The sequence below is a fragment of the Opisthocomus hoazin genome, chromosome 3 (genome assembly GCF_030867145.1).
Source record: "Opisthocomus hoazin isolate bOpiHoa1 chromosome 3, bOpiHoa1.hap1, whole genome shotgun sequence".
NCBI classification, from domain to species: domain Eukaryota; kingdom Metazoa; phylum Chordata; class Aves; order Opisthocomiformes; family Opisthocomidae; genus Opisthocomus; species Opisthocomus hoazin.
This window is the reverse complement of record NC_134416.1, coordinates 68,596,705-68,740,883: the sequence shown is the minus strand read 5'-3', so window position 1 is coordinate 68,740,883 and position 144,179 is coordinate 68,596,705. Positions and strand designations below refer to the sequence as shown.

Sequence of the window (144,179 nt, the reverse complement as noted above, 5' to 3'; positions counted from 1 at the left end):
TTCATTATTACTACTTTAATGCATCACTGTGGACACACCGTTCTGTACCGTAAAAAAATAACGCCAGAAAAACACAGACCTTATCTATGCAATTACATCCACTGCAGCTCAAAAAGAAGACAATTAGTGGAGTGCATCCCCCAGAAAGCCATCCACAGAGGTCAGAGTTCAGGAGTAACGTTTCCGTTCTTCTCTCTCCTCCCAGAAAACCAGACATTAGCAGCATCAAACCATCTGCAGAGCACTCTAACTAAAAGGAGAACATTACGGGTAAGTAACAGGCAGTGTAATTGCCTAAACAAACACACTTTAGGCAGAAAGACTGTGATCCTGGCATGTCTAAAGTGTGGTTGTGTTTGGCTCTTTTGTTTGTTTGTTTGTCCATTTTGTTGCATATTTTTGGTAAGTTTAGGTGGGGTTTTTTCTGCTGCTTTGCTGGTGTCTAATACTAAAAAACAGTGTAACACAGAGAATGTGGCCTCAATTTGTTGCCAAAATTAGAATATGAATTTGCGCCTTTTAGTAAAATTATAATGAGTGCCTGTTGACAAGAAAGTGAGGAGAAAAAAATTATCTGGTCTCCCAAATTTGAATTTAATCTCTTTTTTTAGTATTGAAAGCATTTGTGGAGCTAGCTTTTTCCCCATGTTAGTATGTGCTTGTAATGCCCAACTGGAACTGGAAGCCGCTTAGACAGCCTGCGAGATGCTGTCCTTGCTGTAGGAGTGGAAAGGAGGCCAGAAATACCAGCGCTTCTGTAATTCCACTACATTTCCAGCCCATCTGAGCAGACAGACAACATTTGGATTGGGTTTGGGTCAGAGTTTTCGGGGCACTCGGCGTCAGTGATTCCTCTTTCCCCTCCAACTGCCGTATTGCAGTCCTCCTCCAGAAGGCAACACGTGGACAAGGCACTACCTGTTGCTAATGACTGCTAAGCAGCTGCTGCCTTTCATTTCTGAGTCTGTTCACCGGGGGCTGCCTTGTGTGAGGAAGGTGGTTCATCCAGGTTCAGTACAGGTGACCCCTGACAGCTGGGGACAGATCTCCCTTTTACAACCACACTCAGTGAAAGGGAGTGGTAGCTCTCGTGTAACGTTGGCAGCAAACACTTCACTTGCTGTGCTTGGAAGTTTGCTCCGTCATTTGTTTCTCATGACCGTTTTTCTTTGTAGGCTTTGCAGGATGCATAGTCAGTCCCAGTCAGTTTGTTCACAGTACCGTGGCTTCTGATCTTGGTTGGTGCTGAGGCATTGCCATACTTTATGCAACATTTAGGGCAATGAAGCTGGTGAAGGGTCTGGAGACCACATCTTATGAGGAGCGGCTGAGGGAATTGGGATTGTTTAGCCTGGAGAAGCAGAGGCTGAGGGACACCTTGTATAAGGTTCTTATAAGACCTATACAAGCAGTGGGATTATCGGAACGGGGGGCAGAAGATCGTGGGCTGAGGGGTCAGAGAAGAAACAACAGGTTGTGTGGAGCTGTAGGGTGGGTAGGATCTTTGGGCTAAAATAGTAGTATCCAATGTGTTTAGGACCAACATCATGAGATTTGCTGTAGTGAAAATCCTCAGGCTATGTAGGCTCCCATTTTTTTGTTTGAGGAGATATTAAAGAGCAAATAATAACTGAAACACTGGAATCAAAGGCAGGGGAGCAAGAAATCTGTAGGTGCCTTGCAGCTTGTTGGCCCAGTGTATAATATTGAATGCAACTGGTGGGGTGAGTTTTAGTTTACGTTACCTGTATACTCCCTCCCCTTTAAGGATATCTCTTGTGGTCAGATATTTGAGGAGGCTGATGGGAATTGCTGTGAGCTTTTTCCTAAGCATAGCTAATGGCAGAACTGGGGCTGCATTTGGCAAGTCATCAGCCCTGTGTCTGACCTCCACGCGTGTGTGCGTCTAATAACAAAAATGTGTGTTGATAAGCAGTATTTTATGAAAGAATTATTTGCTTAAAATATTATTTTGGCTTAACATCTGCATGTGGATTGGAAACTGGCAGAGCAAAACAGAGTAATTCAAAAAGGTATATGACAGTATAAAGCTGGTGTGAGGGAACCTGCTGGGACGGTCGTGGCGAAATCAGATTGGCAGAAATAAGGATTGACCTGTTAGTTGGAAGAAAGAGGCCAATTTATAACTGTGGTATGTTACCGTGTCAAAAATGGTATTTCAAACTCACTTAGTCTACTTATTTTAATCTGAAGGCTTGAAAATCTTAGAAAATTAGTTAGAAGTCATTTTGGTCTCTCTGGTTTTGCTTGGGTATTTTTTTGCTTAGGGGTTTTTTTTTTCTTTTTTTCTTTTTTTTTTTTTTTTCTGTAAGGCAATACAGGTTGAGTAAGCGCCAAGAAAATGAAGTACCGAAGAGGGAGACAGAAAATAGTGTTTGTTATTTCATGTAGCCAGAGAAAGAAGCAACACCTTGGAGGTGAATGATAGGTATTATTATAAAAGAGTTGTAGCTCAGGGCAGGTGAGTGGTGTGCTAATGAGGAGCCACCTCCTGCTTTCTGACAGATGACTGTCATTGTTCAAATGCTGCCATCAGATTGATTAATAACTGGGTCATCTTGCCCTGCAGTTGGAGAGACTGTCTTCATTCTTCCGCTGATTTCTCTAATCTGTTGACCTGGAGATGACCCAATAGAGGTGGAGCTGAGATTAGCATTTCTTGTAGAACAACAAGAAAAAATTCACTAGGCAGGGTAGGGGGGAGAGGAACACTCACCAAAAACTCAAAGAATGCTGCTGTCCCCAAAGCAACCCCCAAACCTATTCAGCGTGTGCAAAAGTCCCCATTTTATGAACAGGCAGTTTTAGTATTCAAGACATTTATATTTTTAATAAAGATTTAAACCGGTCGTGTTCATTTCTGCAGTGTCAGCTTAACCTATATGGAAAGATGTATAAGGTCTCTTCAGAACACATAGAGGAAAGTAAAGACCTGTGTATTGAGGGGCAGGGAAATGAGCTGATATAACATAAAAATGCTTGCTTTGCCTTAATGTCTCTTAATGTTCACTAAATTCACTATTAAAAGACCAAATAGTAAACAGCTTGCTTTGACAAGTGAAATACAGGCATATTATCCCAGATGACTGTTATTATGTGGAAAGAATGGCAATTCTCCTTGAAGATTTGTGTAATTTTCTCTCTTTTCTTGATTTAAACTCTTCTGAAAGCAATGGCATGGTGAGTTTACCTTTCTCCTTGTCATATGTTGGCAAGGTGTGATGGCTCTCATCTGCTTCAGGAGCATGGAGCACAATATAATAGTCAACTTGAGCCAGAGGGATCCTTGTAACTAATTAGGATTCAATTGTCAGACTTTTTGGAACATTGCTTTGGCCAAAAGTTACATGAAAATATCCTTCAAATAGCTTGTGAAATTGGCTCATTTCTGGCACTCTTAACATTACTGATCCTTTTATTACATGGGCCAGCTCCGCAATTTAAGACTTCTTTATTTAAATGCAACATTTATAACATTTTACAAGAATATCCCTTATTCCTTCCATCTTCCTGGAGGACAAGGTCCCCTCCCTCCTCCTTTCTCATTACTTACAAAGGAAACCAAGTCTTTCTATCCTGTGACTCCACAACAGAGCAGAACGCTCGTATGGGATTTAGCTAATCAGGTGTATAGACCTAGAAGTGCTCCCATTTGATCATGTGTGCTCTGTTCATGTGTACGTACTGTGTAGAGTACCTCTAGCTCAGTTAAAGCATTAGGCCACTTCTGAGTTAGTTGTTTTGATTTCTACAGAGGACAACCTTCCCTTTTTAAGTGAGGCTTATGTTTTCAGATATAAGCAGTGAGAAGCCAAAGACAGTAATTATCAGCTTCAAATCTCCGTGCTGCAGTTCTGAATCATGATTTGTGTTTTAAACACACTCAGCCTTACAGCATGTGAGATTGCTTTATGCTCACAAAATACATAACTAGATGCTAGAACAAAACAAAACCCAGTAGAAAAAGAAGCAAGAGGTTTGTCAAAAGAAAAACTTAGCCAGCTGCTCTTTTTTAATACTTCATATCTCTAGCACCATAGTTCAAGCCATTTCTTTACCGTGGAGTGATTTTTGAACAGTTATCTCTGTCTGCAGAAAGTTATTTAAAACAAGAAAGAAAACTTTGATGTGGGTTAGCCTCTAATAAATAAGGTTTGTTGAGCAGGGAAGATTCCATTTATAAATATTCTATCAGTTCCTCTTTACCTAAAGCTGCATATCTGTAAGGTATTCACCACGTCCTGTGCAATGTATATAACCTGGTGCTTCATGCAATGCTGTGAGACCACCCCATGCCCCTACATGCAGCCTCAGTAAACTGGCATTACTTTTCAAGCAGCTTTGGCTTGGTAAGATTAGATCTGCTCATTAAAGACCAAACATATGCAAAATGTGAGGTACGCATTGCTGTCCTCCTGTGCAAAGCAAGAATGTGCCCCAAATCACTTCCACTTTGTGCAAAAGCATAACCAGGGGGTTATTCTGCTGTTCTAAGAATAATGTTTAGCATAGGCCTCCTGTGCAAGAGGCTGCTCCTGGCATCCAGGAATTAGCACGTTTGCAAGTGTGCCTCAGAGTTCTGCGAGTGGAGGTGAGCTGTCTCTGAGTCCCTTGGAGCAACTGCTGTGGAGATTTGCAGTTTAGCTCAGGAACGCTGTTAAATCAATTCAGCTACATACTTCTATGTTTGAGTAACATTAAAGGTTGGTTTTAAACCCCTAAAAGCCAGGAAATTCAGGGTTAAGGCTGAAAATCCTGGCTGGAGCTCTGGTCTCAGCCAAGGCCTTATGTCAAAAAAATAATAATGTAAAAAATTTTGCATTAAGGCTGCAGTGGTATACTAGCTTTCAGAATCCACTATGGCCTTTTTTCTTCACAGCACTCTTCACTCACTTGTTTTAGCTCTCTTTCATTACTGATTCGAAGATCCAGTAGGAAACACTTCTCAAGCACACTGCTTCGGATACCTGAGGTAACTGATATCTTTCCGTAGGTGGAAGTGGTGATATCACAGTAATTTCATCGACGTGAAATGGCAAATATTGTCTTTTCAGCAATGCCCCCTTAAAGACCCTTAAGATTCCTACCTCAGGACTTTTGTTGACAAACTGGTGTGCCATTGTATCTGAAAACTGCTTTTTTATGTTATCTAGTTGAGATCCTTCTACTTAAACCATAAGTCAGAAAGGAGGAATCGTCTGAGAGTTCCAGAAGGCAGCAGAGAAAAAAGTTTTCAGGGAGAAAGCTGAGTTGCAGGCGGTGGAAAATAGGACACTCGTCTGCTTTTTGTAGTGAGACCGAGTAAAGGAGTGGAAAGTCAGTACTGGGCGAGCAGCAGAAGAGCCAAGGTGTAGGCTACAGAGGATTCAGAACAATCCTGGATCCCATTTAGATCTGTGGCAGAATCCCCATTGACTTCAAGTGGGTCAAGATTTCAGCTTCAGATCCCAAGTTCAGAAACTAGATGGTCAGCATGGCTTTCAAGCACAGGCAACCTTGTCCCTCTCTACTTATTTTAGATCCCCTACTGTAAAGATTTTTTTCAAAGAAATGTGGAAAAGAAACTTAACAGATGATTTTCTCCTCACACGTCTTCCAAGATGGTTTGTTTAACCTGGCACTTTCTGTATAGGCATTGCAAGCACTAGCTAAAATGGTGGAAAGGGGAACATTGTGTGGAACCTGAGCTGAATGTTGGAGCGTTGGAGTCTCTTCTAGCAACTAGCTAAGTATTTGTTGCTGGTTTCATGAGGAAATTGATTTGGCATATTTAACGTTGTTTCTTTATTTTATAGGTAACGGACTATTCCCACAGCTCCGTTATAAAATAGTGCACATATATATATATATATATCTATCTCACAGATTTACAACTCTGCTGTTTCACTAGGGATACACTTAATGTGGTATAAGTCTCTGGATATGACAATTAAATTCACATGACCCACAGACTACCTCACAACCCAAAATTGCCCTTTGCATATTACAAGAGAATAGTGATTACCCTCTAATCACTTATTAAATCTACTTTTCCAATGAAATTTCGTCTTTCCAGGGCCTAAAAAAATGGAAGCAAAATATCTGGTGTTTGTAAGAAAAACCAGTAATATTACAGTGCCCAGTATCTGTACTTGCGCTAAGTGTGCTCAAAAGGCCAGTATCATGTTTCTTCCCCACCACAAACTTATTGAAACAAAAGAACCTTTTGTTCAGAAGAATCTTACGTGCATAAGTGTCTAAGTAACTTTGTAAATGGATCATCTGGTGTGGTGAATAATGTTGCACTGAACTAGCAATGAATTATCATGTTTGTTATGTGTATTGGTATCTTCTGCCAGATAAACGTGAGTCTCAGTCCCAAGGCTGACAAAAGCAATCTTCCTTTTTTGTGAACTCATAATAGGCTGTGGATTAGCAAATGTCACAGGAGGAATCGAAGTTCTGAATTTGCCATCATGTTGTGGTTTTGGAGACCCCGAGCTCTGGAGAAATTCAGAGTCTTACCTGATCACTGATTTGTTACAGCTTTTTTCTGTCGTTGCCATAAGCTGGAAGTCCAAGAGCACGGTATTTTCTGCATTATGCTTGAAATGCCCAGAGTCTCTAAAACAAGAGATTGCGGCTTGGCTGAGTCAACTCAACATTTTGTTTTGCTGAAGCAGATAAATACGCTTTCATTTAATTTACTGTGGGAAAGTCTTTAAAAGCTAGGTCCCATAGCAGTTTTGGTGGTAGCAGATTTCTGCACCTGGGTTTTTGGCCAAGGTTACTGTGTACTAGCTGTCCCCTTGACTGCCGTTCTTCATCCCAGAGGTGACTGAATTTCAGCGATGGGTGAAGCGATTTTTCTGCTTTGACTTAAAATATCTTTGGACACAAAGACTAAAATAAATGTGAGACATAATTAAACACACAGTGCAGAATTTTGTGTATGGGGGAAGGGACAGACAACCAGTCTGTTTCAACCTAACTTATAAAGGAAATATTTTAAGCCATATTTTCTTTATTCCTTTGCATGTGTAACTGTTTTTCAAATGAAAAAGATTATTTTTCCAAGGCACAAGTGAACTATCCCTGCCTCAGCAGGTCTTAAAATTAGTAGGAAGATCTCTTCATCTCCTGACATGGAAATAAAATTTTTTTGTTGGCCTCCCTATCTCAGGGTTAACTATGATGGGCTCCAGTTTCCTGAACATGAATTCGTGACTAAAGGAGAGACATCACCCATGCCTAAAAGGCCAGACTGACACCTACTAACAGAGTCTGTGAGGCAGAGCATTAAATCCCACACCAACTTCTGAACTTTGCTCTCATCTTTTACCTGCAGCTTAAAGCAGCTTGTGTGTCCATGCCTTTGCAGCCTTTATAAACAGCAATGGCAAAGAAGCTTCAGTATTCAAAAGTAAAGGCAAAAATGCCAGTTCTTGTTGGGTGAGCCTATTGCGTTCTGCAGGCTTGTTTGGGACTGAGCCAAGACTGTGAAATCTGAGTATGATTTTTGACCCTGCTCATAACCACAGAGGAGAAACGGTCTGCCGAATAAGCCCGACACTCGGGAGAGATCCTTGCACATTTATGAACTGTGTTACGCTGGGTAAAATCCCTATGGAAGTATGCACCAGCTCCCTGCTTGGAAGAAAGGGGTGAAATAGCATCTCCCTAGCCTGCAGAGGTGAGGAAAACCACACTAAATATGCCGTGCCTTTAGACTCTGATGAGGAGGGACAAATGAAAGCCTATATTTAGAATTTTAATGCTAATGTGACTAAGATTAACCTCAGATTTCTTTTGAGGTTTGTAGTTGAAATCAGCTACAGCTGCAATGCCTAGATCATAGTTTTATTGGAGTTTGGGGCTTAGAGGAATCAGACTGCTTTGGACTGGGTCCCCTACTCCAGCGTGAAGGCTTTTTCTGTAAGCTGACCCAGGATCATCCAGGCTGGCCCCTCTGTCACTCTGATTTCATGCCGCAGCTGATATTGTGATGGTGCAAAGCTGGGCAAGGCAAGCAGATCTCAAAAGAAAGATTCCAAGTCCCCTAACCAATTCATGCTATGCCTACACACTCATATTCGTGGTGTATCCGGAAGTCACAGTAGCAAATTTTGCAAAGCAGTGCTATGAACATATATTTCACACCGGTACCATTATTATTAACAGCAAGTATGAGTGAGGAGAAAAGGAAGGACACCCAGCACATAACCCTGCTATTAACCGTCCCACCTCAGTTTTCTTTTTCTTGAACCTGAATTCAGCTTGAAGCACTATTTTGAAACGTTCTGAATTTAACCCCAAACTCACCCTCCCAGTATCGTATTGTTGGTTCGCAGTAACAAAACAAACACAACCAGACACCCCTTAACTGGGGCCTGTTCGCTACACAGTCCGTTTTCACCCACCGGTGTCTGCAGGGCAGCGTCAGATTGCACGTCCCCTCATCATCCTTGCTGCGCGACTTGCCAGCACATGTGTCATGAGTTTTTACCTCCATGTGCCCATGCTCTGCAAGTGTTCGAGGGGACCCATGCAAAGTGGAAATTTTCCTTACCTGCCTGTGCCGAGCTTTTGCTGCTGGTTGTGGGAAAGTCTGATTTATCTCCTCCCATGAAGAAGGAAAGAACCTTCCTCAGAGAAGAACTGAGGGTTTTTTTCTGCCTAAAACTTGTCCTACCTACTAGCTTGCCCTGTTTAGGCTCCGGTAACAGCAACCCTGTCAGTGCCCCATCCTATTTCCCACCTCGTCACTACATGACGGGCACGACTATGCTGCAAACTCTGCCTCTTGACAGAGTAAATGGAGAGCAGGCAGTCAAGCAGTCAAGCAGCACGGGGTGATCCCATAGTCGCCGGCCCACCCTTACTCTCTGGTAAACTGACTGGGGGGTGCCAGCCCAGTTAACAGAGTGGTTTTGATCTGGAGCAGTGTAGAGCTGAGGCACTGAAGACACAGCTCAGCCTGAATCCCCAAACCGAAGCCTTGGTTTTGGGAGGCAGAAGACTGGCGCCGCGAGGGTGAGTGGGACGGAGGTGCAGCACCGGTGGGGGCACCCACGTGAAGCCATCCCCCTGCTCCCCTGTCAGACTGTGGTTACCCGGGAAAAGACGCTGGAAGGGCCTTGACTCAAATATCTTGCAATTCAGACCCACTGTTTGGCAGTCCGTAAAATCCTCCCCAAGCTTCTAAAACATCAGTGTACAGATGGATCTCTTCTCCGGGACGTTGGAGTTCCTCAGTGCAGGACCCCTCTAATTAGCAGGAAATGCTCTATTTATGTCCCTCAGAGGCGGGGAAGATGAGGCAGGCAGAGAGCAGGGTCGGCATCAGTGCCGGAGGGCTGCGAGAGTGCGGCAGCCCCACCACTCACCCGGCCACCTCTGCCCAGTGTCGGCTGTGCCCCAGCAGCTCGCTGGGGCTGGACTCAGCCTGGTTCCTCTCTGACCGGTCGCAGTGTTCTGCCCGTGTGCCCATCCCTGGCCGCCACATCCGAGCCCACCGCAGCAGCTGGCAGCGGGCACCGGTTTTAGGGTCTGGACCTTGCACTGTACTCAAACATGGCACAGGTTCATTTGCAGGAATCGAGTAGGAATATTTCAGCGTTGGCATCAGTTACTGACAGGCTTTCAAAAAAGAGATTTTTCCCACCTGCATGTTATAAAACCATAGTAAATGGAAACTGTAATCTCTCGACATTAAACAAATGAGGAAGCTGCATTCTGAAACTCATAAGTCACCACCAGCCTTTACCAAATAATAACAATTGCACTGCTGATGGCCCTGTCTCTTGCTGTTAGAACACTGAATGACAGGGAGTAGTGTGTGCTAGTGAGAGTATCTCATTTGCTCCAAGTACTGCAAGCATTCCTGCAAATCCACAGAGGCTCTTGATAATCTTTTGCAGGTGGTCAGATTTTAAATATTAGAAAAAAGTGAAGAAACACATTAAAACAGGAAGATAAACATTTCCTTTGTTTGTTTTCTATTCATTTACTAAAGCAATGCATCTTATTTGTGTCACCTATTAGTTGCTTTCATAAAATCCTGATGGACTGATGAACATTTTTTTTTTTTAATTCTGATTTACAAATCCACAAAACCCTATCTTTAGCACAGAGGATAGACTGGAGAAGCAAGATAACTACTTTCTGAACAAGGCCTGATAGCTTCTAGAAACAATGACAGTAAGATTTAATCTGAATAAGTAGCAAGATTTTAAAATGTGTGATAGAGGTTATACTGATAAATATAATTTTTCCCTGCAGGTATGCACAAAGGGACAGGCTGCTTACTGATAATTACTCAAAGATTGCAATCCAGTTAATGTGGCCTGTGGACCTCTACCTGATTCACATACAAAGGAAACACACAGGCATTGCATGTTCAGGAGGCCATGCTCAAATCTTGTTCAAAGGGCTGTGACTTGGCTACAAAGAAATCTCTCCATCTCTGTAGTAAACACTCTGGTTAACAAACCTACCCAGGCCACATGACCTGATACAAGAAATACATGGATGGAAAATACACATGGTGGTGATCGACTTTTCCCCTTCCAAATGCTTATAATATCACCCTGAAAAGTATTCCCCTCACTTTCGTGAAATAGGTTCATTGGACAGAATCTTCAGGGTTTCTGTTTGGTTTGCATTTCCCTTTATTCAGAAACCAGTTATCAAGGCAAATCTCCTCTCTGATTATTTGTGAGCATGGTCTTCTCCATGACCTGGACTACCAGTGGGAAGGAGTGGTTAGGGGTGGAATTTTCACGTGATAGTCACAGGTAGATGTCTTTTCCACTACCACCTTGCCGTACTCTTAAACTTGATCAGACGTACCTAATACACTTGTCTGTCTAGTCTTTCACCTAACATGTGATACACCCAACAAATCTAATTAGCTTAAGTTTATGCCAGAAGCTGGTTAGGAATCAAGTTTCTGGAATAGCCAGGCTAGAAGAGGGAAGAAGGCAAACTCGAAATCGATGTTGTATATGAAAAAGATAAAATAAGGTTAATTCTTTAGTGACATCTGTAGCTTGGGACACAGATAAAATGGCAAATGTTTTCCCCTTTAACTAATGATTTTGTAGAAAAAACCCTTTTTTCTTGAAATTTAATTGTGAAAGAAAGGATAGAACTGTTTATTGCTTGCTCTACTGATTTTTCCAGAGATTTGAGTCATATTTGAGAGCCCTGAGACAGCCATGGGATTTACATGGGCCTTTGCATGCTGATGCCATTCCGATATATTAAATTTTTGGTTTTAAGCAGAGGCTGGCAACCTATATTTGAGAAGTCGTTTCCTGAAAGCAATCAAGCACTTGGGGCCTGTTAAGATTTTTCTCGTTTCTTTCTGTTATCATGTATCATCATTTGGTGTTATATAGGATGCTCTGGGAAAGAAAAGCTGGGGCTGAAGGTCAGGGCCTCGCTGGTGAAGCAAAATTGTTACTGCCGCTTAGGTGTACGTGGGAAATCAATATGGTTGCTAAAGTGTCTTTTCTTAAGCAGACTGCTTAAGTAGCCTTTTCCCCATCTCTAATCACAAGTAACCTTCAGTTAGTTTGTCTACAAAGCCACGAATACGTCTCTCTCTGTCTCTGTGATTGATCTACATACTGGGTAGCGTGTGCTATTAAAATCCGTATCTCCTGGCTTTCCTGGACACCTCAAATGAAGTACGGCCAATTCGGAAATCCTTACTGTGGAACTGGAAAAGGAAAGCAGAAGAACATCCTTCCTTTGTGGCTATCTTTACTAATTTATCTTTAGGACTGGATTATTTGGATTAGACCTCTCCCCACCCTGCAACATTAGTTCTATTGCTCTTTTGTTGGCAAATATGGGCAATAAGTCTTCACCTTAAAGACGCAAGGCTGTACTTTTGAAGATGAGGGTTTATTTCTTGGTCCTCCCCTGGGCAAGCCATTTTATCGTTCTGTGTTTTTCTTCTCTCTGTCAAATGGAGATACTGCTTTGCTCCCAGTTTCAGTCTGCCCTGCCTGTTTGGAACTCTAAGCCATTTGAGGCCTGAGTTGCTTTTCACTGTCTCTATCAAAACAGGAGTTGATTTTTGGATAGAGCTGTGAGGCACCGTCTTCAAAAGTTTTAAGTGGAGAGACTGGAGAGCGATATTTCCAGCTTTGTTCCTTGGTGTGGGATGGGCACAAGCTCTATTTGCAAGGTAGGAACTGAAAAACTCCTGGTCGGAAAAGGCAGCTACCCACATTATGACCTGAAACACTGGTCAGGAAAGCCAGTAAGCCCATTAACTTCTCTGGAGGAGGCCTCTGCCTGTGGCAGTGCAACATGGGGGACAGAAGAGTGGTAAAGATGATCTAGGATGCTGAACGTATTAAACACATTTGATATGTGCTGTACCTTTTCAGCAGATGTGGTGAAAATTTCGAGGTCAGGAAGGAGAATTCACCTCCTACTCTAATTGGCATTTTAGAATTAGTTAGACAGTAAACATCATTGGGAGCGATGAGATGAAAATAATGCAGTTCTGCTGATCCTGTGGCTTTCTAACATGGGCCCTCACCTGTAAGGAGACTTCCCCATTCTGCAGAATGAGGGACATTACACTGTTTTGGCCATTCTGTTCTGTCTCTGAACCTGGTGTCTTGTAAGTATTGTTGAGGTCAGTTTTTAAAATGGGCTTTTAAAATGCTTCTTTTCATGATGTCTCATAATTAACCTTCAGTGAAAGAGATGAGCGACAACAGGGGAGTTCTGGTATTTTTTATGAGGCAGTACTCTAGTTCCTGAGTGGGTGAACCAGGAGACTTTTCTCTCTTATATGGGAATTGGGTAAGTGCTGGGAAAAAGGGTCCTGCTTCTCCTCTTGGTGTGCTGTAAGCTTTTTAGAATAAAGTGGCTGGGCTGTCTCTAAACAATGACTTTCCCCAAGCTGTGACCTTCAGGCAACTGGAATCACTGCCTGGGTCCAGATGCAGCCTCCACATCTGGCCAGCCTGGCTCTGGCTGCCCAAAATTCTGGATCCAAATGCTCAGGAAGTTAGAAGGTTAAAGACTTTTTGCAACTCGGACTCATTTCTGATTAGAAATGAAATACCAAAAATAGTTTTTAGGAAAGGAAATGGAAGCCTGAAAGCATAATGAAATTAAAGGCTAATCTTCAACTTAACAGGCTGAATGTGGATTTAAGACCAAAAATATTCATTCTAAGGAGGAAAGAAAAAAAATTCAAATTACTAGGTAAGTAAAAGACAGAATGGCTTAGTATACAACAGCATCCTCTGAAATATAAGGCACGGCAAAAGTGTGAGTAAGTTCAATATCTCAAAAAAATATAAATACAGCTAATAGTTGTGAGGCACTGGAAGAGAGACTGGCTACACTTGGAGTCATTTGCAGTGAGGTAAAGCAGCAATGGAAAATTAAATATAATATAGAATCAAATTTTGACAATACAGTGTTTTTTAAAAGAACAAAGAAAGAAACCTGCTCTACAGAATTTAATTTGAATCATTCTTGCTTCCTTATAACATTTAAGCAAACCGGGTGCAATTTTGTATGCACAGTTCAAACTAAGCAGAAGATGATTTATTAGATTTTTAAATATTTCTAGGTTCTTTTGACATTTTGATAATGTTGTTTTCCATACCTATACAGTTGTTAGTCCGGCGAGCTTTTAGATACCAAACATTTAAGCAGGCTATAAGTAAGTCTGAAGCCAAAAGAACATCATTATTTACCTTTATTTTCCTTTAAGGACAATTCAATCTTCCTTTCACAGTTGCTGCAGCAGCATTAATAAATTCTGAATTCTCTGCATTTGAGACAAAGCTGTCGTTGCTGCCCAATATTTTGGGTGATAGGAATTTCCCAGCTCTCATGCTAAGCCACAGGCTGCAACCTCATAACGTTCTTGCCGTGGCCTGTTAAACTTCCCTCCCTGTTCCTAGGCAAGGCAGACAGCCAGCAAGAAGTGATGAGTGCTTTTCATGGTAAGGAACAATACATGAAGACTTTCCAAATTAATTTAACATTTGCAAGGAATGCTGTTGGCTGCATCAATCTAAGATACCCTGGCAAGCGGGAACTTATTTTCCATGTAGATGAGATTTCTATCCCTTCCCCCTCCCCAGGACCCCTACGGTGAGAGGGAGGAAGAGAGGTTTTGCCTTTTAGTGAAATCTAATTGTGGCGCACGGTCGGGGAGGGGAAGGGTCAGGGGAAGGCCAGCCGCACAAGTGTCCACGACAAGCTGTGAGACATCTCCTGGGAAGAGCCGGCCCTGGTGTCCCTGCTGGCAGCCCCGGTCCCTGGGTCTCACCTCAGGGCCACGCTGGCCTCAGGGAAGGAGGTGGGAGCTGCGCTGGTGGAAAAACATTGTCCCCCACTGCACTCACTGGAGAGACGCTTCGGGTCTCATTCTCCGCCCTGGGCTAAACTCACTAAAAACTTCCTGGTTTGGATGGCTTCGGTTCCTTTCTCTCCCCAGTGGGTCCTTCAGGCTTTGTTAATTAAACATACACATTACAGTGCTGCTGTGATTTGCCACAGTTTGTGAGATTTCCATTCCTGAGCAAAGTGGACATCCGCATGCCCCTGAAAAGCCACCACGGACATCGCTGCCATCTGTACAAGAAGAAGGCTGGAGTACTTCTCTTGGTGGCTGGGCTCTTGGGCAGGAGGTGGCATGGCTAACTGTAAAAATGAATGGAAAGTGAGGTTAGCTGGAGTGCGGCAAGGTGAAAATGGGAGAGGCTCAAAGATGAGGAGCTGTGTGCAGAAGGTTCAAATTGCAAAGATCAAGTGTGAAATATCCTGAGAGTTCTGGGGGCTGTTTTATGATGGATTTTATCTCTGACATGAAGCAATCCCATACTACAGCATTAGGGGTGACATAAAAATCTCATCCAATTGGATGAAGACTATTTAAGGAATTTTGAGGGAATCTGATGTGGAAATAACAAGGAAAACAGATAATAATCAGAAAATCATTTACTATTTATATGCAGTACATACTTTTCTGCTGCACTTTGTCATGTAGAAAATATAGATCTCTGGATACCTGTGTTATTCCTAGTCATCCAGTCCCTGAAAATATCAGCAAATATTACGTAATCAGTCACAAGAGACCTGATCTCTCGAACTTAGCCCTTAATCTCATTTCCCCCTTTCTTCCCACTATTCCTGTAATTCTTGTCCTTGTAACACTGTGATTGCAGTGCAGCTTTAAATAAACTCTGTGGTCTCTCAAGAGCTTTGCATTTAGCCCTTGGTGCCCATGAAAGTTCCTTAAATTGGCAGTGGGAGCATTCCATGAGTAAGGGAAGAAGACCTAAAAACTTCATGTTTAATTCAAATGTGCAACCTGGTGTGAGCAGTTGCACACCTGGTTAAATCAGCCTCCAGGTGAGCCGTGGGGCATGACTTGTGCTTACCATGGCCACCTAGAAATGTTACGGCTAGTGAAAAAAAAATGCTGAAAAGTGACACACTTCATGTCAAGAAGTTCAGCCCCTCCGAGTGACTGCAGTTTAGGGCTCAGACCTGCAATTGAGTTACTGCAGTTTAACGGGTTACCATGCATCAGCTAAGCTGCAGAAACAGTCCGTGTGTGTCCTCCTCACCTTTGACAAATGTAAGGTGATTTGACTTAGCTTAATCTATTTTCATTGCAGGCTAAATTGAATTACCTCATATATATGATGGGCTATAAGGGCACTCAAAGAGAGTTATCTGGGTTCAACTGATCTCTGGTAACTTGCTTAGCCATGGTAGCTTGACTGTGGGTATAAACCCTGAGCCACCTTGTGCTCACAGGAGGGAGCTGACGTGAACTTCAGTGGACACAGATTTATAACTCCCGATGAAGTAGTTTGGGATGTGGTAAGCCATTGATGGAATGGCTGGAACTGGCTTTTAAAGGAATAGCGTAGCTGGCAGGGCACTTGCTTAATGGGTTTCTGATCCTGGAACTTAGTTCACTTCCCTGGTGTTCAGAGCCTGTACTGGTTTGAGCTCCAGCAGCACAGAGGCTTGCTTACCTTTCCTTTCTTCCTCAGTTTTTTCAGGCAGACATTTGGGATAGAGCTCGGATGATAGCTTTAACTCCCTGTGGGTTTTCTGTGAGGGTGCTTTGGTAGAGTAAATTAGTTTTAAATTTGGTTGTTCTACCATAACCTAAGTATTCTTAACTGAATTGTAAATTTAAATGTTAAGTGTTTCACTGAATGTTTAAATAATTCTAAAAGTACTTGGAGCATGGGATAAGTGCTGTAAAAATCTAAATAAATGAGTAAATTAGTTAACAGCATATGTGGTAATGCAAACTACTACATGTGTGCAAAGAGGAAGAGCTGTGCTCGAAATGGTTGCCAGAGCTTAAATTTCCTTGCTACATGCGAAACCTTTTTGCATTAGCAGGGTGCTTTTTTTCATGTTTAGCCTACTGTGTAACTGGGAGAAGAAGATGAAGTTGGCAGTTTAGACTGTCAAACAGAGGTTTCAGCTCAGCAGTGAGGTTCAAAGAGATTAATTTGAAGTCGGCTGTTTACGTTACTGATCTCGTACCAGCTGGGTTTGTGGCATTAAGATGTCAATAGTACAACAGAATTTAACTAACAGTTTCATCATTGACACCATCTTTTGAAGGTACAGATGATTGCCTCCTTATGTACTGGGACATATTTCCTTGGGACAGGACTCTTTGTATGCTTTCATCTGAGAGGGAGAAGGAGAGGGAGGCAGGGAGGGAGCCTTGAAGTGAAGCTAATTAGAAAATGTCCTAGTAAGTAAGTGGTTCATTTAAGCAAGTTCCAGCAAAAAGCTCCCCGTTTCCACATGGCACAAAAAGCCTTATTTTTTGTTTTCCTCCAAGTTCTCTTCCTTTCTTTCAACCAGCACCCAAACAGAACAGCTAAGGTAACAGTAAGCTGTCCTATGTGCGATGGCTTTATTATTTTTAATGGTTCAACTTTGAATGGAGTAGCGAAGCCTTCTGGAAGGGCAGGAAGAGTTGATAATGGAGCTTCTTCCACACCCTCCGCCCTCCCCAGCTCCATACAGTAGTTGTCAAGCAAAGGTAGCTGGAATGTCTTTTGCTGAGGCTCCTTTGGTAACTCACTTGGTCCAACATCGACTGTATGAGGTTCAGACTCGGTTAAGAGGTCATTGACTTGGCAGGCTGATTACCAGTGTTCTTAAAAGGGCAGGAGACGGAAGGATGCAAAAAAATTGCATCTGGCTTAAGGACTTGAGCAATTATTTCAGTAGGGGAGATGGTTTTATTAATAAAACAGAATTTTAGTCTACTCTGCTTACAGGATCGGTCCCTTGTCAAACAGACTTTGCTACTGTGCCTTGGTGCTGAGGAGCATGGTGGAGGATGCAGGTGAAGGGGGGATGATAACCTATCAGGGAAAATAAGTAAAGCAACACTTAAATGTGAAATGCTTTTGCTTTACAAAAATAATGATACAGCAAATTTTGACTAAAGTGTTCTCTAAAAGCCTTTTCCCCCTGTGCTGCAGTGGCTGCTGTAGCCCCCTGGAACCCCGGGCCTTTGAGGGAAATCACGATGTAATCCTTTGGTTCGGCACGTATTGTCCCTTAATGACAGGCATTACATTTGCACAGTACCATAAATCAAAGCTAGAGGCTGTTTTAAATAGGCTGCAGATGCATGTGGACGTTGGCTCTGTAAGTGGCACTTTACTGGAGAGAGGCGGGGGGAGGGTCTATCCCACAGCTTCTGCTCCGGGTAGAATAGGGCCAGCAGAGGTGGTTCCCATTTCCACAGCATTTTCACTTCACCTGGGATTTAGCTCTACATGAAGACCTGTTTAGCAGAAGGAAATGCTTTTTGACTACGACCTCTGAAGGGTTTAATTGGGATTTAACTGTTCCTATTTTTTCCACCCCATGTGGGAGTCTGGAGCTCTGTTTACAAGGTGTGTCATATCCTCTCAACCCCAGGGTCTTTCTCCCCCTCCTTTCTTTTTATGTTCTGGACAAATAAGCAGAAAGATACTTTTAAAGCAAATGCAAGTAGAAAAACCCACAATTACTGTCCCTGATTTCGCTGTGAAAACTTTACAACAGCCATACTGAAAAATCTTCCCCTACCCCTCCTACTCCTTCTAAGAGAACGAAAAAATCCATCAAATTAACACATCAATGAGTTGATTGTAATCTCCAGGGTTCAGTGTAGCACTTTCTAGCCTCTCAGACAGGAGGCCAGCATGATTTATCAATGCAAACCTAATAGCATCAATATGAATCTAACTAAAAATCAATATTTCATTACCAAATTGTTAGTGAGAATGAAGAAAAATTGCCAGAGTCAGAGCATTCTCTAGGGTAGGAGCATCTGGAGTTCAATGTGACAAGATGAGTGATGCATGACTAGGGGCCTGGGGAAGGACACTGGGAGGACAGGCCACTACGTAAGGCCGAAGACTCACGAAGAAATCACTTCCTTTTTTTTTTTCTTTTAAAGCTTTCTCTAAGAAGAAAGAAAATATCTGAGAAAGAAAAAATGGAAGGCATGCAGCTATTTACTAAAACTGATGCAAAGTAGCTCAAACAACTGAATCTGAACAGATTAGTCTCCACTGTGGACACCTACACAGAACTGGTTTTCACAGGAGACAAATGGGGAAAATAAATTCAGTGGTCCAGATTCCGATTTCAGCTACAAAGGACAGAAATTTGTAACGGCTTGCACAGTGCAAATACTTTGGTTTCATATCCCATGTAGCTGAAACTGGATTTGGTAGACCTTACTCTGGATTTTCTGAAATTTCAGATTTGTGGTGCTTTTCTGTAGATTGCAACCGAAATGCAGACTGAAATCTGCTATCAAGAAGGCAGCAGTACTCAAAATAGCATGCTTGCTTAAAATGCATCCTAGTAATTAACGTGCTTCTTATTTAAGGAAACACAGCAAGAACTGCACGGAACAGCATCAAAAATAGATTCAAAGCGTAACTTTATATTGCATTATGTCATGGGTCTGTTCTGGCAGCATGGTAAGAACTTACACATAGAACTGTGGAAAACAAGGACAAAAGCACTGAAATGTCACTGTGCTTTGAGTTTCTCGGACAGCCTTGTTTTACTCAGGTTCAACATGTACTGGTGGATGTTGGTTGGAGTTTTTGTGTCCTGTTATCTTTGTTCGCTTGGGATATTGAAAGTTATTTGAATATATAGCAGCTGCTGTCCTGTTTAGCACCTGCGTCTGTTTGGGTTGGGAAAGCCATATCATGAGACTCTTGGAGCCCTCAATATCTGTTTTTTTATGCATCCTGTAGTGTTCTGAGGGGAAAAGTAGGAACCTTTCTGTGACCCTTAAATCTACAGCTTCTGGAGTCAGGATATGGGTGATCCTCTCAGCTTTCAGCTTTTGAAGAAAAAGCTTTTAGTTCTTGCATTGGGAAAGCATGGTCAAAAAGAGCATTCCAAAGGATCGGAAACCAGGAAGAAAGCATCATCTCTCCCAAAAGACTTTAAAAAGAAAACAAAGTACTAGTTACTCTTTTCATCTTTTTTCGTTTAATGGACAACTGCAATGAGCAGTCCTGAGGTTTCTGTCATTCTTCTGTGTCCTCATTTGGCAAAATTTGCTCCATATGGCTTAAGTAAACTCATTCCTCCTGCTTTTTTTCATTTTCTGTCTTATTTTTTAGAGGGAGAGAGAGAGAATTTCCAGGTTAGTTGAACTTATTGCTCAGAATAAAATTTCTCCTAGCCCCTGTGTTTCTAATTCTGGCAGCCTGTGATACATCACTAATCTCTAATTCCCTTACTCCCTAGGAACTGTCATTACTTTATGTATTGACTAATACAGTTGTCTCAGGGTAAATTTCCCCTGAAATCGAAGTTTACTTCTTGCATTAGAAGTGAAGTCTACTCCCTTTTACAAATGACGGACTCTTTTTATAACTTTTCATTTATTGGAAGCAGTCAAACTAGAAATGTATGGGGGTTTTGTTTGTTTGGTTTTATGTTTTTTTTCTTAATGAGGTATTAACTGTACTTTAAACTGAGAAAACTGGAAGGCCAAATACCTATTTGATGATTTCAAGTTTTTTTTCTGGCAGACAAGACCTGAAGGCATCAGTACAAAGAAATGTTAGTGTCTCTGTTATCAGGTATGCTAAAAGACATTAATGCCAATAAACTGTTCTACTTTGTTTCCATTAAGACTTTATGTAGGCTCAAGCACTGAATGGGTGGAGTATTTTATTTAAATTTAGAGATGTTATAACAAATGCTTTGCACTACAAAAAGTGAACAGATAGTTTAAGCAGGCATGCCATGCTAAATGAAAATACCTTTAAATAAATTTTAAATGAAAAGGCATACGTAATACCACCCCATCCACCTCCCCAACCAGTCCAACAAACTTTTGAGGGGTAAATCATTTTCTAGTTTGTATTGGTTCTTCTCTCACAGTTTCCACTTCACAGCCCTCTTCCTTTGCAATATCTGTTCATGACTATTCTGCAATAATTGCAATAAGTTCTAGTTTCTGTTGTATTTTAGAATTTGAAATGGGGCCTCTTGGCTCCACAAACAAGAATGAATTATTGGTGGATAAATGGAGACAGTAACTTTACTTGCATGCAAAGAGTAAATGGGGGCAAACATAAGATAGAAATAAATCAGGAAGTTTATTTTTGTTTATCCAGAATTTTCATCTTTATTAATTTGCGCGTCCCCCTTTCTATTGGTACAGTTCTTTCTCATACATGTTGAAGTTTTTCTTTTACTTGAAGCGAGCTGGGAACTGAGTGACACCTTTGCTGCTAGTGAACAACTTGAAAACAGAAGACAAGATCCAGTCAGACAGACTAATTAGAGTACCCAGTCAGGATAGAGCCTTGAATATTCACTGCACATGTTTTGGAAATACAGTCCTGTGCAAATCCTCCCACTCAGGCTGATTGATACCATCTGCCAGCCAATCATCCTTAGTGATCAGTGAGAAACACCTAAAAAGATTAGAAAACTAACATCCATAACAGTTTCAGGAAGTGCTTAACTTAAAAAACCAACACTCTTAAATAAGTGATCTTGTATTAGCAACTGTGTGATGTCTTGATTGAAAGACTGAATTTTATGGCAGTGCCTTGCATAATTATTTGCTTCAGTTTTGCGAGGGGAAGCTTCATTCAGACATCAGATCACAGAGGCTGGGCAATGATGGTGAATGCTAGAGGACAGCCATGAGAATGGAAGAAAAACAATCCTGGTCGAATGAAATCCCTTCTGGCTGTTTCAGTCATGAAACTTCAAATCAAAACCAAAGCGGGTTGTTTTCACTGCTTGTATCTTGTTTGCCTGTGTCTCGCAGGCGCACTGATTTCCCAGATGGGTTGCAGACCAGGGGCTCTGCAGGTGTGCCAGTCAGACGGTGGTGGGCAGTCAGAGGAGCACCTTTTTGCCTGTGCCTGTGCTGCCTGGTTTCTTTATTTGCATCATCTGGGCAGGCAGAAGAACATGTCCTATTTCTGAGTTCAGATATTGGTATCAAAGATGTGTGATGGCAGCGCAACAAATTAAACTGTAGCCATTTTAATTGTCATTGGTTGGCAATGCATCTTCTGCCTACCTTCAACCCATTATTTTTTTTGACACCATTGTATAGACCAAGCAAGTACGGAAGAATTATTTCCTATCCTTTCACTGGTTTCAAAACTGTCCAGTTGTGACTGTAGTCACCCTTTTCAGAGACATTTGAACACCTGAGTTCTTTGTTCCTGTGGATGTGCATGGAAAATAAGTACTGGGCCTGTAGCAGGAGTGAACTGAAAGATGGATTGATTTTCTTGTTTAATCTTTAAAATTTGCGGGACGAAAGGCTTTAACTGAGATTTTCCCTTTCGACTGACGGAGCAGAGCTAATATCAGAAAAGACAGGGAAGCACCCGTTCAGCAGTAACGGCTAATTGTAGACACTGAAAGCTAGAACATGACTCACAGACATGCCATGCAAGGGGTAACTTGTAGCCACCCTGCTCATTTGGCACTTGTCATCTGCCTTCATACCTCTAAACAAAAGCAGGTTCAGTTCACCTGGTTTGTTAACATTCGTTCCCCAATTCATTCTCTAATGCTGGGTGGAAAGTGAATGGACCTGCTGATTTCTGATGCTTCAGCATTATGCTTTCAGCTCCTTGAAATGAGTTTCTACTTCCTTTGCTCTTGCCTTTTTGAATGTTTTTCTCTCACTTACATCCTATTCTCCTCCCCACCATCTTATTCCCTCCCCATCCTTCTGTCACCTCTTTTCCTTCTAACCTCCTGAGTTTAGATTTTTGTTTCATACCTTCTAGTTCACTCATAGTTTTGTTCTTGGTAGATTGTTGCTATTTTATCTTGATTCCTTGATTCTAACCAGCAAAATCTGTGGTTTTCTAACCTGTCTTTCAGTGTTGCTTGTGCAGTGGGTAAGCAAAAGGCCAGCTGAGAAGCCTATTCTCTATAATGACTATACTTCATAGTATACTTAATAGAGTCCTTGATAGGAGTCTTTTACAGTAGAAGTAGCTAAGTAGTAGCTAAAACATTGTACTCTCTGAAGAGTAAATGCTTTGGTTCACTGCCAAGTTTCTGTTTGATTATAAGGAAATTGGAAAGGGACATCCATCCAGGTCTAATAAAGCAATTGTAAATTTCTTTTAGGAAAAAAATGAGGAGAAAAATGCTATTAGAATAGCTGATACATTTGGCATTTTATGTATTTATTTGCATATCTGCAAGGCTTGTGGGTAAAACAGACACCTGCTAAATGTATGGTGTGACTGACGGTAAAAATGGATTCTTTTCACAGGTTTGTTCTTTACAAACAAGCAGGCTTAAGAATTCTGCCATTTACATAACACAGCATAAATTGTTTCACAGTAAATCTGCTTAGCAACTTTATTTATGGAAGAATGACATGTGCATTTTCTATGACACCTAATACTTTGGGTCTTTATTTTGACAAAATTATTGTTTTACTCCCTTCTCCCCCAATTATTTACAGTTAAGATCTGGTTAGGCACTTTGTCTGGAAGGTAAGTTTCAATAGGATTCTGTTATAGTGTAGAATTTTGTGTTTGAAGCATTAATGTGTGGCACTACTATGCAATGCTTTTTATTTATTCTTTTCCCGTGGGCTTTCAGATGCAAAATAACATGAGATGTGGCCTTTTTAAAGTATTTAATTGCTGTGATGGTGAATCTGTCATGAAAAATCAGGACACTTTCATTATTTTGTCTCCAGACACTGTTTTCTTCCCACTTTAGACATACAACCGTGCTTCCAGATCTCCTCTCCATTGATGCATAATAGGTTTATTATTTGTATTGTGGCAAGACTCAGCATTCACATTTCGGGTCCGGTTGGGGTGAGGCGGGTGAGCATGTCAAAAAGAAAACAATGAAAAGACGTTAATTCCTGATCCCTCTGGTCTCTGGCCTGGGGAAAATCCTTGCTTTTTCTTCCTATATGTGCTTCACAGTTACTGCTGAAGTAGAGTTAGGGGATGTGCTTCAGAGATTTCCTTGCACAAGCCTCACTTGGAAGAACAAATTAATCCTAGCACTAGCAGCCTTTCCAGCACCCTCAGGCTTTCTCTTCTCCCTGTCCTCTCCATGGGCAATTGGCTGATGCGTATGTACACAGAAGCGTACATGAACAGCTTTCCCCTCAGCCCCATGTTCCCCCCAGCATGTTCTAGCCCAAAAATGTCTTTTTTTTCTTGTTGGATACTTGTTTGTCTTTTCTTTCTCCCTCTGTGCTTTCTATGAAGCTCCTCTTTGTGTTTGGGGTAGGTCGCTGAAGAAGATAAGCATAGGCTTCTTTGGCGGTTATGAGCTGATATTCTTGAGTTGCTCTGTTGAACTTGGTTGGGTTATTTGCTCTTCTGACATGAGACGGCCTTTTCCAAGGGCTTCTGAAGGTCTCTAGTGGGTAGCTAGCTCCTTACTGATACTTTGCCTACCTGTCCTCAGGGATGACTTATCCTCTGGAGTACTAAAGGAACTGAGTTCTGCCCAAGAAATTATTCATGAAGATTTTCCAAGTTGCTCAGAGCTTCAGGTGGAGATTGTAGTGGAAATGCTGTGCCGAGAAAGCCTCTGACTACTCTGGCATGGACTAGAAGGGTTTTCCTTCTTTCTACCCCATTCAAGTCTTTTAGCTCTTTTTTAAATCAAAATTTTTATTTCTTTAAAACATTTACTCACTAACAGAGCCTCTTCTAAAAAAAGCAAAGGGTTCTATCAGAGGCTTCTTTTTCCCTGAGAGGGTGAATTAACCGGTGCTAAGCTCAGCGCTGCTCTGTCTGCATTACTGCATTTAGCCAAATGACAAACTTAAAAGGCCTGGCTGCTCCTTTGGTCCTTCTAACCTGCAGCCAGCTGTAGGACTCCTGGTTTGAGGCAGATGTGACTGCACAGTTACATGCATCTGGATGAATGAAGGCCTTGCTCTTTTCCTGCACTTTCTACCTAGTTTGTACTGTTGTAACTTCTTTGCCGCTATGTGCGATTTAGCTTGGAACAACAAATTCCACTTTGCTGTCTTTGGGTAAAGCTGCTCCTGCTGATGGAGGTGTAAGCGTGGACCCTGCATAGGAAAGTCTCGTTTCTGAATTCTATGGTACAGGTAAATGCTTTATCCAATATCACTTCTTAGTGGACTTGAGAGGAAAGATCAAGATGTCTGTACTAGAGCAGCATTTAGTATTCTAATCTTCATGGTCTTAGTAATGTGGCATGTAAGTGTACTGGGTAAAAAGGAATACACACTTTAAGATCTACAGATTAAAAAAATGTTTAAGGGTAAAGTATCTATAGCAGACACATTAACTGACAAGAGGATTGGATGTTTTGTTGCTCTGGAAATAAGGCGTTAGTCTAAATTTCAGAGGTACTCAGTGGAAGTGTTACAATTTTTGCCCCTATTTTCTGTTAATTTAGGCATGTCACTTTAACTATAATGTTAACCATCTCAAAGACTGTTTTCTCCCTGGCAGCACTGCATGGTCTGAAGCTGCTTTCTTTATGACAATTAATATTTGTTCTCCTTGTAGAAAGCTGTTCATAGGAAAGACAAATATCTTTCCTTTTCTCCTAATTTACTGGCTTCTACAAAACTGACCGGCAGTCCAGGGGTACAGGAGCAGAAAGTCATGTGCAATGTCAGGGACACATTTTCTGTAGAGACAGAATTCCTATTGAAAACAAAATGAAAAAGACCATACGTGCCATATTAGTAAGACTCTGCTGCAGAAGGTGATTTCGTGGTGTGAGCATCATGTCTAAAATATTTACTGTCCTTGTGGACACAAGTTAAAAATTGGGCAGAATTGGCTCAGACCTCTGCTCCTGAGTTGCAATAAACTGCACATAAGTGTTCTTTGCAGATTTGAAACGTGAAGCATTTTTGGACGTGGCATGGTTCTTGAGTTTAAAAGAGAAAACCTACAATGGGCTGTAGAACATAACAGAGTTTGCACTAGACATTTCTCCCTTCTGCTTCACCTGTTAAGCAGGCAGTTTTCTGGCCAAAGAGTGTGTGAAGTGATTTGAAGTGAAAGTCACTATGTAGGTACCGAATTATGGAAGCATTTTGAGTGTGAAGAAAAATTAGGAAAAAAAAAAAAAAGCAGAAACCCCTAATGTACTCTGGTGTCTTTCTACTTAGCTCCAAATTCAAAATGAGGGAGGGGAAAAAACCCCTTGCAATTCATCTTAATAAGATGACCGTAAGTTGGCAAGTCTTTATTTTTATTACTCTGTCTACTCCGGCATCCTCCGATAGGAGTCAAATTGTTGGCACAGAAACATCCACTTTTCTTGGTCTTGTTCCATTCTGCTTCCAGTATTAGCTTGAGGACTCTATATAGGATTAATCTAAAGAGGAAAAAAAAAGCATTAAGCAGAGCAATAAAGATAATTAATCTAAGTTTGAAAGAGATATTTTCCCCTTCTTTTGCCATTACTTTGCTACAAATGTGCAAGCATTTCTCCCTACAGTGGGAGGCTGAGAGGTGCTATTTGCTTTACTGGAATATAGCTTCCCCCCTTCATCTCGTCTCCACTCTATTTGCCCCAGTCTTAAGGGCTGTCATCAAGGACTGTTGTGTTTCTGGGGTTCACTGTTGTTTCAAGCTAATCTCTGCAATCAGCTAAAGCCATCAAATCAACAACGTGCAGCTGTGCAGTGAGTCTGGGAGGACTCCACTCGAAGTTCTTCAGCCTTTTTAATTTTTATCTTTTGGTCCTGTTTTGTTCATGACATATTTATGATCAGTGAGGTTGAGATGAAAACTCTTTATGTACACACATGCAAAAACCAGTGCTATATTTTTTTTTTCTTTTAATGATATTTCATTCCAACAAGCTCTTTCTATCTAGCCGGGGTTCTGCTTAATTAGATATTTAAATGATTGGAGCAATGCTGTTTCTTTAACTCCTAACTGCGACAAACACATATGAAGCATACTGTTGGCGGCATTTAATCAACAGCAGTCAATTTATCATTTTCACAGTTTTAGTGAGTGGTTATGAATCACTAAAATCACAGGTATTGTAGATGCAGTGTTGTGGCACTATCATTAACAAATATACAGTGCACAGAGGGATGACTTGGTAATTGAGTGGGACTAATAAGAATACATCATTTAGCTGTGTGTGACAAACTGTGCCTCAAAACACAAGCATGGAAAATTCACGTTTTGCTTAATAAATAAATTACACAGCCAATGTATTATACATAATTTGTGTCCTCATGGATTTGAATGATATATAATGCATGGTCCGAGTCATTTATTTATTAAGACTAACTATATATATTGTAGGTGGGGAATTTTAAACTCTAGAGTAAGACCTGCATAGGTAACTGTTACAACTACTGAGTTTGATTGGGCAGCAAATGAGGCTGTGCATTTGGGGACCTGCAAACACAGGCAAGTGTTTCTAATGTTACAAGCTCCAGTGTGTTTATAAACTTCACTTTCCTCCATTAATTTGAGGGATAAGAGGAGTAAAGCTAAAGCTTCACTGAAGAGCTTGGTTGTATGCTACTTATTCAGTGAAGGAAAACAAAGTATTTCCTCAATAAAAAGGAAACACTGGTTGAGGAAAGGAACATTACTGCATTGGGGTAAAACCCAAAACTTCTGTAATGTTTTGGAAGAGGCAGTTTCACACTTGTGGACATCTAGGCCTGCTGGCCAATTTGAAGAAGACGGTAAATAAAAATACTTGCTTCTCCTGAGCATCTTGGGGAAGCAATAGAAGAATATTTGACCTACCGATGCTTTCAAAATAATTTTCAATAGGTGCCCTGAAGTTTTTCAGTTAACATGGTCTGCAGCGGACCTAAGGCATTTTTTTTCAAGACTTTCATAACTGTTTCCTCCAGATTCCTCTGATTTTTTTCTGGTGTCTAGCAACTCTGAGTTCATTTCAGGAGCTAGCTGGCTTTTTTCTTCTACCTGGTTCACTGAAGTATAATATTTTGTAGGATCCTTCTCAGAGTATCTAAATTTAAATACATTCTGAAAAAATAATCTTTTGAAATAAAAGTGTATTTATTTTAAAATATCATTGCTGCTGTGAATCTCCAATTAAAAGGAAAAATGAGCACTAAATAAACAGCTCTTATTAACTTGCATTGAACTACATCGGACAACCATTATTTCAGGTTCACATTGAACAGTATTACAGAGTCAACTGCTTCCACCTTGAGTTTCCCCTGAAACATTACCTATAGACTACTGCATAAATCTGCATGTAAACAGGTTTTTACAGGGAGACTAGAATGTTCCTTTTTTCTGATATTTGTAGAAAAGGTTGGCTTACTAAAAACAACCTGCCCTATGAAACCACTGAGAGTAGCCTGGGCTAATCTGTGAGAGGGGGAAGTACTAGCTTTGGGAATACTGTCAAGACTGATTTCTCAATGGTTAATTACAAAAAAATCCCAACAAAACAAAAAACACCTTTATTTTCTTACTCCAGAACCAAGTCAGTGATTTTGTTGCTCTTTTGCATGAGATATTTGTAATCAATTCTGAAACCTTGCCATGACTTAAAGTCGCAGAAGCTTTATCCAGATCTGAATTTCTTTGGCACTGCAGAGGTGTCTGAGATTTCTGTTCTACTTTTGGGAAAAAAATACCCAACAGATTTAACTCTTTCTTTGCATTGAGTTTTGGCTTAAACTTCAAAGAAACTCCCCGAGAGGAAACCTTCTGCGAATTTGCTTTGAGCAAGCCAAGGCTGAGATTGACTCAACACACAACCTTGAGCTAGTGCAGATTTGCAGGCAGCAAACAGGCGAAAGTTGATTGTTTCAGGTAAATTCTCTTTCAGGTTTGGGATGTTATTATGAGTAGAATTTGAAGAGAACTGAAATAATGAAAGTTGGATAGAGGAAAAGCAAAATGTTGGGGAACCTACCTGCCTCGCTGGGCACACCTTCCTCTTTGGAGCTGCGAAATAATGTGTACCAAGCTTTGAACCCTGCCTGACAGGCAACCTTCTTCAGCCTGTTCAACACTGCCTTGGGTGGTGCTTGCCTAGCTGCTGCTGAGGTCCAGACTGGGTGTATAATGTTCACATAAGGAGGCCTGGTAGCTGTCAGCTGTCCATTACTTGTTTCATCCTTAAATATCATGCTAGGAAGATGTTCAGCGCAGGTCATTTCTCCTTTTTTAAAAACTTATTTTTGGTCACTAAACTGTGATTACTTCAGCTGAAGTTTTTCACAGTTGAAGGGATAGCAGAGACACAGTAACATCCTACCATCTGCTTGCTCAAAGAGCACCACACAAGGGGAAATACCTTAATATCTGTGAGAATATCAGCTTCACATCAAAAAGTGAAACCAATGAGAAGCTTAAACCTATTGATCCATTGTAGAGTATGACTAAATGGATAACATGAATTTCCTAACTTCCTAGAAAATAAGAGCACAAGGCCATAGGGAGTTTCACAGCCTGGCTGCATACAGTATCAGCCCACAAGTGCTGTCGATTTGTTTTCTTCAGCAGGATTGTACCTTAATTGAGAGCAGGTTTTTCATCTTTTCTCTCTATGGGGTCAAGACGATCTTACAGTTGGTTGTGTAGCTGACTTCATTTAAATTCAAATCGAAGCATGGCTATAGTTGTCAATAATTCAGTACAGACTCTAGCCACGAAATCTTCCCTGATTTGTCTCGTCAGTCCTTTGGTGTTTCTTTTGGCCCTACTGTACTCTTTTTTTCTTTCTTTGTCTTTGCTAGAAAGCTGCCAGAACTGAAACTTCTAAATGCTACTAACTAGCAGTTATCTTAAAATCTTTCACTTGAGGATGAAGAGCCAAAGTGCTAGATTTTCACAGCTCCAAAACACATTAGTGGGAGTATTACACATACTGACCCCTCAGTGAAACCAGCCTGGTGATCATGGGCAGTGGGGCTGGATGGTGGGTCACAAAACCCCTGCATGCCGTGGTTCTGAATATCGTCTGTGGTGCCAAATGTCTGTGGAAGAAACGAGTGAAAACATAGAGCGACAGTAAACTTGTTTCACCTGCTTGCCCGGTGATTTTTGGACAGCTTTCAGCAGCAGGGTAGGCTGCATCTGTTTGCTTCCTCCCAACTCTACTCAAAGAAAATAGTGAGACTCTGGGTAAGACACAGAATTAATTGCAATGCATCGTCCCCTCTTTTAATGCTTGTAACAAGCCAATGAGCACTGAAAGGACCCTTGGTATAATAATGTGTAAAAAAAAAATACTGATTAAGGCTGCTGGGTAATAAAACGTCCTTGGTATAATTTGAGTCATTTCTCTTTGTGGTTCTATTATTAACCCTACAAAAGCCAGCGCCTACATTTTGTTACACTGCCTTGTTAGTCTAGCCTTTCTGATCCCCCAGAATTAAACCTAAACTAACAGGACTGCAAGATAAAAATGCAGACATAGGGATGGTTAGGCCCCTGCGGTCACTGAGATAAATTAAATAATTTAAATTGACCTAAGGGCCTGTGTGTAGAATAATCCTCCTCTTAGATGACCCAGTGATTCTTTACTCATTTCTAAGTCTGTATCCAGTCAATGTGAAAGTGTTAATGTTCCTGTATCACAGTACACTGATTACACTTATCTTTTTCATACCCAATAACCAGAGACAATGATTATATTATTCATAAGATATTTTTACCTGAAGTAATAAAGCATGCAGCTTTAGTTATTATTTCCTAATCTTTTTTTTTTTTTTTAACTGTACCTTTTTCTCCAGCCCCTGGGATAACCCTACAATTTATATTAAAAAACATTCTTCCCTTGCACACCTTTCTTTTTTTATCTCTGTCTATGCTAAGCTGGTATAATTGTATCAACAACGGTGTGTTTATGCGAGCATTCTTGTACCTTTCGGGGAACACTGTCCCTGCAGGGCTGGCCAAAATGTCCTTTCTTTTTAAATTGAAAAATAAAATTGGAGAGCATTAATGTGGGAGAGAGAGGCTTATATCGGCACGTCTTCTCTTACCTTAATCAGGTAATACACAAGGCAAAAACAGTCTGACATGTCCAGAAACAGTTACTGTGCTGCCCTGCCATATGCTACTCTAGTCTTCCAGATGGACCGAGAATCTGTGAAAGTCATGTTTCATGAGCATTCCCTTCAGGCTCCCGGGAACCTCCAGGACACAGCTGGAGAGGTGTATGCACACACCAGTGCGGCAGTGTGGGGGTGCGTGTGTGTACGTGTGGGAGAGAGGAAAAGCATAGATGTTTGGTAGGGAATGAGGCTGGTTCTAAATAGTTCTTGAGACAACTAGAGGAAGGGGATGGGAGAAATCTTGCATTTGACTTCACGTGGCATGCCAAGAAAATTTCTGAGCAGGATTTCTAGAACTCATTTGCCCTCATAATCACCAAACATGTGAAACTGTCTTCTTTATTTCATTTGTAGGGGGGACTCCACGTATCATGCCACAGAAAGATGGCACAAATGTATAGGGAAGCGATGAATGGGTCTAATCCCTGCCCCAAATAATCAGGCAGGGAAATAATTGTTTTTGTTCATCTTTGCTCTCTAATGTTCCTTATAGTAAAGGCACTTCTGACCCAAAAGCTGAAGGCAATCAGAAAGCTCCCAATCTTTCTGCAAGACCATCACTGAAATTTGGTTTTACATTTAAATAGCAACATCCCAGGGTTTTGTCTCCTGGGACTTTCAGTTATTTTAATGCACTAATTAACATTCTTGAATCGGACACTGCAGAAATATTTTTATCTGGCCACAGATATTTGAATGTAAGTTGTATTTAATGTGACCGTTAAGAGTAGTTTGTTCTGCTAGAATCTACATGGCTAGAAACCTGACCGTTAATCTGATGTCACTGGCAGCACAAGGCAAACATCTTGAGCCAGCCCTTACCACACCCCCACTTCTTTAGGTGCTGTGGCTCTCCCCACTGCTCAGCTGCAGAGGGGCCCAAGGACGGCTGCTTTTCACCCAGCTGGACCTTTGCCTTTTGCTGTTTCTCGTCTTCCTTCCCGTGTGTGAGTGCTTGCACCCCGTCCTTGCCTTCCCAGTAGGCAGGCAGCAGGTCAGGGGAAGGTGTGCTCCTCCATCTGCCTTCCCCTCCCAGCTGTGCTGCAAGACGAGGCAAGTGAAACCCCAGTGAAGTGAAACCCAGGTCTTATCCTAGATGGCCCACGTATAAGCATGGAAGTACTCGGTTGCTGCTGTACGTAACCATGTTTCTAAGTATGGGGCTACCTCCCCCTTTCATCATAGGTCTGAAGTTATAGGCAGAGAGCTATCTGCAAGAAGCTACAGACGTGGTAAGAAGACGTCCACCTCTTTCACTACAGTTAAGCTTATGGTTATTTGCTCTGATGTGCTCTTGAGTCATATAATTTTCTGGAAAACAGTGAGCCACACAGATTACCATGACATCAAATTAAGTTTGAGCTAATTGAAATTTCATGGTCAAAAATAAGTCTTTTGTTGAAAAATTCCCATCCAACTATGTTCTTAACCAGTACCACAATATAGAAAAACATGCAGTTGTTGAGAGACTCGGTGCCAGCCCTTGCCACTCTACGTATAGTCTGGCTTTTTCAAATGGCAGTGTTTTTACAGCTGATGTTAACCCAAAGGCAAACCGCAGCAAAAGTTCTCTGTATTATGCAGATAATTGGTGATGTTTGAGAGGTTACTTTCAGCGTGGGTGGCCTGACTGACCACCGCAAATTTCTGTATAAACCACAGAAGAGAAAACATGAAATCCTGGCCTGAAAGATAGTTGTTGCCTTTCCAAATTAAAAATTAGAATAAGTCTATTAAAATACATCACTTACAACAACCACGTGCAGTTTCTATCACGCAGAGGTACTCACAAAGTTGTATTTATGGGTGGAAGGTGAAGCTCTGGCCCTGGTAGGTAAAAATGCTTCTGTGCACAGAGAACTCATATATTTTCCCTTGGCATTGACCCGTGCATCCATATTTGCACTAGAAGTAACCAAGTTTTACTCCGGTTTTAGGTGGCACTGGGAGAGCCCTGTGCATCCTGCGACCTCCCCTCCTTTGCTGGGAGGATGGTGCCGGTGGCAATGGCAGCCTGTGGATGGCTTCTCCCTCTCCATGGGAGAAACGACCCAAAGCCAGATAAAAAAAAAAAACCCTTAAAAGCTCTAGTCCAGAATGGGAATGGAATGGGAGAGAGAAGGGAAAAGCTCGGTTAGTGAGGCGCAGGCTGGTCAGATACCGCTCTGTGTTGGCATTTGTTTTGGCTGCCATGGCCCTGCGGGCATCCACAGCCCTGTCTGTCCCTGCCCGGCTCCCCAGGTCTCCCCCCACCGCCCCACAGCCCAGGACCCCATCTCAGCCCACCGGGGCCGCAGCCCCTGCCCCAGCGGTGCGGCAGCAGGGCCGGGCTCCAGCTCCCCATGGCCGGGCAAGGCCCTGCACCAGGCCCACCCACAGGCCCACCTCCTGGCCTGGCCCGGCTATCTCCCCGTCCGCGGGGAGCTGTCCCCTTCGCCGGGGAGGAGCCCTACGCCAGGGCTGGGGCTGCCCCGGTGCCCCCGGCTGACAGCTCCTGGCGGGAGAGGGTGGGCTGCCAGGCCCTGTGCTGACAGAGCCCCATGGGGACCCCCCGCCACTCCCAGCACCCCAGGGAGCCCTGACGTTGGTGGACCCCCCCCTTCCCCCGTACACACACCTGAATTAATTTACCGTTAATTCTGTGCAAAATCAGCGTGCCCTCTCACGCAGATATTACAAGCTGACAGATGAACGGAAAGATAATATCCTGGCCGTTTGTTTCTGCAACTTGATCATATAAACAGAGCTATTATCTTAAAACTAAAAAAAACCCAAACAAAACCCACAAAAAAAAAATCAATGCAATTTTCTATTCTTTCTCATCAGAGGGGAAAAGGCCTCGGCCTCATCCACAGCAAGCTTTGCCCCCTGTAAGGCACCGCAGCCTCTGCCTCCCTCCTCTTCTTCCAGAGGTATAAATTAATATCTCATCATTGACCATAATATGCCCTGTAACTGTGTTTGTTACTACTGCATATTTTAGACAGGTGGTAAGTATTGGCACTTTTTATTATGCTGATAAACAATGTCGGCCTGCCAGGTGAAATGTGTTGTCGGGGTGATTTCTCACCTCCCCGCAGCCTCCGGCGGGTTTCTGCAGGGCTGAGGGAGCGAGTCTGCCGCCGCGCCCGGCTCCCCGATCCCCCGAGGGCCGTCACCCCTCTCCAATCCACGCTTTCAAGGGAGGTAAAGCCACAACGGTGTGCAGCTCTTGGAAAACCGAGCACAAATACAGGTGTCTTCCTGTGCCTCTGGCCCTCGTTGCCCTTGCGAGCGCTGCTGTTCTCTCAGATGCTTTTCCTTTACCTGCAGCGATGTCGGCAGTGCTGGCCCCTGCCCTCCTGGACTGCTGCCGCTTCCAAGACCTGGAGTGAGGAGCCTGGCGTGGGGCGGCCAGAAGATGTGGGTATGTTTGGCTATTTATCTGAAAAATCCTTAGGCACGCACACCCACTGCTTCCTCTGTGATGCTGCCTGACATGTATCAGGTTCACACATAGAGCTCACACATATGTGGTATTGCCTCACGTGTAGCAGAGCCTTTCTCAACTCTTTCAATCTCTCCTCTTGCGACATTGCATCTATTTACCATCTGTGCTCCTCAGACACCTCGCAGCGTGCCACAGAAGGTGTGCGTGTATCTGGGGAGTATGTCTACTTGGAGTGCTGTGGGGAGGTTCCTGACTGAGGTTCAGACACCTGGGAGCAAATTCACCTTGATGGTGTTGGCGGCACTAACACTGTTATGTTGCTTCCAATGCATAAATTATCTTGGCTATATTCTCAAAGCATGCATTATATATACAAGTGTACAGTGTCCTGTCTGGCAAGAACAGCAGCCATTTTTCCTCTGCAACCCTCTTGTCCAACTAAGAGATGAGTGTAAAGAATTGCACAAACTTATTTATAGATGCTCACCTGCAAACCCTAGGCACTAAGTGAAAAAACATTAAAAGCATATTGGTTTACAACTTTACTTAAATATTCAAAAGTTAGCAAATGCCAGAATTTGGGTTGTTGATGACACTTTGTTTGTTTGATGTTGTTGTGCGTATGTAGTCGTACATTGCTGCTAAAGCATGCCATTTTTTCCCTGCCTTTACGGGTTGAATCTTCTAGTGGAATATGTCCCTGCTCATGGCAAGGTGGCTGGAACTAGATGAACTTCAAGGTCCTTTCCAACCCTTACCATTCTATGACTCTATGAATCTGAGTTCCCTAAACAAAAGGGCTGTGGAAGGGATGTAGTGAATGAGTTAGGTCACAGGAAGAAAATGCCGATTGATAACTGACTTTTATTTAGACTTATCTTAGCAAGACTGATTTGGGTTTTCATAGGGGAGATCACCCTGTGTTTTCTTTATTTTCTTGGTGTCCTTCAAGAACTGATCAAGCAACTCTGCATTAAAAACTTGTGTAGATGGAATCTAATGCTGATTTTATCTGCTTCATGTATTTTTGTGGCATTTCAGATTTATTTTCTTTAATCAGACATAAAATTACCTGTCACTTCTCAGGTGAATAAAGGAGTAGGTATGCAAAAGAGAGCAGGACTTTTAGGATCTGAAGTCAGGGGTTCCTTTCCGTTCCCCATAGGGTGCTGCTGTGAAGCCTGTAGGGTGTCACAGAACCGCTGTCTCCAGACTGTTATGTGGGACTCTTAATTCCCAGGTCACCTTGCCTTGTTTGAAGATAAAGACTTCCCTTAGTACTCATCCATACCATCCACTTTTGTTTCAGCAGCTGTGGTAGCTATCAAGTTTACAAGAGCCAGTACTTTGGATAATAAAAATTTGCAACATATCAAGTATAATATCGAGAAGGGGCTAAAGCAGTACAGTGGCTTGTCTGGCTCCTGTCCTAAGTGCATCTGCTTTGCTACTGCTATAGAAGTGATCCTAAATGAAGTGAGTAAAGGGAAAGGGCATGGCAACAGGTTTGGAGTGGGATATATTATGTATGTCTTATGTAGTCTTTTTCCTGGAGATTTTCTGGGTCTGCAAGCCTCTGTCCAGAAATCAAGCTGCATACCGTTTTCCTTGGACAACAAAGTGTGGTAATGATCTCAACTGATCACAAAAACCCATGAGACTTTCATATATTTCATATGATGTGCTAATTAAAACCCTAGAATTCAAATCCAGTCTTAATTCTTCGATCTTTTCATTAATGGGGGAATTCTGTGTTGTGCCTCATCTGGGCATGCTGCCTGCTTTGGGGAGATGGAGGAACTGATCCGTGTTACCATTATGTCAACACAGAGTGCTTGTCCATTGGTATTATGGAGGCATTCTGGTGAGGGGTGCAGTACCCAGTATGAGAAATTCCCTGATAACTGGATGGCTAAAAGCTAGATCTGGATATCGATGCCAGCGGCCATCTCTAGTTAAAATGCAAGATAAATTAATCTCCTCCCCCAACATTATCAGAATCCCACAGATGGTGTTATTATAAATAAGTTCTGTTTATCTAAAAGTATTAGCATTTAACTCTAGGAGGAATGGTTGTTGTCATGTGTAGTTCAGATCTTTGTAGATGCTAGGGTTTTCTTTTGCCTCCAGCAGGGTGAATATACAAAAAAAAAAAAAGTATATACTCATTCTACTGGCATTTACAATCTTTCCTAATCTCTTATTTGTGAATATTTAGCTGAGCAACTGAAGTTATGGAAGGAAAAATTGATATTCATAAGTGTGCAAATAACATTCACAAGATTTAGGCTAAAGCTACCATAGCCATGCTCGTTATCATAGGTTGATAATTAAAACTGGAGACAGAGAATGAGCTTGTTGCACAGGAACATAAGGGTTAAGAAATCATTTTAAGGGTGAGGAGTTGGGGTAGGTAATTTGGGTGAAGGTGGGGTTGGTAATGAAAAAACTCCTGAAAGAAACAGGCTACAATCAATTTTTAGACACTTCTGTAAAGAAAATGAGGTAATCCAATCAAGGAATGCAAACAGAGCCATTTGGTTAGATGACCAATTACAATGGGGCAACAGTGACTCATTAATATTTGTGCCATATGTTTATGAAGAATCCAAGGGCTACATTAAGCAAACTTGAAGCAACTGGGACTTAACAGGTAACTCATGGAGAGAAAAAAAGGCCTAGAGAAATGATTACCTTTATTCACTGGGAATGGTATGCCTCCCTTTCAGAACAAAGTCATACTCAATGTCCTTGACCTACTATATTAATGATGGGCTTAGTCTTAGTGTTTATATTTTGCTCTGGATCATTTTAGATAACTCTGGTTGATGAGCGATCTTTTTTTCCTTGAAATGTAGTCTGTGTTCCCTAAATGAAAGGAAATGTAAAGCTCTTTACATTTAAGCAGTCATTAATTAACCTGCAACAACTTAGTGGCACCAAAGGACTGAGTGTGTTAAAAATAGACATTGAAGTCAATGACAACTTTGATGAACTTTTCTGGTTGTTTGTCACTAAAGCACTTAACTCTGTTTAATTGAGCTGGCTACCTGAAATCATAATGATGTAGTATAATATGTTAAGACCATCAAGGTTTTCATTGGTCCTATGCTATTTTTTCTTTTAGTCCACTTCATAGGTAATGCCCTGTAATGTACTTCTCAAGGTCTCAAACCAGTTCTAAGAAGTAATGTGTTGTACAGAAGTCCTGTGTTCATCAGTGAATCAGGGATGGGAAAACTGGTTTCTTTGTTCCTAGTAGTTTGCTTCCCCTTTGGACCTGAAAGAACTGAAATGGAGAAAATGAAGTTCAAACCATGCTCATGGTGATGATGTTTGGCATAGTCGGATAGTTTGTTGTTCAGAGGGACAGAAGTCATGGGTGACTTATGGCTGTAGAGAGCTTTTTAGCAAAGGAAAATTTCCTAGTACAGATAATCCAAGGTCAAATGTGGAAGCTGAAAGTACAAACCAGGAAAGGAATTCTGTTTCAGGGATTTACACCTTAATTTTCTACCATCATAGCTTGAGGAGCGGGCAAAGCTGTGTGACTAAATGTCTCTTTAGATACATGTCTGACGTGTTAAACAACAGAGCTCGTTTGATGCTAGAGACACCCTCGGATTCATTATGTAGATGCTCAGCTATCATTTCTGTACCGTATGCAAAATCAGCTGTTTTGATAATGTGAAGGCACTTTGAGCTTATCCTGCGCTTAAGCTCTAGTAGGACTCACATGCTGTTATCTGCAGCTAGGATTTAGTATGGTAGGCATGCTCTGAATACACTATACTGCTCAGAAAATGTAATAAGGAGGTAATTATTCTTCTTATACATTAATTAATATAGGCTCTTTAGAGCAGCCAACTAGGATGTGGGGTAGTCAGACTGCACTCTGGTGAAGGGAGGATTTGAGGCTTGATTTCTTACTCGTTGCTTGGACATCCAGGGAACATTACATGGCTCCAAATCCCAAGGGGAGAGAAATGCTGAGCTTCAGCCTAGAGTCAAGGCCTTAGATTTGTTTGAAGAGCAGGTCTTATGCCACTTCTTTTGCTTATGAGAAAAATTCACTTGAAATGCCTTAGGCTTTTTTTGTGGACCACGCCATCTTCTTTTAACTCCATCTGTAGGTGACTGCTGGCACCTGACCCACAGTTGGCATTTCCATTCGGTGCCAAGGCTAATGCCAAATACGGCAAAACTAAAGTTTACAATGCGAGTCTAACCCCTTTTGTGAATCCAGCCCAGTCTGATTTTTTTGCCTGGAGTTGATAAGTGTAACAGAAGTCTTCAGCGGGCTTCATGGTTTTTTGGACTACATTTTCTTCCCTTCTGCTATGGAATCTGTCTGTTCTAAAATTATTTCACAGTCTAATAGACTTTATTCCTAGGAAAACTTTTCAGGGAATCAGTCTACGTTTTCATTTCTTCTTAACTCTAGGCACTGCCATACCTAGAGTTCTGTATCCTCATCCCAGGCTCATTGCTGTAACTTTTTTCCTACCCTAAAGAATAATGCCTTAGCATTGATGCACTTCAATCCACCAAATGTCAGCTGTTTAGGCCTTCTGCAAATTGAGATCATGCTCTTCCAGGCCTGTTGCGTGAGTCAGCTGAAAGGACTCCGCAGTGCTTGCAGGGAGAGGAGGGCCTTATTTTCATTCTACGACAAAGCTGCTTTCTTCCTAACTAAGACAGTGGAAAATTTTCCTTTGTCTTCATTGTTGCAAAGTAGAGGACAGGAAAAGAGAAAGCTGATTAGAACCTCCTATGTGCAATGTTTTGGCCCTGACTAGCCTACCAAATGAGAAGTAAAAGGTGAATTTTTTCTTTTAAATGTGTCTTAATTTCCTTCATGTTCCTGTAAAATAGTGGAAGCTGAAGTAAAAAAGATAAACCACAAACAAGTAACGGGTTTTTATCATTGTCCATAAAGAACAATATATTGATTGATTATTTTTGTTTTATATAAAGCCAGTCGACTGAAACTTAAGGCACAACAGCAATCATTATAAAATACAGAGACTTTAATAGCTCAGTATCTGAAAAAGTACTCCAGCAGAAAGTTCCGTAGGGCTTCAGTCTGCCTCCAGAGCCTCCTTGGGAAAAGCCAAGAACAACAGCAAGGTTTTGCAGCATGGCTTCAACGTCAATAAATCTTGGCCCTCCTAAATTAAGGAGGGAAATAAAAAATCTGGAACCAAGAACCCCTCACGTGAAGTGTCCTGTGGCCGGGCTTGCTCCCAGGTAATTCAGGTATCTGCCAGTCAAGACAATTCCACTGAACAGATCCCCAGCAGGAGGTGGTTGCTAAGATGCTCAGATTCAAATTATTTAGGCGTTCAAAGCTCAAAGTCAATACTTCAGACAGTGCCGCTAACTAGAAGGTGACATGGAAAGGCAAGCAGGAGGCATGGCTATGGCTGAGCGAAGAGGCAAAATGGCCACAGAGGCATGCACTAGCAGCTTCGGTCCTTGGTGCAGAGCTGCACCGAGAGTTAGGTGCTGGCTGCGATCTGCACAGCAGATCAGGAACAGAAAACTTTTGGTCAACAAAGCTGTGGCTCTGAAGGGGTTTCTGAGCAGTGAGGTGGGCACTGCTGTTCAGCAGGCCCTCTCAGGCTGCAGAATAGACCAATAACAGCTGTACAAAGTTAACGTGTGCTGCTGCAGTTGGATAGGCTGTGTGCTCCCTGCATCACTCGCATGCACAGCATGAGTCGTCTTTCTTAGACAGGATTCCTGTTTACACAGCATGTAAAAGTGGAAATGGCAGAAAGCTTTGTAGAACAGGGCAATATGGGATTTCTCTGGGTAGAAGAAGACTCATCAGTTGCTAGTGATTTACTGGCACTGTTGAAGCAGAGGCAGGCAGAATTGCTTGAGCAATTCTATCTGCTTCCCTAAAGGCCTTGAGAGCCATCCACTTCAGAGCTCCAGGCTGGTGGCAAGGTTTGTTCCGTGGTGTTTACAACAAGCTCTTTTTTTCCACACTTAGTATTTTCCCCCAAAACAACATACTAACTCAGATGAGATCAGTTTTTGTCTGAACCGTTAGGGAAGAGTGTGCATTTACAACAGCTGCAAATGAACTAAATGCTAGCTGGAAATGGTCAGGCAACAGTCCAAACTAACATTAGGACAACAGAGAAGGAGAAGCAAAGTGCTTATTTTTTTGCTGAATCCATAGCTCTGTCCAGGTTAACTTCAAGGTGGTGCTTACTTCATTGCTGTGCATCACATAATTAATTTTTTCTGCATTTGGAGGTCCAATTTGTGCAGCAGGCTTCCCACCGAGGCTTCACCTAGGTTTTAGTTTAATTTAGCTAGAGGGTTGGTGTTTTTTGCATGTGCTTCCTTCCCCTCCCTGTGCTTCTAAATCTGACTCCTCATTGGGAAAACAAGGAAGCATTGCGGTTAAAAGCCTAATGGAGAAGCTGGCTCTGGTACATAGTATTCTCACCCCCCGAGAAATCTTGGAAATGGTGCGTGTCTACAGTAACTAATGCAGCTTCTGCAATGATAAATTTATTCCTTCATTTGGGAGCAAAATTGATGCACATTGCTGGGTCTTGATGACCTCTGCTTTTCTTCTGTTAGTTTTTCCCCGTTTGCATGACGCTGTGCAAGTTTGGAGAGAATTTAGGGCTTTTCAGGACTAAAAGATTCAAGCAGTCACATCTCCAGCTTTTATATTTGATGCAACCAAACAAACAAAAGAAATCTATTATACACTGCTCTGTTTGGGAATGATTTGAGCTACTCAGCAGTCTTGCTTCAAACTCTTTCCTTAAAAAGGTAAGTAACTACTGCTCCACTCAGTCTCAAATTTCCAGCATAAAGGCTGGATTGAAAAGCCAAGGCACTGAAAAATAAAGCAGATAGATGCGGGCAATACATTAGGCTGGAGAAACTTTTTTAGCTATCATGCCCCGTACTGTTGTATATTATTATTAGTTGCAAAATAGCATAGCTTGAATGTTATTACTGCACATTAAAGAACATTTCACTTACAATTATGGAATAAAGAGAAGTGCTTACAACTGACATACCAAACATTTGTTTTGCACACACAAGAGTTTCTTTTTTTTAACCTTCCTCATTTAAAAAACCCTTGCAAACAGGCAACTTTCTTTTACAGCTTCCTGGCACCTTGTAATTTCAAAGTGTCAGTGAAGAAGGAAAAAAACCCACATCTTAAAGTCTACTTTTAATTATAATGCATTACACTATTGTGAGTAAGAATACTGAAATTGAGCAAAGGGTCAAAATATTTTTCAGCTTAATTAGAGATATGCTGATTGAAGAACGGAAAAGAGCTCTGTCGTATTTAATAGCATTTAGGACACTCCTGGAAGAGTATGGGGAGGGAGTTCCTCAGGTCAGTGTACCTACCTTCTTTCTGTTGTAGGCAATTGCACCAATAATAAATTAGACCAGTCTCATATGAAATCTGGTCTTGATTTTGCCCCCATTACTCCTATTACAAGAGTTTTTCAAGCTCTTATTCTTCCCTTTTAACAGCAAGAGAGCAATTAATTGCAGTTCTACAAATTGAATGACTCCCATCTTTGGCACAGAGAATATTGCATAAGGAGCGCAAGTTATTAATGATAATGTGTGGCTGTTACCTAAGACATCTTCACCAGTAGATCTTCAAGTTCTTTAAAAATGAAGTAACTGTCAGGGTCTCCATTTTGCATATGGGGAATAAAAGCTTTGCAGAGTGAGGTGATGTACTCAAGGTCATCTCAGTCAACTAATAGCAGAGCTGCGATTAGAGGAAAATCTGCAGTTCCAGGACACTGTGTTATCCAGTAGATCACGCTGACTTCCCCTTAGGTTAGAATGAGATCCTCTGATAGGTGGTAAAGCAGTGTTAACTACTGAGGCCAGGATTTTTGAAAGAACGTTGGGGCTTAAAGTGCATGTCTCCCATACACTGCAGCAGAAGGGTGTCATGAGCTGACCCCGAAAATCCTGAAATACCCTATTGTGTTTAATTCTTCCTGAAAGATTCAAGCTGTAACAGCCCTGTCTCCCAGTCTCATTTTTATTAAAAATATATGCATAGGAGATGATGCTCCGGCCTGTTTTTGAGGCCATTCAATTAAGTTTATAATTAGAGATCTGCTGTTGCAGCAGAGAAACGGGTAGTTACAATACTGCCTCAGCTGAGCTCCACTGAACTAAGAGCAACACAGACACAGCCATATATGATTCCTTCTGGAAACTGTTTACTGCCTGAACAGAGGAGTCCAAGGGTGGCAGTGAGGCACAGAAAAATGGTATGACTTGTGTCATCTGTAATGGGCTTGGAACAGACCTGAGAGCAGTTTCTGCTCAATGACTCAGCTGCAAGCCTTCCTCAAAGAAGATGTTTCTGTGGGGTTTTACACGTGCAATTTTAGAAGCATTTAAGAACACATATTTAAAACCTCTTTTGTGCTCACAGTTTGTAGATGAAAGCAATCCCAAGCTTAAATTTGCTTCCTGAAGCCTCTGTGGGTGTAGGCTGGGACATTCGGATCTCTAAGTGCTTATTTAAAACTTCAGACTGGGTGCCAAAACTGTTCTGGCAACAGCTTCCCACCAGAGGCAGAGCTCTTGTCCACTGTCGAGCAGCTCGTGGCTGGACGGTGCAATCATCCCAGGTGAGAAGAGCGGGCAGGAGGGGATGGCAGCCGCAAGGGCGAAGTGGGAGGTGCCTGGCTGCTGCTGCCAGCATCACGGGCTTGCTGGGACTCCCAGCTACGGTCACACCAGAGTCAGGGCCTCCCTGCTGGTATGAGCTCAGTTGACTCCTGCTGTGGCAGTCCTGATTACCTGCGACAGAAAGGAATCAGAAAAAGGGAGCCACTTCATCAGCTGATAAAAGCCAAACCCCCTTCCACACGTCTCCTCTCCTGAGTTCAGTATTGTTCTGCTTTGCCTTGTTTCCTGTGGGAATGTCCTCGCTTTCTCTGGAGGAGCAGATTGTGGGATGGACAATCCAGACAATGTAACAATTTAACCACGTGTTTTTGTCTGCCTTTTGTCTCATGAGTTTGGTTGCTTGGGGTTTCTTTGTTTGCTTTTTCATATTTTTTAACTCAAATGGCTACCACTCTGATGGAGGTGAAAAGCTGATTTTCATGGTAGCTATGCTGCACAGTTTGAAAGTAGTGAGGAGCCACAGTTTCTAAGCAGCACAATTTCACTGCCCTCAGTACTGCACCTTCCAGTAAACAAGTAACCTGCCATTTATTCAGTTTTTTGACCTGATGTGTCATAGTGGTAGCCATTGAGCTGCAGATAAATCGTGTACCCTGGATATCAGGGTGAACATAGAAACAAAGACATGCTTGTACACACACACGCACACGTATGTATGCCTTACAATTTGAAAGCCTTGAAATTTCCCTGTTTAAAAAAGAACCCACAACACAAAAATCACTCCTCTCTGGCTTTGAAACTTCTGCATAAGCAGGTATACCAGCTCCAAACTTGTTTCTTTCGTAAAGTAACGTCAGAGCACAAAGGGAAAGATATTGTAAGAGGATTATTGTTCTGCACCAGGAGTTCTAAAAGAGACATTGTGTTGCGAAAAAAAATGTTCTAGATGAGTTTCCAGATCCTTATGCTCTCAGAAGGTGGATATCATTAATACACAATTAAATATTTTTGAATTTAAATCTAAACCTTTTGAAGTAGTTGCATCCAAAGATTCCCTTTTAACAACTTTTGATTGTGGTGTTTCAAAATCCTGAGTCTGAACTAAAATCTTCCATCACGTTCTCATTTGTAATTAAAATATTGCCCTACATATGGTGCTGTAGTTATAACTCTGGTCTGTCTCCAAATTTTAATTGCCTCTTAGATTACCAAATCTCAGTCTTTCTGTGTAATTCAATGTATAAGATTCGGTAAATGATAAGGTATGGTTAGAACTAAGAAGAAACTTACCTTGAATTACAATACAGTCATTTTTTCTATTCAAAATGTATCCATGACCAGACAGTGATATGCTCAAATTTATTGATTATTCTAGAGGACTCTAGTACTATGTGTACAGTGCTTTGAAGTTTGATGTCCTTTATCATTTTTGCCAACAGCATTCATCCAGTTGTGCAGAAAGCTAAAAAGAAAGGACAACTGAAGGGACTGGAGCCAAATATCTTCAAAGATAAAGTGATATTTTTTAGTTTTTCAATATTCATCTAGCTATATGTTTTAGCAATACATTCATGAACAATCTAGTGAGTGACAGAAATGCTATAATTAATATGCAATTTCTAAAATTAAAAACAAATTTGGTTTATCTATGTGACAGTGAATAACTTCTAATGTCATTTTCCAAGAAATATGTGAAAGGAGAATTTATAGTAGAAAGTCCACCCTGTTTCGTAAGGAAAACAGATGTTCATTAATAAACAGGCTGACCAAGGAGCACTGGAACTACCATCTGGATGGGATGTTGTACAGGAATTCCCCCCACACACACACTTTTAACAATTTAGTCAGTGAAGTTCTGGTAGGGATCAGGTGATTCTGGTTTTTTTTTTTTCTAATAGCATGTTTGGAAGTATCTTAATCTTCTTTCTTTCACATAATTTATTCCTTCATGTCTTTAAATAACTTAATAAAAGAAGCAAACCATAAAGCATTCCAGAAAGTTCTGGAAATCTAAGAAAAAAAAAGTAGATAGCTGTAGTATCATCTCTTATTTCTCCTTGCAAAACTGCTGGTGGTGTATAACATCTTCTGCATTTCCCCCCCCCCTCAGCCACTGTACACAGAGAATGCTGTGTGCGTGCTCCTGCTCTTTGTTGACTAGATTGCAGCAGCACCTGGAAATACCAGGCAAAATCAGCCCCGCTCTGTGCTCTGTTTTGCACCTTTGTGTAAGAAAAGGGTGTCCTCAGCCCTGAAGAATTTGCCACCTGAGACTGCACTCCTGTAGGCAGCGATGTTCATGGCTTACTGTTAAGCTGTGATAGTAGTGACATGGAAGTGCCTTTTAGGTGGATGATGTGTTAATCTTCATTGTGTTGGACCTATGTGCATAGGATGTACTATGATCCTTATTTTGCACATGGAAAAATGTGGCCCCAGAGAAAACCAAGGATTAAAAAAAAGATGTCCTTATTCATGTGTGAGAGCCTTAGTGCACGATGATGCTTTTCTTTTTCACCTCAGTGTACAGTTAAAGACCTTCCAGGGGTCCCTGATTCTCCTTGTCCACTTGTGAAATGGGTACGGAAAGGCATATCCAACTGCTGGGATGCTGTGCAGCTTTGCTCTGCGGTGTGGATCTCTGAGCTGCTGGGGTGAGAGAGCGGGGTATTTTAGCACAGAGCGCCAATGTTTCCACAATGTTTCCTGTGGCTGGTGCAAGGGAGTAACACTACATATGTCAGATCAAGCCAGGTGCTCTAGTTGTCAGATAATTACAAGCACTTGCTAAGTAATTAATGTGCTTGGACTTTACTTAATATTTGTATATCTTCTCCAGTCTGTTTTACTACATGCTATCAAGACTCCTAAATACTTTCTCAGCAACCAAAACAAGAAATGACTTGATACTAAGTGTGTTACCTATTCTGTAGTCACTACTGGCTGCCAACAATTCATCAGTACACTGCGTATTAATTTTCTGCAATGTACTGTTTATTGATATTGCTTTTATTGTGGTACCTCACCTCAGCCATGAAGGGAGGACATGCACCTTCATCTCGAGCTAATGGCATTGCTGCCAATGCTGCAGGGAGGCTGAAGAGCAATGTGACTAATAAAACACAACCAATAAAAATATGAAGGAAAAAATGTCCCTACTAGTAAGAAATGCATATTCCAAGTGCTTGCATAGCGCCTGGGGCTATTAATCATAGCTCCATGGGCACCCCTAAACAACTCTAAACAACAGTTAGAAAAGGATCAGATGGCTGTTTAGGGGACTCAGTAGAGTGGTATTTGTTTGACTGGCAGGTAGCCATGCTTGTAAGGTGCGCTGTGAATAACAACAGTGGCTGAAACATGAAGATTTTTACTTACACGCTGTCTTTAGGACTCTTTTCCTCTTTGTGTGAGGAGACAAAGGAGGAACTGGGCTTAAAGGGTGCTGGCTCGTCACAGGCAGCTGTGGGACCTGCTGAACAGCCCTCTGTAAAGGACAAGGTGGAAACAACCACTCCAAGCAGTTAACCTGGACTGGCTTTTCCTGAGTGGAGGAAAAAAGTCTGGTTTTACCATTGATTAATAGTTCTTTCCTCCCTGTTTCTCGCTTGCATTTGTCATGGAGGAAGCTTGTGAACATCCTTTCCGCCTCTCCTAGTGCATGTGTAAACTTTCCTCGCATCTCTGATCCATCAATCACAAGCACTTTTGTTAGGTGGGTTTCTCATTCTCCCCTTCTCCCGAGCTCATTCCCCTGCCATTCCTCTCCCTCGACCACTCCTGCCGAGGGCCCATGCCACCCGCAGCAGTAGCCCGGGAGCTGCTGCATGCCAGGCGCCTCGAGGTGCCCGGGACAGCTTGCCTCCTGCAGCTGGAAGCTTCCCCCAACAGGGAAGCACGGGACTGCTGTTAAGCCAGCTTTCCAAGCTGTCTCTGTGGCACTCTGGTACGGCGGGGCTGACTTGGCCAGTATCTATCATTTCGCAGGAAGTAAAAAATTGCATGTAATCATCATCAGTCATTCATTATCAGCCCCTCTCAGCCTGCTGCTGGGCAAAGCCTTCTCTGCACTTGCTTCCCTTGTGCTAATTGTTTCAGTTCTTTACTTATATATTTATTTTTGCCAGAACTTTGCCATGCTTGGAAAGCAAAGCTGGCTGGTGACAGTAAAGCATGTTTTGCTGAGACCCAGTCCTCCTTGCCTCTCACAAAAAAACTGTTTTACTGTTGGTGATCCACATTTGTTGAGTTACTTGGACAGGAAACCGTGGATTTTACTGACTTTTACCAAGAGGTACTAATGCACACTGGTACAGGCTTTGGTAGGGACCAGTGATCTGAAAATATGCCTGAGATCCCTGGTAGGATTCCACAGCCAGAGATGAAGTCCATGCCAAGAGATCTGCCATCAGACATGCCAGCTAGGAAGCCTATCTGTGCTGTAGGCATGCCTTCAGTGGCAGTGGGGGCATAAAGCTTATTTGATTTTCACCTGAGCTCAAATGAGTAGCAAGATGAGAGTGTTTCAAATGCTTCTGAGGGAGGACTGAATTTTTAAAAAGATCAGTGATTCCAATTCGCGTGATCATCCAGTGGCTTGGAGACTCAGCCAAACTTTTGTGAATTAAAATACTGAGGGATTAGGCTTTCCTGAGATGTTTTTCTAATGCTTCCTGGTTTGAGGGAGGTTTCTTGGCAGATAGTTCTCTCTGTTGCTTCACAGGTCCAAAACCATTGGGAGATTTTATATAGGAAGACAAAGTCATTTTAAAATACTGTGTTTGCTAGGCCTGTTCCAAGTGGGAATAAATACTGTAGTGTTTAAAATAGCAACAGGAAAGAGTATTGCCTTTGCATTAGGGTACTCAGTGTTGTCAGTGAAGGAAAGGGTCTAGACCTAGGCCCTTAGACACCTCTTTGTGCCCATGTCTGTCTGATGAAGCCTCACCAACCTTCCCAGAATTGCGGCGGTTTTGTTGCCAAAACCCGAAAGCAGTAAGGTTTCCCAGTCACATGTGTTTCTGACACACACCCTCCCTGCCCTGAAGTACCTAAGTTTCTGCTGATGGGCGCTCATAAAGCTATCTGTTACCTGTTCATAAAACTACCTGACTGCAGCAGGAGTCTCAAAGTGATTTTTTTTTATTAACTTGCCTTGAGGGTGACACAGAAGACATACCCCATATCTGCTTAGAGGACACCTAATGGTCTGCTTGTGAGTTTGTGTTCATGTACTCTTGAGACTGGAGTGCTGAGAGCGTACGTACAGCTGGGAGGTGGGAAACGGGTCTGTATTTGCAGCCATGAAGTGTTTACTTTTCCTTTTCCCCTCAGCAGAGTGCTGGGTCAAGGGGAGTTGCTGCTTTCTGGTCAGTCAGCCCCATCTCTACCTACAAAGTGTCTTTTTCCCCTACACTTAGCACCAGATAAGGTGAGTCCTTGTACCCTGATGTGACAGATGTAATGTGATCCTTGCAAAGAGTGTGGCAAGGGGAGCCACAGGGGTAATGGATTTCGGTAACAGGCTACACACCTCCGAGCTGCAAGGTATAAAGGGAAGGATTAGCTCTTTAGACACTCTTGCCCAGAAGAGGAGGACTTACCTATCTGTATAGTCAGAAACAATGGAGCTTCTTTGTGGGATGTCTGTTAAGAATGCTAGGGGGTGAAGGAGCCCCTGTGCAGTTCAGCTGAACATTTACGTGAATTAGGAACTTGAAAAACGCACAGCCTTGTCATAGATCTTGCTATATGTGTCTAACTTGTATGTACCTCATGCGGATAAAGTTCTTAAGAGTGGGATTTTCAAAATTGTCTGCATGCTTATGCTCCTCAGTCTCTTTGAAAAGCAATTCATTTCTGGATGTGGATGTTTCCTCAACTTCATATCTTTAACTCTTGCTGTTTTCTAGTTTCGTAGAGTTGCAGCTAACTTGAATGTTGCCCATTTGAGGGCCGAACATCAGCAGAAAGCTGAACATTTAATGCAATGAAGCTTAAGCCTGGCTTCCCTCTTTGTCACCCGGAATAAACAGTAATGATAATGGTAATAATAGAAGAGACACATATTTGTCTCTGCAATGTGTGCCTGGCTAAGAATAATGATGGAAGTTGGTACAGGCAAATTCTCACAAGCCAAACCTTTGTCAAAAGTGAGATAGACCCCTCCATTTTTGTTTCATGGGTGAAAATGGAATGGAAAATGTGAAATAAATACCCTATCCTCCTCATCCCCTGCCAAACTGTTTCTATCAAAGTGAAATAGTCCCATCTGGCCACCACAACTACCCTCACAAAAATATTCCCTTTCAAATGAAGATAAATTTACCATTTTTTGTATTACAGTTTTCTTTGTTTACTTTTAGAGAAAATACGTAAACATAATACTTATTTTGATACTGGTACAACTGCTCTTTCCTGACTTATACTCGAAAGGAGTTTCCTGTGTTATGAAATCAGTGCAGAGAAAAAAGAGGCTACCCAAGTTTACCATACCTGCTGAATTTACCTGAATGTGTGTATTCAAATATGAGATTTGTATTTTCTATTTAAATTTTCTAGTACAAACACAAGCCTTACAGTCTCAATAGTTTGACTGATTTCTTGTTTTACATTGTGTGGGTTTTCTTTGATTTAACATTCAATCCTACAAGAGAAAATAGAAGTGAAGTAACCCAGAAGCCTAAGGTGAAGGTTGCTTTGAGAATGAATACTCTCCAAATTGTTCACTTTCTATGAGCTTTCACTCTTTGAATTCCCTCACAAATTTCCAGCAAGTAAATCGGCTGTACGTGCATCTGTGTATCCATATGCTATAGATGTACGGTAAAATGTGCCGGGCTGTAAATTTTTGTTACAGACGGGAAAGTCAGCCCATTGTTCCTAAGTTGCAAATGCAAATCCATTCATGGCTTTGTAATTTTGCAATTTTGCACGCTATTAACATGAGATCACTTTGCAGTTTTGCAGGTCACATGTCCTTAAACCTCAAAGCAAACCCCAGAGATTTATGAACCCAGGTGAATCAAAGCTCCAGGAAAAGCTCTCACAGAACGGAGATTTGCACAATTCTTATCTTCTGCCAAATTATTCAAGTGGAGAGCAGAGAAGATCTTCTATGTAATATTTGGGAAGTGAGGAAAAAGGGAACAGGAATATAAGTACAACACTTGGTAATATGCTTCTTCACCTTCATGTAAGAATTTTGAATGATAGATTCCTCTGCAGTCTCCTCCATTAAGCTAATTTAGAGAGTCACTTGCATGTTGCATGTATAACTTGCTAAGCTTTTTGAATTACTCCCTTAAGAGGTGCTCTATGCTGTGGTTTATTAAGCCCACTTCTCCGATACGTCTCAGTGCCAGACATATACCTGAAAAAGAAATCTGAGCCCGTATTGGATGATGGGGAATGTGGAGGTTTAAAAATACTGGTATTGGTTTCTTTGTCTTTTTTTTTTTTCTCCCCCTTAAAGTAGTTAGTCTTTATAGATTATAAAGCCAGAAGGGACCATTGCGATCATCAAATCTGACCTCCTGCTTAACACAGGCCATAGGCCCCGCTGAATTAATTCCTGTCTGAACTAGAGCATATCTTTTCGAAAGTCAACTTCTCACTTCCCAGCATATGAAAAGATCTCCCATGACACCTATAGACCTTTCATAATGAACAGATTCTTCCCATGATACAGACAAATTGAGTTTTTCCTGGGAGGTACTGCCCCACTCTGAGCTGATAAAGGAAGATCCAGGAAGTATAGGTATGCTGTGATTACTTCTTTTGCACTCTGTGATGTTCCAGGAGCTTGTGCATCTTCTGCTTTATGAGATATACTTGGCCTAGGGGAGCTAAGTGGAAGGATGAGGGAGAAGAGGAGGTGCATAATGGTATGGCCTCCAGCACTATTATTTATGACAGTATCCTTCCAGCAATCTGTGCCTGCATAGGGTGAAGGCATGGTTTCAATTCTGCCCTTGAAACATGGATTAAGCAATGTTGCTAATACATATTTGTCCCTGCGGCTGTCAAACATTTCACTGATACTAGACTCTGTAGACAGCTTAATAGCTAGGTCTTCTGTCAATGTTACTGCAGCAGTGTCTCCTTTGCTTTCAGATGCTGTTCAGATTTATTCAAGCAATAGGTGTAGCATGGTGCTTGGTAAATAGCAGCACCCGACTGTATACTTGTATCACCACTGCTTGCTGACATCCAAAGTGACCAGAAGTAATGGATAGACTATGGAAACCAAGTGCTGAGAAGAATCCAGTGAGTGAAAGTTGGAAAGATCTTGTGTCTTGTCCCTATTTTATGCCTCCTAAAAGTTACATGCACAATGTGTTATTATTCTAGAAGTCTCTGAACAATAACTACCATCCGCAGGAGTTGAAAACATGTGTATCCAACAATTTTGGACAAATAGTTTTATTACTGCTGTTAGCATGATGCTTTCCTGGCGTTGATGTAATGTGTGTTGCTATTTTTCACGTAACACTTAGTATTTTATATATGATCTCATTTAATTTCTCTGGATACTAGAGACTGAAATTATCTGTGCAAAGATAAGCATTGAAAGCGTTGTGGTATGTGTCCACACACAGCGGCAATATTTTGCTGCTTATTGAAAAGCAAAATACAATTGAAGGTTGACATTTTTCCAACCTGCAAAATTACAGTTCACCTGTGTGGTGGGTGGTGATGAATATTTGGCTTCTCAATGCTATTGCCACTAACTGATGGAAAAGCAATGATTGGTATTACCTCTACCTCACACTTGCTTCAAGTCCCACCTTTGGCTTTTCAGACTATCGAGATTTTTCATGATAGTTTTCTGCTGGAGCTGATTTTTTCTCTTCATCCATGATGACTGGAAAAGTCACTAATACCTCCAAATCTCAACCCATAAGATAAAAATATTTCTATGGGTTATTTGTGTTCTTCAACACACATTTCCTCTCCCTAACACTTGCAGATAACTGACTGTCCATGAGTGGCAGGATACCACATGTTCAAAAGACCTGAGATCGGGGCAGATTCTGGGCTAGAGGTCTGCATTGCAAGTGGGGACACTTCCTACACTGGGAAACTCTGGGCCACTGCTGTGTTCGAAGCCGCAAACACAGTGTCCTGCTGTTGAATCCTTGGCAAAATGCAAGTGCACTCAATCTCAAAAAACCCCTGCCCATCTGAAATGAAGCAGATGCCTAGATCTTTTGGAGTTCCTTTCACTTGCCTTGAGCTTCTCTTTTCTTGCAATAGTGATTGCAGGGCTGGAAGAAAAAATCTCTGGACCTGGTTTAATACCATTTTCTGTGCTGAACTGAAAGTGCCGGAGTGTTTTAGAATTGAACTCCTGTGATATCCACTACAGAAATTACAGTTATTATTGTACAGTAATTTCTCTGAAGTTTCTTCAGCACCAATGGTCACGTGCACAATCATGTTGTGAAAAACACTTCCTCTGTGTGTCTTGGCTGTAGTTTCAGACTTTCTTTTCTAGCCTCCAGGGACACGAGGACCTTAGCTCTGACCTACATTTCTGCTAATTCTCCTACTGAGTCCCCCTTTGCTTATTCTGCTTTGCCAATAATACCTTTATGTCCTTTTCCTGCCTCTCTGCCTACCTCTATGATCTATGGGTAACTGTTCAGTCCTCTCTAAAGTTTCTGTTTTGCCTTGAGGCAAACTGAAGAAAAATGCACTGTGATTAAACTTACGTGTAGTATGGAGAAATAACATTTTTATTTTCTCTCTCAATTCTAAGGCAACTGTTTGGGGAGTGGGAGGAGATATTCCATGATTGGTATTTCTATATTTTCTAGAACATGGAGTCTGAAGTAGGGGACAGTATCAACACATTTTATAAGTCAAAGAATATTTTTAGATTCTTTTTCTTTTGTTAAGAAATGTTGAAAAATTAGTGTTGGTATTCTTGCACAAACCTTTCTACTTTCCTACCTGCTTGTTGTGAACTGGTGGTTGAAATAAATAATCTGGAAGGGCAAAGTCTTGTTATATGTCAAGTAGTGAAAAATGCAACTTTTAAAAAGTTGGTGAAATGAAACGGCTTTATTTATCAGCGGAAACTTGGTAATTTTCGTTAGATCCAGCTGGAATCTCCTCTTGGTCTAGACCATCCTCTCAAATAAAGAATAGGGAGAATAAACTTACTTACAGCTCCTTACCAGGAACTGCTCTTCGTTTTCTTGTACAACTAACATGCGAGCTGACACTGTTTTTTGACATTTACTAGTCTATCTTTACTGACCTTCATATCTTCGCCAGTCCCTTTTGGGCGTTACACCTGCTTTGTCCTGCTTTATTACCTGGTCAGCCTCCCATTTTCTCCTCTACTTGGGGTTTAGTAGGATTAGTTCAATGTTCAGGGAAGAAAACCAAGCCATGTGATCGGCCTGAGACATCCCAAAGGCTGACTACCGAATTACAAGTAGCAAATACTGGGAGTACTACTCACAGTGAGCAGTTTATGAGCATTTTGTAGGCTGAAATTGGTTTGCACAAAGCATTTATTGGACAGCTTCAAATAGAAAACGAACTTGTAAAAACTGCAGTTTCTTCATGAACTGCATTGATGAGTATGATAAATTACACGGTACAAACTCTTTGCCCTCTGTTAACTTCTCCAAGGGAGACATAAGATGCTGCAGATGCCACTGGAGAGAGCTCAGGACCCATCACACCTACTGTACAAGAATATTGTTTAAATGAAAGAACTCATGTGAAACCAAGCAAATGATGAAATAAACATTGCAGATGCAACTGAAGTTGCATGCCAATTTACATGAATTAGAAATGAGTGGTAACGTTCCCTAGATCAAGAAATTACCGGCTTGTACCCAATATCCTTTAAGTTCTTAATTCTAAAAATATGGTAGTTAACTTGTCAAAAATGGAAACTGCAGCTGTACTATGTCATCCAAAATACCTAACCCTTCCTTCTTCCCCTCATTCTTCCCCCTTCCCTGGACTGTCCCCACACAAACCTAACAAAGAAGGAAGCGCGGTCCAATTGATGTGACATCTTTGTGACAGTCATGGTCAGTAGCTCTTTCGTTTATGCAAATCCAGTTGCTCAAAGCAGGTATTCTGATGTGTCACCTGTATGTAACATAAGCACTTTGTAGCTCAAATGACATTCTTACTTTGCTCTGATAATTGTCCTGCACTTTGTAATAATGTCTGTGAAGCAGGTGGATCGTGTTCCAGGTGTCCTGGGTGAGGAGGATAAATGCTGAATGGTATTTTTTTAGATGTGGGACTTGTTAGTGATGAGTCATTATGTAGTCTTTTGGGTAGAATTTCATAATTATGAAATAAGATGAGAAGGACCTTTTGATCAGCTCCTTTAAAAACATAAATTAATTAAATGTTTTCTAAAATGGAACTGCACCTCCCAGTAAAGTCCAAAGCAGTTCCTGTCTGCCTCTGAGGTCAAAATTTTTTTCACAGATTGTAACTTAAACTTATTTTTATCCGAATTACTATGTTGCAAAGACTGGTAAAAGATTTATTGTGATGTATTAAACCATCTGTTCCCAAGGACTGTGCTTCACATTCCAGCACTAGCCAATGTTTGTGGTGCTGCGTTTTTTGATTCTCAAATCTCCTTTGCCATTTTAACTTGCTTGTACCAGGTAGCAGTGAGTTTTCACTGACTTCATAAGTAGATGTCCTGCTGAGGTCTTGAGTAGACTACACGGGAGCTCAGCTGCAGGGATACTTGCAACTGTTTTCCACTTATTTTTTTCCCTTTCTTGTGCAGACTCTTAATTACTACTGGAATTAATGAAAAATGAAATGCAAAGCAGCAGGCTTTCAAAAATGCAGCAATGAATGGAGAAAAGACTTTGGCAGAGGGATGTACAAGTTACTTCTTTTGAGATAACTAGCTATAAGGTAGAGCATCTTTAGTTTATTTCAACAAAACTTACAGGGCAAAATGATGCAGGTCTGCTGATGATTAAAGTTCAAAAGGAGTGAACTCTTTTACCATACACAGAGAAAACGGCAGGTGTCAGGAAGCTTTTCTTTCTCTGTAAGTGCTGCACTCAAACTCGGAGAGCTTTCAGAGTTGTTAGGTACTGGCATGGTTTTGTTATGATTGGAAGGAAGTAAAATATGGAGAGATAATTTATTTCCCAAAAAAGGCAGTCTTGGCTCTACCTAACCTATTCATAAAATTTGCATGTTACATTTGTTAGTGTGAACTGTTGACTTTTCAAAAATTACTACAAAACATGAATGTCAATTTTTTGTTGTTTTGGTTTGTTTCTTTTTTCCTCCTTCTGAAGTCAGTATTTCTATTTTTGTGTTGATTTCCTTCAGAACTAAGAGTGAGGGCTAGTCTTTTTTTTAATACACTTGACCTACACAGTTTTTAATGGGTTGTAGTTTGTTCTTTGCTCTTAATGTGCCTAGCTGAAGAGATCTTGGTCTTTTCCAACCTTAATGATTCTATGATTCTGTCATGATAAAGAAGTGTGTGCCGTCCCCTCAGGAACAGGGCTGTGTATGTGTTTAATTCTCCCACCATTCTAGTCTATCCTGTATAGCTAGCACACCAGGGACATTCTTTACACAAGGTGACACAGTCTAGATACAAGGAGATGGGGCATGTAGATCTTATCTAGGCCTCCCACAATCTTCAGGGAACATTTTGGGCTTACATGATATGGTATGTAATAAAGAGAGTTTAGAAATATGAACAGAAGTGGAGACTTCAGGACATTCGAGAGGAAGGAAGGACATGGCTAGCCAGGGTTAGGCTGCAGTGTGCTGGAAAAGCAGCAAGGGGGATGTATACTTAAGTGGAGCAAAGGGGGCACACGATTTTGGCAAGCCTAATTTTGCCTTTACTGAGGCCAAGAGCTTCAGGATCAGAGGGCTTTCACCTGCATTGTCCCCTTGCCATGAGCTGCTCAGGCTGTGTGGGAACCCAACTACTCCAAGGGGCTGGAAACATGAAACATGTTTGTAGTTGTTACTGCTCCAACTACAGAACAGCAGAAGAACAAGTTTACATAAAGATACATTGGCACGTACATGCTACACTTTAGTTGTACTTTAATCAAGTTTATAGATGAAACACTGAATTTTTCTTGATAAGACTTGCAACAAGGTTAAATAGTATAAGTGACCCTGTTGCTCACAGATATCTCAGGATATACATTGAGGGTGCAAGTGGTGTATAGTGCTGAGTACACTGGGATGAACCTCAGTGAGATTTTGGGCACAATTTCTCTAGTAACACATCATTTTTTGAAACTGATTTCACACTGTCTACATTTTGGATTTTTTTTAAGATTATGTATTATGTACACAGGGTTAGAAACACTATCGAGGTGTAGAAGTAGACTGCTGGGCACTCATAAACAAACTGATATACTAAAAATGTAGGAAATGTCCCTAGACTCTAACTGTTATGAATCAATGAAGTACAGGAAAATGAAGGAATAGTCTTTCGCAAGTGCCTAGTGGGAAAAATGGTGAAATAGCAGAAGTGGTTTTGCTTAGGAAAGGTTTTCTTTTTGTTCTGTTTATATATTGCCTAGTCCAACATGGATTTTCACAGACAGTCATGGATGTGGTGCAGATAACCATATATTGACTTGCACCGTTGGTAGGTTATGTGCAGTAAAATAAAAAGACAAATCCAGCACCCACCTCCAAATATCCTCCCTAAAACCTGCTATTTGAAAGTGAAGTGAGTTGAATGCATACACAGGTCGTACAGTTGCTTTTCTGCATCAGCCTTTTTGTCTTTAATGCCCAGCCAATCCTAAATTTCAGGTACCTACTTGTTCCGTTGAAGTAAAAACCGCAATCATTCTTCAAGGCTAATTTCTTCTTTTGTGAGAGGATGGACTATATCACATTAAAAGGAGAACTCCAAGAGGTTTTCCTTTCACTTTGAACTCTGTCTTTGATTTAGTGGAAAGGAAACATTAACCCACGGCTGTTCTAGGAATAAGTAAGAGATCCTAGGCGCATATCCAAGGATTCTCATGGTACTTCCTGGTAAGTATATTGTCTGTGTAGCTGTATTAGTTCTGTTTGTGATGCTTAGGAATTAATCTCCTCTAATACAGTTTTTGTTATTTTCTTATTGCCAAACTCAAAAAGTCAGGAAGCCTACAAAAATAATGTTTTGGGTATTACCATGACTAGTAACTAAGAGATACTGGAGAAAATAGATTGTTTACCTTAATTTCCCTAGTTGCATGTAAAACAAATATTATACAGGCAATTAGTATAGAAGTCTTGGAAAGTGGAATTCAAGTGTACAATCAAAGCAAAATTAGCACTATTCATAAGCAAATATTTAATGCAACTTGAACTTTCTGTTTTTTTTCATGACTTGGGTGCTGCTTTGATAATCTGTCTGGAATCATGGAATTACTATTTAAGTGCTTGTCTAGGTGCTTAGTAAAATCAGATATGACATTTTTCATTAGTGCAGGTTAAGGTTGCTACCTTTGGTAGTACTGCAGAGAGCAACGAATCAGGGTTATGTTACACTAGTCCTAAGGTTAGTTTTGCAGTGTAAAATATTTCATTTACATGCTCTAGTTTAAAATGTAGTGTTTCTGAGTGATGGAAACCTGTACTATACAGCCTTGGTATAATGTCAGGGATATTGTACTTTGGGGAATGAACCAGAAGCCCTGAGTGCTGACACAACAACTGAACACATGATCTTGTATTTACAGCTTAGTATCTCATTTTTAACAGAATTTATGCAGCAAAAATTCCAAACAGTGCTGATATCTTGCCTTTCTGAAGGCTAGTGTTTGGAGCAAGCTTGCCAATTTATGTTTCTCTTCAAATGGGTTCTCACTATGAGATTTTTGCTAGGTTGCTTACCTAAATTCCTTCTTTCGCCTATCCTTTTCTCTACTTTTAAAATACATGTAATTTCTGATCTCTTGAATGGTAGTTATTCAAAACATATGATATTGTAGTTCTGGAGAGAGATTATGTAATAGCTGCTTGGTAATCCCCTTTTAGTACTTTAATAAGAATTCACAACAGTTGTGCACTTGCACAAAATCCCTAGTTGCTCCACTGTCTCCCTTTTTTTTTCTAAACACTGGATTTATAAGTGCTGCTTCTGTATGCTTTAGCCTTCCTAAAATAGAGCCCGCGCCAAAACAAATTCTCATGCCTAGGGAAGTTCCAGCTTGCAGATGGTAAATCTCTTCTGTGGTCAAGGGGACAAAAAGAGTTATCAGAGCTGGAGATGTACAAAAATAAAGATAAGCTGCAAGGGGAAGACAGAACCACAGTGAATACCAGGGTGAGGTCCTCAGAACTCCCTGCTAAATGAAGCAGTCCACAAAACATTTATGGTTGCTTTTAGAAACCAAGAATTTGTCGAGTGTTATGAAGCAGCAAGCAGCCAGCATGAGACAGAAAAAGTCCTTAGACAAAAGTACTGATGTTAGCCAAAAATCTGTGCAAGAGTTATTCCTAATGTTATTTTTTTTCCTAGTGATTTGGACTTGCAAGTTTCTTTTTATGCACTGGAAGAAATAAAGCTTTTGAATTTGTACCCAGAATGCTTCTTCCCTGAAGTAAATAAATGTCTTTCCAGTTTGCAACTATACCAAAACAATTTGAGAAACTTTCTGTGCCATTGGCAATGCTACTGGATGAAAGACTTTATGTACCTTGTGCAGGTTTTTTTACCCGTGCAAGACCTTTCCCAGTCATGGTCTGCAATTGCATCCCTGGGAAATAACATCTATTGAGATTTTTGTAGAATAAACTACATGTGTACTGGCTTGGCAACTTATTGAACATCAGAAGGGTCACTTCAGGTTTTTTTACAGAAGATTTTGGTGGAAGAGGAAGATTGCCTTGTGCAAGAAGAATTTCAGTGGCAGACACTTAACCTGAATTTTGCTGTTCTGCTGCCTACCTGAAGCAATGCAGGTGAGGAAAGATAATTTAAGAGGTGCAAGCTTTAAATTCCTCTGCAGTGAAATATTTCAGATCCCATCTTCCACGCTCATCAAAATACAGCTTATCAATCTAAGTATGTCACTTTGGAAAAATCACATCCTTTTATTACAATTTTTGCTTTTGATACTAGTATGTTGAAAAGCACAAGCTTGCAACATAAAAAAAAATCTGAAATAATTCATTTGGAATATAACCAAGCAGTAGATTTTTCTTCATTGCTGGAACTTTTGTCTTCATTTTTCTCTGAAACAAAATTTTGGCAAAACCCCATGTAAGTTTGCAAAGCATCTTACTTTGGACACTCTTGAATTTTTCTTTGAAAAATTATTCGATCAGAAGTATTTCCAGCCAGTTGTAATGGCAGTACTCTCTATGCTTTTGACCACTTTGTTTCCATACTCATCTCTAGGAAGATAAGTAAACTTTTTAAAAATACAGTATTAGTATTAGTAATAGTAATACTGACTATAGCAATAACATCGAGTAATATAATGTATTAAAGGTGATGTACAGAATTTTCTGTTGTAATGGCATAGCAATATACATGTCTTCTTTCCATTGTTCAGTTGGAAAAAAAACAAAACAAAAGTTTCAAGGGACTCTCCTAAGAGCAATACAACACAAATCAGCATGTCAGGGCATCACAGTCTTAATCCAAGTTCATACAGACTTGTGTTGTGTCCTCTACTGTGTCTATATTTCCATGATGGGAAACCATACAGGTCTTCTTTGACAACAATAGTATGAAGTGATGGAGAAATGAGAAAAGTAGTCTTGAATCTGGTGACACTGGGTAGATACAAGACCTTGGGTAGATGCAACAAATCTCATTAAGATATTTCGAAGTGCTAGTTAAAAAAATCAAAATAATTTCTGGATTCTATGTTAGACTTACCCAAACTGGAGAAACACAAGGTTATTTTTTAAGCAACCTAAGTAGAATTGTGAAATGGAAATAGATTGACAAATATGTGTAACTGGAATTAAAAACCTTCAGATTTCACATCTACTTAGAAAATACTTAAAAGAAGACTGTCTTAGCATTTTGAAATAAGCAGGACTTGAATGATTTACAAGCTGTAGCATGAAAAACAAACTTAAAAATATGCTTTAGAGTGATATAATAAAACTTCAGGATATGTTCACCCAGAAGATCCCGAAATCTGCTTTTTAACCTTTTCAGTACAGAGCATGTTAATCAACTTTTGATGTGTTTTTCTTCTTTTTTTTTTTTTCCCCTTCTTGACTACTCTTAAAATAGAGCAAGAAAGGTGTGAGCTGCATAGTCAAGTTGACAGTGATAAAACAATAATTTCTTACCTTTCATGGCACTTTATAATAGACTGGTAAAAGATGGATTTTATGTTTTAAGGAGTTTAGTTTGTTCAGATAAAATGAAACAATATGAAATTATGTCTTTGACTTTTTCATATAAGGCAACTCTGAAATATTTTTTGTAGTTTCTGGATTTTTTCTTAAGAAGTATAAGAAAATTTCTGTATGAGTCTCAGTTGAATCTCTATTACTTTTTCTACAGATACCTATACCTGCATTAACCATATTTATTGTAGCCAAAATTGTGACTATTTAAAGCTGAAATGATAAGGTGTGTTGGTAATTGTGTAGTTAAATTATTTTCATCAGATACTGGAAGTTTTACTAAAGGGTGTTTTTTTTCTTTCAGATTTGTTGAAGGGAGATTTTAAAAAACGTATTTGCTTTAAAGGCATAACAGAGTTTATATACAGTTTAACAGAGTTTATATACAGTTTTGGCTGAAGAACAGAGTGTTTTGTTTGGAAATAAGACTTTGTGAATGCTGTGGGGCTCTTGTTTCTTGTCTCCATTCTTTTTCTGGGACAGACTTCCCAGATACTTCGTGTTTCACACCAATACACTGAAGCCAAAGACATACACTGTGTGATGCTTTCCAGTGCCTTGCCTTTGCATTGTCCTAGAGGAAAGGTTGTAATGACTTTCTGCGGATGAAAGCTGTCTGCAAAGTTGACCAATGGAAGAGAATGAGAGCAGATAATGTCTGAATTATGTATTTTCATATACATATATATATATATATATAGGCAGCATAGGAGTATTTCTGCATCAGCATGTTTTGAATTTTGGTAGAAAATTATTGGTATTTGAATTGCAACTAAATGGCAACAATTCTTCCTGGAAAACGCTGATTAGGGAAGTATTTTTTAATGACGTCTGTTCAGGACTTAAGCCAGAGGGTTGTTTCTTACTTTCAGAAAATGTCTTTAAACAATGTTCTACTTTGTAGAATATTTCAGCTGTCCAGGGTTCTTATAGTCCTCAGGTACCAACTGAACTGACTCAACAGAACTTACCCAACTTCCCTGTTCAGTCTGACAGCTGGGTTTGATGTATGTAATGAAACCCACAGGATTTTAGAAAAGCCTTTAGCAAGGATGGCATCTCCACATTGACTTTTCCCCCCCACTTCTATTGTATCGCCTACAGAGAGTATCTTGGCCAGAAGCTGAAATACCATGAAGAAAGGTCCTTTTGTCATGAAGAACATTGCAATCCTTTGGTGACTGATTCATGCCTGATGAAAACAGAAATGACCTGTGCCAGATTCCTGATTCTATTTTTTTGTTGTTGCTTTTAACCGATGTCTAACTTTAAAACAAATGTACACTGATACAATTATTGCTTTCCATTACTGTGGTGTGTTGAATGTATGGGTAGGGTCACAGTCATTTATGGGAGACCTGTTCATTTGTTTCTTCTTGGTCTTCTGAGGAGGGGAAGAAAGGAGAAACAATCCAGGGAAAATCAGGTTCAAAGAAGTCTGGTTAGAATCATCAACTCAAACAGTGGTACACACTGCAACAGTGCAGTGGCACAACCTACAGCTGACTGAGTCATCCCCCGAAAGATGTTTGCGTGGTATACATGTTTTTTTTTCCTTTTTTTCATTTTTTTAATGTAAGCCCTCTTTATGACGTTTTGAGAATTATGAATTAGATCTGATTAATAACTTTGAATAAATTGCCAGATGAGACAAACCCAAAACACCGAGCCTCAAGGTTTTAATCTCAGCCGGTTTGTGTAACACTACGCAATGCAGATGAAGGAATTGATCATAAAGAAATGTCTGTGTAGTCAGGAAGGATTTTTACCCCTATTTGTCCTGCAGCTTATTTTAGAACTGAGTTTTATTAAATTGATCAGTTTATTATGCTACTTTCTGTCCCAGTTGCCAGATATTAGCAATTCTGTCTATTTCACTTACTGCTTATTTTTCTTTAATCGTGACTTTAACGGATTGATTTAGCTGTGTTTGTTGAAGGCTTGTAATAGTCACATACCCCCATATCCAAAAGAGAGAAGTTTACAAAATCATTTCAAAATTCCATTTTTTTTTTCTGTGGACAGGGGCATCATGGAGATATTTTCTATTTTCTTAATAAATAAATTTTTACAATACTTCAAAAAAAATCTGAAACCTCTGCATGCCCTTCTGGAGAGTTCTTTTCTGTGCAAACAGAAGTCATGCTGTGCTTGATTCTCTCATTTCTTTTTTTGGCCTAAGTTTGCCTTCAGACACATGTCACAGTTGGATATTTTTTTCCTGCCTAAGCAACTGAATTTACAAAACTCATGCTTTTCTTGAGTGCATCTGTTTTAAATGCCCAAATTCAGTCAACTTGTGCCTGATTTTTCAGCACAGCTAAGCTCCGGAAATTTTCAGTTCAAATTATGGGTCCTTGAGACAAAAATCAAATGGCGGATCTCAACTTACTTTCATGGTTGTCTCTGGAATTTTGGCTTAGTTTGCACAGCACCATTCGATGCTTCCCAGATTTCAGATGGAAATGTTACAAACAACCTCTTCTTAGTATCCTTAATCTATCCCCCCTGAGGCTTGTCTGCAAGGCATCTTGGATGCCTTCCCTGTCCAAAAGTTGTTCAAGAGTCCCAGGCAAAGCTATGCTTGATGTCTTAACGTGGCAGTGGTTCTTGCATAGCTGAAGAGCAGGATTAATGCTTTTAGTAGCAAATACGCAGTTCATGCCACTTTATATCTCCTCTGTTATCAACAGGATATGAAGGGATCAATGTGAAGAATCAGATTCTTAAATATTTCACTGGAGAGACTGTTCCTGTGAAACTAGGAGTGGAAGACGAGTACATTCCATTCATTGCTTACAAACACCCCAAAAATGCAAGTCCTTTTGATGCTTCAGAGTTGTGCTCCATTATAAGACCAATGCAAATGCATTTTGAATTCTGAGTACAAATTCAGAGTTAGATTTTGCATGGATTCTGTGTTCTTTTAAAGTGACACTCAAAGGAATAAACAAGTAACAAATCACATGAACTCTGGAAAACAAATTTAATGGAGAAATATGATGATTTAGGAAAGCATTGATATCCCTCAGCTGAAGAGAGCATCTCCTTTTATGTAGATTGTGCCATCATGCACATGATGTAAAGCTGGGATGTCTTTAGGTTTTGTGTAATTTTTAGATACAGTTTGTGGTATCACTTTCTGCTGTTCTTTGTTTTGTTGCATTGCAACAGTGGACATAATCACGCTGGCTAACCAAGCCACTGCAAAGTTGCTATGTGTAAAGGTTTGTAAGTATACATTTGTAAATGGTAGAGCAGAATTACACCTTGAATTAAGAAATCCTCTCTTTACACAGCAAATTCTAAAAATCTTTCTACGAACATCTACTTTGAGAGAAAAATTAATGTGAAGAAAACCTCATCCTGTGCAAACTTGGACCCTCCTGGTGGTTCTTTTCATCCTTCTTGTCTGAAATTTCCCTTGGAATGAAAACAGAAAAATACAGTAGAGAAAATGATGGAACTCAACCCTGGTGTAATTTACAGCACCACTTACAACAGACAGAGTGAGACTGTTAAGAATGGAGCTATTTGCTGTATTTTGTTTAGACACTCCTGCTGCAGAAACATTTTTAAATGAGAATTTTATTCCCACTAATGCTTTTTTTCAATTATTTTAAAACAGTACATTAAAAAGCTTTGTAATTGAGAAAATACTAACTTGACTGAATTTTCACATTTGATTACTGACCATTGCTAAGAAGCCAAGTTTACTCCATTTGCAGTAAGTAGATGAAAGCATGACACCTGGGACTTTGGCTCTTTGTCCCAACAAATAACTCATATGCATTCTGAGATAAAATGTTCCCTTTAGTCCTCATCTAATTACTAAATAGATTCAGTAGCCTAAAATCTTCAATCAAATCCTAACCTTAAGCCTTCATATAGTTTTTCCTTCAGTTAATATCCTGCCCAAAGAAGAGCCATTTATTAGAAAGACCTCTCAGGTTTAATCGGTTATATTAACGTTAATAAAAGTAGGGTGTAGACCCTGTTCCATGCTAATTGAACATCTTGCGCTCTCCTAGTGGTCTCATGGTTGCCTGTTAATATTTGTAAACAGCTTATCAGTATCTTGGTTACCACTGTATCTACGGCTATATCAGCAATATGTAGTGTTTTGGCATATCAGGAATAAATAACAGTCTTTCAGCATTTCTTTGCATTTAATTAGAGATTCTGTGGGAACTTCTGTTCATTTAAAATATGAATTTTGGACATCAATATATGATAACTAACTTGAGGGTGTTCACGATCTTACCAATTTCTCTCACACTCTATGGGTAGGATGGCTTATCTTAAGTTTGTAAATTTACTTGCCCATTCTCAGTGTGTAGTTGTAACATAAGTTCAGTGGACAATTAATAAATGAGACATGTTGTAATTTAGTACAAGAGTTTTGGATAGTTCCCATGGTACTGTGCAATTATTACTGTATGTGTCACCGCTGTAGCAAACAATGCCTCACCATTCCTCTCTATTTGTCATAGTTACTATGCATAATAAAGCTGCTGTCTCGCTTTCCTTTCTTTCTTATATTCCTGAAAAATATTCTTTATGTGAGACCACCAGACAAGTACAGTTTTTCTCTTTTCTCTCTCTCTGTTTCTCGTACAGGTCCAAGAACCTTGTGCTTGAGGAAAGATCATAAAAGTAGGGAGAAGTCCAACAGGAAGATTGTATTTTAATCCAACAATCCATAAAGAAATTAAATCTCTTGGGAGAAAGAAGCCTTCAATTTTAAAGTTAAAATTCTAACAGAAGATTTAAAGTTTGAAATAATAGTTATTTATATTAAAGCTAAGCTGAGAAATGATTGAAAGCTAAGGTGCTTAAAGCTTTTTAAATCTCTCTCTGCCATCTATCTTCACCTCAACAAGTTTGTGAAAGATGAGTACTTAAGATATCTGAACTCTTAGGTCTAAGCAAAAATACTGGAAAAGGAGTGTCTAGAACTCCACCTGCCAAAATCCAGCGCTCTTCATAATCAGGTATCAGTCTTAAGTGCAGCATGGAGACAGCTCTAGTGATCCTGGTGGGTGAACTTCTTACGGGTGCTGAGCAAGGGAAGACATGTATGTTGCTGTTGCTTGATCCATCCACAGCCTTCGACACCACCAGTCTCCTGGGTACAGCTGATTCACTTACAGGACCTAGCAGGGCTGGATGTGCAGCTCTGAGCTGGGATTGCGTGTTAGTCTTGGACAGATAACAGAAGACTTTCCCTTGTGGGATATGTAGTTTTCAATCCTCTATCTTTTTCAGCATTGTGGGGTTTATCATCGAGAGCATGCACATATAGCTGCCTGTCTGCTCTTGCAGAGGCAGTCAGTATTATTGCCCAGATGTCCCAGTGCCTGTAAGAAATAAATACGTGGCTGAAAACAAGTGGGATCCAGCTTTTTGTGGATAAGACAAGGTGAGGCTGGCAGGGAAAGGCAATACTTCAAAGGACTCACCTTTTGTTGAGGGCTTTTCACCATTGATCTGCACTACGATGCACAGACCCAAGCTTTGGCTGGGAGTGCCATCAGTCATAAGTACACAGGTGGCAATGTTGAGGAAGGTCTTCTTTTTGGGCTAGCAAGAAGTGTATGCTCATTTGCCTTGAATGATGGATGAATTTCAGTGATCTGCCTGTTAGCTGTCTCCAGCTTCAGCACTTCAGTTCATTTTGTCTTCAGCCAACTACAACTATGAACAGCACATGGAAAGTGGATCAATATGCTGCAATCTATCTTGTAGAAAAAGGAGGCCAAAGTGAATGTCACACAAGTGTGACACACAGGTTTTTGAGTTTCTTTTGATACTTCATTCTTCCAAACCAGCCTGGCACTGGCATCGTTTGAAATATAGTCCTGTGCCCACTGGGGTGAGAATGCTGCAGATGATAGACCTTAAGAGTATGTATTTTGGAGATGGACATAAGTTCTTCATTGAAAATCTTCATCACCAAGGGCTAAGCAAATCTTCTGTCTCATCCTTGTCTCACAGACTGTAAGACGAAAGTAAGACATTTGGGGTAGTTTTCTCACTGTAGAAGAAGCAGAAAAAATTCATTTTACAGTTGTCACAAGCAAGAAACTGTATGAACAAACCAAACACTTCTTGATAAAGTAAAAGGAGTGCTTTTCTTCAGACTAAAATATTAATTTGAAACTTGATTCTGTGATGGTAATAATATGCTATAAAATCCAAGATGGGAATCATTAAAAACCACAATTAACAATGGTGCAGACCTCAAAAAAGGAGAGATACAACAATAGTAATTTTGAATAATATTTTTTAAATGACAAAAATCAATGAATACTAATATGTGTAGTAAAAAAACCTCAACTGAATTAGCTGAGAAAAAGTGAACAAACGGCAATATGCCATGACTGCAGAAAAGCTTTCATATAAAGTAAACCAGTGAGAATACAAATGAGAAACTGCTAGCACATGTTCTGTGTAAAGAATAAGATGAAGTATCCCAAACTGCGTCAATTATTAAAACTAAAGGCTCAAACTTTGACATATGATCTAGCAGTCATAAATAACACTTTCAAAGAGCAGTGTCAGACACTCTAATCTTCCAAGTTGCTTTAAACTGGAGGTAAAGTTTGTAAACAAAAGCACTTTATTGAAACTTTCATCAGATCAAAGTGTAACCTTAGACTTAATAAGAAATAAGAAATGCAGTTAAAGTCTAACAGTGGAGAAAGTAATGTGCTTAGATGAGCTGCCAGTAAACATTCAGTGAGAAATGATGCATACACAACTGAACTGTGACTGAAAGTGTTTAACAGAACATTTGAATCAAAAAGTCTGTTGTTACACAACTCACAATCCCAACGAACATGTTTTCATATCTATCTGCAGCATTGGATATTGGTCTTAAACATCGGACTACATTTATTTGCCAGTGCTGAAATACACTCCTGTGTGCAAAGGGAACATACAGGCAGTCAAATCTCTGGTAAGCCTTAAGTGAAGGTTTAAAGGGGAGAAGAGGCTTGCTGAGACACTTTTTCAGCTCATCACAAACAATTTTCACATAGATCATTCTGGATTATTTCATTGTGCTTCACTGAGGATGATTTGGAGTTCTGTGTTTATGCAACAGGAGAATTTGATTATATAGGTTTGTCCATTGAACGGACTGGGAAATTCTTCGGACTCATTAAAATGGAAATACTTGTTGACTGTTCTTAACAAAAAAAAAAAAAAGATAAACAAATGAAAAAACCCCAAGCCCTCACACTCTTCACTTTAGAAAGACCTTCATAAAAATTGGATTAAAAATATTGTGTAATAACCTGACCAGGTCTGTACATACTAGCAATTTAAACTCGCCCTTTTTAAAACGACACCAGGGAGCTAGACAAGGCTGTCCATTATCCTCTTTTCTTTTTGCAATTGTAGTTGAACCTTTAGCCTTATTTTTCAGCAACTAAGGATTGCTTCAAGGAATGAAAATTCGAAACTCCATGAATTTGGCTTCATTGTATGCAGATGACATATTGATTTGCTCCTGTAATCCTGGTCATAATCTGCCCGTAATCCTACAAACAATGGATTGGTTTTACATTACCTCTGGCTGCTTTGCAGCTACAGTGACAAAACCTGTTTTTCTTAAAATGAACACGCAACTGCAGAGCCTACTTGACCAAAATTTGATCAGATGAGACAGGATTCTGCTAGGTATCTAGCAGTAATTATATGTGAAGCTAGCATCCACATACAACTAAAAAACTCAGTTCCCTAAGTAGAGCATGAATGGCTTTATGCATGTGCCTATTTTTCTTCAAACATTTTTGGAACTATAAAACCAATGAATATGATAAATCTTGTCTTTTTTTGTTTATCTGTTTCAGGATCTCCCTCTCTTAGTGCTATATTACTTTCTTTATTATTTTAATCTTTTCCATCACTATGTACAAATTAAATATTTGAGGTCTGTTTCTTAAGCTTTGTAACCACTGTTACAAAAAGGTGGGTCATTTAGAGTTATTTCACATTAAAATTTTAGTCTTTATACTTTATACTTTGGATGGCTGTAGCTGCAGAAATGAGATACTGTTGCTGTAGTACATGTTATACATAGCAAGAAATTCTAATGACAAAACCTGTATGCTGAAATTGCTGGTAGCTACCTGAAACAAAAGTCCTAGTTCTGGAGATGACTGGAAAAATGTAATGCATTTTACTTTATTTACTACTTGAGCAATTCTCAGAGTAATTCTTAGATTTCTGTGTAATTATTTGAATGAGCTTGAAAGATTGGAACAGATACCCAAAATTTGGTGGTGCTTTTCAAAGTCCAAATATCATGTATGTCAAGGTGTTCAGGAATTAGACCAGACTGGCCCATTGTTTTGCAGTCAAATAACATCAAATGTGAAATTTTCAGCTGAGCGTCATACAAGCAGATTACATAATGTTACATTAGAAAAGGTTTGTTGCACAGATATATTGACAGCATATTCCTTTTCTACTAATTAACTCTAAAATCAGATTATTTTAGCAAAAACTGAGTTAAAAATGGAGTTTTAATTTTTAGAATAGGTTTGATCTGTTTGGAATAAGATCCAATAGTGACTAATTCCAAATATGTATTGATTTTCTTCAATATGTTACACAGGTTATAATTCAAGGAATAGCTTCATTTCAGACAAATTTGTCATTTAGCTGTCATAAAATATACATACCATAAAACACTAGTGTGTGACAGAGTATCCTAAATTAGCTATCTGAAAAGGAGAATGACAAAGTGGAAATTTAACACAAATGGCTTCTGCTCCCAAGTTTTTAATTTAATATCAGCTGGACTACCGACCTGCTTTTTATGAATTGCTTTCACACATGAAAATAGTACTACTTTCTTCTGAATATATGACATAGAAAGTGAGCAAGCAAAGTTTTCTATCAGAGAAGCTAAAATCAGCGTCACATAAAAAATGCTGGAAAGCTATAATGTTCATTTTCAGCTTTCACAATTGTCATAAGATAGGAGATTTTTGCCAGACACAAGACACTTTATTTCAGTTCTCTGTGCTTTATTTTGTTTTCTGTTAATGTAAATATAGTGAAGACTAGATTGTAGATAATAAGGAAGTAAAATTAACCAAAGTCAAAATCAGGTAGTGCATATCCAACACGATACTGAAGACAGATAAACCCAGAATGATGCTGTTTTTATCAGTTAAGCATTAGTGCATATTCCCAACAGGCAGGCAGAGGGGCTATTCACATTGCGTTTAACTTTTTCTTGGAATACAATGTATGACCAAGAATAGATGACTTGGAGTATCACTAGCATAAACCACAATGTGTCAATAATAATAAACAGTAGAACCCTGAAAAACATGGAAAATGGGATGACTTCCTTTGACGGTTATAGGGAGATCCATACATTTTAATTTCATCTGTTCTTACAAAAATCTGAGCCATGTCTAAACTTTCTGCACTTGCCCTTTTAATGAGCTTGAAGATGGCTGGGACATAATTCTAGTGGTCAGTCAAGATATGCAGACTGAAACAAGGCCATTTTGTCCTGAGATTCTTCAGCCTTCTAGGGAGATGAGGGTGGCAACAACTGAACTATTTGGTCTTCTTTATGGAATGGGTTGATTTTATTTCCTCAGTACTCTTATCAAATGGAAATATACTTTGAGGGGTCTGTCTCCAGCAAAGGCTACAGAATGGGAAATATGCATTCTGGCTTTTTTGACGTACCTGCGTATCTTTTGCATAGATAGCAGACTCCAGGGCTGTTAATAGATCACTTCCAAAAACAGATGCATTCTTACATGTGTCTAAATGCAAAGAGAAAAAACTCTTTACTAGTCTAAATAGTTTATGTACCAGGATTTTTTTTAGTAGAATTTGGTGCAAACATAAGATTTAAAGTTCAGGTGGACTGGTTACATTTAGCTTCTCTGCTTAGCAGGAGAAATCCACAAACATGAATTCTGGTGAATTTATCACTTTGTGTTGCTAAATTTTAGTGGCTGTTGTTATTTTAAATGAGCTGGAATTGCTGGGTTTTTTCTTTTCTCTTTGCAAGAGCTATGATTTCCAGCAAACAGAAGGTCACAGTAGTTGATTCAGGATGTTACAGATACATACTTTCTTTGGTAAGTTATGAGCCCCAGTGTTCTGAGCACACTAGCAGATGTAAATTAACATTTTTTACCACTATGGAGGTTTAGATGTCCAAGCACAGTCCCACAGCCCTGTTTAATGCAAAAGCACTATGGAAAACAATAACAACTGTATAAGATTTCACAAAGTGTGACATCTAGTCTACGTCCAAGTAGATGATGCAATAGTTAAACAGCCATTTGTGATTTATTATGTGTACAAAACTTCTGGAGAACTCTAAGCAAAATGCTCACTGGTAAGTCATGCTACCTCAGTCTGTTTTGTTCATTATGTCTGCTCCTGCCTCGATGGGTTAAATTAACTTACTATATAATCATAACCATGCTGTAGTTTGGAATTAAGTTCGAGTGAGCTCTTTTCAACAGTTGAAATAATTTCACAGGCTCCATTATCAAAATTTTCCTCTGCAAGGGTAGTGTTTTATGTGTCTCCTGAGTGTCCTATAAACTCCCAGTATTAATAGTGTGTTAGTGGTGATATCGATGCGTGATAGCATAGATACTGCATGTGCTGTTACAAGGCTTTAAGACTGTAAACCATTTTTAGCAGTGTTCTTTGCAAGGCTAAGTCTTGATAGTGTAATATAGCACTGCTAATTATATTGATCTAATTAATCTAATTAAATTGCAGCTAGATATGTAGTACATGTCATTTGTCTGTATTAACATTATGTAAACCTATTCTGCTTGTCTGTGCATTTTATATACAATGCCTCTTTAGCATTTGACTAGGAAAGTGATTGTACGCCTCCTGCATTTCATACTGGTGAGAAAGACATGTGGTGATCAGGTGGTTTATAAGATGAGGAAAACCTGACTGTTTTTTAAATCTGGTTTTGTTTAAAGAGACAAAGGATTTTCTCTTCCTGGAGCTTAGAAAATGTCTTTTCTGCTTCCTTGTTTGTTTATACTACCTTTGACAAAAACACACCTTCATTTTTCAGAATTTCTATGCGTTACTTTCAACATGTAAATAACAGACCTACGGGTTCAGAGTCACTTTTGCTGGCATAACATAACTGCACTGCTTCGGTATTTCTCTCTTAGGTGGAAGAGAGTGAGTACGGGGAAAATTCACTCCCAAGGGAGCAGGTAGTTTCCTCCTGCTGCTCCCCACCACTGTTAGGTCTGCCTGCCACCAGCCGCTCCAGAGGAGATGTCTTAGCGGAGAGATCAGGAGTTGATGAAACAGCAAATCTTTGACCGTGTTGGCCATGGCCTCTTCTTGTGTAGCTAAGGCTCTTTTCATAGCTGTACTTATCCATTGTGGTTCCAGCAATGAAGGGTAATGTAAGCAGATGGTATCTCTACCCTCCTCCTAACACAGGACACACACTTGAATGTCATCCAAACTCACCCTTCTCCTGGGTTTTCTTTTATCATCAATTAAATCAAAGCAAATATTCCTTCGGCATGAGCTGACTTTCCAGACTTTGCACAGTTTTTGCTTCTTGTCTTTAATTCAGAAACACTCCACCATTTTCTACAATCCCTGTCTGGCTTTAGGAAGACTCACTTGGTTCGGCTTCTACTCTGAGTTCGCTGTGTGACTCTGCAGAGTCATGGCAGACTGCGTCACGTTAAAGGAAGAATGTGGCTATTTTCTTCCACATCAGCTTCCTGCAGCAATCAGTGCTGTCCCTGCTTAGTTACCCAAACCAGCTGAATGCTAAAAATATACAACACTGGGCAGATTAGGAGCCTGAAGGATGGTTGAATACTGTGTTCAACAGTCTTGATATCAGATTTATTTATATTTTTTTTAAAAGATTAAAATTTGTAAGATAAAAATGATTTATATGTCTTTAATTATGATGCAGGATTTTTTTGAAACTCTGCAGTGGATACTGTAGGCCAGGTTTTGCTGCTGCTCATATGGACAAGTGAATGATCCTCCTTTCTGCAGCTGACCACTGTGTTGTTCATGACGAAATTGCCCTCACATTTCTAATGTCAGGAAAATGGAACGACAGAAGGAAAGGAATAGGAAAGATATTTTTAAAATCTCATTTCCCTTTGTGCAGTGCAAGAAGAGATGGTTTCTTTAGCTCACTCTTGCTAATGGCATTAGTTAAAGTAAAACATTTTAGACCAATTTTCAATTCTGATTAATATAGCTAGCTAGCTACTGTTATAATTATTTTCCAGGTGAAACAGTTTTCAGTTTCCAAAGAAATGAAGTCAGGGAATACACCTGAGATTTCAATGGTAATCTAACAAGATTTTAGAAAGATGCCTTGTTTACTATGCTTGGACAAGAAAAAGGTAGTATGAACCCTCCTTTTCCTTTTGTGTTATCTCCCTTTCTCCAGATGGCATAGAGCAAGACTCCACAAGTCAGAAAATTTAAAATTGGAACTCTTCCACAGGTAGTTTTTTCTCCCTTTGACCTATGGTCTTTTAGACCATGTAGATGCCATACAGACAGCAAAGAAGGCAGCCATCATCCTACAGTTTATCTGTATGTGGTATGTGTGTATTGAATATCTGATGGGGGACTGAAGTTTGCTGTTTAAGGTTTTCACTCAGGCTGACACATGGCAGAGCTATCAGAAACAGTGTAAAAGCAGAAGATATGAAAGATGAGGAGCTCTTTAGATGACCTGTTGAAGTCAATATAGATACCCTCATTGGTGCCAGTAGACTGGGAGTCAGGGCCTCTTAGATGGAGGGATGGCATTACTATTTGTGAGAAAGTGAAATCCTGGGAGTCCACAGAAGAGAAAACAACAAGCCTGAAGGAACTTTGGAACAAAGCCAGCAGAAGCTGCTGTCGTCTCTGTCCTGCTGTCCTTTCTTGAACTTGGCACAATCAGCTTATCTGCTTGAGTGTGATGTTTTTATGGCACTGCTTATAATTGGTAGTGATAGCAGCACGACTGAATGAGAACATTGTATAAAAACAGGTTGAACAGAGGATGGGATTCAGTCATAGAATCTTAAAACTCCTTGAATCAGAGCATTTTTTGCTAATCAGAATATTTTCTGTGAATCTTGGAAATTGCATACTCTGATCACAAACCAGAGAGTATGAGAGGGTCTCATTCATAAGTGCTTTATCTTCTCAGGAACAAGTCGATAAGCCTTTATTGTTTAATTTTTCTTTCTTGGGAACTGGGCAGCTGACACTTTTTCAAAGTCCCTTAATTTGTAGGGGACTTTGTGGGAGTCACAAAACCCCATTAACCGTATTTTTCATCTGGCTTTAGGAGGAATATATTTTAAAATGGTAAAAGAAAAAGACTTTGAACAGCTTCTGATAACTCACAGTTTAAGCATGGCTATAAAAAGAAAATGAAAAGGCAATTAAAAATGGAATATTTCTTTCTTCAGTGTGTCCCCCCCCTCCCCAACAGTAATTTGTCACTATTTCTTGTAGTCAGGCAGAAGGATGAGGCTAGAGAAGACCATTTAGCACTGCAGAGCTGGCTGCTATAAAGCACCGTAACTTGGCATTAGAGTGGGGGACTATTTTTTTTTAAACTGTATCATCCCCACCAGAAGTCCTGAACAGTTTGGTCTTTTGTTTTTTTTTAAAAATTGGGAAAGAAATGAAAAGAAATTTATTAATATCTCAGCAGGATTATCTGTAGTAAGTGAGAATAATAATATGCCATGTTTCTTCAGACCCAGTTCTTGGATATCAGTATCCAGAAATCCCCTCATGACATGTAAGAAATCTACACAGATATATATCCCAGCAGGCTGACAAAAGCAGGCTTGAAACATGTGCAGTGTCCATATTTGGGCATACAAACTGACATTTGCACTCCTATAAATTAATCAGAGAATAGATGTCAAGAGTTTCTCCTGTCCCCGGGGTTGCAGAGGGCAGGGTTGCTCAGGTGGGTGTCACTACTGACTCCTGAGTCGCCCCAGACAGTGTCACATCTACCAGGAGGGAAGAATTTTTGTGCTGACCATACCCATCCTTACAGAAATTAGAGCTCTGCTAAGGGGGAAGGGGCTGAGGGGCCGTGTAGCACCCAGCCAGAGGAGGACCTACGTCCGTACTCGTTGCCTAGGCTGAATGGCGACAGGGGGGTTTTCACACCAGGGCAGCACAGCCAGAAGGCCTCAGGTTTTCTTGACTGGCTTTTCCAGCAATGCTGTGAAGTCTGCATGGCTATTTTGGGTGAAATAAATATTTGTATGCTGCTAAGCAAAAGTAAAATAGTATTATTATTTAAAGGGGTGTTGAAAGCTATTGACACTCTCTTGTGTGTATACATGTAAAGTTGTACTTATTTATCACATGTGTTTATAAAACATCCTCCACTATATCATCCGAGCTCAAGTTTTGTGAAAAGTTCACAAGTCCATATTTCACATGAGCCATATGCTGAGCTGAAGGCACATAATTTACAAACCTTTCAAGCAATTGTGTTACCAACAATTCACATTTCTGCTCTCAAGATAAAGTCCCAGCCCATTCCGTCTGATCAGCATCTTATTCTTCAAGCAGGTGTCATGGTTTCTGAATTTTGTGCAGATGGCAGCTGATGTGGAATGAGAGACTGAGTGAATAAAATCAAACGCTATGAGGAGAGCCGGTGAGCCTTTGCTCCTTGTGCTACTGCTATTGACAGTAGATTTAATGCAGCCATTTTTTATGATCTGTGAGTTTATTAGAGCTAAATGGTTAGGATTATCTCATCAAATTATAACAATCAGAGAAAGTGATTGAAAATACCGCTGTAAATATATTGCATTTGGTTCTAGTTCATCAGTGTTTTGCGGTTCGTGTCTTTCAGTGGTATGCGTGTGTACATATACCTGTTCATATCCAGAGCTGGTTCAGCACTCATTCTTCCTGATATACCTTTGGTCTGTTGAAAAGCAACAACAAAGCTTGTAGACACAATACCGAGTGCAATGAAAGCTTTGGTATACGCATGTGCAAAAAAGAATTGGTCCCATGGGCTGTCTCAGGGGGTGTGTAACTTCTATTTGGACCTGCAAGGGTCAGCAATTACCTCTGAGCAATTCAGACTCCCTGACAGAGCCACCTTTGCTGGTAAGCCAGCTCCTGGAGCTGCACACTGCAGCCAGGCAGGAGCCCTGCAAGCACAGGACAGAGGGGAATGGTGTCCTCGCTGGGGAGATCTGCAGCCCTTCCCTGACCACTCGCGTGTCCGACAGGACCCTGCCGACTGATGCCCAGTGCTGTCTGCTAAGTAATTATGGAGCCATGCCATATGCACCTCCGTACTACTAGCGTTCAGTTTGATCTGCCCGTTGGTTGTATGGGGATCCTGGCTATTTATATATAAGTGCTATACATGCTGCCTCACCTGGCACTGAGCCGCCTAGAAAGCGAGTCATCAGGAGTTCCTTCGCCCTCTCAATCTCCATTTCTATCACCTGGGTGTTCACCTCCAGAAAAATCCATATCTTTGATTTACCTCTCAAAGAGGCTCTTATTATGACACTGGTGGGCAGAGCCCTTCACAATTTGTAAAATAACGTGCTGCCATGTCAGATTAGGTTATGTGCCATCAAATTATTTAAATCTTCACAGTTGCATTTGTTCTACAGACATGCGCACTCTCTCTTGAGACTAACATTTCTGCACTTCTATGAATACTTTCAGGTCATTCTTTTTTTTCTTTTTAAACTTTTTAGTGGCAAAATCAGTTCTTGGAGCTCCCTTTAAGACCACAAAAAAGGGAGGTGGTGCTTTGCTTATGGTTTTTCTGTCCAATGACTCTAATGTCAAAATTGCTACAACCTTCCAAGAGAAATGCTAAATCATAATGTGGTAAGAATGGCATCCTCGACAGGTCTGCGAATGACAGCTCTATAATTTCAGCATTATTTGAATACAATGTAGAATTGCCTTATATGTTTAAGCAGCTTCATTTTACATGTGCTTTTTAGAATAATTGATTCATACTTGTCTGCACAGGCTTTCAATAGTTCTTCTTTTCTTTCTTAGTGTCTTTGCCTATTCTTTTCTTTTTCTCTTTACTTTTTTATTCCCTTGAATTTCTTTCTGTAATATTTATTTTACCATTGAGAAGATGAGAGGGTCAGGTTGAGCATATATTAGATTGAGCGGCGGTGGAACAAGTCGTCTTTACCTCTGCGCTCATTACAGCCATAGAGCAGAATGACTTCAATTACGTGTGGATATTTTCCTGCCTACTTTCATACATATGCTAACATGCATTACTTTATTTGTGGCTCAGAAATTGCCATTATTATTTCCAAGTACTGAGGTGTATTTGATGTGTTTTAACATTCCTAAATTATTTTTGCTATTGTTGCTTAAGTCTGCATGGGTTGGTTGGAATCCTTAGAAAACCTTCCAGTGGTTCCTGATGACAATTTTTCATTAAGAGAGAGGGGCTTTAAATCCTACTAACCCGAAAAAGTTTATAGTCCTACATTTTTTTTGCAATGGTGCTTCTGCACCGTTGAACTGACAGCTGAGATCCTACCCTATTTCCTCTGTGCCTGATGTCAGATGCAGCCAGTGAAAGGGTAAAGGCAGCGATATGGACGGGGAAAAACTTTTGCAGAGTGACCATCCTGGCTAAAGCTGTAAGTCACATGTCAAAAATCTGCAAGACCTGGCAGATCTCTGTGGAGGCAGCTTTGCCTCTTGCAGCATGCCTGAGGAACCTGCGCCTTGCCGCTCCGGTGCCAAGCCGCAGTTGTAGCATCCATGGCCGGCACCGCAGCACCGGCAGTGCTCAGGAAAATCAACTAAGGGCTGTGTTTCGTGTCTGGGCTGCCCGTGGACTGCCCCACATCACTGCATGCCAGCACCTGGAGCCTGTCAGGCCTGTGCCTCGAGAGGGCCCTTGGCCCTGCACATCCTGCACAGGCTTCCCAAGACAGACCACGGGGAGGAGGTGAGGCAGGTGTCGTGCAGACCAGTGCAGGGCAGGAGTGTCTCCACAAAAGGTTGTGGCTTTAAATCGCATGAGCCTGCGAAAAGCGTGGTCAAAACTAGTCTCTCTTTGTTTTTTTCACTGCAAAAGCATGCTCATTTCCTCAGTTAGCAGATACTGAGACGGACATGAAGAAATGTGATTGGGAGAAAGAATTAGAATTACAGAGAGGGAAAAATCTTTCTGAAAGCATTGGTAAATATAGCTTAACAAGGTGTTAGCCTGAAAGATCTATCCTCTTTATAAAAAATGTTGTGGTTACTTAATGATATCACTTCTTATTGGAGGCACTGTTATAAACTATAAAACAGCCTGTTCTCAGCCTCAGACTTTCCAATCAATACAAATATTTACAATTAAATAAAATAAAGAGAAGCTTGCTTTAAAAACAATTCATAAATGCTGGGCTAACATGGCTCTTCTACTATCACATGCTTGCACACTGGTGACTCTCTTACAGCTGGCTGTGATGCACCTCGTTACTGCTCTGTGATGGGGAAACCACAAGCTGTCGTGCACCCAAATTACCAACCAAGTGGTGTCCACCTTCCGAGCCGGGCTCACTGCTCCATAGGAGGAGGAAGGCTGTGACAGTCAGTAGCATGACCACACCACCACGGGTAAAGTCTCTTTGCTTCATTCAAGAAATCCCCATGACAGTTCTTTGAATGAAAAGTTTTCAGAGGATCCAGAAAGATCTCAAATCAATGTTCTTCAACATTTAGCTTCCATTTCAAAACTTCATTTTTCTGATATTTTTGTCTGTAACTGTACAGGTTGTATAATTTCTCTCTTTTGAGCTACTCTGCCTGTATTGATGCATGGTTTTAGTGTTCTTAGAAGGAATTAATACGATGCTTGAAATGTTGGCTGCATCTCTGTACCACCTTTCCTCTTCCCGTAGTGTTTGCTGTCATGGAGGGCACGATGAAAGCTCTGGGAAAGCCTCCTGAGGAGTCAGCATGTGTGTGTCTGAATGTTTCACAGACTGTGAATTTGTATGTATCAGGAATCTGAAATTCCTGATCAGATTATCTGCAAGGAGAACTGCAAGAAGATTAAATCAGTTGGCAGTCCAAATGGTGTGGAACGGGCAGTGTCAAAGCTTTGAGATCAGCCTAGGTAGTGATTTCTGGGTTTGTGTGAAACAAAAAGCTCTTTGGATAGTGTCATATCATGTAAGGCTTATAGATAGATAGAACTGAAGGGAATAGGTAATAACCATAAAACAGTATTATGAAAATATAAACCATAATTGGTGATAATGGATTACTCTCTTAATTGAATACATTAAAGTATGGATGCAGATTTTGGATGCATGGATGGTTTTGTCCAAGAGCATATGTGTGTTTATACACTGATCTAACATTGATGTATAACTGATGCATGAAATATGCATCAGAGGATGAATACTCTGCCCTGATGTTAAATGGGTCTCTTTAGTGCTGTGTAGTTGTACAAATGTGTGGAGGAATATAGTCCCTGCCCCCAAATTTCCCATCTAAAAAGAAAAGCATAGAAAACTTCACTGTACCTGTGCTAAGGGTAGCTCAAGGTTGTAAGTGGGGTAGGTCAGGTTAAGTCATACCTGTGGGTGCTCTGCTCATTCTGCTGAAGGACATGAATGTCGGTGAGATGTCTCTGCTCCTTATTAATCCAGGAACGGAGCCTCAAAATTAAAACTCAGGTTCCCCATTCTGATTTCAGTGTCAGCACCTTGGGGATGTTATGTGGAAGGAGTGCTCTTGCTCCTCTTTCTGCTGTCTTCTTGCAACCGAAGCTCTGTTGCTCTCCTCCTTTCTAGTGGTGGAAGAAACCTCATTTCTTGACCTCCAGCACTCCAAGTTTCAGAAGTGTCACAAAATAATCTGAGTCTGCTGAGTAGTTAGATGATTATGAGGGGATTAGATTATGATTAGTACCAGGGAGAAGGAAGTACTGAAACACATCTCTAAGTTACACGTTTACCCTAGCGAGTGCCAATGCCATCATCATCTCTGTTGGTGTTGGGGACCTGTCATGGCCAATGAGGACCACTAGTATATTGGTGTGGAGGCCCGGCCTTGGTGGCCCTGCACTGCTGACCTTCCCATCACACACTGGGGAGAGGGAGTCATCATATCAGTAGCCAAAAATAGCTGGACTTTATTGGCTTTCTCTCATGTGCTCTGTGATTTCTAATGCTTTAGAGAAAATCCATGCCCACCAGCATAAATTAGCCTTTTTTTGATTTAAAGGTTTGTCTAGTTCAGGAGCAAAACCAAAGTTTTGCCTAGCTCTTGAATTCACCAGAATTTCTGTGGGTTTTTTTTTCTGAGGTAAACTTTACCCCAACAGCAGAAGTTCTGATCACTTTATTCCCAAAATTGTGCTTTCTGAATCTGGACTGATGAAAGTCATGTTCCCTGCAGCAGCTCTTGCTTAAAAAAGGGCGAGCCACAGTGGTTTTCCTTTATAATCTTTTTCCCTCCATGTCCCCCTCCCTCCCCCCAAACTCTCCTACCTGAAACGTTTGGGTTGATATTTTCTCTGCCTGGTCTCAGGGCTACAGTGATATTAAAAAAGAAAAGTCTGAGTAACATGAATTGATACTTATTGAGGTAGAGTATACAGAGAGAGAAAAATTATGCCTTTTCCTTGGAATTTTAGCATAAATATACATTAAGTCAAAATGGCAGGGTCCATAAATATCACGGTGAATTTTATTGGCAGAAAGAGTTAAACATAAAGATATTCAGGTACAATTGTCTTGCCAGTGTCTGAGCTCATGATTATTTTAGACACATGGGCAGTCTGACCTTATCTGTAGGATCATGAACTGGTCTCTCCATGATTTAATCTGAACTTCAAATAGGTGGGATGCACTCCATGTAAAGAGAGCTTCTAGATGTCTTTCTTTTTGAATACTTGGTATTTTAATCTGATGCTTTTGAAATCAAAAGAAAGGTTTCCATCAAGTTAAATGGGTTCAAAAGTGGGTCCTAACATGGGATTACTTTTTTCATTAAGGACATTATGTTGCATCATTGAACTCAATGCTTTTTTCCATTGACTTCATTAGATGCAAAATTGGCCCTTTAAAGCATACGCCTTGATAAGGCACTTTGTCTTCTGTGACTGCAGTAAAAAAGCAAAAAAAAAAGAATCATAACATCCTTATCCTTGCTGTTCCTCATTTCTGTGACAAGTTGCCTCTGATATTTCTGCGTTTTGAATCATAAGGGCTCTATTCTCACTGGGCTCTTGTCCCATGTTAATCTGATATTCATATAATTTTGCTAGAAAAGAGCCTGTGAATGATCTCTCGCTTCTAATTTATTCAAGACTAACATTCTGCTACTGGCAAAGTTGCATCCATGGTTCCCCTGTCTGTACCGTATAACCAGATGTTTTGTAGTTTGGGTCTCTCTGCACATCATTGTACAGACACTGCAAGTACCTCTTTCCTGAAGATTTGTCCAAGAGCCCTTGCAATGGAATACATGAGGAATGTGTGAAAACAGGTCATAAACCAAGCTAAAATGAAATTAAAGAATACAGAAAGTGCTTCTTTAAAAGCAGAAGACAAATTATACACATGTTTGTAGAGCAGATTGGACTGTCATCTGGGCACTGTGTGCGTAATGGTGCAGTTGCAAAACCTTGTAAATAGTGAGATATTCATTTAAACCAACTTCTAAATGAAGCCATACTATTATGGGAATAATGTGGAATTCACTTTGAATCAGTACTACTTGTATCGCACCCGTTACTAACACACTTGTGTGTCTCTCAGCAGTGAAGACATATTCCCAGCACCACTGTCGGGGAGGGAAATGACTTCTGAAAAAGAAAACTGAGGCATAAAGTCTACGAAGATAAAAAATGCAAAACTTTGCATTTGATTTCTGTGCTTAGGTAGGCCATGCTTGAATGTTTAAAGTCTTCTGAAGTTTTGGGTTTGTTGTTCTGTCTAGTGTATCAGATGCATTTGTTGTAGAGCAGAGTCCAGTGACATCTCAAGTTAGGCACTGCTGTGGCTGGGCCAGCCTTTCTTCCTGTGGAGTTTTTCCAAGTCTATTTCCATTCAGAGTGAAGTAATAAGTGATTTGTAGGAATAATCATCAGTGTTTTTGACAGAAGGCCTTCAGGGGATACAGGCGACCTCTGATTTCTCCTAGCTGAATGACAACCATTAGGAGGGGAGAAACAACCTGCTTGAAGTCAGTCAAGGGCAATAGGAGACTGTGATTCTTGCTCCGAATAAATAAATGCAAAAAACTAGGCCTTTGATACTTGCGAATGCAGCTTGAATTTTCCTCAGTGTTTGAGAGAGTTTCATTGGGAGGCTCTGAATTGGATCCATCTCTGCTTAAAATGAAGAACAAGAACTTACCATCAATTTCTATACATCCTCTGAGCATAGAATTAATGGTTCTATTAAAATGAGACATCCCCAGGAAATTCTATGGTAATTCAGCTACTTCATAAATTAAGACAAGTAAGCACAGTTGTATAAATAGGGGAATGGCTGACCCAGTTGCTTGTAATAAAGTTTTATCCATTATAGCCTTCAATCCCAGCTGGGTGATGACAGAAATTTTTGAATAGCCCAGAAAATAGTTTCTGAAGCATCGGGTGAATATTTTCAGGTGATGGTGTGACATGGAGTGCTACTCTGTTTTCTGCTGTTCTAACCTGGTTTGAATGGCCTGCATCAATCCTTACATTTAATGACAGAAAACTCGGCTTAACCTTGCTGTAAAGTAAGTATTTATACATATCAATGAGAGAAATAAAACACCTTATTGATTTTGCATCTCCTTTCACTGTGGTAATTAAAATGTACCTTTGCAGCTTGCAGAATAGTAGTCTGTTTGTATTAGATCAAAGAAAAGCTCGTCCACAGGCCTTTTTTTATATTCCTGTTGTCCCTTGAAAATTCTTAAATAAATTCAGAAGGATGAGTCCAGCCTTCATAACCTACCACTCTTTAGTAAAAAGACACCTTCTGGTCAAAGGAGCTAATTGTTTGTAATGGTATATCCTAAAAATTTCTAGCTTAAATTCAGTGTTGACTACCCCAAAGTTCAAAGTTCGATGTTAGTTAATGGCTTTGCCTAGATGTATGCTTTGTCAGGAGTCTTCTCAGGAAATCTTCTTACTGTAACTGTTCAGAGGAGGGTCATCACTACAGTAAATCTCTTCAAAAAAGCAAAGCCCTTGAGAAGGGCACTGTAGATCTTCCAGTCCTACTGAATTTGGTGCTAGATGATCACTTTTAGTTATATGCTACAACAACTTTGTTGCTTTGGGTAGGAGCTACTGACTTTCTGGACATATGCAACCCATCTCATCTGGAGCCTGGTGCATTTGCAATTGTTTGCGCTGGTGAACCGGGCCTGTGGCCCCAGACCTGACATTAATGTGGGCTCACTGGTGTAAGCAGACCCACTCGGCCACCTGGGTGAGAGTTCTTTTGGCAGAAAGTGAATCTTAAGTCTGTCCTCAACAAATTAATGTTGAAGGATCCTCTGGAGTTGTCATTTGCCAAAATTTCTGCCCCAAAAGCTCTCCGCCTTTGGTCCTGATGGATGAGAGGGTTTCCTAGGCAAAATTCCCTTTCAGAGGGTAGATTGCCTCACCTTGAACCCGTAGCTGTGGAGTATTTTTACTGAATAATTTCAGCAATATTGGAATAGTCTTCACCGGCATTTTGATTTTGCATATGTATGTAAAGTCAAGCTTTTGGCAGCACAATTAATGTTGAAAAATACACATGGTTTTCTATGATTTTTTTTTTAACTTTTCTCAGGATCTTTAGATCTGGATGGTCACATGGTGTGTGTAGTTTTCTTACCCTGGATTGCTATTATTCTCTCATCTCTATCTCCGATGTTATGCCATGATCAGACGAGTCTCCTCACATAGTTCATGTACAGGCCAGGCCATAGTTTAGCCTACGTCACACCAATATTCATGATGAGCTTCAGCAGCCGCACAGATTTAATTCAGATTTAACTGACTCCAAAGAAATAACTGATGTACTTTGAATCAGCCCTAACAGAAGAATTTCAGTTTGATTCTCAAGATCCAAAAAGCTTGGGAAACTAGAGGTTTGGAGGAAGTAGATTTATACTGGTACCCTTCTGCTGCTTCTTCCCACTCCCAGTACAGATTGGTGGAGAGCTATTAGCCAGTTTAGTCAGTGACTAATTTATCTCCCTCTATATCTTTTATCCTTCTCATGTCTGATTAGTTCAAGGTTTGGGATTTGAAATAAAGCCAAGAATTTAAATCTGGAGCCCTCTTAATTGCTTCCTCTCACATTTTTTTAATCATGTGGTAAAAATTTGATTATAGATATGTCTACATATTAGCTCACTGTAGAGATATTTAAGCCAGGTCTAAAGGAGATAGTTTGGTAGCGGTAGCAGTCTAGCCGTAGCAACACAAGATAATTTATATAAATTATAAACATACACTTACTGAACAAAAATGTGAGCAATTCAGAACATGCCATATATCTATATACACATGTGTGTACATGTATGTAAGGACTGCATGATTTGTGTATTTACGCATGCACACATAAAAATCTTGCTAGTGCAATTTAACAAATAACACATTTCAAAAGCAGGAATAGAAAGGAAAAACAGAAACACAATTGTGATTAATCGTGCTCATTATCAGCTCAGACTTATGACCTCTGTAAATTTTAGGGCATTTTTTTTGAAGTGTGTGTCTGGTGGTGGATGGGAGGAGGGGGGTGTGTGTGTGGAATGAAAGATGAAAAATACACTTATTTCTGTGCCAATAAAATGACTCCTTCCACCCCCTCAGTTTTCAGCCTTCCCTCCAAAAGTTAGGTAGATGTCTAAAGCTGGCTAAAGCCTTATTATTCAGTTAATTCTAGGTGGTTTCCATTAGCCTTACTGTACATGCCACTGAGCAGGCATACAGTAACTGAATTGTTTCAACTTATCCAAATAACATTGAAATAGACTTAATTGTTGAACTGCAGGAAAGACCATGTGTCTCCAGAGACTATTAGTGTCATTTAAAAGGCTAAATGTGTCATAAAACCTGTCTTTAACAGAATAAAATTGTACAGACCAACACAATTTTAGCTAATGTTTTCCACATTTCTTGTAAAAAAAGGCATTGGCTGTAAAGCAAAGTTCATAACGTTTCTAGAAGTTATTTCAGTGCAGAGCTTCCCAACAAGTTTGAGTTTGAACCTACTATCTGTTTTACTACTTAGTAGTAATTTACTTTGAGAGTAGTCACACTGAAATCTATTGGATTTACTTACAGAACTTATGTCTATTTATTGTGGGTAAACAGAGGCTTTTACACAGCAGAAGGTTCAAGAAGACCTTGATTTCAATAGTCAAGCACTTTCCTCTTAGACTGCCTTAACATTTAAATCCAGCTTTGATTAAAGAAGAATATGGTATTTTTTTAGAGCAAAAGTAAAACAGAAGGAGTCCTTGCTGATACAAGTTGTCAGTGAGATTTCCTCATCAATCAGCATTTCCATATTTTCTAGCTCTTATTCTGGGATTTACCCCCTTGTTTTTAATTCTGGGGTTACATAGGTTCTTTTGTTGGCTATGTTAAAAAATTTATATGGACAGAGAAAATGATAAAGGCAGCTGAAAACAGACAAAACAGGAAAACAGAAGAAAAGGAAGGGGGAGGCAGAGTGAGAGGCCGACGAAGAGTGAATGAGGAACAGGGAATTGCTTTTATGCTATCAAAGAGACAAAGAGGCATTTCTTTGTTCCAAAGAAGTTCAAAATATTAAGGGGGAAAAAATCAAGAAGAGCCAAACAGTGTATCGAGCCTCAAAAGAAAGAGCAGGTCTTTCTATTTATCTGTCTCCACTTTTGGTGAGACTTCTATATCAACTAACAAGAAGGGTATTTCAAATAACTTCGCTAATATTAATGTTATTTTACAAGTGTAGCTGCTTTGTTATTTTACAATTTTTGTTACTATGGAAATGAATGATGTAATCTACTCTTTCCATTACAGGCACTTACTCCTGAAAAGATCTTTTTCACCTGAAGAGTTGGTGGTTTGGTTGGGTTTTTTTTTTTTCAGTTAGTTCTCTCCAATCTAGGTGACAAAGATATTGTCTCATTTTTTTCTGGAAAATCTCAGAATCAGGCTGTAATTACCTATGTAGGAACACTAGCGCCTTTCCTGAAAAAGTTAAGAATTTCTTGCAACAGCGGTTACTGTCAAGCTTTTCCCATTAGAGCTATGTGTGAATGGAAACAACTGTAATTTCTTCATTGCTTGCTATTAAAATGAACTTGAATCATGTAACTCTTTTGAAAAAGAGACATTATGATGACAAAAAAATATTGGTTAAGTCTAGCCAGGGTTTGATTTATTTGGTTTTAGTCCTGCGATAAGGAGAGGGTATGTGCTAATGAAGCAGTTCCCGTTTAGAGGGAAATTCATCCAGTAACAAGTCATTGTGCCACTAATTCTTCTTTCATTCCCATTTTGGGAATTTACGTAGTGTCTGGTCTCCTGGTGCTGACCCTCAGAGTGGCCCTGAATTCACCTGTAATGAAGGCAATCCCTGGGTGCATAAACCTAGAGCATCTTTACTTTGAGCTAAAGAAACTCTTATTATTTCCAGATTACTAATCGGACACTATCACACAGATCAGCCTACGGATGTTGTATTCATACTCTCTGTAATTAAATGCAATGGTGAGATCTCCCTACTCCTCTGATGCCGCAAAGATAATAGAATGACATCACTAATTTCAAATTTTAAGGTGGGATAATTGCACCAGTATGGTGTTAGACACAAACTAAAATGTCTAGTATGTGTCCATGCAGCATTTTTATTTCCAGTCTGTAAACTTGTTCAATCTCTTCTTTGTCAGTTTGCCTTTCAGGCCAGAACTGAATATATCTAATTGAAATTCATAATACAGTTTTTTGGTTTGCTGTGATCAGAAGCAGGAAGCACAGAGTCCAGGTTACTGCCCTCTTACACATTCAGGTGAGTCTGGGAGATCCTTGCAATTCCACTGTGCCATCTTGCATGATGGAATTTAAGTCATTGGCAGCCTCTTCTTGATCGACCTGTTTTAGGAAAATGGTATGGAAAGGTAGGGCAGGTCTGTGCCTTTCTTAAAAGCTAAGTAATAGGTGCTGGACTGAAGTTGTATTGATTTGTTTTCAGCCCATTTAGACTTTGAAAACATGGATTTCCAAAGACAGAAATATCACAGTTTCTCAAGTTATGGCAGCATTATTGAGAAGATTCAAGGTAAATGGAAAGCTAAGCAATATGCTTTTTTTTCCTGTTTAATTTAGCCTCTGTTTTGAAGATTAGAAATCCTACAAACATTGACCACAGCTATCTGAATAGTGAGAAAGAAATAAATGGATTTCTCCCCTATTTTTTAGATCATTTGCACAAAAAAGTCCACTCACCCATAAACAAGATCCTAGGCCTTTGTAAGCATGAAACGATTTTTCCTATCCAGATTCCAGTATTTTGATGACTACCTTGCTTGTTTCTTGCTCTTAAACATGAGGGGAAAAAACCACAATGGCAGATAATTTTTTTCCCTGTTCCTTTTTGTTGATAAGAAGAGTAAATATTCTCATATGGGTGGGAAAGTTAATCAACTAACAAAAAAACCCTGATGTTTTCCAAGAAACATATTGTAGGAATATGGGTTTTTTTTAAAATGTACGTCTATTTTAAGGCAGTCACCTATGAAGCGGAGATGTGAATCTTTTGGAAGTCAATGGATATAGTCCTGAGGTAATGAGATATGGAAATATATTGAAATGATGACATAACAATTGACAAAATACTGTTAATGTATACATTAATTGTATAATAAATTGTATATATGCGAGTCTATTAAGTATAGATAAGAGTCTGAACGCATTTCATTTCTATGAGTGAAGTAAAAGTCGCAGAAGACATTACACATTATTTTTGTCATTTAGCAGCTGAAAAAGACATTTATACGATTTGTCCAAGCTCATGTGGTAAGGAACAGCAAAGCAAAGAATAGAAACCATCTACTTACACTCCCATTCTCACATTCTTCATAGATGACCTGAATTTGGACTTATTTTAGTATAACCGTGACAAATGTAATGTGCAAAACTAATGAAATTTAAATTAAAAATGGACTGACTTAACTGTCCCCTGACCTTTCACGCCTAAATGGAGTCTCATTCTAATATAAAGTGCTAATTGTCCAGTGCTGGTCTTGCCACTTCATTCCTGATGGGATAGAAAAGGTGCAACTAATCCTACTAAGTTCTAAATTCTGCAAAATTAGGGTAGATAAGGTACGTTCTCGACTGGTAGTAAGTAGCTAAAAAGATGCTGCTGACATACTGTAAAACCACCTTCCCACTATACGTATTATGCAGTCTTCACTCGTGTCAAGGGTCCTATTTAACTTGACGAGACCACTCAGCATAAGTCCCAAAAAGTTGCAGGATCGGGCCCTACCAAGGTGGAATACTTTTGCATTCTTCATTGGGCATACAAATCGTCTGAGAACTACTGCAAGAAAATCAAATAACAGATTTCTACATTTTCAGCACATGCCTTGAGCTGATTAGCAGAGAATCTAATTTGCTCTAATCAGCCCAAGGTGGACAGAATGTGAAACAGATGACCTTACTGTTTAAGAACAGGTAATTCTGTTTATTGGTGGTGAATAATGACATTTTCCTACTGATGGATATTCAACTTACCCCTTAAACTGCATCAGGCTGATGCTGACAGTAACTGGTGCAGCAAGTTTGAATTCCCCTGTACTACATAATAGGTAACTTTTCTGTCACTGCCAATTTGAACCAGACCCGTACATGAAAAACAAAACTTTGGTTCCTGGTAAATATAACAATTTTTAATATCCCCAGCTGGACAGAAAGTTTCCACTAATATAGCAGAAGAAAGTATGCATGAGTCTGTAAAACAGCCTCAGAGAGAGAATTTCCGAAACAGGAAAACCTTTCCTTTCCCTACGCTTAGAATTATTAAAACTACATGCCCCAGAAACACAACCTGTGAGTAAACGTGCTAGATGAACCAATGTAAGATAATACTCAGATCACCTGAAGACCGAAAATGTGTCTGAAAACTTGGTAGTAGTAGCTGAGATCTGAGTTAGGCAAGGTCTACAAAGGTAACATTCTTTACTTCTGAAGTGCCTTAAACCAACAAAAAATGGTAACTGCAGTATAAGAGTCATTAACTAAGGTAAAACTTGAGTCAAATACTTGAAGTTTGGCCATTTGAGAATACTGGCTAGGGCTCAAAACCAGATTCCTGGCCCTCCCATAATGATCTACAAATACATAGGGTAACAGCATTCAAGTGCTGAGAAGGAGTATCCCCTCTTTGTCCTTTGTCCTCTGAAGGCTGGAAGCCAAGCTGGTGGAAATATGCTATTGCGTTATCACACCATCACCACACATACACACTGTTGCACATCTTTTAATGACCCTCAAGTCTTAACCTCTGTCCCAACACTTTTTTTTGACTTCTTCTGGCTGTTCCTAGTCTGCTGGGCTCTTTTGTTGGGAAGGAGGTAGGGGTGCTGGGATAATAGACATCAAAGACAGAATTAGAGAGGCAGTCCTGGTGAGGTCTTCAAAGAAAGACAACTACTCAGCTGTAAAGGATAGCCATGAACCTGTGAGCCTTGATCCCAGGACCAGAGAGAGTTTAAGATCACTTTCTTAAAGGCACAGCCACACGGGCACAGCCTCGAACTGGTAGAAAACTAGTAAGACTCAAGGTTTTCTTCATGGAAGAATGCCGCGTGTTTACTTTTGCTTAAGTAAAACTAAAGAGTTGTAAGTGCAGGGAAGATGTTTATTTTCTCCCTGACATATTTGCAAGAGGAAAAATGAAGTGCTTTTTCTCCTTTCAGATAAACAGAGCAAAGAATTCTTATTATCAAAGGTGATCTGTTCTTATAACTCAGGGGGAAAATTTTTTTTTTTTGTTAAGAGGAGTAACCATTCTCTGGTACTTGGGGCTCAGCACTGCTAGCTAGTGCCTGCCCTTCTTAGAGGGTTTCCAGTAATGTTTTTGCAAAACTCTTTTCCCAAGATTGAGCTGCAATTAGCATGGGCTTCAGTCAGTTCTGTGGAGATGTCACTCCACATAACAGTACAGGCTTCATGCTGCAACATGAAGATGTCACTTGAGATAGCACTGTGTGCTTGAAGTGGCAATGCAGAGATGTCACTTCTCTATTATGAACTTCTGCATAAGAATCCATCCTTTTTGATGGAGCTGGCCCCATACTTTGCTAATATCCTTTTGATGTCTCTCTCAGTGGGCTTGACTTCGCTGGAACAGCATGACAAGTTAAAACATGTCCTTGAGAAGTCATGTTAACTAATGCAATGATGACCGTGACTACACAGTGTGTATGGGCAGGGACAAAATATTTTTTCAATCACGGAAAAACCTTACTGTAGTGAGAACTGACTCGCAAGTTGTTGCTGGACACAACTTCTCTCTGTCTGCTATGACCGCAAGCCCATGGTCACCATTGTGTCAGTTAACATGGCTTCTCAAGGTCATGTTCCACACTGCTGTAAATTCTGAAGGAAGATAAAGGGGCATCAGGAATTTATTTTCATTCCAGATGCCTCTTTGGCTCAGTTAACCTTTAAAAATTGTCTCTTCTTAAGTGGCTAAAACAATAAAGAACAATGCCACAAAGCTAAAAGCATGAATCATAAGTTTCAGGCCAGTCTAAATAGTTGAGTCTGTTTTTCACTTACATATTCCAAACAAAATAAATGTCTGTTGATAAAAGTGCCCATACATCTTGCCATATAAATTCTGAATTTCAGGTATTCCAGCATTTGTTGTGGGTAGAATAAGATTTCTAATGAAAAAAATTGCCCAACGTGCTTTTCCCAGTTTAATGCCATGTGTGATCCCACCAGTACAAATGACGTTTGGTAGTGCCCCCTTTTGTAATTGCTTTAAATTAAAAAGCAATTAGAAGCCCACTAATTTCAGACTAGACCCATTGGGTCAGGACTGAGATCACCAACAGAGCAGTCAGAAGGTATGTATTACACATCCCTTCTTCCACGAAGGCCAAGTTTATATTGGAGGTAGGTCAGTAATTCCTACCACTGTCAGTGGCAGCCTTTTAAGGCGGTCCAAGGACACATGCGCTATTCATTCACCCTTTGGCAGGTGCCAGTACCGGGAACAAATGTACCTTCTGTCATTTTGCCGCTTGTGAGTAATAGGAATCTCAGACCTTCGTAAGGTGGCGTGCACCGCAGGTCCCTGCAGCAGCGGGTTTCTGGGGAATGGAAGTCTCAGAGACTCACTGCCATACGTGAGGCAGATGGGAGGGCTGCAGCTGTGCCGCTGTGCTCTGCATGTGCCTTCACCACCACCCATCTGACACCCCCCTCACCCTAGCTGGCTTCCTGCTACCGATACACCTCTTCTGTCTGTGTCGCTGATTACTGGGAGTTTGTTTAACCAGAGAAGAGAGAAATGATAATGAGATTACTGAGCATTGCTGATTGCCTGCCCTCGCTGAAGGGCACTGTGGATGACACGGCCCGCTCAGTCCATGGGCTGGGGCAGCCCCTGCTCTCCGGCACAGCTCCTGCTAAAACTCTCCTCAGCAAGCACTGTCAGTAACCCTAGAGGTGAACTTCACAGAAAAGCTCTTCTGGGCTTTTCCCAGGACCCAATTTTTCTTGGCATAACTTCCATTTTTTTTCAGAGAAGCTGTGAAAACTTTTCCTGAAATGATCCTCCTCTGCCTTCTGGCTGAAGAGTATGACTGATGCCTTTTGTCCCCCAGTGCAGTAGTACATCTGTGGAGTAGAGAGACTAGGTAACCAGCTGTCGTCTCGGCTTTCCTAAACATACTTGCATGTCATTTCTCACTTGTTGGTCTGTATCAAAGCAGAGAGCCTCTGCCGCTAGCTCCATTGCACATTAGGACTAGAAAATCATTTCATTAAGGCTGAAAAAAGTTCTTTAGTTAAGTCAAAATCAGTCTATTCCTGCATCTGTTATTTCTGCTTTTCCCTTAGACAGGCTGATGATAACACTTTTCCTTCTCTTCTCTCTTACCTTCTTTTCTACATCAAAGACACTAAACTACTGTGTTCTTTAATTTAACAGCTTCTGCAGCACAAGGGAGATTAACTTCATTTTATGAATAGTGAATCCGTGTATAATGTCATCTTCACATAACCTCTGTTTTGCTGCTCTGAAATAGATTTTATTTCAGTAAATGTGCAGACCTCCACTACAGTGGCACTCTACTGACTAAAAGAAGTGATGTTACAAGTATAATAATTTTGTATTAAAGCACGCTACTGAGGTGTACTAATTATTCCATTCTTCTAGCTGTCTAATGAACAGCTCTTTGGTTGCTTATTTCTGCCACAGAGAATAGTTCTACTGAGGTCACCACCATACAAACTGGCAACTGTAGCCAATGTAACCAAACCAGAGGCTGTGACACCTGTAAATTATTGTCATACTTAGAGTTAGGATACATGTTATAGAAAAGGCATAGTTAGGATATTGTGTGCCTTGAACCCAACTAGAAGCATGCTAGAACAGTGTAGCCAAAGCCACATATGTTTATATTTAACACACATGGCATAGCCAAACACAATGTATATGTATTTAATTTATGTATCTGCATAATGTCTCCACCAAAGTGTAAATAAAAACTTGTGTATTTGCAAGCAGTAAGTGTGGGAAAACACATAAACAGCAGCTAAAGTAACAGAATGTGCAAGATAAAGACCAAAGAACATGATAAGCACAAGGGACAGCAAATAGGCAGGATATCCTACTGAATACACAAGTATCTGAGAAGGATGACTGGCAAAGCCAAAAAAAAGATGAGCAGTGCTGGCAGCAGATGGGATCCCTCTTTGGGAGAGGAACAAGCTGCAAAAAGCATCAGACATTTGGAGGAACTTTACTCGCGAAAGGGCTCTCAAGCCTGAGCACCCTGACCTCCTCGGTCATCAGCCACTGAGTGCTGCAGCCACTGGTGCATCAGCTCCATGGTATTGCATACTCACAGCTAATTCAGGATGTAGTGGACTAATAGCTTGTGTGTGTAAAGCTATGTGGTGATAATTTGTAAGTACTAACCATTTGCATGATCAGTCATCAATGAATGTCAATGTACTAAATTTTTGTTTTAAAGTTGGTTTATCAATCTTCTGAACACTCCCACCACAGCAATTTCTAATTCCCTGACCAATACTGATAGGTATATACATTTACACACACACACACACACATACTCCTATATATGCTGAGATACACACTCACATATACTCTGTTGTAATTTTTTTTTAAAATTAATCTGGATTGTCATGTTGAACAGCCTGTCCAGTCTGTACTTCACATTAGAAGAAGCTGGAAAATGAGCATCTCTTTCCTTCCTTGTGACAGAGCTACGGACTGGTCACTGCCAGCATCTCTGCGTCTGAAGCAGGATGTGTAGATTTACACTCTACATTGCTGACCAATAAAATACAATGCCTCATGGAGTTACCTTGTTCCTACAGCTTTGAAACACTCAAGGGAAATATGCCACTGCTACAGAGATGAGTGATGAAGCAGTTGGGTTCTGTTTATGTGAAATTTTGATTTTTTATAATAACTTTTTTTTTACTCTTTCAGCGTAAGTAGAAAAGTGTGCAAAATGACTACAAACAGTAACATACCTAGAAGCCTCTGAAGTATTTGTTTAAATTTTAAATGCTGTATCTGCAACTGCACTGCAGTTTCAGATATTAAACCCTGATGTATGTTTTGAATGCCTACAAATTATGCAATTTCTTTTCCTTTCCTGCTGCTTCTCCTTTCATACCACCACTATCAGCAAGTTTATTGCTCACCAGGAGCAATACTGATTTCATCTGCAAAATTCAGGCTAGTCACAAGTTACCTCATCATTAAGAAAATCATTTTCTACATTCATTAACAGGAGAATAGTAGCAAGAGTTCGTGTAACCTTGACTATCATTTTGCTTTCTTCTTTCTTATTTTATACCATCCTTTTAAACTGTTAGTCAAGATCCTCACCTGATATAAAGTGATGTCACCCCACTGAAACCTTGACTAACACCAGGCTCAGAAACTTTGCTCCTCCAGATCTCCATGGCCATGTCTAGATTTGTAGCTACAATGATTGTCAGTGCTTAACATGAAAATATATAAGATCCAAATGAAAACATTAAAATCCTCCGATAACAGGAGTATGTCTAGCATCTCTCATTTGAAAAGTGTTGGTATGTATGTTGAAGTTTTAGTCACACTGTACTATTGCCAGCCCTATTGTGTGAACATATATAAAAGGTACTACAATTTTCACGTCAATCAATTTTTAAATTATTATTATTATTTTTTTTTATTTTGATAGATTACCTTGACACAGAATCCATGGCTTTGAAACTGCAAGAGTCTCTGGGGATGGAATGAATCCACAGGAACTACAGCAGCTGTGCAACCAGGTACAAAACATATTCAATGCTGCGGACTGTTCCAGCCTTTGAGCTGCTTTGGTTCTCCTGTGTAATTGAACCTTTGGGCTGTCCTGAATGCTTGCAAAGGCCAGAAATAACTGGAGCAAGAAAGTGTGAAAGAGGGACAATTGTCATGGTACTCTTTCTTTCATCTCTCTGCAAAGAGGCTACTGTGCCTTTCCTCCTGGGCATGATTTGCCCATGACTCTGTGCACAAGTTATGAGGAGTTGGGCTTGTGTCCATAACGTCCAAAACTGCTAGGGTTCAGGTCAATGTTAGAAATATTACTGAACCAAACTTACTTTCTGGCCTAAAGTGAATGGATTACATCTAGTCTGGGAAATCAGATGTGTTTAGGAATAGTCTTTGGCACGGAGGCAAGCTGCCACTGCCTCAGAGACTGTTAGTGAACTGTCTGCTAGTGAGATTCCCAAACTATGTGCTTGCATGGGAACTATGGCACAACGTCCATGGAGAGCAAACCATGCCTGGAAAATGCTAAGAGAGGTTCTGGCTACTTGGGAGAGGCCATGCTGATGTCAAGAAGTGTTCTCACAGTTCCGCAGTGTAGACATACGAACCCTTTACTACCTGAGAACACCATCAACCACGCTTGAATCAGCAGCTACTGACCCAGCCTTAATGGCATCAATCCTTCAGGGGACAGAAATTTTAAAATTATTTTGATATTGCATCTGTCTGTGACTTTAAAAACTAGTGATGCTGTTAAATGCAGTGACAGTTTCCGAGTGCTTGAAACAAACATTTCCTGATGGCTCACAAATATTACCTAGCTATGGTATGTCCTGCTGTATATAGGTTTTCACATTGCCTGCTTGTCATAGTTTCTACATGTGTTATAATGGTTTCACTAAGTGACATCATGGACACTGTAGATTCTTCCTACACTCTTTGACTCCTGAGCAGAAGAAATATGATGAGATGGATGCTGTTTTTTGAAAGGACTTTTAAAATGTGTTTACTTCTACAAATGGTGCTGTATGCTTATGCTGAAGAAAAAGAAAGAAGGCAGCAAACTTTATGAAACGCAAATATTAAAGTTTGTGATTAGGCTTAAATCCTTTAAAAAAAACATGCCAAAGTCTTGACTTGCCCAGAAAGGCAGTCCCTTATGCATACAAAATAATTCCAGAACATCTATACTGCAAGGGCTTTTATACTTTATGCTTGATTTATGTGGTCAAGAAACAACTGAGACTAAGCAGAGAATGTGCCTGTCCAAAAAGTATCTCCAAATATTTTCTCCATCTCTAGACTGCAATTCAAATATTAGGATGATCAATAATTTGTGTTTATTTCTTCCTAGCAATATTTACTCCCAAGTAAAGAAGTGGAATTTTAAGAAAAAAAAAATCACATACATATTTTGCAGATTATCCCTTACCTTTTTTTATTTGTGTGTTTCCTTTATCCATAGTATAAATAGATTAGTGATGGGCTAAATGGAATGTAAAATACACTTTGAATTCAAACGAATGTGAATTTGGTATACATTTTTATGTATTTTCTGCATTTCCCAAGACTGCAAGAGAAGATACACATGTATAAAAACATTACATGTAACTGGTATGGTAGCACCTTAAGGCCTGAGTTATATTAGGGGAGGCAGTTTACAAACATGTAACAGAGTGACAGCCTTCCTCCTTAAGGGTTACAATCTAAGTGCTAGATAAGATGCAACAATTTGCCACAAGAAACTGACAGGGCAAGTGTTTCGTATCTATCAGTTTGATGTTATGATTCTTCTTCAGGAAAACTTCCACTGAAATTAAAAATTCAGAGGAAGCGTCTGATGAAGGTGTGTGAGATCAGCTGATTTTTTATTTGAATATCACAAGGAAGCAAAGGCAACTGCATTTATCTTACTGGGAAAGAAGATTCTGTTATCAGAAAATGTCTAGTTTTGACTCTTCACCAGGAGTATTTAGATGTCTTTTGATATGATGTGTAAAATGCAGCTGGAATTCTTGGCTTAATCTCCAAAGAATTAAGGATTTTCCTATTATTGTCACTGCTCTCCTTCCAGAAAAAATGAATTTAACTTAAATTTTTACTTAGTCAATTTATCGAGTAAATATGTTTGGGATAAAATTTCCTCTATATTCAAAGAAGCATGAGATTTTTCCTTTCAAGATCTCCAAAGGTGAACTTTTCATCACATATTTTTAAACTTTCAGAGAAAGAGACAATTTTGATTACCTGTAAACAAGGTCCCTGACATATTCCACACTGTAATAAACCTGACTCTCCTAGAAAATTTGGAATGATTTTGCAGTTTAGTCATTCTCAGCTCTTTGGTTAGTATAATTCCATTTTGCATACCAGGAGGTTGTACTGTGTTTGCAGTGATTTCATGGATACTTGCAAGTCTTTCTGGTAGAACGCTTGTGATCTTAAACAGAATTAAAAATTCATTCCTCATGTCCAGCTTGTCTCTTCATTGAGCTTTTATTTTTCATAAAAAAAAAGGTTAGAAAATGCAACAAATTTTTGTGTGTCACAATCTGCTGTACACAATAATAAATCATTGTATATTTTTGGATTATGCTTTATTGCCATGACCAAAGAGATTGTAAAGGCATAGGAATAGAGTATAGCCTTATCTTGCCAATACAGAAACTCCAAAATTGCTATAAACACAGGTACCCTTTACTATGTTAAAGGAACATCAAATTTCACCCTGAGATAGAAATTATTAAAAAAATGATTTTAACATGGCGTTAGATTTGTCCATAGTTGTGACTTTATCATTCCTTTTGTGACAAATTATGTTTTTCTTAAAGGCCTAATTGTTTTAACAAAATTACTTGAAACCTTGGCTTTCATTAAATACGTGATGCTTTTAAACCCCACGATGGTTGAAAAAGCTTGGTAACATGAAACAACTTTTCAATCCCAAACAAGAAGAAAAGTAACACAATATCTATTGCTTTTCAAATTTTCTGATTTTAAGTCAGTGCCTTGGTTTATAAACATGTATATTTGTAAATACTAGATCCTCAATCTGTCCTAGAGCAGCGCTGTTTTTAAAATCAGGTTTTCCAATTTAACAAACATTTTCTTTCTGTTCTGTTTGTAAAAACAAAAGCATTTTACTACATGGGCAAAACAGAGAAGCTGAATGAAATACTGTCAAAAATTATGCAACTAGTTATACAAAAAATAGTTTTCTTTAACGATTTAATTACAGCGTATATAAATGTGGGATTTTTTAAAATAATAATAATAGGTAAATAAGCTGCACATGGATGTATCATTCCCTTTTAAATTGGCTGTGCACACCAAAGATCTGTGCATGAACACAGCAAATTTTATGTAGTTGGCAGGAAAGCAGCTCTGTTACACTGGAGATGGAAGAATCCATTGTGTCCTCTAGGGCCAGCCTAGTCCTTTGATAACAACAGGAACAGTGCAGGGAATATTACTTGCAGGGAGTATTGCAGGAAATATTACAGGGAAAGCTTCTATTTGCTGGGTTGGAGTGAGAAACTCTATTACACTAGTAAAAACGTGCACTTGTGATTTAATGGCACAGAAGGCTGATTTGTTGAAGAAGATCTGAATTTTTGCATAATCCATTTTGAATGATCAAAACCATCAAAACCTACCCTTTATATTCAGCAAGAGTTCACGTTTTTTCCTGTGTCATTTTAACCCACAAAGGGATGATGAGATTTAGCCTGTTGGATTTACCTGCTGACTTCATGGATTAGCTGCCAGATGACTGTCATCTTGTCTTGCAAAGCTGTTGTGTGTCTGTTTTGGTTTTGAGTTTTGTCAATACTGACAGTAGTACCATGACAATAAAACTTGATCATTAATTTTCATGTTCAGTTTTTCTCCTAATAAATGTGGCTTTGGAGTCATTATTTGAAATTTGGTGGGCTGGCTGCTGCCTGAAAATACTTGGTGAATTTAGTCAATTTTTCTAGACTTTAAACTTTCTTCTTTAAAGGGCCTGCCGTATGAAAACTTTGCCACTACAGTTGCCTCCAGATCATTCCCAGATTAGTAAAGGCTGAGTTAAAAACTAAACATCTTTGTGTTTATATAATATCACTCTTGCTTGGCTCTTCAGGCTAGAGAGTTGGTATTGGTAATAGCAGCAAGTTCCAGGTGGTAGGAGGAGAAAGAATACTGAAAATGAACCAAGCTGTGGCTGCACAGGGAAGAAAGACTTTAGACAGATACAGGTCCTGAATGTAGTATGATCCAGAAAATGCCTTAAGATCACTCATAATTTTTCTGTCTTGTGTAGCCTTATTTCAAAACTTCTTCTGCTGATAGTCTTGGAATGTATTCTGGCATCTGGTGTAAGGGTCAATCATCCTTTTTTTAAAAATAAATTTTGGAATCTTGTTGTCTTGAAGATAAGGAAAGAAAGAAAAAATATTAATATTGGAACTGAAAAGTTGCTAGCTCTCAGCTTAGCTAGAAAGATTTTGTTGAAATTTCTCAATTCTCTCTTCTTTCTTTTGACTAGTGTTTAAATGTTCTTCACAAAGAACTGATTGTCTTGGAGACTTTCATTCTTGTCTCTTTGACTTAGTCTATGAGTGTCTTTCCCCACTCATACAAATTTACTGATTATTTGAATTGGAGAGAGGGAGGGTGCTTAGTTGTGCAATTTTGAGAGGACTCCGAGGGTAAGAAGACTCTGACCGTGGCAGGAGGGGTAAGGAGGCAGGGGAAGGGAGTTGGTGACACTAGCACACTCATCTGCTTTTGCACTGGACCCCGTTTTGTTTCTTTCACCAGGCCAATACCACCCCTACCATACCACTGATTCAGCTCTCAGAAAGTTTGATTTTCTGCTGAATAAGATCCACACAGTTTGGACTGTCTTGGTTAGATTTTTCATTTCTTTACTTGGACAAAGATATACAATGTTTAGGGATTATGGTTTTCCTTTTCCAATTGCAACCTATACACTTCATTGCCTAAGTGCTACTTTAGCATCAATTGCAAGAATATAAATAAAAAACACCACTCTGTATTTGTTCGTCTAAGACCTTGAAAAGCAGTAAATCAAAATCCTTTCTTGGTCTACCTTCAGTTCTCATGACAGGACCGATACATTTGGACTGCTGCAACTTGTTTAGATGATGTTTGTCAAGACAGTGGATTTAAAACACATAGCAGTTTTTTTACAGCAAAGCTGATTACTATTTTATGTGTCTAGCCCCATGGCAAAGTGGACGTTAAACATTTCTCCTTTCCAAGCAAGTTTACTCTGCAGCTCATGATAGGGACAGTCTCTGAGTTCTTGAAAGCAGCTTGGGTGTGCTTGCTTTTATTGCCCGTTAGAAGAAATGAGATCTTGTCTCTACTTAGCCTTTCGACAACACAGTGAACTCCAGTTTGTACTCACTCTTGAGGGGTCAGTGAGAGAAAGAGAGACCAAGGTATGGAAAAGAACAGTATTTCCCATCCTAGGAAATTAAGCAGCACGCACTTTTTCCTCATAGAGGAAAATAATCTAATCAGCACTCTAGATTGACAGCCGCAATGGAGTTACCTTGCCTGAAAGCCCAATTCTGCCTCTCTGTGTAGATTGAATAGCATGGACTGCTGCTGTTCCCAGGTCAGGACCCCAAAGAGTTTAGGAAATGAGGCTGTTGGTACACACACACATCTTTTTTGGGGGAAGCCAAAGTGAAAACAGTAGAATTCGGATTTTGTCAAAAGATATCAAACACAAGGCACAGAGCTCCCTTAATGCACCAGGGAGGAAGCTCAGGCTACATTCCTGCATCTAAAAGTTAAATGGTGACTACTCTTTGATCCTTGAAAGTATTTTATTCCCATTCTGACTTTTCCAGCTAGTCCCCTTTTTTTTAGGGCATGACTTTGAATGCAAGTTAAATCTTTGAAAATAAGTCAATGAGTTTCAGCACTCAGACATGTAATTAATCTTCATATATCTCTGGTAGTAATGCAAACACACCTGTAGGATGTTTTCCATTGAAAACACAAGGAGAGAACCTGTAATAAATCTCAGAGTGATAGCTTTATCGTGACTGACAGAGCTGCTGGAGGCCTCTTCTTTATGAGTATAATTTGGGAGTATATAAAGGAGAGATTGATTTCCACAGACCACTCTCTTTTCCTTAGTATTTATTCCTAGTCTGTACAACCCACCCTAGTTTTTATTTTACAGTAAGACCTAACATGTGTGACTTGATTAAAACAATGATTCCCATATTGCATTTCTATGAGTCGGCACGGGCCGATGTGAACACAGTTTAATTTTGTACTTCTCAAGTCCCACGACTGAGTGGTGTGCATGATTTATCAGGGAGTTGCAGCTCTCTTCCTTGTCAAGGCTTGTTCTTCTGGATCCTTTGGAAACAGCAATTTAACCTTTTGAACTGAGCCAGTACCTACTAGCTGGAGAGGATGAAGTGCTTTGAGAAAGGCTATGGGAGTAATGAGAAGTGACTGTGAGATGAGCCTTGCTTGACAACGTACAACAAACCTCACATCTCACACGAAGCAGTGGCTGTCATTTTGATCTGCATGAAGTTTAGTGCTCTGTGGGTTTGAGCCACCCTATGTGTGTTGAGCCAAACCTTGCTTTTAATGGGGAAAAAGTTCTGCTGATGTCCACAGGAAACTGGCTCCTTGACTAACCCTCCCAGCATTCATTTGGTACATACCATTAACACATTTTACTGATAGGGAAATTGAAAGTTAACATTTTACATAATTCTCTTAAGGTGTCCTTGCCCTAAGCTGAATCCCTTGCACCATGCTCCCCCTAGACACTTTTCCTTTTCTACAAATCAGACATCCTTGAAAATTGCCAGTTACCTGTTTTCTTAAATACCCTTCCATTATGAACTGTAATGATTCTTTCTTATTTGTTATTCTGCATGGGACAGAGCAAACGAGTGTTAGTGGGAATTTACTGAATATACCAAATGAAAAATTTATGGAAATGAGAAGCTCTGTAAAATAAAGAACATCTTTCTACTTGCTTGTGCTGCTTTATTCTTGTCCAGATCCATAATATGACCTTCTCTCTGGTGATTCTTTTATTTAAAATCAAAACAAAATGAGAACACAGCTTGACCGTAGCAAAGATACATGCCTTCATTTCAGTTCATCACATTTCAGTGTTGTGTCAAGAAATGTGTTAGAGATAGAAAGAGATCCAGTGTAGCTGAAGTAAAGGTACCACACTGCCAATAATTGTTTTCTGTAATAGTTAGTGCATTGAAAGTATTAATGAAATAAAGAGGTGTTTTTTTTTTAAGGTGTGATGTAATTTAGTGCCAGCTGGCTGATCAAGAACCTGGGCTGGGCTACATTTGTCACTGTCTGAATAGGAAGAACAGATCTTTTATTTTCCTTTGTTGAAACCTTGTATGCTTGGCTATATCAGGTCAGGCAGATTACAGAAGTAACGGGCTGCCAATGTAATTTCTGTTGGTAAATAGATATAAAATGTTGGAATCTTTCAAAGATGGGATCGAGATGCAACAACTGATTCCAAGCAGAGTGCAGTCAGTTCCTGAGCAATAAAACTGCTCTATCAGCTCACCTTAAGCTTAATTTGCATGAACTCCATTTGTGGTGTCCCTTCATAAGCAAAGCTTTTAAACTGAAAAATCTCCTGTGGCTGTTGTGTAACAGCAGGCTACCTGGCACCTTCTCACCCAGCCTGAATAAAGGGCTATCCTTAGCCCTTTCCCAAAAAGCTTGCTTTTTGTCTTCCTGTCCATCAGCTTACTGACGCTGGTTCATATATGTGCTGGCTTTGGCTGGGAATATTCTTCATAGTAGCTAGCATGGGGCTGTGTTTTGGATTTGTGCTGAAGACAGCGTTGATAATATAGACATGTTTTCATTGCTGCTGAGTAGTGCTTAAGAGAGTGAAGGGCTTTTCTGCTTCTCACCACACCCCACCAGTGAGTTTCCTGGGAGTACACAAGAAGATGGGAGGGGACACAGCCAGGACAGCTGACCCCAACTGACCAAAGGGATTTTCCATACTGTATGATGTCATACTCAGCATATAGAGCTGGAGGAAGAAGAAGGCAGGGATGGATGCCTGGAGTGATGGCATTTGTCTTCCCAAGTAACCGTTACACATGATGGAGTCCTGCTTTCCAGGAGATGGCCGAACACCTGCCTGCCAGTAGCAGGTTGTGAATTAATTTCTTGTTTTGCTTTGCTTGCATGCGCAGCTTTTGCTTTACTTATTAAACGATCTTTGTCTAAACACACGAGTTTTCTCACTTTTCTGATTCTCACCCTCATCCCACTGGGAGGGTGTGAGCGAGCAGCTGTGTGGGGCTTAGTTGCCGGCTGGGGTTAAACCACAAGAGTGTAGTGGAAGTGGAGCAAGGACATAGGTGATGTGAGCATGCTGAAGTAAAATAGTCAGACAGAGTTAATAGACCTGGACTTGGGAAGAAACAACCTGAGACTCTGGTGCAACATTTTCCAGTTTGTACAATTCCTCCAGAGGAAGGATGGTTATGGTACAACATGAAGCAATATCTCCTGGGCCTGAGGAAGGAAACACTACTTCAGAAGTGGGTATCACCTGATGAAATGAGGTATAGATAAACCTGCTGCAGCCTCAGCCCTTGCAAAAGGTCTAGAAAAGGATGTAATAGAGTCCTGTCTGTTGTCTGTAGGAATAAATTAGTCCCTTACTGCACTGTACTTTGTTGACATAGGAAACTCAAATTGGCTTTTCCTACATCGTGTGGATGATTGAAGGTAAATTGAGAGTCCTTATCAAGATAGGCATGTACTATATGTGGCCAGCAGAGAGAGAAAAAACACATCTTTTGCAGAACAATTCAGAAAGGGGAAAATCCTTTGTAGAAAGGAATAAACTCAAGTAAAAGCAAACCACTATGCAGTTCAATAAAAGGTTGCCCTTTCCAGTCAAACAGATACAATTTGCCACACTGTGTATAAAGAGGATCTTTTTCAATTTAGCTACTTCCATTAATGTATGAACCACTGATCAATATTAGACATCGCTTAGCTTCTCAGGTCATGAGAAACAACTCATTGGCAGGCATCGTATTTCTAGGAGACAAAGTCTTGGTGTGGTAAATATATGACCATGCAAACAAATTGAATACTTTCCGTGGAAGTTGAGGGCCAAATTAATAATTCTCCCTCATTGAGTCAAAGGTATGAAGTTTCAGGACTATTCCAAAAGCTATGAATTTCTGGAAGGTCATATCATCATGGCTCTGAAATACATCCAGAGACCTCTGGAAAGGGAAACAGACCTTTGATGAAGCCTCACCTGCCCTTGTAGCCTTGCAGGGTCTAGCAGGTTTCCCATGTGAGAAGGGCCTGGATAAGAAGACTACGGAAACACAGTCAGAAAGCTACATGCCAAAACCACCATTTGTAATTTCTGATAATTTTTTATTAGAGCAGCTTTCTGAAACCTCAACTGTCAACACATCTCCATCATATGCTACACTGAACAGATTTGTAATTGGACACTGTTCTTGTTCTGCAGTCTACAGCAATAAAGGCAACTAATATATTAGCTGTTATATAGATGGAGGACCGGGAGATTAAATATCTTGTCCAGGGTCACAAAGGAAATGTGTGACAGGTCTGGGACTTGTGAACCTGGAAATGTCGAGTTGAAGGACTCAGCTGTGGCTATATATTTACTCTTGAGTGTTAGCTGACTGCACATTTAACAAAAAACTCCAAAAGACACCAATATTTTACTGTTCTTACTGGAAAATGACTGGACAAACACGCTTCTTTTGATAAGTAGCCAAATCTTGCCTGGACGAATTATTTAGTTCTGATATATTGTACGAAGTAATTTGAAGAATACATTGTTTTGTCTTCTTACTATGCTTATATAGATTCTTTGAAGAAGAAATTGTGTCTCCTTCTTGCAAATATTAATAAAAAATGTTTTTTACATTTCACTTAGGAGCAATCAAACAGGCAAGAAATAACCACATTTGTAAAAGCTGAGCTACTAACTCATTTCAGCGACCTCAGAAGAGCTTTAGTCAACACTGAGTTCAGACAGTTAAAAAAGATAGACTAAGTGTAGCAGGGATTTTGCCTTGTTTGAACTACAGAGCTTCTCCTTTAGCTTAGTAAGAGAACAAGTGCTTTGGGAATCAATGACCCAGGTTACGGCTTTATTAGTAGTTTGGCCCAATTTTAATTAGCTGATGATGTGTGAGAATCGTTTGCTAATAAGGGGTGTAATGATTTTAGATGCATGTTGTTATAAAGCCCCCAAATTTTATGCATGCACTGTCCAACATTAAGCCTTCTGGGCTCTTCTGGGTCATCTCCACTTCTAGTGGGAATCCTGCAACGGTGTCCAGGTTTGAACGCAGCAGAGATGCTGAGCGAGGAGCCTTTCTGACTGGTGCTGTGCGAGAGTGGCTTTTGACAGCTGGATACCCAAATTCTCCCTGTAATTAAATGTGTACTGAGGGTCCATTAGAAAGGCATGTTATGGCCCTAGGCCACAGATTTCTGGCTTCACCACTGCCCTGGAAATATCAGGTTGACCATGAAATAATTTCAGTTTACACTGTGCAAATAAAATTGAGGCAAGCCTTTTAATACTCTGAGTAGTGGAGTAGGAGGTCACAGAAGCTAGCATAGGTGATGCTTTTTCCAAGAGTGATTTATTCTTTTTCATGTAGCAAAAAAGGAGTAGATATTAATGCCTAACTTCTTGTTCTCTGTTTCATAGGTATGCTCTCTTCAGTAGTGTGATTGTCTGTTCCTTCGAGCAACAAAAGAGGTAGTTCATTATTTGATATGAAGGGGGATTAGTAACATCTAATTAAGGCTATTTTGCTCTTTAACAGAGGTACAATACAGAGCTCCCTATAGAAAAAAAGAAGATATGTACCCCTTCAGAAAGGCAAATCAGGGTACATCTTAGATGTGTAAGTTAAAAAAATGGGTCCCCCACTAGGTATTTGTTTTGAAAATTGAGAGCTTATGTGTGTGTGTGTTTGTTTGTGAAATAAGAAGGTGTTATTTCTTTGCTTAGCAAAATCACAGACTCATAGAACAGCTCAGGTTGGAAGGCACCTCAAAAGATCGTCTGGTCTAACCTTTCATGGGAAAGGAGCCTCAAGAAGATCATCTAGCACCCTGCCTAATCACATCTGGAACACCTCCAGTCATAGGAACTCTAACATGTCATTGTGTAAAAATACTTTATCAAGAACACACTCAAATGCATCTTAAAATCCCTGTTTACCAATAATGGATCTGAACAAAAAGGGAAGAAAGGTGAAATGCCTAGTGAGATATTCTGGATCTGGTTAAATATAGTGACCCACACACTAAGGAACAGAAGAGATATAGTGCGACATGTTATCAGTGCCAGAGGATCTTACCTTCCTCAAAGTACATCCTTATTTCCTCTCTCCACTCCTTAGTTTCTATTTTTGTTAATTTTACAGGATTTTCTGCCTCTGAGAAGGGCAAAGTGGCCTCCTTGTTCCCCTCTAATAAGGTTGCACATAGAGCTTAACTAGGTGGTTTACCAAGTCTGAGGGGATTGCTTGTCATAGAGGAAAACCAAATTCAGAGTTAATGCTGTTGGGACTTTCAGCTCTACACAGCTCATTGTCAGGCTGATCTTCTCCTAAAATCCTTGAACAGGTGTGGGAAGCCCCTTTGGGTGTCTAATGATAATGTGGTTTTCCTCTTTCATTCACTTTTGTATACAAGCAGCTATCATGCTGACTGGATACTAAGCACTTTACTGCCCATCTACATCCAAGTCAATGCTACTTAAGGCTAATCACATACTAACTACATATCCCAGTGACAAAGCTGCATCCTCACTCTGTCTGTATTGATCTCCCATCAGTCATTTATAAGTGACCGTGCTAGACATGGCCCTTGGGCATTTTTCCAATACAAAAGCCACTTAACATTAAAATTGCAGGATCTCTTTTGGCTGTTTTACAAGCCTTTATCAAAAGCATTTAAAAACCTACCTTTAATCATAACTACTCTATGAATTTTTTTCACCTTTGACCATTGACCCCTTTAAGATAACGAGAACATTTGTGCACCAGACTGCCCTTTTTCAAGTTTTATTCATTGCCTGAGAGTACCACTGGAAGCAGTGGCAAAAATAATGGAGAGAAACCCCTTTCATAGCAGTGTTTGCTTCATTTCAACAATAGCAACATTTAAAAAGGGAGACTGGGTCATTATTTCAGACATTTCTATACCCTTTGGGTCAGATGCCCATCCCTTTACTTCATTCAGATGAGTAGGCGGTAGGGCTGCCTCTGTCTGCCTAGTCCTCTGCCGTATACCCTTCCACTGCTTGGCACGGAGACTGTTTGTTTTGCATGTCTATGTGAAAAGCCAAACTAGTACAAATTCTTTTACTCTATCACTGCCACATATGTACATTGAATATATAATTTCAGATACTGTGGTTGTTGGATCATGTTCAGAAGGTTAGACGAGAATTTTAATTGCATAATTCTGCCATCCTTTCTTTTCTGCACTCTTCCAAGTTTTCTCTAATTTGAGGATACATCTATGGCTTCAGAACAAGTTTAACAACCGTCTTTGTCTTTTTTGAAGTTTAGTACTCATCGAGATAAATTAGCTTGTAACACAGTTTGGCTGTACTCAAGTAGTAACTATTTGAACAAGCGCTCTGGTGTTGTGCAAGGCTGTTCACACTGGCCCATGGAAATTATTAGAAAATAGTTGTGGTGGAAAGTTGTACTGTTTGCATACAAACCTGCAAGGTCTCCTCTTCTCTAGAGCTACGGCTTGCTTTGTTTGTTGGACTGCTTTGAAACTTTAAACGCGTCACGGACAAGCGTTACTTTATTCCCATAAGAGGATTCATCAGTGCATTTGATGGGCCATATGTTGAGTTGACACTATCAACTATAGGCAATATGCCAACGAAATACTCAGGCAGGCAGCCCTTCCTGATTTCCATACTATCTATTTTTTGACTATCTGTTTTGGTCTGTCTCATAAAATGCATCAATTACATATATAGGGAGAATTTCTGCACAGGATGTTAATGGAGTAGTGTACAGTAAAAGGTCAAAAGCACTGTGACTGATCCTCTTAGGATAACATCCAGGAAAAGCTTTCCCTAAAAAGACAAAGTATTTATAGTAACAACAGCAAAATACCAATGTCATTTTGGAGTCTATTTGTCTAAATCAATGGTTCTCAAAATTTTCACCCAGTGTATTACTTTTTAGGAGTAAGACCAACCTATCTGCTCCAAATTTCACACATTTTCTACACACATAGAATGCTTGGCTGTATAAAAAACAAATCTGATAAGATCCTGAGATAGTATAAAGCAAGCAAGATTAAAATGAACTTGCTTAACATGATGTGTTCAGCTGCTTGTTGCATCACTTTATGTCTGGCAGTATTGTTGCTATACAACGGCAACGTTGCGTTTGTAAATAAAATCATGAGGGAACTCTCTACCAGTGGATGACCAAAGACATACAAAAAGCTAGATGTCCCGAGCACCCCTGCCAAACACTGACTGGCGGAAATATGTGCCAGACTGGAATCTTTAGTTTTTCTGTTCACTTAGAATCGTCAGAGAAACTTTGACTGAAAAATGATTAAGTTTTAGTGTCTTCGTAGATTGTTCATCTGGTGACGAAAGTAAGTCTGTGATGGAGTATTAACAGCCCCGGATCACAGTCTATGGGGTATTGGACTGTAGTGTGCCAATTGCACTGAATCCTATGTGAAACTTAGCTATTTTGGACAGTAAATTTGAAATTTCAAGATGGGCAATAAGGAGATTTTTTTTTAAGCCATTGGAGTTGCAATGAATATATTGTACCAATCCAGCTTATATGTAAATACATTTTTTCAGGTTTTAATTAATCATATAAACAACAAAATTAAAACTAAGCTGCAGTTGTAATCACTTTTCTCTATATTCTCTATGAATTCTTCAGGTGCAATGCATTTCCTTTCACTGACAGGTTCAGAATATGTGCAGTTCTTTAATACTAACCTGTTTAGTTTTCTTTATTTTTAATGTATGATAGGTATTTTTAAACAATAAAAACTTCATTACATTATATAAAATACTAATAGTACTGAAAACATAAAAGAGAGAAAGCAATCCAGACAAGCAAGATACCCTTGGTAACTGAAAGCAAAAGAACAAAATCACTTACACCATATGTGTGTTCATATGCACAGAATGCAACAGTGCTTATAGCCAACCATGAAACTGTAAGTGATTAGCGTACCTTTCTCCAGTAAATTTTTCATAGTAAAATTAATTGTGAAAGGCAGTCAGGCCAAAAGCACCAAAGGTTGAAGTCCTCCAAAGTTCTCTAATGCAATAAATAGCTTTAGCAAGGTTAGTTATCCCCTCAGCTTTTCCATGCCATGGCCTTATTTTTCTAACCTGGAAGGATAACTCTACAGGCTAGTTCAATCTCCATGCCTGTTCAAACTTTAATCCGATTAAAAATCCATTAGTGTTATATTTGGTGGCTTTTTGTAACGTGGATATTTGTCTCCCAAAACCTAGACTGACACCACACACTGACTTCACTCCTGCCATCAAACTGCTTGTGACTTTTGGACACATTTCCTATGAATTTGAATTAATCCAGACATTGAGCGTAGGCAGTTCCACTTCCCATTAAAAAAATATTTTAAAACAGATAACAGTATTTCTTAAGCTTTTTTATAAACCAGAGAAGGCAAGTGACCTGAAATGGACTATAACTCGTTTGTGACTTCTATGACGAGGCCAGTCATCATCTCGGTGATCTGTCTGTAGGAATTCTAAAAAATTCAAGATGAAGAATAGTTAAAAACTTATCTTGCAGTGACTGGCTCTAAACAGAATTCATCAGATTGTACTGATTTCGAGGGTCCCCTCAGAGCTTATATTTGTTCCAGACATGGGAAGAACAGGCTTGTGGGTGATGCATTGGAATCAGAACTCACAAACTTTTAAAAAGAACAGAAAGAATTAAGCTTTCTTGTGAGACACAGTGCAGAAAAAGCAACTTATATTAAAGTTGTCATGGAGAATTTCCAGGAGAGACAAATGCCAAGAGACAGGGAGATATAAACAACATTCATGCTGGTATCATACATGGAGAGGAATCAGAATGCAAAATGTTGCAAAGAATGAAAAATTTTTGATACCGAAAGAAATGAGAGAAACTGAGACAGGCACGTAGAAGAGGGAAAAACAGTTTCCTCATGAAATTGAGATACATAGTTTGTAACTTTCTTCATTTGCTGCACATTCAGAGGGGCAGATGTTCCAGCTGATGCCAAACCAGAGCAAATTCTTCTGCTCCTCTTCCTTTAAGATGCTGAAGGAGATCTGCCAGCTCCGCTGCAGCAGAGAAATCTTCTCCCAAAGAAGAAAATAACAGTCTGGGAGGGTGATTATGGGAATGGAGCCTGCCTAGGTATGGCTAAGCATCTGGACTGCTGAGTCTTCATCTACCTGGAAAACTCCAAACATATCTGTTAAGTTAGCCCAACATTCACTCAAATGAACAGATAAATACCTCAGAGTGTGCCCTGCCTCAATGCTTGACTCATGTGGAGAATCAAAAAGTTCCATTTACAAAAAGTAAATTTCTAAAAGTTATTGCTCAATCAATATATTCCATTGAAATCTTATCAGGCAACCTACAACCTTTCTGAAATAATTTTCTAATTTTCCCATTTTTGATGTCTCCTCTGACACATGAATCATTTTTTGCCTTCTTTCTTCCATGGGCTTGTTTTAAACAGATAAAGTTTGGATTGCAATTGTTGCATCCATAGAATCTTAATGCCTAACCTCAAAAATCTGAATGCTAAATAAAGTCTCTCTCTCCAGAGCTCTAACCATATCTATTTCTCTGTTTTATTTCTGGTTTTTTTTTCATTCCTCAACAAAAGAATAAGTAAATCCTCATTACTCAGAATCAGTTGAAGCTTGTTTATACGAAGAATATACTGGGTTTCTTGTAAGTCTGTGTGTGCAGAACTGCATTGCATTAGCATTCCTGAATACAGGCTTTTTAATGTGCTAATCTTCAGAAGGTAAAATCAACATTCAGATGGTAATTATTTAGGAAGTAAATTGATCAATTTGTCCTAAGCTCTATGAAGATGAACTGAGGTCAATCCACTTTGCCTATTAAGATTTTGAAGATATCTGGTTGGATTACTTTCACAGTAAAAGCCTGTTTTCCACTGGGGTTTAAGGAAAGGGGGGGGGGGGGGGGGGAAGAAAATAAAAAAGAACTGAGCTTTAATGTTAGACCTTAGGAAAAATAAACTTTTCATGTAAGTGCAATTTTCCTAGTCCCAGCAAGCTGTCCATGTAAATAACCTCAGTGTTATTAGCTTTTAGTACCATAGCTCTCCCTGTGGTGAAGGTAAAATGGTTGCTAACTAAACAGAGTTGAGCTGTCTTGGTTCTATGAACCTATATATATTTTCTCAAGTATTTTTAAGGCTTGGGAAAGTGTGGATGAGCAACTACAATACATACAGAAGAGAGACTGAAAGAATTTAGAGGCAAGCTATTCAGACAACTGTCATTTCAAAACTGAGCACAGTGAAATTTTTTAGCTAAAGTGAAACACTACAAAATTGTTATTGCTAAAATAATAGTCTATGAGTCTTAGAATTAACACATTAAGTGTTATGGTAGAAGTATATATTTCCTGATGGTAAATCACTAGTACACATGAATTTGAACACCATAAAGCCAAAACTTTTCTTTCCTTTTAAAAAAGAAAGAAAAATTGCACTTTGTACCCTCAATACAGAAATATTTTTGCCATGATCTCACCCATTTTCTAGAGGTGCTTTCCAAGTGACTAAAGAATCCCTAAGCATTCAGCATTTGTTCTGAGAGTGTGTTAACTTAATATGGATTTTTCTAATAGTTTTATGATCTAAAATACTTCCCAAATAAGAAAATGAGTAAGGCCAGTGTCTCATTTCATATAGTGTTTTTCAGCTTGTCATAGTCAACATAGTTTGAACTGGTGGCTTGAAAATTAAGTTTTTGGGGTTCCCAAATTATCTGCCTTGGAGTGGATTTCTATGTCAAGGCTGTGGAAGCCAAAGAAGACTGATGGTCACAGCAGAACTTTGTCAAGACTGGCTTAGATTTACCATTTAGGTAACCACTTATCTACACAATCACTGAAACACTTGTGTCCTACAAATTTCTGGTCTCATATTATTTATGGCAAGCATGAAAAACAATGATGTTAAAGGCTTTCATTTTATGCAGTGTCATTCTCTTGTCTCATCAAATGTGTTGTCTTGCGTAGCTGCAGCTTGAAGAGCTGCGCAAGCCTGCGGAGGTGAGAAGCCACATAAACAAGTAGCTCCAGACACTGTCTGGGTCTTCAAACATCAACAAGTTACGGGTTTCTCTGTAAGACTTTTCGGCTGGATGAAACCTTCAGGACAGCTCATTCAACACCGGACTCATGTCCTGGTACCAGGTGTGCATTTCCCAGCTACTCTGGGAAAGAAACACAGGTGTATGAACCTGGTAAGAGCTGGAGTGCGGTATAATGTCTGGGTGCCCAGCGGGCCTGGGCTGTGAAATATTCCTGCTCCACAGTGAGTATACAACCCTTGTGTTTTAGGAAAATTCAGAAATCTTTTGAGATATGCAGTGTATAATCGTAAGACCAGGTGTACCTATAACTTCTATTTAGAGATCAATAAGGAGAGTTAATTATTATGTTTTGGAAATGTACATTTTTCATCAAAAGCGTATTTTTTCCCTGTGAGACATATTTAACAATTGCTAAGAAAAGATATGACAGTTCTTCCACAACAAAACAGGGAGCAGAGACTCTTGAGTTTTAGTGGAAGAGGGCTTTGTTTGAATCTACCTTTGCAGTGTAATCCTAGTATTAGTCTGACTTCCATTTCTTTCCTTTCCATGAGCTGAAGATGTATGCTTAAGTTTTAAAGCAACTGTCCATTTGAAGAAAAAAGAGTAGAAGAGAAAATTTCACGCTATCGTAGGGTTCCATCATAATGGCAACATTCCCATGGCAATTTGTAGCTGTGACTTCTGGCCTTTTCCAGATTTTTTATAACACATTAAGGTATGGGGTGTATAGAGACAGGAGAAATAGATGTTCTTGTGACCCTTCGGGATCACACACATACAGGATGCTTGTGACTGTGGGGGACTAATTTAAAAGCGTGATACAACCTTCCTTAAATCTATGTCCTAAACTTGGTTTTCAGTATTTCTTTGAAACAAAACACTCCATATTCTTTGCATAGGCTCACTGCCTAGGTTGAATTTTTCTTAATAATAGTGAGCTCCTGCTTGGTGGAAACAGATAAATTCCAAATAACCTTTGACTATACAATAAAAGACTTTGTTGAGCAGAGCAGTACATCAAATATTTCTGTGTGAATGTACAGCTGATTAATCACTGGAGCAGTGTTTGGAGATTGTCTTTAGACAGTTCAGTTGTAGCGCTGAATGTCAGCATTATCATATATGAATCCCTCCATGCATTTCCCAGTCCTGTGTAGTAATGTTCTCAAGGAAAGCAACAGAACTAATGACAAAATGAGTTTTGTAACTTTGATTTACAAAACAGGGGTGTTTGTGTAGCGGCCAGAGAAAGCTTCTCAGCAAAGCAGAATTTTTTCGGCTCCAGTGACGAGGAACTATGGTCAAGAGTGGAGGAAAAATGGAGCAAAGACAGAGACCCTAGCAGAAGTGTATGTATGTGCATGTGTGCATGCATATGGGGGAAGCCCTGGAGACTCGGTTCCCTCTCTAATGGCAGGAGCTGTGCAACAGAGATGGCATCTGCACCTAAAAGGGGATTATTACCTGCTGCACCAGCAGCTGCTGTCTGACTCCCTCTGCTCTCCTTGATGGTTAAAGCCACAGCAGCAGCATGGTTATCTTTAAGAGCTTTGGCACAGGAAAAGTGCTGTGCCTTTCACACATGCTTCAGTAACATGCACTCAGTACAAGTGTGTTGTGCTTGTGTTCAGAGCTGGTATTATTTCAGTCTTTCTGCTACCTGGAGTGAGCAGGTAAAGCACTGCAACACACCAGTGGTGTGGCTGAGGTCATGGTAGCACCAACAAGACATTTAAAGCACAGCTATCAATGTAAGTCACCAGTTAAACAGAGACAGAAGGTTACAGTGGCAACATCTGGGCATCTTTGAAATACTAAGATAGATTAAATATACATACATTAAGAATAAATTGTATATGTATGAACTCAAACAAGATATGGATTGGAAAACATTACTGAATCTCGGAATCCGTCTCCCTGCCAGGACAGAATATTCCCTAATATAATTCCATGCAGTGGGAGGGCTAGAACACAGCGCAGGAGGACAAGAAAAGCTATGTCATTTCTAGTCATCATCCATAAAATAACAGCAACTTAACATTAAAATTTAAGAAAACTGGCTTAAGGGAATAGAATACTTAAAGTCTGAATGAGCTGACTTCCCTTTACTGTGGCCTGCCCACGTGGCTGATGAATGGCAAGGGTGGATCTGGACATGAGAAGATTTCCAATGAGAAAAATCTCACTGTTATGAACAGCAGGATCTTCCAAGTTGTGAGGAAAGAGCTGAACTACCTGGTGCATATTTGTCCTATGAGTATGTTCTTTAGAAAAGATTACTTTTAACGTGAAATGTTACTATCAACTACAAAGAGGATTAGGGACAGCTCGCCTTACAACAGAGAGAAAGATTCACAAAATATTGCAAACTGCAAAAACAAGCAATGTTTGGAATGATTATTTGGTGAGAGGACTATCCATTATGAGAAGGTGGCATATAAAATGGTATTGACCAGACAACTGTGCTCAGGAATGGACAGTATCCTCTTTTCAGTTTATGAGATCTTAGATTTTGTAAGAGATTATTTATAAAAGCTATAGTAATCCCTTTGGATTCTGCCTTTCTCTAATCCTTGTCTAACTTTCATACTACTAAATCTGGGAAAGAATGATTTGTAGTGTCTGGAAATGATGAAAGTAATCAAGTAACATATGGGCAAATGTAGAAACAGTGGACGTGGGAGTGGGAGGATGGAGTTCACTATCTTTTTGAAACATGTCCTCTATGTTCTAATTGAGGGACTTCAATATTCAGGAACTGAACTAAGTCCTTTCTTACATTTGTAGTCTTTTCATGCTATGAATACGTCAGGTGAAGATTTTATTGCTATAGCAGCATTCTAAATATCAGCAAGAAAAGCAATTTTCCTGAATTTTCGAATGTATTTATAAAGGATCATTTCTGTTATAGGGGTGGGCAAGCTATCAATAAAAAGCTGCTAGGTTTTGTCTTGTTGCTGAACCTCTGGCACATTCTTGTACACCTTGGAAAGATCCCTGTTCAGTTCACAGGAACACTGAAAGGTAGGACAATGTACGGTTTCCAAATTTTCCCAAACGAGCACAGGAGCAATAAAATGCCCGTTTGTCCACATCATTAAACTAGCTTGCAGTCTGGTACAATTGGCAGACTCTGCTCCAGAGAGATTCAGGACTAAAACTGCAAGGGTTTTTCCAGGTCAGGTTTGGAGCACACTGGCAGAGCTGTGTTAGGCAAGGTGTTCTGTGTCTTCCTGATCTCCAGGGGCCAGTCCTGAGATGTTCTCAGCAGTCCAAGGCCCACAGAAGCCAAAGCTATTAGTATCCTCCTTTCATGAATATTACATTCCCTTGCAAAGCTGTACATTTAAAAAATATGAAATGCGTACTGCTAGTTTTGCACCCTATATTACCTCCTTTACTGTCTTCTATTCTTATTGACATTGTATGACTTTGTTAATGCACAACTTCACTGCTGCCTCTTTGTTTAATTTTTTTTTTTTTTAATGAAGGAAAGATATTTTATATTGCTGCAGCACTAGACCTCAGCAGATTTCTATGAAGGATTTTTTTAAATGGGAAACATATAGTACAAGGCAAGTCCTCCCTTCAACAATATTGATATTCCTCTTGTGCAGCCCCAAACCCATTTGTATAATGGCAGTTTTGTATTAACTTGCTTGCTGTTTTTATTATCCACAGAATACAAATTAACCTCTTGTGTTGTGGTAAGACTTGCAACCATAGCCAAGACTGGGACAATGGGATGGAGAAAGTCTCCCTACTTTGTCTAGACAGATGAAGGGTAAAATAGGGAATCATAGGATCATAGAATGGTTTGGGTTGGAAGGGACCTTATAGATGGAGCTCAGAGAGTAAAAAAAATATTTATTCAAAGTCACACGGCAGAAGCATATCTAGATTTCATGGTTCCCCGTGCTAAGGATTCTGTTTGATTACTTAAATCATAAACACTATGTTGAAATAATAGATTTAGCTTCAGCATTATTTGTAAAATAAAGTCCTGCAAGAACAGAAAGTGCTTTTTAAAGAGAATTTGAAACTGAAGTTCATGCTTTCTGCCATTAATATCTTACATGCTTGAGATTTCAATTAGTTTTATTGTTACAAGAAAGGAGAAGGAGCAAGAGAAAGACCCTAATGAAACCCTTCCCATACGTAACAATCCTCCTTAAACTAGTTTATCCTAGCTTGATTCCAGTGTATAGAGGCTAATTTTTGTTTTAGACTGAAAACTTTTGAAGAGCAACAATGAAAATTTATGCACATCTATGAAATCACTTTTCAAAGCAGAGTCATGCTGACGGGTCCATGTCACATTGGCTGCCAATGGAAACAGGGTGCCAAGAAAAGCCTGTGCTGTGTAGCAGATCCAGGGCACAGGGGCTTGCCCAGGTGCTGTTGGGTACAGCTGGCCCCATGGTGTCCTGCAGCATGTGAAAGTGTAGTGTTTACCTATGAGAATGGCTGCAAAAAGTGCTGAACCCCTAGATGCAACATAAAGAGGTACATATGCAAGCAGCCATTACGTATGCATACAACGAACCACTTCCTTACAAGTCTTCCTTGACTGTGCGTACTACGGGCTTACCTGATTTTTTTCAAGCAAGAAAAATGTCCAAGTGCTAATTCTGAGTACCTGCTTTTTTTAATACTGCTGCACAGAATCAAAAAGGAAGGGACAAATTAAATATATCTGCTCCTTTTCAAACCACCCATCTGTAGTTATTTGAAATGCTTTTGTACATATTTTTGTATGCTCATGTATTTGTTTATGTGTATGCTCATGTGTTTTTAGCAATTCTGTAAAATGATAGGATTTTTCTTTAAAAGACTCACTTGTAGGCTTTTACTTAATGTCTCATGCTATTATATTACTGTGACTTTTTTCTTACAAAACCTCATAGGTTATAAATTACAAGAAGATTAAACCAGATATTGCTAATGTATTTTAAACAGTTGTTAAATTACCAAAGTTGGTTGATCCCTTCCTTGAAATTTGCTGATCCTAACTTTAAATGACTCCTAGGTTATTATTTATATCTTTTAAATCTTTTATAGGTGTACACGGGTGCTTTTATGAAACCTGGTGTAACGTATTCTAAGAACAAAAGCATATTTATGTAAGTAGCACTGGGAGCTGACTTGGCAGGTGTTTGCCACAAAGTCTTAACCCCTAAGCATTAGTAGTGGGTATCAAGCACATCCTCGAAATGTTGTAAAAGTCTCTTTTTCTACAGAGAGACTGTTCAGGCTGAAAGTGTATTAAACTGGAAAGAATGGCAGCATTAGTGTTATCATCAAGTTTGTGGACTGCAGAAACAAATGATGGTTTAGGAATAAAGTCTGCACAAATGCCATAAACAGAAAATAAAGACAATTGTGGTATCCAGGACTTCTCAGGGCAACTGCAACCTTATGTAGCTTATGTGAGAACTAGGCAGAATTGCTCTCGGGAAGAAAGGATCCTCAAACTGGGAAAGGAGCATGCAAGGCCATAGACTCTCCTCTTGCATAAACCAGACAGGAAAACTGGCCAGCTGGAGGAGATCCAGTGCTGTCCCACACGAAGAGGGGTAGCAGAGGGAGCCCAGCCTTTAAAAACAGGACTTTGTCTAGAGCAAAGGTCTGCCAGCTTGAGTAAAGGCAGTGAAATCTGGCACTGAGAACTGTGAGAGTTTCCCTGGCTTCTGCTAAAGCCAGTGATTCTCGTGGATCTGCTGGAGAAGGCCAGCAAAGAATGGAAGAGTTCCTGGGAGCAGAGTAAAAAGGGCTGGAAACTTCCTTTCAGTTTGTAAGCATGAAATGGGTTGGTCTTTTGGCTTCTTCTTTACAGGAGGCATGCTACAAAGTACAACATGCTCATCAAAGATAGCCGGGAACTATTTAAATAAAAATACTGTCATTGAAAAACGCCATTTCACTGAAAATATGCTTTGGAGGTAGAAAGCATAGCTATTTCAAGAAGATGGTGCTAAGAAAACTTCCCTGGCTTCAGAATTTCATTTCAGAGCAAGTGACGCCCCCAAGAGCCCCATGGTCTGGTGTTCATAGGCTACACCTGTGAAGTGAGAGACCTTAATTAAGTCACTGCTCTGGCTGAATGAAATCAGGGTTTAATCACTTTCTCTGACTTAGAGGGCGGTCTCAGTTTGTAGTGTTCACTTCTAGAGGGATGTGGTTGCTGAGAAGGTTCTGTGAGGCCTCCCTGGAGGAGATAGGCAATGGTTCCTTGCTCCTGCAGCACGGTAAGAGAGAATATGGGCTAGAACCAGCTTGCTACCTCCTGGATGAATGCTCCGGATGGGGAGGGAGTGGAGGTGGTGAGAGGGCTTTGGTTTCGTTTTGTTGTGGGGGTGTTGTTTTTTTGAATGGGGGACTTCAGAGTTTCTTGGTTTGTTCTTATAATGAAGCTGAAACATTCTGCAAGTGTGGGTTTTTTTTAAGAGAGAAGAAAAGTTTCCTGTACAGTTCTTATGGCTACATACCAGTAAGTGGTAATCTGGTATGTTAAGGGGCTGAACAAAGTGTCCACACATCTATGTGCTTCTCTCTGAAAATGGGACTTATCTTTAGGTGTGCTCACACAGGTACCTCAAAAGGGCTTTATTAGGCTTCAACTGAATGGAACTGACATGAAGTACATGTTCTTTACAAGCTATTTATGATCTAACTTTCCTGGGAGTCTCCTCTCTGACTTACAAAATTCCCCAAAATTCTGCTCTGTTCTGTGACTAAGATGTTCTTGGTGGAATGTTCTATTTTAAGCTCAGTCAAAACATATTTTTTTTTCTGTAAGGAAGTATAACTGCTGGTTAATATCCAATGCAATTATACCAAGCAAAATACTTATTAAAAACCTTCCTTCTAGTTCCAGGTTTCAGTCATCTACTTTTTTTCCATACACTTGCCATCATTCACATAGAAAAAAATCAGCCTTAGTAAGAAGAGGAGATGTGAAAGAAGTGCTTTTTATTGCCTTGATTTGTACTGTGATAAAAATTCTTGCACATGTAATTCTACTAGCCTTCATAGAAATATGTAGGCAGATAATTTCTTCTGGAGTCTTGCCTTCAGTTGTGGTCTCCCATGTCTAAGAAAGATGAACATGAAGGTTGCAGGATGGCTACTATGATGATCAGGAGCATGAAACGCACATGAAATGAGAGAGAGGTAGAAGAGCTTGGCTTGTCTGGCTTTTAAATAGAGATCAAGAAATGAAATTACTTCTTGTGTGAGGGAGGAGAAACACCAACATAGGAGAAAAGCCATTTGAGTTGAAGGATGATTTCAATGTGCGAACAAATGAAAAGGAATGGGGACAAATTCAGCCTGGGACTGAAGCAAGAGTCATGGGCTTCTGGAATAACAGCCTAGTCTGAATACTCGACAAAATGTTGTATGGTGCCTGCTAGAGAGAGAGAGTTGGTCCCTCCCACAAGGGGCTTCTTTGGGAACATTCTAGTCAGACCAATAAAACATGTCAGACAGTCATGTGTTGTGGGATAACCCCAGCAGGCAGCTCAGCCCTACACAGCTGCTTGCTCACTACCCACCAGGGGATGTGGGAGAGGATTGGAAGGATAAAATTGTGAAAACTCATGGGCTGAGGTAAAGACAGTTCAATAAAATAAAATTTAAAATAAACACACTAAAACAACCAGGAAAAGCAGGTGATGCAAAAACAACCACAAGTGCTCTCCACCAAATGACCTATGTGCCCAGCCAGTTGCTGAGCAATGGCAGCCCTGGCAAACTTTCTTCCCTGCCCCCAGCTTTATATAGCTGAGTAAAACGTCATGTTGTATGGGATGTCCCTTTGGTCAGTTGGTGTCAGCTGTCCGGGCTGTGTCTCCTCCCAGCTTCTTGCACATTTCCAGCAGCCTACTCCCTGGTGGGGCAGTCTGAGAAGCAGAAAAGGCATTGACTTTGTGTAAGCACTGCTCGGCAATAACTAAAACATCCCTGTGTTATCAGCACTGTTATGATCGCAAATCTAAACCAACACCATATGGATTACTGTGAAGAAAATTTACTTTATCCCAGTCAAAAGAGTATGTCATGGATGGATCATTTGAAAAGATAGGCCTCTCTTGTTAACGGAGTTCTGGGCAGGTAACTGTTTGGGTGGGCAGTGTGGTACCTGCAGCTAGTATGTTACAGAGCTTGCTGTTGTGCCATGGTTTCCACAATGGCAGCTGGTGTCCATTTCACAAGGCTCGTTGGTATCTACCTTAATGATTCCAACTGTGCTATGCAAGGGTAATAGTGTGACATGGATTTTGAAGCAAAACTCCCCATCAGGATCAATGGAAAACAGTGATGAAAACTGATGGTATAATACAGCCCCACTTGCCCTTTAGAACAGCCCCTAACGGGACTCTAATGAACTTCCCATCCCTCTCACCATAACGTTGGTTTATGCCCACTGCATATTAGTAGATATTAAAATGTATAGGGATTTCTCTCTAAGAGAATTTCTCTTGCCACTTGGGTTGGTTGTACTGCGAACAGTACTTGTACTTTGTTGTGTTTTGGGATCCCAAATTTTAACCTCAGCTGGAAAAGAGAAGTTGAAAGATTGCTTAAAGAAAACAGATAAACTTTCTTCCAACACTGAATTAGAAGCTTATCCTGAAGAGTCAGCTGAAATGCCAAAAGTAGGTTCACTTTGGGTTAAGTTTGTCCCGATCTGTCTTTCTACCTGTGATGCTACTATGCAAGAGAGAGCTTGTGGTCAGATGGCAAAGTGAGTCTGGTTAAAAATCAGAAAATTGTTTGCTTATAAGCTAGAATTCAGAAACTGGTGGGTCTCCAGTTTGAAATCGCTAGCCTATGGGCTTGCCTTCTGTCTGAGCTTTGCTTCCTCTCCTTTACCAAAAAACTGTGCATCACTTCATCCTCTTCTTGAGCATACCTCCTGCAGGCAATTCTTTCTAGAGGTGGGTGAGGAGAACTTGTTTTTCCACCCCTGATGTCTGAAAGTAGTGTGTGACAACCCCAGAGAGAACCAAGTGGAGAGAGTTTCTCCCAAGTCTGACAGCAGTTTTATCATGCCAGGGAAGGAAGAAAAGCACAAAACGTGCACCATTACCAGGTTGGGACTGGCTGCTGGTGAAGCTGACAGAACGATGCCAACCAGGCCTTTTTTTTCCAGGAGCACTATACCTTCCTTTTATACCTCTAGTTGATCTCCTCTTCAAACTCATCCTTCTCCCACCTTCCACCCCCAGAAATTAAGCAAAGAGCATTTATTCTCCTAAGAACATGTTAGATATTTAGCAGATAATTTAATTCTCTGAGAAAGGCATTGACTGCTGCAGAGTGGAGGCCAGACCCTCATTGCAGGCAGACAGGATCTACTTATTTTCCTGGCTCTTCAGATTTACTCCTAACACACTGGCAGGCAGCAGTAGTGGATATGGTGATGTAGTGTTGGAAATGATCCTGAGTTTTAGTAATACCTATGCACTGCCAGACAATAATGTTCAAAGAGCCCAGATTTTTTAGAAGTACTGTCCCACCCCCTCTTCTGTTGGAAGCCATAATTTCCTCCTTGCCCCTCTTCCCTTGCTGTCAGCCCTATCATATCTCTTGTGGCCAGATCAAGGATGTTTAAATATAGGTTCAAAAATTTTTGAGGGAGGAGCAACTCTGGCAAGGCTTTGTGGTCTGACTGATCTCACTAAACTAGTACTGACTACTCAGGATCTCTTCCAATACGATCTGGCCCTTTTTTTTTTTTAAGTCTGCCAATGTTTTAGAAATTCAGGAATAAAGCAGTAAACGGATGCAATAAAGCTTCTGAGGTTTATCCATGCTAGAACAAAAAAACTTTTTCCCCCCTTCTCTTTCTACCTTTTGTAACTTAATATTGTCAGGATTTTCTTAATACTTTTCTAAATGAGCAGGCTTGGTCCTAACCAGTCACAGAACACCTCGGTACGGGAATATTTGGGAGATCTGGTTTCAAGCAAAGGTAAAAAGCAGAGTAGTCTTTCAAGCTTTAGTAGAAGTGGATTAGATGAATCTACCCCTTCTTTCCTTTCTCTAAAATTGCCTTGAGGTTTTGTTTCCTTTTGAACAATCATGACTCTAAAATTATTAAGAGGTATTTTTGATGATGAGCTTCAACCATAAGCTAGAGTATATTTTACTCCTCTGTGATTACTTAGACAAAGTGAAACAGTCCTGACCTGTAGCAAGACTTTGAGAGCCTGGTAGAATTATTAGCTTAGTTGCTGAAAGTTGGGGGAAAAGCAGAATCTGGTGTGATTTCCTGAAGTGCTCACACATGGTCAGCTGCTCTCCTGTGCAGAGTACTAGCAGCAGTCCTGTGCAACCACTTCAATTGCACTTTTATCCTCAACATGAGCTTAAGCACTTCTTGGGCCTTCTACTGGCCTTGTGTTCAAGAGTGGATTTGACCCCCTTGCAGTTTCAAGTAACCAAAGTACTTTTTAGCAAAATAATAAATTACAATTTCCATTTTTTTCAGAGAGTAGATTGCAGCAGATCTTGCAGATGGACAGCATTGTGTAGGAGCAGTCTTTGACTACACCACACAATGGCTAAAATCAAATTCAATTTGGTAATATTATTAGGTAATAAAAAAACAACAGCCAGAGTGCTATAAATAACAGAATATATCTATAAAGCACAAAGAACATAAAAAAAGATAACTAAGAGCTGACTCAGAAGGCATTTAACTTCTGAAAAAGTAAAGGCTAACGCTTTGTTTGTCACTACCACAGGGCACTTGTACCCATTAAAGCAGAAGGTAGTGTGTATATGTAATTGTGCAATATTCTAAGATGCATATAGCCCTGTAATATGGAGAAATACAGAAATAAAGACCGATTGCCTTTGAAGTATATGAAAATAATGTTAAGAATGACTTAAAACCCTTTATGGGACTGGTTATCTTTGGGAATAACTAAAAGTCCATTAGCAACTACATGCTATACATTGTATTAAATCAGCTCTCTTCTCTTAAATCTGCCTTATTGCTTTTTTTAGGGTAAAATTCATCCCTAGGCAAAGTACGCATACACGGTATTGGGTCTGCCATTTATTGTAACATCCATAACTCAAGAGGTAAAGCTGTGCATATGGCCTTGACAGCTGTCTGCAGTGGGGTGAATTTTCCTTTTGCGTACTGATCCAAGGTGAATGACTGTCTCACCAACACTTTCTTCTTCAGTGCTTTGTTAATAACAAATGAGGGACTCTTTAATTAATTCAATTAATTAATTTCTTCTTGGTATCTTTTTCTTGCTTAACAGGTTGATCTGTCTCCAAAATGTACATTTTCTGCATTCCCATTGGACTAATGACATTTAGATATTTTTTGTTTTTACTTTGGAATATAGCCATCCAACTTAAAAGTAAAAAAAGATATTGTATATTTGAAGATGGTGTTAGTGCTATTCCCTGCCAGTAAATCCCAGTGCTCTGAAAATGAACAAGCATAGGATCTGCCTTCCTTTGAGGTTATCAGACCAGGCATATCACTGACACACAGGGAGACACTTCCTTTCAGCTACTTTGGCTCATATAGACCTTTATTTAAGTTTTGATTCAAATAACCATTTTTTCCAGCCAATTTAAGGGTTATAATATCTGCTGTTGACCTTCTATTACAACCTGTGAACCATCCTGTTTAATGTGAAATTACATCATGTAAGAAATTCCCTTTTGTCCATTATCTTGGTCACTGCCTTGACAGGGCTCTCAGAGAGTCATTGGGAGTGTAAATCAGAGAGAGGACTAAGAAGTGAGGAACTCGGGAGTAACAGGCGTGAGTCTAACATGGTGATTCCTTCTGTTCCTAAGGCCACAGCAAGAGCACAATGAAGAATGGACATAAGGTGTTTCTTCCTGGCACTGTGTCAAGTGCAGAATATTTTATGCAAATGAAATATCCTGTTCCGAGAAATAATAGATCTGTAGTGATTTCATTCCCATGTTAGAGCAAGAAGGTTTACATTGAAAAGATGGGTTGGCCACCACTATGACCACTTGTTGAGCACAAAAGGAATATCGAGAATAAATTCATTGTGTGACATTAGTTAATAGGAAGCAACACACACAAGAAATGGAGGTCAGAGACAAAAAATTTCATAGACCATAATTGATTATTGTGATTTTCTTAACTGGACTTGAAAATTATCGGGGAAGGTGAATGTCATGGGGAGGGAGACAGAAGTCAAAGCTGAAGGATATAACATATCTTGTGTATGTTACGCCTTCTCCTGGGTAACGTCTCTGGCTAGTGACAAAATTCCTGCCTTCTGTAAGAAAGCTAGGTTTATCATTGTGAATGTGAGATGAAGTTAGAACAGGTACTCATAAATAGGATTCTGCATGCCAGAGGAAGATGAAGAACATAGAAACAGAGCGATGCCTTTGGATAGTTAGGAGACTTCATGGAGTGAGTTGGAGTTCAGTTGTTGGATATCTCTGTGAGAGACTGGATGCACTTTCATCGTTTTTCAGGTGTTTCAAAGTACGTTGTCTCGGATATTTCTTTTGGGATGGAATCTCATGCTTTTTCCCTGTCTTGATTTGCTACAGGCCAGATCATATGAGAATTCCTCTAAAAGGTAGAGAAGACCATTTCTTCATCATGAGGGTGGAGAAACACTGGAACAGGTTGCCCAGAGAAGCTGTGGATGCCCCCTCCCTGAAAGTGTTCAAGGCCAGGTTGGATGGAGCCCTGAGCAACCTGGTCTAGAGGAAGATGTCCCTGCTCAAGGCAGGGGGGTTGAACCAGATGATCTTTAAGGTCGCTTCCAACCCAAACCATTCTATGATTCGAAGACAACAGAATCATAGTTGCTTGGAAAGCCAACATCCTTCTACGGGTTTTCTCCTTTGCCTTTTCTGCAGGTTTGCTCAGTGCTCTCCTTGCATGTGTACATGTTCTGTGTGAGGTGCTGTGCTCGAAGCATGATCTATACTATGTGTTTTCATCAACGTAGCTAAGTGGCTCAGAAAGGTCAAGGGGTCACCAATTTATCAGGTGGTATAGCAATGACAGGAGGGCTGTTTGCTTGTATTTTTTCCTCACCCTCAGGACCCTGCTGTGAACTGTCCTTATAATTCTTCCCTTGGTACAGGAAAAAATTTTGGTTGAATTTGTCAACGATGGCTTCTGTTTCCCTCATTTCCCACACTGCCGACATGGTTGATTCTCATTGCTCTTCCAGGACTGTGTCTGATCACAGCTACATCCACTTCGTCGCAGAGAGCGATTCAGCTGCCTGTGTGAACCAAATTCCTTCGGTCTTCCTTGCTGGTTTAACATACAGTCTTAGAAATCAGGGGCATAAATCACATTTTGGACACAAATCAAAACATGTGATTAATACCTAGACATTTATGGCCATATAATATCGCACCACGGTTAACAAGGAGCATTTGGCTGTGGGGTCTGTGCACCTGCTAAGCAGTAATGTGCTACTAATGTTTTAATGAAGGATCCCAGGGAAAAAAAAAATGCCTCTCTAAGCTAGTGCTAAAGCTTGAGTTCCTGGAATGCACATATGCAGATAGGAGAGCTGACTGACTGGGAATATAGCCATTTGTTTTCCCAAATTACAAATAATAATTAATAAATAAAATGTTTTCTCATAGCTGTGAGCAGGGCTTTGGGAGAATCGCCTGACAAACATACTGATATTTAAGCTATGATTTGCTGAGAATATTTGCACATTACTCTAGAACAGTGGTCCCAGAAGGAACAACACTGAGTAAATGCATTTTGCAGACAGGTTTGCTCTCTCTGTTGGCCTTGGTTTTAAGTTTTTAATTTACTGTATCCACAAGCAATATCAGAAAGTCTTGTGGGCAACATGTTGCACTTTTAACAAAGACTGGGAACTATGGCTTTCCAGTGATGTACCAAGTTTATTGATGTTGTGGCATACAGCATAGTTTTTGCAGACTGTTGAAAGCGGAGAAAACCAGGGATTATGTACACAGGCCTTTTCACAGGGAAACTAAAAGACAATCTACCATCTTGGTTTGGTGCAATCTGGACTAAAATATGTTCTTTAGCATTATGATGATATACTCCAGGGATGCTACCTGGCACAGATGGTTTAGCGCTGCTTCAGAAGCAATGATTCTCAATAAGAAGTAGAGATGGGCTGATGTCTTCCTTCATTTTTGCACAGAAACTTCAAAAAGCTCAGATGAAATGCAGCCTTTCAGTACTTAAAGGGACACTATAGGAAAGATGAGGACAATCTTTTTAGTAGAGACAACAGTGACAGGACAAGGGGTAATGGTTTTAAACTAAAACAGGGTAGGTTTAGGCTGGATATAAGGAAGAAATTCTTTACAATGAGGGTGGTGAGACACTGGAACGGGTTGCCCAGAGAAGCAGTGGAGGCCCCATCCCTGGAAACATTCAAGGCCAGGTTGGACAGGACTCTGAGTAACCTGATCTAGTTAGTGGTGTCCCTGCTCGCTGCAGGGGGGTTGGACTAGATGACCTCTAGGGGTCCCTTCCAACCCCAAACTTTCTATGATTCTATGATCCCATGAGAATGTCTCCAGACAACGCTTCTGTCAAATATTTGTTTTGGTGTCTCTGCTTTGTGGAGGCATTCTTTTAACCTATGACTTGGTTTCTAACAGTGATGCGTGGTAGATCTTTGAGCTGAAGGTGCCTGCTCCCTTTACCTCCTTTGGTACCATCTATGTGGATGCAAGTGTTCTCCACTGGTCAATTAATGTAGATGTTTGTTATTGGGAGAATTCTTTACTCCTCACAATTATGCAGAGAATTGTAGTGAAAGGGGTGTACAAGTTGCCTTCAGAGCAACTTGTATATTTATGTTGTTATTCTTGCTTCTTGTTTCTCAGGGCTATACAGCCTTGAGCTGGCAGTGGCAATTAAGAGTTTTGAGAAGCTTTTCTTGACCTGATCCCAGCTAAAATAAAAAAAGAAAATTTGAAAAGATTTTAAAGTGATAATTACTGAGATTTGTCAAAATTAACTTTCTCCTCCACAGACTATTTTTGTTTTGATTTCTCTTCTATCAAAAAAAATTTACCTTTTTAAAATGATGATTATCTGATTAATTTTTCTTAATTGTTATTTTCCTTCAAAGCATTCTCTCCCTTCACTTTTCTGTTCCCATGGCTGAGAATAGTTCAATGTATATTCTCTGAAAGCTGTCCAGATTGGTTCCAAGTTAATCAGATGGTGTGTGGTGAGGCTGCCTTTAGGCACTCAATTGTTGCTAGTCTGGAACTGGACTAAGTTTCCTAACTCATTTTCTTGAAAACCAGATTTTCCCCTCAGCTTTATGTTCAAATGGTAGAAAATTAACCCAAAGGACTTTTCATAAAAAGCCATTTTCAAATTAAAATCAAAACACTTTGAGAAAATGGTGATTGTCTGTCTATGCAAGTCTGATTAGACGAGTGGTGAAAGTGAGTGAAAGAATTTGGGAGTGCATCTGTATGGCAAAGTTAATTCCAAGCTCTAACTCAAGCATTGTCTGCAGTCATCTCCCTGATCACATATGAAGCATCTATCTTCAAAATGTTGCAGGGTTTCTGACTGAGCAAGCTGCTTCAATTTTGGTTATAGGCTAGGACGCGGATGTTGCTTTCATGGGGTGTTATAGCCGGCCCACTTTGCAAGAAAGAATGAGGCCAATGTATGAAACTATGCAAATCCTCCAATACATTCTCACAGTTCTCCCTGTATTGAGGAGGATGTAAAGATCCTCCTGCAATTTATTGGGGAACATCCTTGAAGCTTCAGTTCTGCAGCACTGAGAGCAGTGGAGATGCCAGAGGTCTCGGAGAACTGGAGGCAATAAGGGGGAATTAGATCATTGATCTGGCCGCCTAAAAAGACCCCTAAATTTTACCCAGTATCTACCATATTAGAAAAGGAAGCGGCGCAAGACTTCCCAGTGCTCTGCTGAGCCGCGGCTGCCATTTCTGCTCTGTGGGTCACTTGAACCCCCACAACTGGCACCCACTATGATTGGGTTGTTCAGAAATGTGCCTTAGGGCCAGCTCAGTAGTTTGCCTCTTCAGCTGTGCTCTGAACTACTTGACTGTAGGCAAGGACTGAAAGCTTTTCATGAGGATCTAAATAACTGGATGGAATAGGAGACATTAGAGAACCTGGTCTCCTTGGTTTAGCAGAGGACTACAAAAAAAGTATTTCTTGTAGCTGGGGGGGGGGGGGGGGGGGGGAGTAAAAATCATCCCTTTTTTTTTTTATTGCAGGGATCACATTTGTTCAACAGCTCGACCATGGACTTTCTGAAAGGCATCAAATAGAAGTCTAAAAGCAGGAATAAGATTTGTGAGAGGAAAAAATATGTAGAGCACCGTTGTACAAAGATGCATGGATAATAAGTTAGGATTATCTGGAGAGCACTAATTTTACTATAGCTAATGAGTTTTGTAGCAGTTCTGCTTTAGGCAGCTGCTCCTTATCCTTCTCACTTAAAAGAAAAAGAAAAAAAAAGAGCTTTAAAAAAGTGTCTTTATCCAGATAAAAGAGTTTCCTAGACTGGGTAGTTCCTTGCAGTATCTGTTCCACCCCTGAAGCCTAAATTCTCCGAAATTAGTAAGCAAATTAGGCACAGCGGTACTAGTAGTACACTGCACTGTCTTGCACTAGTATGTCAATGCATGCATTGTCTTCATGTAGCATATTCAAAAGCTGTGGACTAAGTGGTGTGATTTCATATGACTTCAGAACTTTGATTTCTTAATCCTGGCGATAATGAAGAAAAATTTCCGAGTCATCAATCCCTTTACGGTTTTCAGCAAATTGAAGCTCTTGATAGGAGGTAGGTCCTGCTCCTAGTTTGTTTATTGGGCTAATACAGTTTCATTCAATATCAGCAATTAGTTTTCTCCAGTTTTATGTGGATATAACAGACAGGAAATGTAGTTTGATCTACTGTTCTCTTTCTGAAAAATACAAGAACACCCATCTCTTGGTGAAACAGGAGCTGGGAAATTTGGGGTAGAAGAGCGACCGCTATATAGAAGAGATGAGACTCATTGTGTTCTGGCTGACGAAACTATGATGGTGGATGAGGATGACTCAGAAGAAGCACTGGCTAAGAATATGTGAGACTTTGTGCACTTTCCTTAGCATACTTGCATGAAAGCATATTGCTCTGAAGAAGTGGTAGAAACCTCTGTAGTGTTGATGACATTAGCAACATCTTGGGAACTCTGAGTTTTCTTTGGGTTAGATGGGGCTTCCGTTATGTTCAGTGAAATATAACTATCATTTAAATATGAATACTGTGAACTATCAAACTTTTTTTTTCTTTCTGGGGACAAAAATTTAAAAACAATTACTTCTTTGCTCTTAGCTGATAACAAGTGGTAAGATCCTGAGTGCAGCAGCCTGCACAGGACATATCACACAATGTTAGGGATTGGAAGAGACTTCTGTGGGTCATCTAGTCCAACCCCCAGGGTCTCCTACAGCAGGCTGCACAGGACCTTGTCCAGGCGAGTCTTGAATATCTCCAGAGAAGGAGACTCCACAACCCCCCTGGGCAGCCTGTTCCAGTGCTCCGTCACCCTCACAGGGAAGTTCTTCCTCATGTTCAGACGGAACTTCCTGTGCTTCAGTTTGTGCCCATTGCCCCTTGTCCTGTCGCTGGGCACCACTGAAAAATGTCTGGCCCCATCCTCCTGACACCCACCCTTCATGTATTTATAAGCATTTGTAAGTTCCCCTCGCAGCCTTCTCCAGGCTGAACAAGCCCAACTCCCTCAGCCTTTCCTTGTAGGAGAGATGCTCTAACCCCTCACCATCCTCGTAGCCCTCCGCTGGACTCTCTTCAGTAGCTCTTCATCTTTCTTGAAGTGGGGAGCCCAGAACTGGACACAGTACTCCAGATGGGGCCTCACCAGGGCAGTGTAGAGGGGAAGGAGAACCTCCCTCGTCCTGCTGGCCACACTCTTCTTGATGCACCCCAGGATCCCATTGGCTTTCTTGGCAGCCAGGGCACACTGCTGGCTCATGGTTAACCTGTCATCCACCAGGACACCCAGGTCCCTCTCCGCAGAGCTGCTCTCCAGCAGGTCCACCCCAAGCCTGTACTGGTGCATGAGGTTGTTCCTCCCCAGGTGCAGGACCCTGCACTTGCTCTTGTTGAACTGCATCAGGTTCTTCTCTGCCCAACTCTCCAGCCTGTCCAGGTCACACTGAATGGCAGCACAGCCTGCTAGTGTATCCACCACACCTCCCAGTTTGGTGTCATCAGCAAACTTGCTGAGGGTGCACTCTAGCTCTTGATCCAGGTCATTGATGATGAAGTTGAACAAGACATAGTGGTAGGGAATTGAGTAGGCCCATGAGCTAGATGGGCATGATGCAGAGAGTATGGCAGTAGAGATCTATTTTTCCTCAATTTTCACACACCCTCTTCCCAACTGCTATTTTTCAAAAGAATTTTTAACTAGTGCTAATGCTTAGCTCTGGGGAATGCCAGATTAAATGGGTCTGGGAGCTCTTCTGAGATATTCCACAGATTCATTCTGCCTTTAGGATGAATTGCATCACTTTTCAGGGCATTATAACAAGGCAGTAACAATCTTAGATAAGCCATTGTTGTCAGCCTCAATTTTAAAAAGAAAAAAGAAAAAAAACCCCAAACAAAAAAATCTATGAACAAACCTCATTAATTGATGTTCTCTGCAAAATCAAACTACTAGATTACAAATCACATGATCTTAAAAAAAAAAAAAGGAAAGAGAAAAGCACAATAACCTATTTTCAGGTTTTTGACCTTTGTATGCATGCCTTCGAATTTCTACCTGCAAATATTTATTCACTTTTGAAGTAGGCACAGGGGTTCTTAATTTTCATTTGTATTCAGAATTTTGAGAAAGAACATCAAATGAACTGCAACATTCATGATAAATCTCCAAGAACTGACAGGACTGTAACCTAGTCTTTTTAAACACAAGGTCTTTTAAATGGCTGTGCACATTTTACAAGGTCATAATCTTAAAGTAGATGGGTGTAGTGTGGATTGTATTTGTAATGCATTAATAAGAGGTAATAGAACTGGTTTATAAAAATTTCTGAGAGAGAAAATTTTACAGTTAGATTTTATTACTATTTCAGTGGTATATAGCTACTTTAAAAAATGGCTAGATTTCACCTATGAACACGCAAAAAGACTGAAAATGAGAAAAACTTCTTTGCCTCAAGATTACCATTTCCAAAGTAATTGTAGGCAGTTGTACAAAGTTACTTAGACTATCAGACATAGAAATCAGTCATTTCCAAACAAATAGAAATTGTTTACGAATTTTACAGTGCTTAAAGAAGGGCAAAGGAGGAAATCACAGAGCTTTTGATAAAAACCTGAGCTGTGGCTTCAACATATTGTAATTTTGTTCTTCTGTCTAAAGGGACCATAATAATATTTTACTGCCTGAGAAACCTAAGCTACTTTTAGGCTGTATGACCACCATTTGTAAGTACAGTTTTTAGCTGCAAAGACTGCCTGCATAGTAGGTGCCAGCCATCTAATGTTGCATCCATGAAGCTGGAACTGGGCAGGCCAAATAGTTATTCAGTCCATCTGTGTAGGAGTAAAAGGGAAGCTGCAATATGAAAACTGAAACAAATCTATTAAGGTGGTGGCAGACTGTTTTTCAGTGGAATGGTGTTTATGTGGAAGAGAACTATAGCAGAAAGGACTAAGAAGAAAACAATGTGAGCAGAATGGTAGAATAAGGTCAACTGAAAAGCTGCAGCTAGGGTGATTTTAAAGGATTTAAAAAAGAAGAAAATATGGTAAGGGAGTAAATGATCGGATTTTTATAGTAGATATTGGGAGTCTGGTGGCGCGTCTGTTTCAAGAGATTGGAGAGCCCAAGAGTGGCCCCTTCCCTGAGTCTGAGGTTGGCAAGTTGTCAAAGTGGTACTTCAGGTACCTCTAAACAGTCCAGCTCAAGCATCCACAACGATCTAGCTGTGGCAGCAGAGATCTCTTCGTAATGTATTACTCTTCAATGACAATTGTTACTATTTGTAATTGTTGTGAAATTTATATTATTGTTGCTATTTATATTACTGACAAATGTCTTATGAAGCTAAAAGCACAGGAACAGATCATTTTTAATCAGAAATAGTCACGAACAAAGTGTCCTCTGAAAGTAGTCAAAATCACTGTGAAAGAGGCCAAGTGTCTAAGCAATGTTGACATAATTTTACAAGACTGTACAAATTATGGTACTTACATGTCAGGCTTTTGATTAAAATTCAGAGGAGGGGTGTGTTCAAATTTTGTTTCTGCAATATCCAGACAACACAAACCTTCCAAAAATCTTTTTGTCTTGGTGATGACAAGAGATGCCTTTTGGCTCCTTAAAGAACTACCATCCTGAGCCATGATTTTTGCATTATTGCCTCCTATTCCACAATGTGTAGGAATTATATTCATGATCTGTATTGAGTCTTACCCAAGAAAAGACATTCCCATTTAAATCCATTGAATTAGCTCCTCACTGAGCAGAGCTAAAGCAGGCAGAGCAGCTTTTGTAAAAGGAGGAGGACACAGCAGAAGGGACTAAAAGAGTGAAGGCAGTAAAGGAGATTCAGAAAGAGGATATTTTTAGGGACACCCTTTAGAGTAAAAGATAAGTGATGGAGAGCCTTAGAAACAGAGACAAAACACCTGCAGTGAGCAGGGCCAGTGAGGAGGGGAGGGAAGACATTAAGCACCCTGGAAAGAAAACTGACATCATTAGAGTGAGGCATTTACTCTCTCTTGATCCGAACGACAGAAGCAAGGCAATCTGCTGTTTGTGTTGTAAAAGTGTTTGCAGTGGGAAGTATGGTATATACACACAGAAAGAACATCTGTTCTAAGAAGGCTCTTGCAAATATAAAGCTGCAATAATGTGGTAGAAACATCTGCACAGCTTACAGCAGGGCCACCAGTAGTGCTCTTAGGTGGGGGAGGGTATGAGACATGCCACATTCAGGAGAAGGTCACCGGAAAACATCTTTAAAAATGAGGTAATTTTTTGTCTATATCCACGCGAAGGTAAGATGCCTGTAGACGAACTGCAGTGTTCAGTGTTGCACACTACTGCTGTGGAAATGCTATAAATCCCGCAAAACATAGTATTGTCCTTTCACTTAATAATTAGAATGACAACTTACCCATGTTCTTGTGTAGTCACAGGGTGACTCAGATTTTAAATAAAGTCAAAGCATGAAGATTTTCCTCCACCCAGTTACAAGAGCTGCAAGATTTTATGGCATAGTCCTGTTAGCACAAGACCGAGAAATTTGGAGCTGGTAAGGAGCAAGTGGGACAAAATCCATTGTTGACTGGCGGCTTGCTGAAGATGGTACTGCTGCAGTCCAGAGGAAAATACAACCACATGTAGTTCTGTGCTATGGTTACACAGCAGCTGGTACCTGAAAGACTAATTTCTGATTGTTTGGGGTATTGCTTCACTACAGACATTGCAGGGTAAACATGATTACGGGATTTGGTGCCCTTTGCCTCAGTTCCTTTTTATTCCAAATACAGCTTGACAACATGTGCCTGAATAGGGCAACTTTGCTTGTGTGTGGAATTTTTAATGAGAATAAGAGAGGAAATCTACAGTTCATTCACAGCCTACAGTCTTCAGACGATGGCGTTTGGCAGTATCAAGCCTGTGTTTTATCAAGGCACTCTTACTTGCTTCCTGAAGCAGCCCATTCTTTTGCTCCATTTCTGCTCTCCTCCTTCAGAGTGAATTTTGATAAATGAGAAGAACTAAGCACAGGAAATATTTATGAACATAGTATCTTAAATGGTTACTCCTGCTTTTTTCAGCATTTCTCTACACCAGATGAACTCCTCTGTGTGAAATATCAGGTATGGAAGGGTGCATCTGATGACTGGGCGATGTTGAGCGGCCACCTGTATAGCAAAAGCCTGTCGCTGGCAATAGGAATGTATTTGCTGTGTTCAGCAGGTGATAGTTGAAGACTTTGTCCTGCATTATCCTTACAAGAGGATTTTTAGGACATGCAAACTGTTGAACATGATGCCGGATGTCCTGGTGCTTGCAGACAGAAAAGACTTTTACTCACTGTGTCTGTTCTTTAATGTTTTGCAACAACAGTTAATAAGTATCATTCCCAGAAATGTGAGCAGTTATCTAATTAGGTATAAAGGGTGGGTATGTTCTCTTTTACTGGAATTAGCAGAAATAAGAGACAAATAGTATTTGTAAAACAAGACCAAGATAATTATGTGTAAGAAAACACTAGACGAATAATACAGGTACCTAAACTAGGAACTACTTTCCCATGGCTCCCAGCGTAATTCAAGGGCAGAGATAGATGCCTCCAGTACAGAAGATGAAGTTGGGAGCTCTGAAAAAGCCCGTCTCTCTCCCCTGGTTGTATACTGCACCTAAAGGAGGAAACCTGGCAACCTCACCACTGGACTGGTATGAATCTTCTCCCTCCCCCAGACTGGTGAAGTCCTACTTCAGGAAAGTACTTAGGCATTTTTATCTTTTGGCACATTCACCTTTAAGCATCTGAATGACCCAGGGCAGGTTGAAAGACACTACATGTATTTAAAAAAAGCAGCATACTTCAGTGTGTAGCAAAAACAAATTGGGAAAGATCTTCCACCTTATGAGCTTGAGCATGATGACAGTTTTTTGTTTTTTTTGGTAGACATCAAGCAGTTACAATAGAGGTGTTATTTGCATTTGGAAATATTCCTCACTGTTACTTTAAATAAAACTTGCCCTTTCCCTCCTGAAACAAGTGCTTAACTCTGGTGGTTCTGGAGAGGGTCTAAATTATGCCTGCCTTGGGAGAAAATAACTTGGCCTTGAAATCAGATACCTTTTCCAGAACAACCATGTGCTTTCTGGCTCTGCAGGACTGTATTGCATCATACGTCACAGAAGAATTCTTATAAAATTGACAGTTAGTCAAATCTAAAATGCTTTGTGAAAAATGCCTTTTGGGGGGGAGGGGGACTGCCTCATTTTTAATGTCAAGATGACCACACATGTGGTCAAAATCCAGATGGAAAAGTGAAAGACTTTGTCATGTGGAGAATATATGTGTAACAGAGGCTGAGAGAGGAATAGGTTTGGTCCCTGCTGTCCACATTACTGTATGTTAGAAAGGTGCCAGGTATCCCCATCATTGGCCCTTCTGGAGCAAAAATCACCCTGCTTTTTCTCATGAGAAGTGCAGAAATGTTTTGGGTTTTGTTGCACTGCAGATAAGAGAAAAATTTTAAAATCTTTCGATGTGTCACCAGACAGGAAAACAATTTCCTTCCTAATTCTAATGATTTACCATTTCTCATGGAAAGTAATACCAATAGCATGTTAGTGTTTTCAAATAAGATGGAAAAGAGTAGTTTCATCACTGGCATTATGCTGTAGGTAGAAGAGAACATTAAAGCTGAAAAATATCAGCCCCCAGGTCAGAAGGGGCTTTTTCCCTGATCTTCCTTTTCATTCATTTTTACACCACATTTATCTCTAGCCATCGAAAAGGTTATTACTGGGCTCCTAGATACTGGTCACATAAAAATGACAATATTAAGCAGTGTCAGGTGAGCCAGGGAGGTGCAATGGCTGTGGTATTTTTCTAGCTGATTTTGGCTGCAGTGGTGTCATGTTATTGCATGCAGGCAGAAGTGGAGGAATAGCGTACTGAAAGGAACAGTATTGGTACAGTTGGCATAGCCAGGCCAATTAACACTAATCATCACAGATGCCATTAACTTCTGGTAAAGAAACGTTAATCCCACAGACCTATTATTGCCTGCAGTGTCCTGAGGAGGGAGGGTGAGGGGGAACATGTAGCTACTGGGGATCTCATGGCAAATATAAAGAGCTGCCAGTGGCCAAATAATGTGCTCCTAGAAAAAGGCATGGTCCATTATCCCTGCTGAAAACAGAGTGACAAATTACTGTAAAAGTACTGTACTGCAGCTGAAAGAAGCCAATAATTTCATGAATTTTACAGGTACAGCGAACCATAACACTATGTTCTAGTGCTACCCTCTGCATGCTACAGTGCTTTACACTATAGTTCTTTTTACAGCACTCACAATATAACCCATGTACTTTCTTGGAAACATCCCTCAAGTCAGGATACTCAGAAAGTACATCTCCTCTACCCTGGGAGGCAAAGAACACTAGGTTTAAGAAACTGTGCTATGACTTGCATGCGTATTACCACGATCCAATTCTGATCTCATCTCTGTTTATCTTATTTTGGTGTGCATCTGTTGACTAAGAAAAATGTTATCACTGGTTTGTATTAGAACTGAGTCTCAAATATATTCTATGATGATTAATCTCTTCAGACTGTTTCCTGCATCTCATCCATGGTCTGATTAATTCATACTGCTTCTTGAGTATTGGTGTGACGTTCAGTATATTGGATATGAACATATGCCTTACCTGCAATATAATAATAACCTTGAAACTGCCAGAATATTTGGAGTTGAATGCCAAATGCATTTGGTAGTGCACAGATGCACTGGAAAAGGGAAAAGAAAAGAAGGGAGATACCTGGAGAACTTGATGAAACAGCATAGGCAGGAGGTGCAGTAGTTAATGTGCTTCAGATGTGGATGTGGAAAACATTGCATGCACAATGATGGTCAAAGGAGAGCAAAAACAGCAGGTGGAAGCCAGTTAAATCAAAAAGGTTGGGATTGCCTTGATTTAATTAGAGCGTATGCTGTTTCATCACAGATCACTTGTAATAAGTCTTCTACTGGTGAGAAGAAATTTGACAATAAGAGACAGTTTACAAGTGACTCCTTTATTGGTCAACAGATAGGCTGAAGTAAGGATGAAGATCTCCTTTGCTAGAGGAGATGCAGTTAGGAAAGGACAAATATTGCTCTGAACTTATCTGACATGCTAGCCATTCTTTTGAAAGAAACTAGCTTTGTTAGCACTTGTTTTGTGATTTATAGATAGGAAAACTCAAGAAATGAGCTGTTAGCTTATAAATATTTTGAAATGTGATAGATTAATTGATTCGTTGTTGTCAACAGTATCTCCACAGCAGTGTAAACAGTTCGTGATTTTTCTGTGTAGCATCTTCTGAGTTTGAGGCGCCAGTATTTCACAAATAAGGATTCTGATTTCTGTCTGCACTAAAGGTACTACTGGTGGTATGAAAGGAAAAGCATACACTAAAGAAGTATATATATGCAAATCAGGCTTGTCACGTTTACCTGTGTTAAATAGGTAAGTGTTGTCATTCCCTTCCTTACAAAGAAAACCCTTGAACAAAGGCAATGCAGAAGATGTTGGTAGCACAGTAGAGAGCAGAAACTATTTTCTTCCAGTCCTACCAACTCTTTTTTCAACCATAGTTAATTACCTGTTGCCAGTAACTGTTCTGAGGCCATAGAAATAAGTCTCTTGAAACAGGCATTGCCCATTCTGAGGCAGTGGTTAACCAAGGTTGTCTCTCTGCCCCAGTCCTTCTTAGAGTTTGCTTAATTCTGATCCTAAATTTGTGTTTTGTTTACTGATTACTTTTTTGATGGTAGCAGTTTTTATGTTTCTTTGATTTATCAGCAGAGGAGGGAAAAGCAGCCTACAGAATTAACTGCTAGTGTCAACACAGAGAGATGGGACAGGGCTATAATTGTTGGAATTATTATTCAGATGCGTGTGACTTGATCCAATAAACGTAGGTTTCTGGCATCTTTGTGAGTGACACTTTCACAACAGACTGCCATTGGAGTGTGTCTTGCAAGGATTCCCAGCATTAAGTAGTGCTACTGCTTTCAGATTCTTTCCCCAAATTATGCCTTTTAAAGGGAAAGTCTGCATAGTTCCATTATGTGATCAGGTGGCTTTGCTGGCTTCTGAAGCTGTTTTTCCCATGGGGTCTGTCTTGATATGGGAAGGAAGGATAGCCTCCCTGGTGAGCTGTGGCAAGGTCTTTGCCTGCCCACCCAAGCACTCTGATACTTATCAAAGCTGTCTTCACACCACCAGAACCATGCCAGAAAATGGCCCCCGATGCCTCTGCTGCAGCGGTTGAATCTACTTGTCTTGGATATGAAGTATGGTAGAGTCTTTTGCTCCATGTCCAAACTAGAAGAGTCATTTAAAGAGTAAGATATTGTCAGTGGCAAGACAACCACTGGCAACTGCCGGGGTCTAGGAGAAAGCTTTAAGTGGAGTAAAAACTTTCATGTTCTGAAAAGTTGAGGAAGGGAGATGGGATATGGAGAAGCACAGGTAGAGCAGGGGCAGTGGTCAGGGAGTGGGGAGGAGATCCAAGAAAAAGTAACACTACCTGCGTTACCACAGAAGAGAAGACAATGAAGGGACTACCTTTAAGAATGTGTTTCTTCTGCTACATCTTTAACCACTACTAATATATCTGGTGGCTAGGACATAAAACACTTGAGTAAAAATGCCCAAAGTAGGCATCCATGTTGCTCCTTTGCTAAATTTTTCACCACTGGAGAGTCTTCCAGTATCAGATAAAGGGTGCACAAATAGAAGAAAAAGCAGACGGGCTAAAGTGTGAACTTTCAGAAGTTGGCTAAAGAACAATACTCTTTCTGTCCTGAGAAATCGAGTAATCCAGTAAAATCTTACCAGTGGTTCAAAGTATGCAACAGAGTCAAAGATGTAAAAAGACTCTCAGTGGATTAAACTAAATCCACAATGGCAGCCAAGCATATAGCTATAAATGTTCTCACTGAGCCTGCAGACACGGATGCTCTCCCAGCCTCAAGTGGTAAAGCACTTATCCATTTGGCTTTGGACTGAAAGAGTTGGAGATCTGAGGCAAAACTGATCATTTTAGGAGAGAGTCTGCTATGGGTAATTAAAGGCAGATTATTGGATTAAGATTTGATGCAAATTTGAAGTCCTTGCATTTCTTTCCAGATTTATTTTATTTTTGTTGTCATCTTTGTCTCTGGGTAACTATAATTGAATGCATCTTTAAATTGTACATTGTAATTTTGCTGTCAGCAATGGATCTTTAACTTCAGATGTTTATTAGAAAATCTCTCTGTGAGGCTGTGAGTTTTGTTGGATGGAGGGACTTTAATCAATTGTATAGCCTCCCCCACAAAGCTGTGGACAGTGTATCATGTTTTGGTGCTTTGAATGTTTTATTTGCTTGTGTGAGAAGAAGAGACGATCCATGTCCCAGCTCATATTCCCCTCTCCTTAACCATGGTCATGTCCTTCTTCACACGGTTGTTTTCAGAAACAAACATGGGAGTCCCATCAAGGTTCCCTGTCCTTGGGTGTGGCCCTGGACTACATTTGTGGTCATGGCAAATCCGCTATGATATCCTATTCAGAACCACAGTGAGAAGGGAAGTTTTCCTCTTATGCAGGTGAACAAACACATGCCTAGTCAGTCGTGCTGCTCTCATGAGTTGCTGCTGAAAGGTATGACACGAGTAAACGAACACAGAAAAATGGAGGAGAAACAGTTGCAGGGAGAAGTCAGATTTATGGGCCCCCTTTGCTTCTTCAAAGGAAATATATACCCTCTTGCAAAAAAGGGGAGGGAGGGTAAAAGCAGCAGCTGAGGATTCTTGGAGTGCAGGAGAATCCTCAGCTGCCATGGAAATAATGAGGACGGCACCAGCTGTTCCCAGTCTGTGCCACACACTTTGGGGGCATTGTTGAAGCCAGCTGGTACACACTGCTCAGGTGATGCTGCCGGCTAGATATAAATGTCGTGTGCTCATACTGCTAAGGAAATCAGCAAAATATGTTTAAAGATTGCCACGGCAATGTAGAACACCTTCTTTTAATCCATGCTATATTTTGTGAAAAAATATTCTGACATCATGAGCGTGTGCCTGTGATGAGTAACTGAATGATCTCACTGTTGCATCTGTGTCTTTTCCTCCTGTTTTCTGCCCACTGCTCTCTGACTTCACTGGTCTATGTCCAGGATGTTTGTAGGCTTTTTGGCATCTGGGCTTTGTGTCTGTAATGCTGGGTGAATCATACATTTTTAGATCAATAACATGAAAAAAGGACTATTGAGACAATAAGTCAGTGGAGAGGCTGGATGGGACCATGTCATCACTGGACCTTTTTCGAGGGAACTTTCTCAGTCTGAGGAAAAACATGGTGTGATGTGTTTTATCCCTGTTTGAGCCAGATAGTTAAGGGAGTTTTTATTTTTCTAGTCTTCTCTCGCAGTGCACCACAGGCATGCTTTTATTGCACAGTGTCACTCTACCTTGTGGAGTCTTGTTGCTTAAATAGCTGTAGTTACTCAAGCAACAATAAAGCTGTGTGTCTGCAGAGTGTATCTCTGCCTCTTTACCCATTGTGCTACCTGCAAGAGACAGCAGAACCAAGCAAATCTTTCAGATCTGCCTGAAGAATGGGGTCTACTTAAGCGCTGTGCCGCAACAGATTAGTTGCTTGATGGCATTATGTCACTGCCAGTCATTCGGTGTAGAGCTCAAATATTGCTCACTCTCACTCTCTGTCCCTCTCTCTTCACTCTAATTGAACTTCTTATAATTAAGATGAATTCTGAGCAATCAAACCTGGAATGTGGATGAACAGTCCCTTGTGCGATCCCAAAAGTTCAGCTTTAGGAGGTTATTTCATACACTGTAAATCATTATCCCAGTTTAACTAGAGCATGTGGGACAGTGAGTTCTTGGAAAAGCTTGCTACAGCAACTTCATTTATAAAGATAACTTAATGGGAAAGGTTCTCTATCTACAACTGCGTGATTTTATAGGGCATACTGGATTATTTAGAGCTAGCACCTTAGCAATCAGTGAGAGGCAGTCCGGTGCATAGACCCTACAGCTCATTAACAGAAAATGAGGTGTGACTCCTGAAGATGGATTTCCCGTATCCTTAAGTCACACTAGCATTTCAAGATAGAGGGGAACGCGTAGCTTATTTCACTTAGCTTGAGGTACAGCTCTCTGCTGAGGAGTAATGGGACTATGATGTGGAGCTGCTACAAGTTGGTGTCCTGGCTTTGGCTGGGATAGAGTTAATTTTCTTCCTGGTAGTTGGTGTAGTGCCGTGTTTTGGATCAGAGATGAAAATAATGTAGATAAAGTACTGATGTTTTTAGTTGTTGCTAAGTAATCAAGGACTTTTCAGCTTGTCATACTGGCCTGCTAATGAGAAGGTGGAAAGTGCACAAGAGGCTGGGAGGGGACACAGCCAGGACAGCTCACCCAACTGAACAAACGGATTTTCCATGTCATGCGACATCATGCTCAGCGTAGAAAGTGGGGGTAAGAAGAAGGAAGGGGGGATGTTTGAAGGGGTGGCAGCGTTTGTCTTCCCAAGTAACCATTGCGTGTGGTGGAGCCCTGCTTTCCTGGAGATGGCTGGACACATGCCTGCTGATGGGAAGTAGAGAATGAATTCCTTGTTTTTCTTTGCTTGTGCATGCAGCTTTTTTTTTTGTATTTATCTCAACCCACAAGTTTTCTCACTTCCCATTCTCTCCCTCATTCTGCCTGGGGAGACTGAGCGAGCGGCTGTGTGGGGCTGAGTTGCTGGCTGGGATTAAACCATGACACATAGAAATATTCAGAATACAATGGCGGAAAAAAAATGAAACAAAGGAGCTTTCAGAAAGAGGAAGAGAAAAAAATGGGAACACTCCAATTCTCATAACAAAGACCAGAAACATTCAAGTGGTTCGAATGGCTAAGAAACCAGAGTTATTTGGATCCGCATTGTGATCCCAGCTTCAGAGAGTTCCCCATGCCTGCCCTGGGCAGACACTAGCAGATAGAATGATGTTGTTTCCTGCAGGGTTCAACAGGATTCTGGATATATTAGGTCTTCCCAATCAAGCTTATCAAGATTCATTTATGCAACTTTTTTATTGTTGGGCCTTTACATATTATTTTTTGGCCTGAGACCCTAGACCCCTCTGGCTGTCCGGATCATTCTTCAGACTCAGTTCAGATTTATGTTTCGTGGAAGGAGAGAATAGAGATGGCATGGAGCACGTGCCCAGCTCTTGCCCTGCTGTGGTGTTACAACATGGATTGTAAATACTCAGGTATTCCCTAGTTTAGACATTGCTTCATTGGGCCATGTTTTGAGTGAGTCTAGACTATTTCCAGGTCTGTATGAAAACCCTATCACATCATTTGCTGGCATACTCAGGAAAATGTAATGAGTATCATCTTGCTCTAATTGTGATGGCTGCCTATGGGGGACTCATGAGAGGCCCAGAGACTTGGAATATCTCAGTGTTTATGGCTGCCTCTAAGACTGCTCTTCCGAAACAATTTACACATACTCACTGACTCTGATTCCGCAAATGGCATTGAAACATGATGGAATTAGTGATCTTTTTTTTTTCCATTTCAAATCCTTTTGGGTTTGAAATTGGTTATTAGGATTTCTTGCAATTATGGCTTCTTGAAGCAGTACAGCATAGTAAATGTAATATGAAATGTTCATAGACATCTTTAATACCGTGGCAGTTTGAGGGGAAGATACAAATACGCTCTTCCTCCAAGTTTGTTGCTTTGACCTTACAATCATGGATCCTGCCTTGAATTTCATGATACAGCAACTAAGCCATAAACAGATGCTCGACACAGCTGTATAAAGACCAGCTAGAAAAGCAAATTACAAATCTGAAGTCAGTATGAAGTTCACTTGTTCTGACACTCCAAAGAGAACAGGGAGAGATAAGCTTTGCTCAGGCTGGACTTTCCTGGAGCATCCTGCTTCACTGTAAAGGAATTTGCATTTATTTTGTGTGCAGTCTGTGGGGAGACCAAAAAAGAAATATGACATCCTGAGGACCACTTCTTCCATGTGCTACTTCCTTCCCATCCACAGGCTATTCTTTCAGGTGTGATCTTAGTCTTAGGCTGGTTTTCATCTTCACAGAAGTTTAAAAAAGCCCATGAAACAACTTGTGATTTTGTTGTAGAGAATTCTTACCCTGAAATAATTAGACAGAGGTTGAAATCATGGCCAAGAAATAGTCTTTGTCACGCAAAACCTGATATTTGTGTGCTCTGATGCTATCTACCTTTAATTTGCCTGAGCTGTGATCCTTCACATGTATGAAGTATTTTGTGAATGTTGTGATTCACTCCTGTGCAGAAGGCTAGTACAAGCTAGAGGCAGTTAAATCCCTCTCAAATTCTCAAAATAGCTCTTACATTGGAGTCCAGTCTGGAGGAGAAAACAAATGGATTGTTTTAAATATATCACCCTGTCTGGGATCTCTTTCTTCTGTATGCCAATGCTTAAATAAAACCTGATTTATATCATTAGGTAGGATTTTATATCTTGCCACGTGTAGTTCTGAAAATGATTTTTCCTCCTGCTTCGGGACCCGATTCTTTGAAGCACTGAGCCTCTGTCGAGGAGGTGCTAAGCACCATGAGTCCTGCTGAAGTTCAAGGCAGGGTGAAGTCACTCAGCACTTCCACGATTAGGCACTTTGTGACTGTGTCAAAGCTTTTCTACCAGAAAGAAATGCTCTCTTCATGGCATTTATTACATTTCTCCTTGAGTCTCCTTTGCAGACTCTTTCTGCCATCTTTCTGTAATATGAGGAAATTTGATCATGGAGTTATGGTGACAAACCCTTTCGAGCTGTGCCACTGCAGCTTTTCTTATCACCAGAAGCCATCAGTGGAATTACAGCTCTCTATTATTTCGTTGCTTTTTTCTTATATTCTATGACACATGGGCTTGAAAGCTCAAATGTATATTACTGCACAGAGACATAAAAGATGGCTTTCACACGAAAACCTCTGGGAAGAAAGGAGTAAGAGGGGGAAGGGAATTACCTAATTAAGTAATAACCTGGTTGTCTCAGTTTATTGAGATATAAGTAATAACTCATTAAGGACAATGAAGTTCTGAGTGGCTGGTAAATAACTGCCTAGAAAGCTCTTTGCAGTGGCAGTGTCATAACCACTGAGAATTTCCTACTGCTGCTCTGCTGTCCTCTCTTCTGCCGTGCAGCCCTGCTCTCTTCTCCCATTCAGTCTCTTCATTCTCCACCTCTGCAATGCACTTGTTTTCACACCAGGCTTGTGTTTCTGGAAATGTCATGCTCTTGTCCAGTGGGATTGCTTGGGGCCAGCTCCACATTTAGGGTGAACCATCACAGCTCAGATTTCTGGTAGCTGAGGGTCTGACTGTTTATGTATCCTCTATCCCCCTATGCCAGAATGATTTTGGCAAGCATATAGGCTGGATAATGGACGTATTCCCTGCCTATCTTTTAGCATGTAGCAGGCTAGAGTAAATCTTGTTTGTGAGCATTTTTATTACTATCTACCCCAACTTTTCTGTGTGCTCAGGAAATGCAGCTGTGAGTCACTTCTGTGCATCAGCATCTTCAGAAACCGTCTCATTTGGAAAAGTAGCAGTGGCCTCTTTGAGTGGAAAGTGCTTCTAGGTCTCAGCCTGAAGCAGAAATGACAGATTAGCTAAAGGAGGACTGGTTAAGAGGTTTTTTAAGAGTGTTTTTCCTTTAACTGCACCAGGTACAAATATTCATTCAAAACTGAAATAAAATGTGTTGGCTAACGCACAAGAGTCTTGTTGAAAAGCCCTCCATAGATTCTTTCTTCTCAAGCATCTTCAGCAAGACTTTATTTTGTAAGTCCCAGATGGTATCTAGGCAGGGCCCTTAGCAGGCAGGCAGGCTGCAGAGTTGTGCCCGATATCGCCACGTGTGTCTTCTTGCTGCTGAGGATGGGTGTGAAGGAAAAAGACTCCCCTTTGAATTCTTAGTTCAACAGACCAGCTGGGTTTACTGTGATGAGTATCACAGGACTGGATGAGGCAGTTTGCCTGGGTATTTGTAAAGGGACAAACAAAACCTATCTCCTTAATCCTCTCCCATGGCTAGCCATAAAAATTGTGTGTTTTTTCTCACACAGCTTTAGGACAGAGATGTACCAGCCAGGCCCTGAGTCATGCGGTAGAGCTCTCTGCGGCTGCTCCTTGGTGCCTATGGGCACTGTACAGGGGCAATTTAACTCTGGAAACATGCCTTCTTCTGACATGCCTTGCTGCTTTTTTGTCCGCTTTGGGCTGGTCAGTCAAGGA

The 144,179-nt window shown here is 40.2% G+C and overlaps 1 long non-coding RNA gene across 1 annotated transcript; it reads right to left on the bottom strand.

Annotated features, from left to right (window-relative positions):
* Window positions 1-63,025: 63,025 nt before the first annotated feature.
* On the bottom strand, window positions 63,026-132,504 carry LOC142360870 (uncharacterized). Its single transcript, XR_012763474.1, has 3 exons — window positions 132,262-132,504; window positions 65,519-66,093; window positions 63,026-65,416 (listed from the first exon to the last, which is right to left on the bottom strand). It is a non-coding gene; the product is annotated as an uncharacterized LOC142360870 (long non-coding RNA).
* Window positions 132,505-144,179: the final 11,675 nt, after the last annotated feature.